The sequence below is a fragment of the Hordeum vulgare genome, chromosome 6H, assembly GCF_904849725.1.
Source record: "Hordeum vulgare subsp. vulgare chromosome 6H, MorexV3_pseudomolecules_assembly, whole genome shotgun sequence".
Classification (NCBI taxonomy): Eukaryota; Viridiplantae; Streptophyta; class Magnoliopsida; order Poales; family Poaceae; genus Hordeum; species Hordeum vulgare.
This window is the reverse complement of record NC_058523.1, coordinates 470,284,859-470,429,037: the sequence shown is the minus strand read 5'-3', so window position 1 is coordinate 470,429,037 and position 144,179 is coordinate 470,284,859.

Genomic DNA, 144,179 nt, shown 5'->3' with positions numbered 1-144,179 from the left:
ATAGTTATGAGTTATATATATAGGCCTTATATTACCAACCATACGAACCACTTCACTCCTTCATGACAACTTCTTTGATCTTGTCCAGATTTTCCTTGCACCCATGACCAGCCTTCAGGAGCTTAGAAATGACATGCTCCAGCTTATTCTCTTCTTTAAGGAGGTCTCTCTCCACTTGTGAGATACAAATGTAGAGAGACAAATGTGGATGCTCATAATAGAGTTGAGACCTATTTAGACTTTGATCGCGGAAGTCATGTGTGGCATTTGAAAATTGAAACCCCTAAATTATGTAGAGAATGTGTTGCAACAAGTGGTGATATTACCTTTTGTTACGAATGTAGAGAGACAAGTGTGGATGCTCATAACAGAGTTAAGACCTATTTAGACTTAGATCCTTGCAGTCACGTGTGGCATTTGAAAATTGAAACTCCTGAATTGCGTAAAGAATGTTTCGATGCAGTACTAAAATTCGGGTGTTCCACTAAAAAATTGTATACATATCACGGGGATTGCCCATGTCGCAAGGATTGGGCTGACCCATTTTAGCAAGGAGCGGAGGAAACCGCCGGAGACGTGACAACCGATTTTAGAAGTTTTTGGAAAGTTCCTACCCGGTGCGAACCTTCCGTAAGGTTTCCAAAACAGTTTTTCTTAAATGTTTTCTTGGTTTTGTATTTTTATTTTCCTGGTATTTCAGTTTTTGTATTTTTCTTCATAATTTAAAATAATTAAGATCTTCACAAATTGCTTGATATTTCCAAACAGTTTGCTTTTCTAAGAAATGTTCAAATTAAAAAATGTTAGGTCTTTCATAGTACGTTCACATTTTCAAGAAATGTTTGTGACTTAAAAAAATTGTCAAAATATTCACCCTTTTTTTAAAAAATGCACACATTTTCTAAATTCAGAATAATTTTAAAATTCGTAGAACAATGATTTCATGATTATTATTTATTTGCATGAATTTTTTGAATTCACGCACATTTTTTAGATCACATAAAAAATCAAATTCGTGAATTTTTTTTAATTTGTGACCTTATTCTTGAGCCGACGTACATTTTCCGAATTCATGATAATTTGTTACAATTTCCTGAATTGTTTTTGAATTCATGAACTTCTTTCAAATCCATGAATAGAAACTCTATTCATCACCCAGGGTGCAGAATAGTTTATTCTTCACCCGAGATAATCTTATGATTAATTTACAAATAAATTATATTTGAAATACGACTACTTACATTTATATTTAATTACTACGTAAAATTTGACAAAACGAAAACAAAAATATAGGTCACAAGACCACAAAAAATTGAATTTTTTGTATTTTTTGCACTAATTTTGTATGTTCGTAATTTTACGTGACATAAAATATTTTTATGTTGATTTTTTATTATTATCTAGTATTACATATAGAATAATATAAAATTTGCTGAACGTAAAATTAGGATGCATTGATGTTAAAATAGAGGGGGTGAAGCATATAGTAAATTTGAAATGCAAAAGCTTAAATTTATTCATCGTCCAGGGTGTAGAATGAGGTAATCTTACGATCATTTCATAAATAAATGTAAATTTGAAATGCAAAAGGTTAAATTTATAATTATTCATTACGTAAAGTTTAACATAAGAAAACAAATATATAGATTATAAGAGCAGGAAGCAGTGGTACTGCTCTGCCAACATCGTTTCGACCTCTCAAACATATTGAAGCGCCCAAAGCAGCGACGGAGCTAGCATACTAGCGTTGGGTTCAACTAAACCCAACGGATTTTGCCTCCTACGTGCATGTACATGCATGTCTACTATGTATGAACCCATTAAAATATTTTAACTGACCCCATCAACAAACGTTGCCACATAAAGAGAGCAAAGGCCAAAGGGCCCAACCCACGCCACGAGGAATCATTGAGGAGCCTTAACTAATCACCTTGATTAGTCTCAGTTTTGTACGCAGCCGCACGAGGGCTGACCGGCTGAGCCGCTTCGATCTTTCTCTTCTTCGTGTTCCTGTGCGAGACTGCGAGTGCGACAGTGTGGCACCGCCTCGGCCGGGTGCGGCCGCCGGCCAGTCGGCCAGATCTACAGCGGCAGGTAGTTACTAATTAAATTACATTGCCTCATCTTCTTCCTCCTATGTATGTTCCATCTAACCTAATAACCTAGTTTGATAGTGATTTTTGGCCCTAGTTTTTTTATTTTCTTCCCATGGATTTTGCTTGATCTAGGCTATGGAGCGGTATTTTTCTAAGAAAACTCGATCGCCAGATCGAGATAATGATACACGCACATCAAGGTCACCCATTAGACGAAAGCTAAGTGCATCAAATATCACTGCAGCTAGTCTTCCAAAGATAGTTATTTATACAGAATTAATTTAGATGATTTGCCTTATGATCCGGTTGATAGGAAGAGAATTTTAGAGTACACAAGAAATCCAAAGAAGCAAGATGAGATTAGGCACATATATTGAACGAGGGGGCCTTACAGGCCACTGTCTAATTTTGATTACCCGCAGAAGGGGATTGGAGATACTCAACGGAGATTTATTCCAGATTGGTTTGATGAATATGATTGCTAGCTCGAGTATAGTGATAAAGTGCATAAGGCCTTTTGTTTGTGCTGCTACCTTTTCAGGCATTACATTGAGGGACAAGCTGGGAGTGATGCATTTGCAATTAATGGTTGGAATGGTTGGAACAAGAAAAGTAGGCTAGATACTCATGAGGGTAAGGGTAATGTTAATAGCTTTCATAATGTAGCGTAAAAAGATGTGATGCTTTGATGAATCAAGATCAGTCAATTCAGGTTGCTCTTGATAAGCAAACTGATCTTATAAAAAAGAACAATCGAATCAGTCTTAATGCTTCCATTGATTCGGTGAGATACTTGTTGCATCAAGGCTTAGCTTTCCGAGGCCATGATGAATCAGAGGAGTCACAAAATAAGGAAAATTTCCGAGAGTTGGTACATACTTTGGCAAACCAAAATGAAGCTATACGGAATGTAGTTCTTGAGAATGCTCCAAAAAACTGTAAGTGGGTATTTGAAGATATTCAAAAGGAACTTGCAAATTATTTTGCGAAGGTAACATTAAACTTTATTGCCTACTATTTATGTTTTCTTAAAAGTTGCAAATCTTGTTTAATGACTTAATAATATTTTGTACTGATAACTTTAAATTCTATTATTGAAGAAAGTGGAGGTGATGTATTCAGTTTGTTGATTGATGAGGCTGCTGATGTGTCTGACAAAGAGCAAATGGCAGTTGTTTTGAGATAGCTTAGCAAGCCTGGATTTATCATTGAACGGTTAGTTGGAATTAAACATGTGAAGGAAACATCAGCAGTTTGTATCAAGGCTACTCTTCAAAAATCATTCGTTGATATTGGATTAAGCATAAAGCAGGTCAGAGGCCAATGCTATGATTGCGCTAGTTGTCGTGGATATAAGCCTGAAAGTAGATGTGTAGGGTACGAAAGTAGAGGGCAGAGTCCTAGCTATGACAAGGTTGTATGAGTTCAGGCCTCTCTGCGGTGGAGGTAACAACCCTACGTCTCAATGCTCATGGAGCTTGGTGTCGAGTGGAATATGAATGTTACAGAATGCGAACCCTTGTGCCAGAGGGGAGGGGTGGCTTATATAGAGTGCGCTGCCCCTCATAAGTGTCCAGCCTTCCAAGGGTGTAATAAGTGAGATTGAATGCATACGTGACAAGTAACGTCTGCCATAAAGGACATTAACTACAGTAGTCTAACATCTGACCGTTAGCCTCGCTGGAGTTGCTTCTGGTCTTCTATGTCGACTGGCTTGTGGTATTTACCGAGTGGAATCCATTCGTCGAGTATTCGGTAACCTTCCGAGTGGTTCTTTACCGAGTGGATCAGAGGATGTCTTAATCCAGTCGGTAAGTATCTTCTGATCCTTAAGCTAATAATGAGGTGCCCTTGGGTAGGACTTATAGGTCAGGTCTATGACCCTACCCTAGGGCTATGACCCCATCATTAGCCCCCGAATGGATCGAGGTTAGAGTGGTGAAGGTGCAACTGCAAATCTTGGTACAGCAGACTGACTTTGGATGTTCTTCAAAGTTCTGCCGAATTGGATGTCGATTGCAATCTTCGTCGTTTGCCTTGATCAATTCTGCTTGGCATAAAATATCCAAGTGGATTCGAGGATATGAGTGAACAAACGAAACGGCGCGTCTGACTTGATCTTTTGATGTGACCAATCGCCCTATCAGTTCCGGATTTCTTGGGATTCGAAAATTTCGGTTGCCGCACGTTACGCGGTGGTGACGTCATCGTTATCAAGTGGATCAGGTCGCCTCGATTATTGCGCCTCAATTTCTGCCACGTATCTTGCGGTGGCTCGTGAAGAGATAGGTCAAGGGTCCACCTGCCAGAGACTCAGTCGACGGGTTATAAAGGCTTTCGACACTAGGGTTTGGTACGACATCATCTCTTTTCTCTCCTCTGTTCTTCCTCCTCCTTAGCCACCAGCGCATACAGAAACGGGCAATCTTGCCACTGTCACCATGACGAAAGGGCAGACATGCAAACTTGAGAAAGCAAAGAAGAAGGGCGTCGCCAAGTCGAAGAAACAAGCTCTGCCGCCGGGATGGATCCAGGGGATTTCCTCCCTTCCACTGTGCGGAAGGAGGACCTCCTCGAGCTCTTTGAGCACAGCATGTTGATGGACAAATATTGGCATCTTCCTGGTGATGAGGCTGAGCCACATCCGCGAGAGGGGGAGCAGGTCCTCCTCCTGACTCATGTGGAAAGAGGTTTCTCTCTGTCACCCCATCCTTTTATTCGGGGTTTTCTGAACTTTTCCGGGGCACAGTTGTATCATTTTCTGCCGAATGCTATTGCGCACCTCTCTTGTTTTATCACCTTGTGTGAATGCTTCCTGGGGTGTCGTCCTCACTAGGGGCTCTTCAAATCCATCTTCACCGTGCGATCTAAGTCGGTGAAGAAAGTTAACCCGACTGATGACAAGACCAACGTCATCCAGTTGTGTGGCAATTTAGGGCTCCAGAAAAAAGCCAAGAGTAGTTACCCTGTCATGACCTTTCCCGAATCGGTTCGCAATTGGTAGTCTACTTGGTTCTATTGTAGTGATGTAACTTGCCCGAGCATGTCGAGTGGACTCCCTCCCTTTACTCTAGAGCGGCCGAGTGCTCCGAGGACGTTAGCGATGACAAAGTAGGAGAAGACTCTGGTTGATCCCTTGGTCAAAGCACTTATTGGCTTGGTCCGTGACAGAGTGACAAGAATTGATCTATTAGAGACCTTCCTGGGCAGACGCATCCAGCCTCTCCAGGCTCGAGATCACACCATGTGGCATTACACCGGTCCCGAAGACTCCGCTCGGTCTCATCCCGAGGAAGTGAGTGAGGACATAGTTGGCAAGTGGATCCGCGGAATAGTGGGTCCTTGTGACAATCCGATGGGGGCAAAAAGGGTCTTGCCCTTCTCAGCTAACAATCCACCGACGAACAAGGTTAGTTCCACTCTGTTGAACGTTGTTGCATTTGAACCGAGTGCTTGTCATTTCTTTGTTGACTGAATTTGTGGATTGTATCTTGCAGGAGTGGACGAACCTTCATTCCCCGGTCCTGAATGGCAACACACTCGATCTTGACGAGGGGATCATGGAGGACAGTACAGAGAGTGAGGACTACGTCGACGATAGCGAAGAGACGGAGGAGGAGGAGTAGGAGGAGAGTGAGGAGGAAGATTCGTATCCTTCTCGCCCTGAGCCCCGGACCAAGCAGCGTCACGACACACCGCAAGCACTCCAAGCAAATCTTTGGCGCCGAGTGGAAGGATTGCTAAGCGTGTCACGGGGTCGTCTGGAGAACCAGTAGATAAGACCGCCAAAGTGTCCAAGCCCAGAGGACCCAAGCCTCGGAAGGCCTTGCCTAGGATAAGGATTACCGTTCTAGTCGCCTTTGCGTAAGTGCTTGACCTTATGCTCTTACCCGAGTGAATCATTTTGGTTGTCGACGACTGACCGAGTTTGTCTTGACAGCGCTGCTATTTCTGTCACATCGCCACCGCGAGGAGACGAGGATATCATGGAAGTCGACACCGAGAATGCAACCACCTCACAACTAGGTATGAAGTTAACTCCTCGCTCCGTGTCACCCTTTCGCATGTATATTTTCTTGAATGTAACTTCTGATGTTTTTGTTTGTCAGCCGTGCCTGCTGCGAGAGAAGTCATCTAGCTGGGCGACGACGATCAAAGGCCATCAGCTATTACGGTGGAACCTGTTGTGTCCGAGGTGCCCGTGGCGACAATTGTTGTGGTGAGTGCTCCACCTGCAAGTTCAGTCGTTGTCACTACGACTCCGACTGGATTGCAGTCGAGCGTTCCAGTTGCTTCTGCTGCAGCTTCAGGATTGAGGTTTCCACGCGTCGTGTCCCTGAGGATCAGATTGGTGCTGCCAAGGATGCTATGATCCAGGCAGGACTGATGAAGCAACATGCAAGAGGAGCCTATGACGCCATCACTCTGTATACAACAACATCGTGGTGCTGGAAGAAAACGTCCGAGTAAGTTCTACCGTAAGTTTGAATTCTGACTCACACCCACTAGGGGTTGCTTTATTGTATAATTCTCTTTGTTTCATTCGTGTTCCAGTGGGGTCACTCTGAGTGAACCCACTTGGTGTAGTCCCCGAGGCCGCTATCGAGTTCTTGCACTGGCAATGGTCTTAATCAGTAGAGACTTTCCTTTTTTGTTGTTCAAAACCAACAAGAGTTGATCTAGTTGAGTTATGAATCGAGTGGGGGCACACTAAGTGGACCCACTCGGTGTAGTCCCCGAGACTATTATTAGTTGGGATTGAATGATAATAGTCTGAAGTACTTGAGTGTATACTGTATTTCACTCGGCAGGGCAGACCTTGTCGAGTATTAGGCCACTGGGGTCACTCTGAGTGAACCCACTCGGTGTAGTCCCCGAGACTACTGTTGAATGCTTGCATAATCAGGAGTCTGTATTTGTATGCTTGCATTATTTGTCGAATGACTTGTATTTATCCACTCAGAAGTAGAATAATACTTGTGTCGAGTGGAAATAATTTCCCCACTCGGATGTTTTTTGTAGAAAGCTTGTGAGATTGGGTCACAATACGCGTAGGTGGAATTTCAGAAGAACAAACTGAAGCTGGAGTGTGATGCCATGAAAAAGTTGCTGGAAAACAAGGATCTGGTCCTTGCCAATCTGAAGCGGAAATCCGAAGCTGATGAATTGAAGCTTGCGGAGCTTGAGAAGTTGAAGGAAGAAAATGAGCAGATGAAGAAGGAAAGAGATGAATGGGAAAAGAGACTCCACTCCATGTCCAAAAGAGGAAATGCTTTGGAAGGTTTTGTAAAAGACTTCCTGGCAAAGATGCTTGATTCTCTCATTGGTGTTTCTTTTACCTAGTGAGTCTTGTAATTTTTGTCGACTGACATGCAGCTGATATTTCGTTGGTCTACTGCTACAAAGTTCTGTCCTGACTTCCAAAAAAAGACATTCGAAGTGGAGCCATACTTGGATCCCATCAAGTTTCATGTTCCCGATGACTTGGCAGTGAACATGTATTGCCTCAACTTTCGTCTTGTCAAAGTCCAAGGGTACTTTCAGTCGTCTGCGAGCTGCTGTGGAAAGAATCAACAAAGAATTGTGGCCTGAAGACACGTTCCTCGTCGGTCTAGATGCGGTTATGGAGCGCTTGGGTCGTGTTCCAGAAAGAGTCCAAGCATGGAAGAAGTCTGCTGCTCGGTGTGGGGCGGACGTAGCCTTGTCGCTCATGAGAGTCCATTGCAAGGAGACTCGGGAGGAGAAGCTGAACGAGTTGCAGGGTGCGAACACGAAGAAGCTTCATTTTGAAGACTTCATTTAGACTTTCATTGATGCTACAACTCGCATCGCCGATGTCATCGATACGTCTCCAACGTATCTATAATTTTTGATGGTTCCATGCTATTATCTTGTCAAACTTTGGATGTTTTGTATGCCTTTTATATCTTTTTTGTGACTAACTTATTAAATCAGTGCCAAGTGCCACTTCCTGTTTTTTCCGTGTTTTTGACCCTTTTCAGAGGAGAATATTAAACAGAGTCCAAACGGAATAAAACTTCCGAAAAGATTTTTTTCTGGAACAGAAGATACACACGGGGCGTGAGAACCAAGGCAGAGGCCACCAGGGGAGGCCACAAGTGGAGTAGAAGATATCAAAACTTTGAGTAGTAATGAAACTACTACTTTGGATTTCAAGGAATTCAATTATGATAGTTGCTCTTTGATTGAATGTATTTCCTTGATGCAATCCATGCTAAACTCTCCACACGCTTATAGCCAAAACAAGGACTTTACCGATCATATCATCGATGCTATGATAAAATATGTTGAAGAGAAACTTGAGTCGGAAGTTTCTATTCCTACAAAGCTTCATGATGAGTGGGAACCTACTATCAAAATCAAAATCAAAAACTATGAATGAAATGCTTTGTGTGATTTGGGTGCTAGTTTTTCCGCGATTCCAAAGTCTTTATGTGATGTTCTAGGCTTTAATGAGATTGAGGAGTGCTCTCTTAATTTGCATCTTGCGGATTCTACTGTCAAGAAACCCATGGGAAGGATCAATGATGTTCTTATTATTGCAAATAGGAACAATGTACCCGTGGATTTCATTGTGCTTGATATTGATTGCAATCCTACATGCCCTATCATTCTTGGTAGACCTTTCCTAAGGACTATTGGTGCTATCATCGATATGAAGGAAGGGAATATTAGGTTTCAGTTTCTTTTAAAAAATGGCATGAAGGATTTTCCTAGAAAGAAAATAAGATTGCTTTATGAATCTATGATGAGGGCTACTTATGGTTTGAGTACCAAAGACGACGATACGTGATTCCATCACCTTATGCCTAGCTAAGGGTGTTAAACAATAGCGCTTGTTCGGAGGCAACCCAATGAATTTATATTTTTCTTTCTATTTTGTTGCATCCACACCATCATAATTCTGTTAAGATTGTGCCTTTTGTGTTTCTTTTTGTGTTTGAGCCAAGCAAAACCTTTATGACTAGTTTGGTGTTGGTTGTTTGATCCTCCTGGAAAAAGACAGATACGTTTCTCTCACGAAATTATTTTTCATTTTTATCCAGAAAGAGATTTTGAGTTGATTCTTTTTGCTTCTAGTTGATTTGACTTTTTCAAAGGCTGTCGAAAGTTTTCAGAATTTTTGAGGTAATAGAAGTATACGAAGTATACAGAATTCTACAGAGTGGTCTGTTTTTGACAGATTCTGTTTTGGTTGTGTTGGTTGCTTGTTTTGATGAAACTATGAATAGTATCGGGGGGGTACTAGCCATGGAAAATTGAGAATAAATTAATCTAACACCAATATAAATAGAAATCAAGATTGCTACAGTACCTCAAGAGGTTGTAGTTTGTTTTCTTGTGCTAATGATATCACGAGTTTCCGTTTAAGTTTTGTGTTGTGAAGTTTTCAAGTTTTGGGTGATGTTCTCGTGGACAAAGGGATAAAGAGTGGAAAGATCTCAAGCTTGGGGATTCCCAAGGCATCCCAAGCCAAATTCAAGGACACCAAAAAAGACTAATCTTGGGGATGCCCCGGGAAGGCATCCCCTCTTTCGTCTTCAATCCATCTATAACATTACTTGGAGCTATATTTTTATTCACCACATGATATGTGTTTTGCTTGGAGCGTCTTGTATCGTAGGAGTCTTTTATTTTGTTGTGTCACAACCATACTTGCTGCAAACCTTTTGATAGAGACATGCACTCATCGTGAATTTGCTAGACTACTCATTGTGCTTCACTTATATCTTTTGAGCTAGACAATTTTGCTCTGTGTGCTTCACTTAGATCTTTTAGAGCACGGCGGTGCATAACTTGGTAGTTGGCTTGTGCTATGAAAGTAGTCCCAAAGGTGATAGGCACCCAAAGAGGATACAATAAAACCTCCATCTTCATGTGCATTGAGTAGAAAGAGAAGTTTGATTCCTCTCAATTAGTTTTGAGACGTGGATTCAGTAATATTAAGAGTTATGTTAGTAGGGTGTATTGAATCTAGAAATACTTGTGTTGAAGTTAGTGATTCTCGTAATATGCACGTATGGTGAACTACTATGTTAGGAAGTCGGAGCATAATTGATCTATTGTCATCCTTTGTGTTGCGGTCGGGATCGCGCGATGGTTAACACCTACCAACCCTTCGCCTAGGAGTATGCGTTTAGCACTTTGCTTCGATTACTAATAAAAACTTTCACAACAAGTATGTGAGTTCTTCATGACTAATGTGAGTCCATGGTATAGATGCACTTTCACCTTCCACCATTGCTAGCCTCTCTAGTACCACGCAATTTTCGCCGGTGCACAAACCCACCATATGCCTTCCTCAAAACAGCCACCATACCTACCTACTATGGCATTTTCATAGCCATTCTGAGATATATTGCCATGCAACTCCCATCGTTCGGTCTCATGACTTGTGCCGTCACTCTCATATTTCCATTGGATGATCGTAAGATAGCTACCGAGATGTTTCAACGTCATACGCCAAGCTAGATCGTTGCACATCCCGGTACATTGTCGGAGGCATTCCCTATAGACGCATCATCGTTCTAAGCTTTGAGCTATGAGTAAATAAAAGTGTGATGGTCACCATTATTAGAGCATTGTCCCATGTGAGGAAAACAAATAGGCCAAAGTTTCCCACAAAAAAAAGAAGAGAGATATGGAAAGAGGCCAAACAAAAAAGAGAGAGAGAGAAAAAGAGAGAAGGGACAATCCTACTATCTCTTTCCACACTTGTGCTTCATAATAGCACCATGTTCTTCATGATTGAGAGCCTCTCGTTTTGTCACCACCATATGCGAGTGGGAATCTTTATTATATAACTTGGCTTGTATATTCCAATGATGGGCTTCCTCAAAATTGCCCTAGGTCTTCGTGAACAAGCAAGTTGGATGCACACCCACTAGTTCTCTTTTTGAGCTTTCACATACTTATAGCTCTAGTGCATCCATTGTATGGCAATCCCTACTCATTCACATTGATATCTATTAATGGGCGTCTTCATAGCCCTTTGATATGCCGAGTCGATGTGATCATCTCCTACTTTTTGCCTCACAACCTCCACCACACTCTATTCCACCTATAGTGCTATATCCATGGCTCACGCTCATGTATTGCGTGAGAGTTGAAAAAGGTTTGAGAAAGTAAGAGTGCGAAAACAATTACTTGCTCAATACCGGGGTTGTGCGTGATTTAAATTCGTTGTGTGGGGATGATGGAGCATAGCCAGACTATATTATTTTGTAGGGATAACTTTCTTTGGCCTTGTTATTTCGAAAGTTCATGATTACCTGGCTAGTTTTCTTGAAGTATTATTGTTCTCATGTCAATAGCAAACTATTGTTTTGAATCTTACGGATCTGAACATTCATGTCACTAGAAAGAAGTTACAAAGGACAACTATGTCAGGTAGCATTTCACATCAAAAATTCAGTCTTTATCATTTCCCTACTCGAGGACGAGCAGGAGTTAAGCTTGGGGATGCTTGATATGTCTCCAACGTATCTATAATTTTTTATGGTTCCATGCTATTATCTTGTCAAACTTTGGATGTTTTGTATGCCTTTTATATCTTTTTTGGGACTAACTTATTAAATCGGTGCCAAGTGCGAGTTCCTGTTTTTCTGTGTTTTTGACCCTTTTCACAGGAGAATAATAAATGGAGTCCAAACAAAATAAAACTTCCGAAAAGATTTTTTTCCGGAACACAAGATATGCAGGGGGCGTGAGAACCAAGATAGAGGCCACGAGGGGAGGCCACAAGCCCCCTAGGAGCGGCCAGGGGGGGTCCGCGCCTAGCAGGCTTGTGGGCCCCCTCTGACTCGTCTACCCTACCTCTTCCGCCTATAAATTCCCGAAAAATCCAAAACTACGGGAGAGATCACGAAAATACTTTTTCGCCACCGCAAGCTTCTGTCTCCTTAAGATCCCATCTGGGGCATGTTCTGGTGCCCTACCGGAGGGGGGATTCGGATATGGAGGGATTCTTCATCAACACCATGGCCTCTCCGATGATGCGTGAGTAGTTCACCATAGACCTTCGGGTCCGTAGCTAGTAGCTATATGGCTTCTTCTCTCTCTTGGATCTTCAATACAAAGTTCTCCATGATCTTCATGGAGATCTATCCGATGTATTCTTTTTTTGCGCTGTGTTTGTCGAGATGCGATGAATTGTGGATTTATGATCAGATTATCTATGAATCTTATTTGAGTTTCTTCTGATCTCTTATATGCATGATTTCATATCCTTGTAATTCTCTTTGAGTTGTGGGTTTTGTTTGGCCAACTTGATCTATGATTCTTGCAATGGGAGAAGTGCTTGGCTTTGGGTTCATACCGTGCGGTGACCTCACCCAGTGACAGAAGGGGTAGCGAGGCACACATCGTGTTGTTGCCATCAAGGGTAAAAAGATGGGGTTTTACATCATTGGTTTGAGTTTATCCCTCTACATCATGTCATCTTGCTTAAGGCGTTACTATGTTCGTCATGAACTCAATACACTAGATGCATGCTGGATAGCGGTCGATGTTTGGAGTAATAGTAGTAGATGCAGACAGTGTCGGCCTACTTGTCTCGGACGTGATGCCTATATGTATGATCATTGCCTTAGATATCGTCATGACTTTGCGCGGTTCTATCAATTGCTCGACAGTAATTTGTTCACCGACCGTAATATTTTCTATTTTGAGAGAAGCCTCTAGTGAACACTATGGCCCTCGGGTCTACTTCACACCATATTTTCAGCCTTACACTTTTACTTCGTTGCACTTTCCGCCTTCAGATCTCACTTTGCAATCAATCTTGAAGGGATTGACAACCCCTTTATAGCGTTGGGTGCAAGCTTGTTTGTGTTTGCGCAGGTACTCTGGACACTTGGCTTGATTCTCCTAATGGATTTATACCTTGGTTCTCAAAACTGAGGGAAATACTTACTGCTACTGTGCTGCATCACTTTTCCTCTTCAAGGGAAAAACCAACGCAAGCTCAAGAGGTAGTAGTCATCGACCTCGATACCTTTGTGGAGCCAGCCAGCCCAGGTGAGCCTTGATGAGGTTGATCACTTGTGAGAAAAACAATTATTTGCCTCGGTATGCCGAGTGGTTCTTGTAAATCTTAAAACTTCGTTCGGGTGATAACCCGAGTACTTTTGTCCTGCGCGGATAACCTTGATCTGCGCCGGGTAATATTTATTTGCTCACTTCGACTGAATGTGGTTTTATCTTTGTTGAATGAACCTTTTCTTTTAGGTGATGCTCTTGGCATACACCAAGTCATCCTACCTAAGCGAAGTTTGATTCGCGGTTGGGTAGGAATTGGGCGAGATTTCGTTAATTAGGTGAATCTGGTTCGCGGCTAAGACCCTGAGTGAGAGATTAGCTCTTTGATGTCTACTACGCAACCTTCTCCTTGTAGACGTTGTTGGGCCTCCAAGTGCAGAGGTTTGTAAGACAGTAGCACTTTTCCCTCAAGTAGGTGACCTAAGGTTTATCAATCCGTGGGAGGCGTAGGATGAAGATGATTTCTCTCAAGCAACCCTGCAACCAAATAACAAAGAGTCTCTTGTGTCCCCAACAAACCCAATACAATGGTAAATTGTATGGGTGCACTAGATCGGCGAAGAGATGGTGATACAAGTGCAATATGGATAGTAGATATAGGTTTTTGTAATCTGAAATTGTAAAAACAGCAAGGTAATTAATAATAAAAGTGAGCACGAACGGTATTGCAATGCGTGGAAACAAGGCCTAGGGTTCATACTTTCACTAGTGAAGTTCTCTCAACAATGATAACATAATTGAATCATATAACTAGCCCTCAACATGAAACAAAGAGTCACACCCAAAGTCACTAATAGCGGAGAACAAACGACGAGATTATTGTCGGGTACGAAAACACCACAAAGTTATTCTTTCTGATCAATCTATCCTACATTTCGTACTAGAATAACACCTTAAGACACACATCAACCAAGACCCTAATGTCACCTAGATACTCCATTGTCACCTCAAGTATCCGTGGACATGATTATACGATATGCATCACACAATCTTAGAATCATCTATTCAACCAACACATAGAACTTCAAAGAGTGCCCCAAAGTTTCTACCGGAGAGTCAAAACGTGTGCCAACCCATATGCATAGGTTCCCGATGTCACGAAACCCTTAAGTTTATCACTAAAACATACATCAAGTACTCACATGAATATCCCATTGTCACCACAGATAGACACGTGCAAGACATACATCAAGTGTTCTTAAAGACTCAATCCGATAAGATAACTTCAAAGGGGAAACTCAATTCATTACAAGAAGGGAGAGGGGGAAGAACATCATAGGATCCAACTATAGTAGCAAAGCCTGCGGTACATCAAGATCATGACATCTCAAGAACACGAGAGAGAGAGATCAAACACATAGCTACAGGTACATACCCTCAGCCCCGAGGGAAGACTACTCCCTCCTCGTCATGGACATCACCGGGATGATGAAGAAGGCCACCGGAGATGGATTCCCCCTTCAGCAGGGTGCCGGAACGGGCTCCCGATTGGTTTTTGGTGGCTACAGAGACTTGCAGCGGCAGAACTCCCGATCTAGGTTTATTTCTGGAGGTTTCTGTATTTATAAGACGAGATGGCATCGAGAACAAGTCAGGGGGACCCCACGAGGGAGTCACGAGCCCCCCAGGCGCGCCCAGGGGGTGGGCGCGCCTCCCTGGCTTGTGGCTTCCTCGGGACTCCTCTCCGATATCTTTTTCTTCTCCTATTTTTGATATTTTCCATAAAAAATCACGGCAAAAGTTTTATTCCGTTTGGACTCCGTTTGATATTCCTATGTGAAACATGTCAAAAATAAGGAAAAAACAGGAGCTGGCACTGGGCTCTAGGTCAATAGGTTAGTCCCAAAAATAATATAAAATATCATATTCATGCATATAAAACATCCAAAGTTGATAATATAATAGCATGGAACGATCAAAAATTATAGATACGTTGGAGACGTATCAAGCATCCCCAAGCTTAATTTCTGATCGTCCTTGAGCAGGTAAATGATAAAAACAGAATTTTTTATGTGGAATGCTACCTAATATATATTGTAACATGAATATTCAGATCCATATGATTCAATGCAAAAATTTTAATATTGACATAAGAACAATAATACTTCAAACATACTAACAAAGCAATCATGTCTTCTCGAAATAACATAGCCAAAGAGAGTTATCCCTACAATATCATATAGTCTGGCTATGCTCCATCTTCCCCACACAACGTATTTAATCATGCACAACCCCGATATTAGTCAAGCAATTTTTTTCACACTTTTACTTTCTCAAACCTTTTCAACTCTCACGCAATACATGAGCGTGAGCCATGGACATAGCACTATAGGTGGAATAGAATATGGTGGTGGTTGTGAGGCAAAAAGGAGGAGATGGTCACATCAACTAGGCGTATCAACGGGCTATGGAGATGCCCATCAATAGATATAAATGTGAGTGAGTAGGGATTGCCAAGCAAGAGATGCACATGAGCTATAAGTTTATGAAAGCTCAAAAATAAACTAAGTGGGTGTGCATCCAACTCGCTTGCCCACGAATACGTAGGGCAATTGAGGATGCCCATCATTGGAATATACAAGCCAAGTTCTATAACGAAAATTCCCACTAGTATATGAAAGTGACAATATATGAGACTCTCCATCATGAAGATCATGGTGCTACTTTGACGCACAAGTGTGGTAAAGGATAGTAGCATTGTCCCTTCTCTCCTTTCTCTCTTTTTTGTTTGGTATCTTTGGCCTCTTTTTTTTAAAAAAATCATTCATTTTTTCGGTGGGCTCTTTGGCCTCTTTTATTTTCTTTTTATTTGAAGTTCGGAGTCTCATCCCAACTTGTGAGGGAATTATAGCTTCCGTCCTTTCCTCACATGGGACAATGCTCTAATAATGATGATCATCACACTTTTATTTACTTACAACTCGATATCTAGAACAAAGATATGAGTATATATGAATGCCTCCGGCAGTGTGCCGGGATGCAATGACTCATGAGTGACATGTATGAAAGGTAACGGTGGCTTTGCCACAAATACGATGTCAACTACATGATCATGCAAAGCAATATGACAATGAAGATGCGTGTCACAATAAACGGAATGGTGGAAGTTGCATGGCAATATATCTCAGAATGGCTATGGAAATGCCGTGATGGGTAGGTATGGTGGCTGTTTTGAGGAAGGTATATGGTGGGTTTATGCACCGGCAAAAATTATGCGGCACTAGAGAGGCTAGCAATGATGGATGGGTGAGCGTGCGTATATACCATGGACTCACATTAGTCAGAGAGAACTCACATACTTGTTGCGGAAGTTTTATTAGTAATCAAAACAAAGTGCTTGACGCATGCTCCTAGGGGAAGGGTTGGTAGGAGTTAACCATCGCACGATCCCGACCGCCACACAAAGGTTGACAATCAATAAAAACATCATGCTCCGACTTCCTAGCATAACGGTTCACCATACGTGCATGCTACGGGAATCACAAACTCTAACACAAGCATTTATACCAATCCATAATTACTCGCTATCATGACTCTAATATCACCATCTTTATATCTCAAAACTATATGCAAAGAATCAAACTTCTCATAGTATTCGATGCACTCTATATGAAAGTTTTTATTATATCCCTCTCGGATGCCCATCATATTAGGACTAGATTAATAACCTAAGAAAATAACCATGCTGTTTAAGACTCTCAAAATAATATAAGTGAAGCATGAGAGTTCAACTGTTTCTATAAAATAAAATCATCGCAATGCTCTACAAAGATATAAGTGAAGTACTAGAGCAAAAGACAAACTACTCCAAAAGATATAAGTGAAGCTCAATGAGTAGTTTAATAAATATTTGGCTATGTGAAGACTCTCCCATCTAATAATATCAGATCTTAAGTACCTTATTCAAACAAAATAAAATGACAATTCAAGGATAGTACGAATCATGTGAAGAAGCAAAAACTTAGGTTCAACCGATACTAACCGATAATTGTTTGAAGAAGAAAGGTGGCATGCCATCCATGGTATCCCCAAGCTTAGGTGCTTGAGACTTCTTGAAATATGTATTGGGTATGACATGGGCATCCCCAAGCTTGATCTTTTGTGTCTCCTTAATTCCTCTCATATGATGGTCTCTAAAATCTTAAAAACTTCATCCACACAAAACTCAACAAAAACTCGTGAGATAGGTTAGTATAAATCAATGCAGAACTTTATCATCCTCTACTGTAGTAATCACTAAAATCATTATTTGACACTCATACTAAATGCCTCTGCATATTTAAAACTCCCATCCTCAAATGGAATCATTAAACAAGCAAACATATGCAAACAATGCAAACATAATAGCAATCTGCCTAAACAGAACAGTTTGTGAAGAATGCAGCAAGATCCATACTTAATTAAGTCCAAAAAAATCTGAAAATATTCCACGATGTATAGAATTTATAAGAGCATACTGTCTCCAAATTTCAAGTTATTATCACATACAGAAAATTCTAGGGAGTTTTTGCACTACAAGCAAACTTTCTGTTTTGGAACAGCAACTCCTAAACTTGCAAATTAAGCATGGTAAAGGCTATCCTTGACATTTTTATTGAACTAAATGATGAAAAACATTAATATAAATAACATGAAGCAATTAATAATAAAATAAAATGACGCTCCAAGCACAACACATATCATGTGGTCAATAAAAATATAGCCCCAAGTAAAGTTACCGATGGATTGAAGACGAAAGAGGGGATGCCTTCCCAGGGCATCCCCAAGCTTAGGCTCTTTGGTGTCCTTGAATATGTCTTTGGGGTTCCTTTGAATCCCCAATCTTAGGCTCTCTCCACTCCTTGTTCCATAGTCCATCGAAACTCTACCCAGAACTTGAAAACTTCACAATACAAAACTTAACGGAACTTCGTGAGATGGGTTAGTATGATAACGAGCAAATCAATCACTTGGGCACTGTGAAAACAAGACTCATAATTATTTTCACGCAATGCCTACTGTATGTTACTATTTACACAATTTATATTACTCAATACAATCTATGGAAACACCAAAACAAGCAAACTATGCATTGAAAATAGAATCTGTCAAAAACAGAAGAGTTTGTAATGATCTGAATGATAACCATACTTCCGCACTTCCAAAAATTCTGAATAAATTATGAAAATTAAGGAAATTTGTATATAAATCAGCAGAAAAAAGAATCAACCTAAAATCACTCTCTGGATAGAAATTAGAAATGATTTCGCGAGCGCAAAGTTTCTGCCTTTTTCAGCATGATCAAACAACTATCACCCAAACTAATCATAAAGGCTTTACGTGGCACTTTATTGAAACTAAGGCAATAAAACATGATTAATACAGTAGCTTAATCATGATAACACACAAAAACAGTAACGATACATATTGGGTTGTCTCCCAACAAGCACTTTTCTTTAATGCCTTTCAAGCTAAGCATGATGATTTCAATGATGCTCACATAAAAGATAAGGATTGAAACATAACGGAAGCATCATGGAGCATATGACTAGCACAGTTAAGTCTAACCCACTTCCTATACATAGGGATTTTGTGATCAAACAATTTATTGGGGCAAGAATCAACTAGCATAGGAAGATAAAACAAGCATGACTTCAAAAGTTTCAACACATGGAGAGGAAGCTTGATATTATTGCAATATGTAGAAGCATATGATCCTCTCTCATAATAATTTTCAGTAGCATCATGAATGAATTCAACAATATAACCAGCACCTAAAGCATTCCTTTCATGATCTACAAGCATAAAATTTTACTACTCTCCACATAAGGAAATGTATTCTCATCAATAGTACTCGGAGTATCGTAAAAGACTTGAACACTACGAACTGTTTCCACATTAAAAGAGTAATGTTCAGTAAAAGGGTACTCATAATTGTGAGAAGTTTTATCATCTTTCTTCTTTATAGCATAAGTATCATCAAAATAATCATGATAAATATGGGGCATGCTTTCATCATAATAAATTTTATCATTCAAAGTGGGGGAACTAAAAAGATCATCTTCATCAAACATAGCATCCCCAAACTTGTGGCTTTGCATATCATTAGCATCATGGGTATTCAAAGAATTCATACTAACAACATTGCAATCATGCTCATCATTCACATATTTTATGCCAAGCATTCTATGTAATTCTTCTTCTAGCACTTGAGCACAATTTTCCTTCCCATCATTTTCACGAAAAGATAAACCATATGAGGCAACCTTAATTCCTTTTTTTTGTAGTTTTCTATTAATAAACTAAACTAGTGACAAAACAAGAAACAAAAAGATTCAATTGCAAGATCTAAAGATATACCTTCAAGCACTAACCTCCCCGGCAACGACGCCAGAAAAGAGCTTGATGTCTACTACGCAACATTCTCCTTGTAGACGTTGTTGGGCCTCCAAGTGCAGAGGTTTGTAGGACAGTAACAATTTTCCCTCAAGTGGGTGACCTAAGGTTTATCAATCAGTGGGAGGCGTAGGATGAAGATGGTCTCTCTCAAGCAACCCTACAACCAAATAACAAAGAGTCTCTTGTGTCCCCAACACACCCAATACAATGGTAAATTGTATGGGTGCACTAGTTCGGCGAAGAGATGGTGATACAAGTGCAATATGGATAGTAGATAGAGGTTTTTGTAATCTGAAATTAAAAAAATAGCAAGGTAATTAATAATAAAAGTGAGCATGAACGGTATTGCAATGCGTGGAAACAAGGCCTAGGGTTCATACTTTCACTAGTGAAGTTCTCTCAACAATGATAACATAATTGGATCATATAACTAGCCCTCAACATGCAACAAAGAGTCACTCCCAAAGTCACTAATAGCGAAGAACAAACGAAGAGATTATTGTCGGGTACGAAACCACCACAAAGTTATTCTTTCTGATCAATCTATCCTAGAGTTCATACTAGAATAACACCTTAAGACACCCATCAACCAAGACCCTAATGTCACCTGGATACTCCATTGTCACCTTAAGTATCCGTGGGCATGATTATACGATATGCATCACACAATCTCAGAATCATCTATTCAACCAACACATAGAACTTCGAAGAGTGCCCCAAAGTTTCTACCGGAGATTCAAAACGTGTGACAACCCATATGCATAGGTTCCCGATGTCACGAAACACGCAAGTTGATCACCAAAACATACATCAAGTACTCACATGAATATCCCATTGTCACCACAGATAGACACGTGCAAGACATACATCAATTGTTCTTAAAGACTCAATCCGATAAGATAACTTCAAAGGGGAAACTCAATTCATTACAAGAAGGGAGAGGGGGAAGAACATCATAGGATCCAACTATAGTAGCAAAGCCCGCGCTACATCAAGATCATGACATCTCAAGAACACGAGAGAGAGAGAGATCAAACACATAGCTACCGGTACATACCCTCAGCCCCGAGGGAAAACTACTCCCTCCTCGTCATGGAGATCACCGGGATGATGATGAAGGCCACCGGAGATGGATTCCCCCTCCAGCAGGGTGCCGAAACGGGCTCCTGATTGGTTTTTGGTGACTACAGAGGCTTGCGGCGGCGGAACTCCCGATCTAGGTTTATTTCTGGAGGTTTCTGTATTTATAAGACCAGATGGCATCGAGAACAAGTCAGGGGGACCCACGAGGGAGTCACGAGCCCCCTAGGCGTGCCCAGGGGGGTGGGCGCGCCTCCCTGGCTCGTGGCTTCCTCGGGACTCCTCTCGGGTATCTTTTTCTTCTGGTATTTTTATATTTTCCATAAAAAAGCACGGCGAAAGTTTTATTCTGTTTGGACTCCGTTTGATATTCCTATCTGAAGAAGGTCAAAAAAAATAAAAAACAGGAACTCGCACTAGCTCTAGGTCAATAGGTTAGTCCCTAAAATAATATAAAATCGCATATTCATGCATACAAAACATCCAAAGTTGATAATATAATAGAATGGAACGATAAAAAATTATAGATACGTTGGAGACGTATCACTCTTCACTCGGAGAAGTTTTTTAACTTAGGCGAATCTGGTTCGCGGTTAAGCCCCCGAGTGAGAGGTTAGCTCTTCACTCGGAGAAGTTTTTTAACTTAGGCGAATCTCGTTCGCGGCTAAGCCCCCGAGTGAGAGGGTTGATCTTCACTCAAAGAAGTTTTTTATAACTTAGGCGAATCTGGTTCGCGGCTAAGCCCCCGAGTGAGAGGGTAGCTCTCACTCGGAGAAAATTTTAACTTAGGCGAATCTGGTTCGCGGCTAAGCCCCCGAGTTAGAGGGTATAACTCTTCACTCGGAGAAGTTTTTTACCTTAGGCGAACCTGGTTCGCGGCTAAGCCTCCGAGTGAGAGGTTAGCTCTTCACTCGGAGAAATTTTTTAACTTAGTTGAATCTGGTTCGCGGCTAAGCCCCCGAGTGAGAGTGTAGCTCTTCACCCGGAGAAGTTTTTAAACTTAGGCAAATCTGGTTCGCGGCTAAGCCCCCGAGTGAGATGTTAGCTCTTCACTTGGATTTTTTTTTCACTTAGACGAATCTGGTTCGCAGCTAAGCCCCCGAGTGAAGGGGTAGCTCTTCCCTCGGAGAAGTTTTTTAACTTAGGCGAATCTGGTTCGCGGCTAAGACCCCGAGTGAGAGAGTAGCTCTTCACTCGGAGAATTTTTTTAACTTAGGCGAATCTGGTTCGCGGCTAAGCCCCCCGAGTGAGAGGGTAGCTCTTCACTCGAAGAAATTTTTTAACTTAGATGAATCTGGTTCGCGGCTAAGCCCCCAAGTGAGAGTGTAGCTCTTCACTTGAAGAAGTTTTTTTAACTTAGGGGAATCTGGTTCGCGGCTAAGCCCCTTGAGTGAGATGTTAGCTCTTCACTCGGAAAAGTTTTTTAACTTAGGCGAATCTAGTTCGCGGCTAAGCCCCGAGTGAAGGGGTATCTCTTCACTCGGAGAAGTTTTTTAACTTAGGCGAATCTGATTCGCGGCTAAGCCCCCGAGTGAGAGGGTAGGACTTCACTCGAAGAAGTTTTTTAACTTAGGCGAATCTGGTTCGCGGCTAAGCCCCCGAGTGAGAGGGTAGCTCTTCACTCGGAGAAGTTTTTTAACTTAAGCGAATCTGGTTCGCGGCTAAGCCCCCGAGTGAAGGGGTAGCACTTCACTCGGAGAAGTTTTTTTAACTTTGGCGAATCTGGTTCGCGGCTAAGCCCCCGAGTGAGTGGGTAGCTCTTCACTCGGAGAATTTTTTAACTTAGGCGAATCTGGTTCGTGGCTAAGCCCCCGAGTGAGAGGGTAGCTCTTCACTCGCAGAAGTTTTTTAACTTAGGCGAATCTGGTTTGCGGCTATGCCCCCGAGTGAGAGGTTCGCTCTTCACTCGGAGAAGTTTTTTCACTTAGGCGAATCTGGTTCGTGGCTAAGCCCCCGAGTGAGGGGGTAGTTCTTCACTCAGAGAAGTTCTCTAGACCAGAGTCGACAAATATATTGTGGTAAACACAACTTCTAGCAGGTAAATCTCTTTAAGGAATCTTGTTCGTTACATCAAAACAGCCGTAAATCACGCATAAAAACGCTTGAGTAAGTCTCCGTTCCATGCTCGTGGTTCGTCGATCCTCTTCGTCAAATTGTAGAGTCTATATGCTCCGTTGTTCAGCACCTTGGAGATGATGAAGGGTCCTTCCTAGTCGGGCTCCAGCTTGTGTGGTCTTGTTGATGCACTCGGAGCACCAAATCACCTGCTTGAAACGTCTGACTCGTGACGTGTCTAGCATGGAACCGTCGTAAGTCTTGCTGGTAGATCGTTGACCGAGTCAAAGCCATCTCGCGCTCCTCCTCCAAGAGATCAACTCCATCCTGTCGGGCTTGTTCAGCTTCGGCTTCTGAGAAGAGCTCAACTCTGGGGGAATTGTGAAGCAAATCACTCGGAAGGACGACTTCTGCACCGTATACGAGAAAGAATGGAGACCGCCCAGTCGACCTGTTCGGGGTCGTTCTGAGCCCCCAGAGCACAGAGGCTAACTCAGTGACCCAAGCGCATGCAGCATGTCCAAACACCCTCATGAGACGAGGTTTTAACCCCTACAATAAGTCCATTCGCTCGTTCAGCCTGGCGATTAGTTTGGGGATGAGCAACGGATGCGTAATCCACTCAGGTTCCTTGGCTGGAGCAGAAACTTTTGAATTCGTCCAAGTCGAAGTTTGATCCATTATCAGTGATGATGTTGTGTGGGACTCCAAATCTGACAATGACTTATCTCATAAACTTGATTGCAGTGTGAGCATCTAGCTTCTTGATTGGTTTGGCTTCTATCCACTTAGTGAACTTGTCGACTGCAACTAGCAAATGAGTAAATCCGCCTTGCCCTGTACGAAAGGGTCCAACCATGTCCAAGCCCCATAAGGCAAAAGGCCATATGAGGGGGATTGTCTTCAAAGCAGATATGGTTATGCAATTTCTTGGAGTAGAATTGGCATCCTTCACAACGGTCCACCAGCTCTTTAGCCATTTCACTTGCACACGGCCAGAAGAATCTAGCTCGGAACGCCTTGGCGACGATGGCCTTGGAGGATGCATGATGACCACAGGTTCCCAAACGAATTTCTTCCAAAATCAGTCGTCCTTCCTCAGGGGAATGCACCGTTGAGCTACGTCAGACACACTTTCCTTATAGAGCTGATCCCCCATGACTGTGAAAGCTTTGGATTTGCGAACAATCTGTCTAGCCTCATCTTCGTCTTCGGGCGGTTCTTGCCTCAGGATATATGCAATATACGGCATTGTCCAATCGGGCGTGACTACTCGAATCTCCATGATTAGGTCGACAAATGCCGGGATTTCAACTTCAGTCGGATCACAACACTTGTAGGCTGAGGAGGTTCTTCAGTGAATGGATCTTCCTGGACTGAAGGGATGTGTATGTGCTCCAAACAATCATCACTGGGCACAATTTTCCGAGTGGATCCGATTTTAGCCAACTCATCAGCAGCTTGATTCTTCAGTCGAGGAATGTGATGAAGTTCCAAACCTTCAAACCTTTTCTCAAGTTTTCTGACCGCGTTGCAGTATCCAGTCATGGGAGGGTTTCTCACATCCCACTCTTTCATTACTTGATTAACCACTAGATCCGAGTCACCGTATACCATTAAGCGACGAACGCCGAGTGAAATGGCCATACGCAACCCATAAAGGTGAGCTTCATACTCTGCTTCATTGTTAGAGGAATCAAAGTGGATCTGCAATACATAATTGAGCTTGTCGCCTTTTGGGGATATGAGGACTACGCCTGCACCAGAACCACTCAGCATCTTCGAGTCGTTCAAGAACATAGTCCAATGTGCCGGGTGAGTAGGGGCTGGTTGCTGTTGTTCCACCCATTCAGCCATGAAATCTGCCAGAGCTTGAGATTTGATGGCTTTCTTGACTTTGAACTTTAAGTCACAATATAATACTCCCTCTGTATCTAAATACTTGTAGTTGGGTAGAACTAGTCTAGTTCTCCCCAACTACAAGTATTTAGGTACAGAGGGAGTAGCTCCACTGCCCATTTCGCCACTCGGCCCGATGCATTGATTGTGAAGGATTTTAGACAATGGGGCGTCATTGACCAGAGACACCGAGTGATCTTGAAAATAATGAGCTACCTTCTTTGCAGTCATATAAAATCCCATAAAGGAGCTTCTGATAGTGGGGATATCTTTGCTTGGAATGAGTCAATACCTCAGAAACATAATATACTGGGCGTTGGATCTTGTAAGCCTTGCCTTCCTCCTCTCGTTCCACTGTCAGGACTGTGCTGACAACTTGATTTGTAGCCGCTATGTATAAGAGGAATGGCTCTTTGCTTTACGGAGCAGCAAGAACCGATTGGGTGGATAGCAGATTCTTTAACTCGACGAATGCAGCTTCTGCTTCGGGAGTCCACTCGAAGGTATCTGACTTCTTCATAAGTCGGTATAATGGTAAGGCTTTCTCTCCGAGTCGAGACATGAATCTTCTTAATGCTGCCAAACATCCTGTCAGCTTTTGGACATCGTGCACTCGCACAGGGCTTTTCGTTTGGACGATTGCCCCGATCTTTTCGGGGTTAACATCGATTCCCCATTCGGAAACGAGAAAACCGAGTAACTTGCCGCTGGGGACTCCGAATGTGCACTTGGCTGGGTTGAGCTTAATATCGTACCTTCGAAGGATGCCGAACGTTTCAGCCAAGTCAGTTAGCAGGTCGGAACCCTTGCGTGACTTGACTAGGATATCGTCCATGTATATCTCCACATTTCGACTGATCTGGTCGAGGAGGCATTTCTGAATCATGCGCATAAAAGTGGCTCGTGCATTTTTTAGACTGAATGGCATAATGATGTAGCAGAAGCACCTGAAAGGGGTGATGAAGGCTGTTTTTATTTCATCTGGGCCATACTGACGGATCTGGTGGTAACCAGAGTAAGTATCTAAAAAGACAATCGCTCACATCCCGCACTCGAGTCGACGATCTGATCTATGCGAGGGAGTGGGAAGTGGTCTTTCGGGCATACCAGATTGATATGCTTGAAGTTGATGCACATTCGAAGTGACTTGTCCTTCTTGGGCACCATGACAACATTCGCGAGCCACTCGGAGTGGTAAACCTCACGAATAAACTAGGCCTCTAGGAGCTTAGCCACATCCTCGCCGATTGCTTTCCTTTTCTGCGTGGCGGACCGACGCAGATGTTCCTTGAGAGGACGAGCTTCGGGGTCGACCCTGAGTCGGTGCTTAGCCAGTTCCCTGGGTACACCAGGCAGGTCAGCGGGCTTCCATGTGAAGATGTCCCAGTTCTCACAGAGGAACTGGATGAGCTCGGCTTCCTATTTAGGGTCAAGGGTTGTTGAGCTGTTGGTCGGGGCAGCTGTGGGATCCGTCGGGTGGATGGTTACCTTCTTGATTTCGCGTGCCAACTGGAATGCCGACTCGGAAGCTGGCTTCTTTGCGCGCATCAGTTCGGCAGGATCTGCTGTCTGTCGGTACTCATCGAGCTCTGCCATTGCCATCGGTTGGTCGGCGATCTTGGAGCCCTGTTGCAAACATTCTTCTGCTCTCTGACGATCGCCAGTGATGGTGATGACTGCTACTGTGACAACAGACATTCCCTGGTACGACGTCGGGAATCCAGCTGCTACGGCTACGCCTTTAGGGACTTCCTTGGCAAATATGCAAAGGATCTCCCCGTGGCCTTGGAGCCTTGCGTTGGTGTTCCCTTGAAGAGGAAAGGGTGATGTAGCACAGCGGCGGTAAGTATTTCCCTCAGTTTTGAGAACCAAGGTATCGAACCAATGGAAGATCTCGTCAAGACACAAGTACCTTCACAAACACAAAGAGCTTGCACCCAACTCTATGAAGGGGTTGTCAATCCCTTATAGATTGTTTGCAAAGTGAGAACTGAAAGCAACAAGCAAAGTAAAAGTGAAAGTGGAAACGATAGTTGTGAGTAGACCCAGGGGCCGTAGTGTTCGCTAGTGGCTTCTCTCATGAAAGCAAGTAGACGGTGGGTGAACAAATTACTGTCGAGCAATTGATAGAACCGCGCATATTCGTGACGTTATCTAAGGCAATGATTATATCTATAGGCATCACGTCCAAAATAAGTAGACTGATACTTTCTGCATCTACTACTATTACTCCACACGTCGACTGCTATCCAACATGCATCTAGTGTATTAAGTTCAAGAGAACAGAGTAACGCCTTAAGCAAGATGACATGATGTAGATGGACAATCTCATATCTATGATAAAAGCTCATCTTGTTACCCTTGATGGCAACAACACGATGTGTACCTTGCTGCCCCTTCTGTCACTGGGAAAGGTCACCACACGGTATGAACCCAAAACCAAGCACTTCTCCCACTACAAGAATCATATATCTAGTTGGCCAAACAAAACCCAAGACTCGGAGAGACTTACAAGGATATCAAATCATCCATATAAGAAATCAGCAAAGACTCAAATATAATTCATAGATAATCTGATCACAAACCAGAATTCATCGGATCTCGACAAACACACCGCCAAAGAGGATTACATCGGATAGATCTCCATGAAGATCATGGAGAACTTTGTATTGAAGATCCAAGAGAGAGAACAAGCCATCTAGCTACTAACTACGGACCCGTAGGTCTGAAGTGGACTACTCACGAGTCATTGGAGAGGTTGATGTTGATGTAGAAGCCCTCCAACTCCAAAGTCCCCTCCGGCAGGGCACCGGGAAGGGTCTCCAGATGAGATCTCATAGAAACGGAAGCTTGCGGCGGTGGAAAAGTGTTTTCGTGGATGCCTTGATTTTTTTCTGGATTTTTAGGGAATTTATAGGCCAAAGACCTAGGGCAGGGGAGTGCCAGGGGGGCCACAAGCTTGGTTGTCGCGGCCTCCCCCATGGCCGCGGCAACAGGGCTTGTGGGCCCCCCTGTGGGCCCACTGCTTTGGCCCTCAAGCCTCCCGATCTTCTTCCGTTTTGGAAAAAATTATTTCGGGGATTTTATTCCATTTGGACTCCGTTTCAAATTAGATCTGAAAAGAGTCAAAAACACAGAGAAAACACGAACTGGCACTTGGCACTGGATTAATAAGTTAGTCCCAAAAAAGATATAAAAGGTAAAGAAAATATCCAAAGTTGACAAGATAACAGCGTGAAACCATCAAAAATTATAGATACGTTTGAGACGTATCAAGCATCCCCAAGCTTAACTCCTGCTCGTCCTCGAGTAGGGAAGTGATAAAGAATGAATTTTTGATGCTTTCATGCTTCCTAACATAGATGGCCTTTGTAACTCCTCTTATGTGACGTGAATGTTTAGATCCGTTAGATTCAAAACTATAGTTTTCTATTGACGTGGAGACCATAATAATTCAAGCAAACTAGCAAGGTAATCATGAACTTTCAAAATAACAAGGCCAAAAGAAAGTTATACCTACAAAATCATATAGTCTGGCTATGCTCTATCATCATTGCACAACGAATTTAAATCATGCACAACCCCGGTATTGGCCAAGTAATTGTTTTCACACCTTTACTTTCTCAAACTTTTTCAACTCTCACGCAATACATGAGCGTGAGCCATGGTTTTAGCACTATAAGTGGTGTGGAGTGTGGTGGAGGTTGCAAGACAAACAAGGAGAAGATGGTCACATTGACTTGGCATATCAATGAGCTATGGAGATGCTCATCAATAGATATCAACGTGAATGAGTAGGGATTGCCATACAAATGATGCACTAGAGCTAAGAGTATGTGAAAGCTCTTAAAGAAAACTAGTGGGTGTGCATCCAACTTGCTTGCTCACGAAGACCTAAGGCAAATTTGAGGAAGCCTATCATTGGAATATACAAGCCAAGTTATATAATGAGAATTTCCCACTAGCTATATGGTGGTGACAAAACGAGAGACTCTCAATCATGAAGATCATGGTGCTTAATATGCACAAGTGTGGAAAGGTGGTAGCATTGTCCCTTCTCTCTTTTTTGTGTGGGCTCTTTGGACTTTTTTTTGGTGGGCATCTTTGGCCTCTTTTATTTCCTCACATGGGACAATGCTCCATCAATGATGTTCATCACACTTACAACTCAAAAATTAGAGCAATGATGACTCTATATGGAATGCCTTCGGTAGTGTACCGTGACAATGATCTAGCATGGCATAGACATAAATGGAAACATCATGCTAGCTATCTTATGATCATGCAATGGAAATGTAGAAGTGGTGGCACATGTCATGGTGGTAGTTGCATGGAAATATATCTCGGAATGGCTTTGGAAAAGCGATAGTAGGTAGGTATGGTGGCTGTTTTGAGAGAGGCTAACGGTGGGTTTTGTGCACCGACGAAAGTTGCACGACACTAAAGAAGATAGTGATGGTGGAAGGTGAAAGTGCATCTAAACCATGGACTCAACATTAGTCATGAAGAACTCATATACTTGTTGCAAAAGTTTTAGTAGTAATCGAAACAAAGCATTCAACGCATATTCCTAGGGGAAGGGTTGGTAGGAATAAACCATCGCGCGATCCCGACCGCCACACAAAGGGTGACAATCAATAGACTAAACATGCTAAGACTTCATCACATAGCGGTTCACCATACGTGCACGCTACAGGAAACACTAACTTCAACACAAGTATTTCTAGATCCACAACACCTTACTAATATAACTTCAATATTACCATAACCACAACTCAAAACTAGGTGAGATGAACCAAAACTTCTCTAACTATTCAATGCACATAAGGTGGAAGTTTTCATATCCCTTTGGATAACTACCCCTTTTGAGAATACTTCCATAGCATAGATCAACTACCAAGCCACGCACCGCCGTGCTCTAAAAGATATAAGTGAAGCACATAGAGAAAAAGCAACTAGCTCAAAACATATATGTGAGGCACATATGAGCTGAATTGTCTAACCAAAGGATATAAGTGAAGCTCGACAAAATCACGGTGAGTGCATGTCTCTCTCGAGGTGTGCAGCAAGGATGATTGTGACACAACAAAAATAGAGGACTCCTACGATACAAGACTCTCCAAGCAAAACACATAACATGTGGTGAATAAAAATATAGCCCCAAGTAATGTTACCGATGGATTGAAGACGAAAGAGGGGATGCCTTCCCGGGGCATCCCCAAGCTTAGGCTTTTACGACATCCATGAATCAACTTGGGGTGCCTTGGGCATCCCCAAGCTTGAGCTCTTGCCACTCTTTATCCTCTTGTCCATAAGAACTTCACCCAAAACTTGAAAACTTCACAACACGAAACTTAAACAGAAACACGTGATAACATTAGTATAAGAAAGCAAACCACCACTTCCTTAGGTACTGTAGCAAACTTAAATTATACTTATGTTGATGTTGGGTTACTGTGTTTCAATCTTCCATGGCTAATACCCCCCGATACTATCCATAGTTTCATCCAAATAAGCAACCAACACAACAAAAACAGAATCTGTTAACAACAGACCAGTCTGTATAAATCTGTATACTTTGTATACTTCTGGTACCTCACAAATTCTTAGAACTTACGACAGTCTGAAGAATTTTCGTAGCAATCAGAAGAAAAAAGAATCAACTCAAAAGCTCTTACAGACAAAAAAATGAAAATTCTTTTCGTGAGCAGAAAGTTTCTGTCTTTTCCAGCATGACCAAACGATCATCCCCAAGACTAATCATAACGGTTTTGCTTGGCACAAACGCAAAAAGAAACACAAAAAACACAATTATAACAGAATTATGAAAGTTTGGAAAACACAAAACAGAAAGAAAAAGAATAGATTCGTTGGGTTGCCTCCCAACAAGCGCTATTGTTTAACGCCCTTAGCTAGGCTTGGTGATGGAATCACGTATAGTCATCCTTGGTGCTTAAACCAAAAGTAGCCCTCATCATAGATTCATAAGGCAATCTTATTTTATTTCTATGAAAATGCTCCATGCCCTTCTTGAGGGAAAATTGAAATCTAATATTCCCTTCCTTCATATCGATGATAGCAGCAATAGTCCTTAGGAAAGGTCTACCAAGAATAATGGGGCATGAAGGATTGCAATCTATGTCAAGTACAATGAAATCCACGGGTACATAGTTCTTATTTGCAACAATAAGAACATCATCGATCCTTCCCATGGGTTTCTTGATAGTAGAATCCGCAAGATGCAAATTAAGAGAACACTCTTCAATCTCATGAAAACCAAGAATATCACATAAAGACTTTGGAATCGCGGAAACACTAGCACCCAAATCACACAAAGCATTGCATTCATAGTTTTTGATTTTGATTTTGATAGTAGGTTCCCACTCATCATGAAGTTTTCTAGGTATAGAGACTTCTAATTCGAGGTTCTCTTCAAGAGATTTCATCATAGCATCTACGATATGTGCGGTAAAGGCTTTGCTTTGGCTATAAGCATGTTGAGAGTTTGCAATGGATTGAATCAAAGAAATGCATTCAAACAAGGAGCAACTATCATAATTGAATTCCTTGAAATCCAAAGTGGGATTTTCATTACTACCCAAAATTTTAATTTCTTCTACTCCACTCTCCACACCTTTATCATCACGATAGGTGGGCTCCGAATCATTGGGGCGTTTTTCAACCAAAGTGGGTTCATATCCAGCCCCTTCATCAATAGGTTTGACACGCGAAAACAAAGATTCAAGAGGAGTCACACCAAGCACTTTAAGATCTTCGTGATTTGCATCACTATAACGCGCCCTTTTAAACCATTCATGCCTAGCACAAATTTGGGCAGTTCTTTCTTTGCTCTCATTCATGGAGACACACATAGCTTTTAAAGTTTCATCCAAGTTGACCTTGGGAGGAGCACATCTAACTTTCAAAGCATCAATATCACAAGACATCCTATCAACGCTCTTAGCCAAATCGTCAATTTTGAGTAGTTTTTCCTCTATGGACGCATTGAAAATCTTTTCAGAGTTGATTAACTCTTTGATATTACTCTCTAAATCAGAGGGTAATTTGTTATGATTTCCATAAGTGTTGTTGTAGGAATTTCCATAATTGTTAGAGGAGTAACTAAGAAAAGGCCTAGGAACATAGTTTCCTCTAAAAGCATTGTTGTTGCCAAAATTGTTCCTACCAACAAAATTAACGTCCAAACTAGCGTTGCTACTCTCAATCAAGGAAGATAGTGGCATGTCATTAGGATCTAAAGGAGCATTTCTACTAGCAACCAAATTCATCAACTCGTCCATCTTAGCACTAAGCGAGTTAATTTATTCTATAGCGTGTACCTTTTTGCTAGCAGGTCACCTTTCATTGTGCCACTGAGAGTAGTTGGTCACGATATTGTCTAGGAGTTTTGTAGCATCTCCTAACGTGATTTCCATGAATGTTCCACCTGAGGCGGAGTCCAAGATATTGCGAGAAGCGAAATTTAAACCAGCGTAAAAGATTTGTATAATCATCCACAAACCCAAGCCATGAGCGGGACAATTTCTAATCATTAACTTCATCCTCTCCCAAGATTGTGGAATGTGTTCATGATCAAGTTGCTTGAAATTCATGATATCGTTACGTAAGGAGATAATCTTAGCCGGCAGAAAATACTTGGATATGTAAGCATCTTTGCACTTATCCCAAGAATCGATACTATTTTTAGGTAAAGAAGAAAACCAAGTTTTTGCGCGATCTCACAACGAGAAAGGAAAAATCTTCAACTTAATCACGTCATTATCCACATCTCTTTTTTTTGCATATTGCAAAGCCCAATGAAGGTATTGAGATGGGATGCGACATCTTCACTAGGAAGGCCAGAGAATTGCTCTTTCATAACAAGATTCAGCAAAGCTGCGTTGATTTCATACGATTCCGCACTAGTGGCGGGAGCAATCGGAGTACTAAAAAAATCATTATTATTGGTACTCGATAAGTCGCGAAATTTGGTGTTTTCAGCCATGATGACTTCAACAAACAAACAAGCACACAAGCAAGCAAGAAAACCGGCGAAGGAAAACGACAAAGGGCAAAAGAAAACGGCAAAAAGGCAAAAGGAAACGGCAAAGGAGAAAGGCAAATGAAAACGGCAAATGTGAAGTGGGGGAGAGGAAAACAAGAGGCAACTGGCAAAAAAGGCAAGAGATGAGTTTGTGACACCTACTTGGATAGATGACTTGATCTCTCCTCCTTGCGCCAGAAATCAGCATGTTGAAGAGAGACTATTCTTGACTTGATCTCCCCGGCAACGGCGCCAGAAATCCTTCTGCTACTGTGACAACAGACCTTCCCTGGTACGGCGCCACGAATCCTGCTGCTACGACTACGCCTTTAGGGACTTCCTTGGCGAATATGCAAAGGATCTCCCCGCAGCCTTGGAGCCTTGCGTTGGTATTCCCTTGAAGAGGAAAGGGTGATGTAGCACAACGGCGGTAAGTATTTCCCTCAGTTTTGAGAACCAAGGTATCGAACCAATGGAAGATCTCGTCAAGACACAAGTACCTGCACAAACACAAAGAGCTTGCACCCAACGCTATGAAGGGGTTGTCAATCCCTTATAGATTGTTTGCAAAGTGAGAACTGAAAGCAACAAGCAAAGTAAAAGTGAAAGTGGAAACGATTGTTGTGAATAGACCCAGGGGCCGTAGTGTTCAGTAGTGGCTTCTCTCATGAAAGCAAGTAGACGGTGGGTGAAAAATTACTGTCGAGCAATTGATAGAACCGCGCAAAGTCGTGACGTTATCTAAGGCAATGATTATGTCTATAGGCATCACGTCGAAAACAAGTAGACCGATACTTTCTGCATCTACTACTATTACTCCACACGTCGACCACTATCCAGCATGCATCTAGTGTATTAAGTCCAAAAGAACAGAGTAACGCCTTAAGAAAGATGACATGATGTAGATGGACAATCTCATATCTACGATAAAAGCCCATCTTGTTACCCTTGATGGCAACAACATGATGTGTGCCTTGCTGCCCCTTCTGTCACTAGGAAAGGTCACCACACGGTATGAACCCAAAACCAAGCACTTCTCCCATTGCAAGAATCATAGATGTAGTTGGCCAAACAAAACCCAAGACTCGGAGAGACTTACAAGGATATCAAATCATGCATATAGGAAATCAGCAAAGAATCAAATATAATTCATAGATAATCTGATCACAAATCCACAATTCATCGGATCTCGAGAAACACACCACCAAAGAGGATTACATCGGATAGATCTCCATGATGTTGATGTAGAAGCCCTCCAACTCCAATGTCCCCTCCGGCAGGGCACCGGGAAGGGTCTCCAGATGAGATCTCGCGGAAACGGAAGCTTGCGGCGGCAAAAAAGTGTTTTCGTGGATGCCCTGTTTTTTTCTGGATTTTTAGGGAATTTATAGGCCAAAGACCTAGGGCAGGGGAGCGCCAGGGGGGCCACAAGTTTGGTTGCTGTGGCCTCCCGCTGGTCGCGGCAACAGGGCTTGTGGGCCCCCTGTGGGCCCACTGCCTTGGCCCTCAAGCCTCCCGATCTTCTTCCGTTCTGGAAAAATTTATTTCGGGGATTTTATTCCATTTGGACTCTGTTCCAAAATGAGATCTGAAAAAAGTCAAAAACACAGAAAAAACAGGAACTGGCACTTGGCACTGGATTAATAAGTTAGTCTCAAAAAGATATAAAAGGTAAACAAAACATCGAAAGTTGACAAGATAACAGCGTGAAACCATCAAAAATTATAGATACGTTTGAGACGTATCAATGACCCCCTTCAGTCCTGGCATCTTCATCTTCAAATAAACATAACATGTTCGGGCCATGAAACGTATATACGTTGGTCGCCCAAGTATGGTGTGGTAGTCACTCTCGAAGTCCACCACCTCGAACATGAATTTGTCCTTGCGGAAGTTCTTGTCTGAGCAGAAGACGACATCCAACGCGATCTGACCGAGTGAAACAACCTTCTTCCCCGGGATCACTCCGTGAAACTGCATATTTCTGTCGCTGAGCTTGGACATCGGAATTCCCATCCCTTTGAGAGTGTCGGCTTAGATGATGTTGAAGCCGCTCCCTCCATCCATCAGCACCTTGCGGAGTCAAACTCCTTCTACCACCGGGTCAACAACAAGAGCCTCACGTCCCGGAGTGAGGACATGTGGCGGGTGATCCAACTGGTCAAAGGTGATGGCAGTCTACGACCACTTGAGATACTTCGGGGTGGAAGGAGCCGCCATGTTGACCTCTCGGTTGACAACCTTCAGTCGACTCTTGCTTTCGACATCATTGAAGATCATCAGAGTGGCATGGACCTTCGGGAAGTGGTCTTCTTGTTCTTCATCCTCTTTCTCTTGGTCTTTCTCACTCGACTGATCCTCTCCAAATCTCTGGATCAACAGTTTGCTGTCGAGTGGTATGTTTAGGCACGATGGTGTTGCCTTCTTCATCTATCTTCGTGTGAATCACACACTGTCGTGGGTATAAGCCTAACAGTAGAAGTATGGGGTACAAAAGTATATGGGCAGAGCCTTAGCTACGGCGAGGATGTATGAGTTCAGGCCCCTCTACGGTGGAGGTAAAATCCCTACGTCTCAGTGCTCTTGGGAGCTTTGTGTCGAGTGAATTGTGGGATTACAGCAAGTGCCAACCCCCGTACCAGTGGTGAAGGGCGGCTTATATAGAGTGCGCTGCCCTTCATAATGGCCCGGTGGATAGGGGTGGAATAGTGGCGAGTAAACGCTTACGTTACAAGTAACATAAGCTTTAAATGCTAATAATGGTGTATGAAAACGTATGACCGTTGCCCTCCTGGGAGGTTACGATGTATAGAGTGAATTCCAGTCGGTACGTTAGATATGCTCCGAGTGGATCATCGTTGACTGGATGATGGGGGCGCCCTTAGTTTGGTCGGAACTATCTAAGGGCTTTGTCTTCCTTGAAGGGTAGTCCTTGGGTAGGACCTATAGGGCGGACCTATGACCCTACCCTGGGACTATAACCCCGTCATTAGTCCCCGAATGGATCGGGGTTGGAACGACGAAGTGATGTCCGGAGTTTGGAGCCGACTGGTATTGAGGTGACTGTAGCGTTGTTTGCCTCGATCCATTTTATCTTTTCAGCTAGTGATCCGAGTGAATATGCAAGCTAAACGAACCGTGAGCGACCGACTGCTTCTGCAAAATCTTTCGACGTGACCGGTCATACTGACAACGCCCGATTTTCCGGGATCCTCAAATTTCGGTTGCCGTGCTCTCAGCGGGGATGACGACATCGCCATCGAGTAGGTTCTGCCTCCTCGATTACCGCGCCATTATCTTCTCCACTAATCTTGCAGCGGCCGGTTGGGGGGATAAGATCCCGGGCGCACCTGTAGGTGACTCAGTCGGAGGCCTATTAAGGCTTCCCCGGCGGGCTTTCCTGTTGCGCTGCTCATCCTCCTCCCGTTAATCTCGCCCTCTCCCGCAACTCCTTGCGCACCTCTAGCCACCTCCTTCCTCTCCTCCTCTGCGGATCCGTCGCCCTCGCCATGACGAAGGGACAGACCAGCAAGCTCGAGGCGGACAAGAAGAAGAAGGGGGCGGCCTCCACTCAGCGGCGGCAGCGGGCGTTCTGCTGCTTAGCCACGTAGCCAGAGGTTTCTCCTTGCCTCCCCATCCTTTCTTCCGAGGTATCATGAATTACTCCGGGGAGCAGCTCCATCATTTTCCTCCGAATGCGATAGCTCATCTTTCCACATTCATCACCCTCTGTGAGTGCTTCATAGGATGTCCCCCCCACTGGGGGCTCTTCAAATACGTTTTCTCCGCTAGATCTCACACTGTTAAGAAGCTTAGCCAGTCTGATGATAAGACACACATCCTCCAGCTCTGTGGGGGTTTAGGGTTTCAAAACAAAACGAAGAGTAGCTATCCCTCCGTTCAGCTATCCGAGTCAGTTAGGAACTGGCAATCGTCCTGGTTCTATTGCCAGGACATTGCTTGCCCGAATACTTCGAGTGGGTTGCCGCCTTTCAGTTTAGACCGTCCGAGCCCTCCCAGGAAGCTAGCGCTCTCTAAGGGAGAAAGAACCCAGATCCAGCCTTTGGTCAACCCGCTGATAGCCGTCGTCCGGAGGGGAGTCACCGGCATGGACCTGTTGGAGACTTTTCTGGGTCGGCGCATCCAGCCGCTGCAGGCCTGAGACCACGCTATGTGGCATTACACGGGGCCTTCGGATACCACTCGGTCTCATCCTGAGGACGTGAGCGAGGAGACTGTGAGTGCGTGGGTCTGCAGCATCACAAGCACATGTGATAACCCCGTGGGAGCTCGGCGGGTGAAGGCCTTCCGCAACGAAAATCCTCCTCCGAATGAGGTGAGTACATGTTGTCGAGTGCTTTTACCCTTCTCAGTGTTAGTGCTTTTTCTTGTCTCGCTGACTGACGTTGCCGACTGTGTTTTGTGCAGGAGTGGAGGAACTGGCATTCTGCAGTCTCGAATGGGAATCCAGTCGATGAAGAGGAAGGCACCATGGAGGGCAGCGTGGATAGCGCCGAGTACGTCTCTAACAGTGGGGAGACAGAGGAGGAGACAGAAGAGGAGGAGGAGGAGAGTGGAGAGCAGAGCTCGTCACCCTCACCACCAGAACACCGAACCAAGCGCCGTCATGACCCCGCTGCTCCGCCGGCTCCTCCCGTGGCCCCGAGTGCTCGTAGTGTGAAGAGAACCAGGGGTGCTTCTGCCGAGCCCGTGAACCAGCCGTTCAAGGTGGCTAAACCTAGTGGGTCTAAACCTCGGAAAGCCTTGCCCCAGATGAGGATCGCTGTTCCGGTCGCCTCAGCGTAAGTATCTTTGCTCTTCCATCTTCCTTCAGTATCCGATTGGACTCTTCTTTTTGGGAATTCATGTTTACCCGTCGAGTGGAATTCACTCAACAGAGCTGCTACCTCCGCCACCTCTCTGCCACGTCAGGATGATGATCCCATGGACACTGATAACGCCGCTGTATTACCGTTTCGCGAGTGCTGTCTTTGATCTTGACCTTTTTCTGTATTTTTATTTTGTTCAGTCGGGCTTCCTTCGGTGGTGATCCATCTGGACGACGACGACCAAAGGAGGTCGGAACCAGCTTTGGCGCATGTCCCTGGGGTTACCCAACCTGCTGCCAATCCCGTCAGGAACATGCCGCCGACTGAGACGGTGGCCCTCACGGCGGAACCAACTGGAGCAGAGCTCGGGATGCCCAGGGAGCCTTCTGCCACGCCGGGTCCGTCGGCTGTTCAATATGATGCCCGACGCCTCCCAGAAGATCAGGTGGGAGCCGCCAAGGACGCCATGGTGCAAGTGGCGCTGATGGTGGGCGACGCCAAGGGTGCATATGACTCCATCGCGTCCCTCTACAAGAAGAGCTTGGAGCTTCGGGATGATATCCGAGTAAGTGCAGTAGTAAGTGTTTGCATTCCTCTTGGTACCCACTGGGGGTTTCAACGAGATACTTGGATGTAGTAGGTTGATTTTCTAGTGGGTTCACTTCGAGTGAACCCAGTGGGTGTAGTCCCCGAGACTTCTGTCGAGTGCTTGCACCGGCAGTTGTCTTTATATGTATTTTCCATAATCTCTACAGATCAGAGTTGATCTGCCCGAATGGTACCAGTGTGGGCACGTCGATTGCACCCACTGTGTGTAGTCTCCGAGAGTAGTGTTACTCATAGTGTTGTTGGTTTGCTATGGAGCTCAATGGGACCGACATGTTCGAGCTTCATACCAGTGGGGTGACTCTCAGTGAACCCACTGGGTGTAGTCCCCGAGATCGTTGTCGATTGCTTGCATCGGCAGGGGTCTGAAGAATTTTGAGTTTTAATTGTTTTGCCATATTTGTCGAGACTTTTTCCTTGTTGAATCTAGCTGATCCTTCCTTTGTGTCTCTTTGACACAAGACTTGTGAAATGGGATCAGCCTATAATGCTCTGAAGGCTGAGACGACTCAACTTGCTGCCGACTTGGGGGTAGCTGCGAATGACCTGGCTAGCATGAAGGAGGCTATCGCTGAACGAGAAAAATCTTTGGAGGAATCTCGGGAGGCTAACAAGGCACTGCTAGCCGAAGTAGAAAAAATGAAGAGGGAGAGATCCGAATGGATGGGCCAGCTGAAGTTGAGGAACACTCCGTGCAGAGCGCAGGAGAACTACGTCGGCGACTAGGCGAAGAAGATGGTCGCACTGCTTGGTGGTAAGTTGCTTGCCGAGTGCTTTTTGACTTTGGAGTTCACCCGACGCTTATTTTCTCCCTGTCTTTTCTTTACAGACTTCTGTCGGGACGTTGAGGCCGAAACAGCCGAAATTGAACGGTTGCTTGGGCAACCGAATGTTCCACTTGGCGATGAAGCTAACCGGGACATGTTCCAAGTGAATTCTCGCCTTAACAGGGTGGGTCCTTTCATTGGTTGCTTGAGAGGAGTTGTCGGCCAAATCGACAAGGAGCTGTGGCCTGAAGATAACTCCCGGAACGAGATAGAGGGGTTGATGACTCGACTGGAGGACGTTCCAAGCAGAGTGCAGGCATGGAAGAAGTCTGCCGCTTGGTGTGGTGCGGACGTGGCGCTGTCTCTGGTACGAGTGCACTGCAAGGAAGCTCGTGAGGACAAGCTGAAGACGTTGCATGTCGCCAACACCAAGAAACTTCGATTTGAAGATTTCATGGAGACCTTCCTCGACACGGCCACTCGGATTGCAGATGGAATCGACCTCGACACCTTTATGGAGCCTACCAGCCCTGTCGACGCTTGATAAACTTTATGCTGAACGCACATTTACCTCGGTATGCCGAGTGGAGTCTGTATTAAACTTGGCCACAGCTGTTGGCCGGTACATTCGTGGCTCGGTGTGGATAAACTTGATTCACACCAAGCTGACTGATCGTAGAACCAATTTGAATTTGAATCGGATCTTTTCCTCTTCTTTCGCTGAGTTTTTTTTGACACAATTTTGGCTCGTGGTTTTTGTTTGGGCGTCTCTTGGTGAGGCCAATGGCAAACATGCGGAGCATGTAGTTTTCAGTTGTCTTCACATCCACATGAGCCTCAATGAGGGTCTACTAAGCCTCCGAGTGTATCTAGAGTGCCCACTCGGAGGAAGCTTCTTACTTAGGCGACTCTGGTTCGCATCTAAGTCTCCGAGTGTGAATTTTCGTGCACACTCGGAGCGAATTGTTACTCATGTAGTTGTCAGTTGTCTTCACATCCACATGAGCCTCAATGAGGGTCTGCTAAGCCTCCGAGTGTATCTCGAGTGTACACTCGGAGGAAGCTTTTTACTTAGGTGACTCTGAGTCGCAGCAAAGTCCCCGAGTGTGACTTTTCGTGCACACTCGGAGTGAGTTGTTTACTTAGGCGACTCTGGGTCGCAGCTAAGTTCCCGAGTGTGACTTTTGGCGCACAATCGGAGTGAGTTTTTGCTTAGGCGACTCTGGGTCGCAGCTAAGTCCCCAAGTGTGACTTTTGGTGCACACTCGGAGCGAGTTTTTACTTAGGCGACTCTGGGTCGCAGCTAAGTCCCCGAGTGTGACTTTTCTTGCACACTCGGAGCGAGTTTTTACTTAGGCGACTCTGGGTCGCAGCTAAGTCTCCGAGTGTGACTTTTCCTGCACACTCGGAGCCAGCTGTTTACTTAGGCGACTCTGGGTCGCAGCTAAGTCCCCGAGTGTGACTTTCCGTGCACACTCGGAGCGAGTTTTTACTTAGGCGACTCTGGGTCGCAGCTAAGTCCCCGAGTGTGACTTTTCGTGCACACTCGGAGCGAGTTGTTACTTAGGAGACTCTGGGTCGTAGCTAAATCCCCGCACTCGGAGTTAGTTTTTTAGATCGGAGCCTACAAATGCGGAAGAATTTTGAATCGGCAAGAAATTAATCTGCTTTGTATTACTTCGATGACACTTGTTCTTTACATTGCCTTTGTCGGCGGTTATGTGTAGAAGCGCTTCAGTATCCATTCCATGCTCACGGCTCGTCCGTTTCCCTGTCGTGGTTGTAGAGTCGATATGCTCCATTGTTCAGCACCTTAGAAATGATGAACGGTCCTTCCCAGGAGGGAGCCAACTTGTGTGATCTGTGTTGATCCACTCGGAGCACCAGGTCGCCTCCTTGGAACGTGCGGCTCCTGACGTGCCGCGCATGAAATCGCCGCAGATCTTGTTGATAAATTGTTGAACGGATCAGTGCCATCTCGCGCTCCTCTTCTAAAAGGTCCATTCCGTCTTGTCTGGCTTGCTCTGCTTCAGCTTCGGAGAAGAGTTCGACTCGTGGAGAGTTGTGAAGCAAGTCACTCGAAAGGACTGCCTCTGCTCCATAAACGAGGAAAAACGGGGATCGCCCTGTTGATCTATTTGGAGTTGTTCGGAGGCCCCACAGCACCGAAGGCAGCTCGGTGACCCATGCGCCGGCGGCATGTCCAACTTCTCGCAGGAGTCGAGGCTTCAACCCTTGAAGAATAAGTCCATTCGCCCGCTCTGCTTGCCTGTTTGTTTGGGGGTGCGCAACGGATGCAAAATCAACTCGGATACCTTGGCCTGCGCAGAAACCTTTGAACTTGTCCGAGTCAAAGTTTGTGCCATTGTCGGTGATTATGCTGTGTGGAACCCCGTATCTGGCGATGATGTCTCTGATAAATTTGATGGCCGTAAGGGCGTCAAGCTTCTTGATAGGCTTGGCTTCAATCCACTTGGTAAATTTGTCGACTGCTACCAGCAGATGGGTGAATCCTCCTTGGCCAGTTCTGAATGGTCCGACTGTATCTAATCCCCAAACGGCGAATGGCCAAGCAAGAGGAATTGTCTTCAGCGCAGACGTTGGCTTGTGGGACTTGTTTGAATGGAACGGACAACCTTCGGAACGGTCGACTATATCTTTTGCCATTTCGTTCGCCTGCAACCAGAAGAAACCAGCTCTGAATGCTTTGGCGACGATTGCCCTGGAGGAGGCATGATGGCCGCAGGTTCCCGAGTGAATTTCTTCCAAAATTAACTGCCCCTCCTCAGGAGAGATACACCGCTGAAGGACGCGTGAAACACTTTCCCTGTATAACTGGTCATCAATGACAGTGAAGGACTTCGACCTGCGAACGATCTTCCTAGCTTGGACTTCGTCTTCCGGTAAATCTTGCCTCATGATGTACGCAATGAATGGCATAGTCCATTCAGGAATGACTGCTAGAATCTCCATGATCAAGTCAACCACAGCGGGAACCTCGACTTCAGTCTGATCTGTTGAGCTCTTCGGTTGTACAGGTTCCTCTGTAAAAGGATCTTCTTTTACCGAGGGGAGGTGTAGGTGCTCGAAGCAGACATCACTCGGGACTGGTCTCCGCGTGGATCCAAGTTTTTCCAATTCATGTGCTGCTTGGTTTTTCAGTCGGGGAACATGGTGAAGTTCCACACCTTCAAACTTCTTCTCGAGCTTCCTTATTGCGTTGCAGTATGCAGTCATGGTGGGGTTCCTTACCTCCCACTCCTTCATTACTTGATTAACCACTAGATCTGAGTCGCCATAGACCATCAGGCGACAGACGCCGAGTGTGTTGGCCATGCGCAACCCATAAAGGAGAGCTTCGTACTCTACTTCATTGTTGGAAGAATCAAAATATATCTGCAACACATACTTGAGTTTATCACCTTTCAAGGATATGAGCACTACGCCGGCGCCGGAGCCATTCAACATCTTGGACCCATCGAAGAACATGGTCCAATGAGCCGAGTAGATGTGAGTCGGTTGATGTTGTTCTACCCATTCTGCTATGAAGTCAGCAAGAGCTTGAGACTTTATAGCTTTCTTGGCTTCGAACTTGATGTCGCAGTATAGCATCTCCATTGCCCACTTTGCCACTCGGCCTGATGTGTCCCGATTGTGGAGAATTTCCAACAACGGAGCATGAGATATGACAGATACCGAGTGGTCTTGGAAATAATGAGCCATCTTCTTTGCAGTCATGTAGATCCCATAAATAAGCTTCTGATAATGGGGATACCTCTGCTTGGAAGGAGTCAGGACTTCGGAAACATAATATACTGGTCGCTGAACCTTGTATGCTTTGCCTTCTTCTTCGCGTTCGATTGTCAGAACAGTGCCGACGACTTGATTTGTAGCCGCGATGTACAGAAGAAGGGGTTCTTTGCTGAGCGGGGCAGTAAGAACCGGTTGGGTGGAAAGCAGGTCTTTCAGGTCGTCGAATGCGATTTGGGCTTCGTCTGTCCACTCGAAGGTATCTGACTTCTTCATGAGTCGGTACAGAGGTAACGCCTTCTTGCCGAGTCGACCGATAAACCTATTCAAAGCCGCTAGGCAACCTGTGAGCTTTTGAACATCATGTACTCTTACCGGCCGCTCAATTCGAACAATGGTCCCGATCTTTTCGGGGTTGACATCGATCCCTCGTTCGGAAACAAAGAAACTGAGTAACTTCCCGCTGGGAATGCCGAATGAACACTTGGCTGGGTTGAACTTGATATCGTACCTACGTAGGTTGGCGAATGTTTCTGCCAAGTCAGTTAGCAGGTCGGAACCTTTGCGTGACTTGACGACGATATCATCCATATATGCCTCCACATTTCAATCGATCTGGTCTAGGAGGCATTTTTGGATCATGTGCATAAAAGTTGCCCCTGCATTCTTCAAACCGAATGGCATAGTGATGTAACAGAAGCACTCGAATGGGGTGATGAAGGCTGTTTTTAATTCATCTGGACCATACAGACGGATCTGATGAGAGCCCGAATAGGCATCAAGGAAGGATAAGCGCTCGCAACCCGTAGTTGAATCAACGATTTGATCGATGCGGGGGAGCGGGAAGTGGTCTTTCGGACAGACCTTACTAAGATGCTTGAAATCGATGCACATGCGAAGAGACTTCTCCTTCTTGGGCACCATGACAACATTAGCGAGCCACTCGGAGTGGTGTACCTCGCGAATGAAGTTGGCTGCCAAAAGTTTAGTCACCTCCTTTCCGATTGCTTTCCTCTTGTGCGCGGCTGACCGACGCAGGCGTTCTCGGACGGGCCGAGCGGCAGGATCCACGTGCAGTCGGTGCTCAGCCAACTCACTGGGTACACCTGGCATGTCAGCAGGCTTCCATGCAAAAATGTCCCAGTTCTCACAGAGGAATTGGATGAGCTCGGCTTCCTATTTTGGATCAAGGGTGGTGGAGATGTTTGTTGGGGCGGCGGTGTCATCCGTCGGGTGGATGCTTACTTTCTTCGTGTCTCCCGCCGACTGAAATGCGGACTCGGAAGCTGGCTTCTTTGAACGCATCAGGTCAACGGGGTCGGCGGTCTTCTTGTACTCATCCAACTCGAGTACAACCATCTGATGATCTGCAATTCTCGACCCCAGCTGCAGACACTCCTCGGCCCGCTGCCGATTGCCTGTGACAGTAATGACTCCTTTGGGACCGGGCATCTTTAGCTTCAAATAGATGTAACATGGGCGGGCCATGAAACGCGCATATGTCGGACGGCCCAGAATCGCACGGTATGCACTCTCGAAGTCTACCACCTCGAATGTCAACTTCTCTTTGCGGAAGTTCTTGTCAGAGCCGAAGATGACATCCAACGCAATCTGGCCGAGTGATTTGGCCTTTCTTCCTGGGACGACTCCATGGAACTGCATACTGCTCTCGCTAAGTCTGGACATCGGAATGCCCATTCCCTCGAGAGTATCGGCGTACATTATATTCAAGCCACTGTCGCCGTCCATGAGGACTTTGCGCAGCCTAACTCCTTCCAGCACCGGGTCGACAACCAGAGCTTGCCTCCCTCGGGTGGGTACGTGTGCTGGGTGGTCTGACTGATCAAAGGTGATTGCAGTCTGTGACCACTTGAGGAACGTGGGAGTGGATGGGGTTGCCATGTTTACCTCCCTTTTGACCAGCTTCAGTCGACTTTTGCTTCCCACATCAGCAAAAATCATTAACCTTGCATGGACTTGAGGGAACGGATCCTCCTTGTCCTCGTCATCTTGCTCAGTGTCCTTCTCACTCGGCTGTCCTTCACCGAATCCTTGGATCAGGAGGCGACACTGCCAAGTGGTATGCTTCGGCAATATGACATTGCCTTCTTCATCCGTCTTCGTGTGGATTGGACACGGTTGATCCAGGATGGAATTCCCTGACTGTCTCTTCTTGGGGGTGTACTGTGCTTTCCCCTTGCCTTTGAACTTGGCATTTGTAACGACTGTCGCCTCTGCTTGCAGAGTGGATTGAGCATCCTGCTTCTGCTTCCGACTGTTGTTCCCATCTCCATCGGCGACTGACTTATGCTTGCCGCTACGTATGCGGTCCTCCTCTTCGCCATTTGCATAGCGCGCGGCTATCTCCATCATCTTGCTCATGGAGATGTCGGCTGTCCGACCAAACTTCAGGTACAGATCTCTGTACCGAACGCCTGCCTTGAAGGCGCAGACTGCTTGGTGCTCTGTAACATTCTCCACCGTGTGGTAGAGGGTCGTCCAACGCTGGATGAAATCGCGCAAGGGCTCGTTTTGCTTCTGGACACAGTGCTGAAGCTCTACGAGACCAGCAGGGCGTTTGCACGTTCCCTCAAAGTTCCTGATGAAGACTCGGGCCAGATCTGCCCAACTGTAGATGCTTGACGGAGCTAACTGGTTTAGCCAAACTCGCGCCGAACCGTCGAGCATCAGTGGGAGATGTTTCATGGCGACATGGTCATCTCCGCCACTGATCTGGACCGCCACTCTGTAGTCGTCCAACCAAGTTTCTGGTTTGGACTCTCCTGTGAATTTGCTGATTCCCGTCGCCAATCGGAAGTTGGGAGGGATGTCAGCTGAGCGGATGGCCCGACTGAAGCACTCGGGGCCAGAAACAAGGGTCCTGCTTCCACTCAGACGGTCTCTATCGTGACCATCACAGTGGGCTCGACTTCTATCGACCTTCTTCTGAGTGATGTACCCTCTTGCATCAGGTCCTGGATCATGCGCGCCACCGCCCGAGCGACGATCATCGTAATGCCGGGGTCTATCAGTCCCACTCCGCGGAGGAGTACGCGAACGGCGACGATCTTCGGGATGAGACCGAATGGGAAGCGGATTCCGACTCGGGTCCCTGGAACGGCTGCCCCCTCTGCGTCGCTGGTGAGAGTCGGGACTGAAAACCGACCAATGCGTGTTCGCTTGAACGGAACTGTTGTGGATCCTGTTGTGCGACTGGGAGACCGCTGAGTTTTGCTGCTGCGCCGTATGTAACAAGGCACGGATCTGCTCGATTCCTCTACCTGCCTCCGAATCAGTCGGCTGGAGAGAATCAGCTATCCTGGCGGCTGCAGCCAAGTTGAGGACGGGTGTGCGGAACACGTCGACGTTGCTCTGGCGAGTGCGTCGACTGGAAGAACGATGGGGCTGACGACGAGCGTCGGATGATTCTTCGAACTCACGGTCGTTCCGACCAGTCCCGAGGGGACTTTCGTGGGAATCGGCCATGAGTACTTCGGCTGCAGGCCCGTGACCCTGATACTCGGAAGGTAGTTCAGTCAGAACTGACTCCAAGCACTGGGATGACGGCGGGACCACAACCGATTCGAGCACCACCACTTCAGAGGACATGTTTTGTCGCGCTATGGCGTGTCACACCCAACGCTAGAGCCACGGACGATGGGATCGCTTGTTGCGGCGCATGACGGGGGCGAAGATCGACATCGGGGTCGATGGCTAAAGAAGAAGAACGCTGCAGGAACTGGCACGGAAGTGCGTGGCCCCGCGACTCGGAAGCGTCTCGACATCGAGGGGCGCATCCCGAAGCCATGCCGAATCGTCGGCGATGAAGGAGAGTGCCGCGAAGAGGATCTCAGGACCCATGCACAGATCTCCGCCAGATGACATGATGAAAAGATGAAATCGCAAACTCGTCGGAAGTCGCTTAGCCGCCTGCCCCACGGTGGGCGCCAACTGTCGTGGGTATAAATCTAACAGTAGAAGTATGGGGTACGAAAGTATATGGGCAGAGCCATAGCTACGGCGAGGATGTATGAGTTCAGGCCCCTCTACGGTGGAGGTAAAAGCCCTACGTCTCAGTGCTCTTGGGAGCTTTGTGTCGAGTGAATTGTGGGATTACAACAAGTGCCAACCCCCGTACCAGTGGTGAAGGGCGGCTTATATAGAGTGCGCTGCCCTTCATAATGGCCCGATGGACAGGCGTGGAATAGTGGTGAGTAAATGCTTACGTTACAAGTAACGTAAGCTTTAAATGCTAATAATGGTGTATGAAAACGTATGACCGTTGCCCTCCTGGGAGGTTACGATGTACAGAGTGAATTCCAGTCGGTACGTTAGATATGCTCCGAGTGGATCGTCGTTGACTGGATGATGGGGGCGCCCTTAGTTTGGTCGGAACTATCTAAGGGCTTTGTCTTCCTTGAAGGGTAGTCCTTGGGTAGGACCTATAGGGCAGACCTATGACCCTACCCTGGGACTATAACCCCGTCACACACGGCTTATCAAGGACATCAGGTCCCGACTGCTTCTTGGATTTCTTTGGGGGGAATTGGCCCTTGCCTTTTCCCTTGAGCTTTCCCGCTCACAGAGCGGCTGCTTCTGCAAGAGGAGTGCGCTCCACCTTCTGCTTCTGCTTTCGGTTGGCATCTCCGTCGACTACTTTGCCTTTTCCGCTATGGAGGCGGTCTTCTTCTTCTACATTGGCATAGCAGGTTGCTATCTCCATCATAGACATATCTCCTGTCCGACCGAACTTCAAGTATAACGCGCGGTATCTGACACCTGCCTTGAAAGCGCAGACTGCTTGATGATCAGTGACGTTCTCCAAAGTGTGGTGAAGAGTGGTCCAGTGCTGGATGTAATCGCGCAAAGACTCACTCGGCTTCTGGATACAATGATGTAGCTCTGAGAGATGAGCAGGGCGCTTGCAGGTGCCATCGAAGGTCTTGATGAACACTCGGGCCAAATCTGCCCAGTAGTATATGCTTGATGGAGGTAGTTGATTCAGCCAGGCACGGGCCGAACCATCCAGCATCAGGGGTAAGTGCTTCATTCCAACGTTGTTGTTGCTGCCGCCGATCTGAACTGCCACTCGGTAATCATCTTGCCACGCCTCTGGCTTGGACTCTCCAGTGAACTTGCTTATTCCAGCCGCCAACCTGAAGTTTGGGGAATATCAGCGGAGCGGATTGCTCGACTGAAACACTCGAGCCCAGAGATGGCAGAGCCACTTCCACTCGGACGATCATCGTTGTATCTGTCACGATGGGCTCGGCCTCTATCAACTCTCTTCTGAGTGAGATAGTACCTTACATCACGCCTCTGGTCGCGGTCGTTGATACGTCTCTAACGTATCTATAATTTTTTATGGTTCCATGCTATTATCTTGTCAAACCTTGGATGTTTGGTATGCATTTTATATCTTTTTTGGGACTAACTTATTAACTCTGTGCCAAGTGCCAGTTCCTGTTTTTTCCGTGTTTTTGACCTTATTCAGAGGAAAATATTAAACGGAGTCCAAACAGAATAAAACCTCCGAAAAGATTATTTTCGGAGCAGAAGATACGCAGGGAGCTTGAGAACCAAGGCACAGGGCACCAGGGGAGGACACAAGCCCCCTAGCCGCGGCCTGGAGGGGCCGCGCCTAGCAGGCTTGTGGGCCCCCTGTGGCTCCTTTGCCCTACTTCTTCCGCCTATAAATCCGCAAAAAATCTGAAACCACGGGAGAGAGCCACGAAAATAATTTTTCCGCCGCCGCAAGCTTCTGTCTCCGCAAGATCCCATCTGGGGCACGTTCTGGTGCCCTGCCGGAGGGGGATTCGGACACGGAGGGCTTCTTCAGCAACACCATTGCCTCTCGGATGATGCGTGAGTACTTCACCATAGACCTTCGGGTCCATAGCTAGTAGCTAGATGGCTTCTTCTCTCTCTTGGATCTTCAATACAAAGTTCTCCATGATCTTCATGGCGATCTATCCGATGTAATCTTCTTTTGAGATGTGTTTGTCGAGATCCGATGAATTGTGGATTTATGATCAGATTATATATGAATCTTATTTGAGTTTCTTCTGATCTCTTATATGCATGATTTCATATCCTTGTAATTCTCTTCGAGTTGTGGGTTTCGTTTGGCCAACTTGATCTACAGTTCTTGCAATTGGAGAAATGCTTGGTTTTGGGTTCATATCGTGTAGTGACCTCACCAAGTGACAGAAGGGGCAGCGAGGCACGCATCATGTTGTTTCCATCAAGGGTAAAAAGATTGGGTTTATATCTATTGCATGAATTTATCCCTCTACATCATGTCATCTTGCTTAAGGCCTTACTCTGTTTGTCATGAACTCAATACACTAGATGCATGCTGGATAGCGGTCGATGTGTGGAGTAATAGTAGTAGATGCAGAAAGTATCGGTCTACTTGTCTTGAACGTGATGCATATATGTATGATCTTTGCCTTAGATATCATCATGACTTTGCATGGTTCTATCAATTGCTCAACAGTAATTCGTTCACCCACCGTAATATTTGCTATCATGAGAGAAGCCTCTAGTGAACACTATGGCCCCCGAGTCTACTTCACAACATATTTTTAGCCCTACACTTTTACTTTGTTGCACTTTCCGCCTTCAGATCTCACCTTGCAATCAATCGTGAAGGGATTGACAGCCCCTTTGTAGCGTTGGCTGCAAGTTTGCTATTTTTGCGCACGTACTTTGGAGACTTGGCTTGATACTCCTACTGGATTAATACCTTGGTTCTCAAACTGAGGGAAATACTTACTGCTACTTTGCTGCATCACCCTTTCCTCTTCAAGGAAAAAACCAACGCAAGCTCAAGAGGTAGTAATACATCTCCATCGTATCTACTTTTCCAAACTCTTTTGCCCTTGTTTTGGACTCTAATTTGCATGATTTGAGTGGAACTAACCCGGACTGAAGTTGTTTTCAGCAGAATTGCCATGGTGTTGTTTTTGTGCAGAAATAAAAGTTCTCGGAACGTCCTGAAAATTTACGGAGAATATTTCTGGAAAATATGAAAAATACCTACGCAAAGATCCACCGGAGGGGATGGGCTAGTGGGCCACAAGCCCTGTTGCCGCGGCCCCCCTGTTCGCGGCAACCAAGCTTGTGAGGCCCACGTGGCTCTGCCGCCCCCAAACTCAGCTCTATAAATTCCCTTTCGTCCTGAAAAAAATCAGAAGAGAAGATTTCATCGTGTTTGCAATACGAAGGCGCGGCCACATCCTGTTCTTCATCTGGAGGGCAGATCTGGAGTCCGTTTTGGGCTCCGGATCAAGGAGATCGTCGCCATCGTCATCATCAACCTTCTTCTCTCTCCAATTCCATGAAGCTCTTCATCATTCGTGAGTAATCTATTCCTAGGCTCGCTGGGTGGTGATGAGTAGGATGAGATCTATCATGTAATCGAGTTAGTTTTGACGGGGATTGATCCCTAGTATCCACTATGTTCTGACATTGATGTTGCTACTACTTTGCCATGCTTAATGCTTGTCACTAGGGCTCGAGTGCCATGATTTCAGATCTGAAATTATTATGTTGTCACCAATATATGTGTGTTTTAGATCCGATCTTGCAAGTTGTAGTGACCTACTATGTGTTATGACCCGGCAACCCCGTAGTGACAATAACCGGAACCACTCCCGGTGATGACCATAGTTTGAGGAGTTCATGTGTTCACCAATTGCTAATGCGTTGGTCCGGTTCTTTATTAAAAGGAGAACCTTAATATCTCGTAGTATCCATTTGGACCCCGCTGCCACGGGACGGTTGGACAATAGATGTCATGCAAGTTCTTTTCCCTAAGCACGTATGACTACACACTGAATGCATGCCTACATCACATTGACGAACGGGAGCTAGCCACACATCTCTCCGTGTTATAACTGTTGCATGATGAATTTCATCCAAACGAATCACCGATCCATTGCCTACGAGTTTGTCCCTCTTCTGCTGTTACTACTGTTGCTACTACTGTTACTTGCTGCCACTGATACTTGCTTTGTCCTGCTGTTGCTGCCACTACTGCTACCTGCTACTGCTGTCACTACTGTTGTTCCTTGCCACTATTGTTACTCGTTACACTGTTGCTACCTGCTACAATACTATTTCGCGCACCGTTGCTGGGAAAATACTATTTCCCATCCACGGGCAACTTACTCGCGCCATTGATACAACAATTAGGAATAGTCTGCCGTCAACAGATCGTTTCTGACACCGTTGCTATCATACTACTTTGCTGCTGATACCTTGCTTGCAGACACTAATCTTTCAGGTGTGGTTGAATCTGACACATTCAGCTGCTAATACTCGAGAATATTCTTTCACTTCCCGTCGTGCGAACCAACAAATTTGGGTTGAATACTCTACCTTCGAAAACCGTCGTGATCCCACGCGCTGGTGGGCCATTGCAAGACAATTCCTAATTGTTGAGCAACTGGGAGCAGCTCTTTTCTGTCTCCGTTGCCATGGAGGCATCAAGTTAGGAATAGTTGCACGTCAACAGCATTCTTCTAGCGTCGTTGTCGGGGACTGCTAGCTGCATTTTTCTGGCGCCGTTGCCGGGGAAGGATAGCTATATTCTCTGAGTCACTTGGGATTTATATCTGCTGATCACTATGAAGAATCTGAAAGATCCAAAAACCAAAGTCTTGCCCTAACTACGAGGGGAGGTAAGGAGGTGCCATCTAGCTCTGTACTTGATTCACCTTCAGTTATGAGTAAGTTTGCGACACCACCTCCTGCTAGAAATCTTGATATGTCGCCTGTGCTTGATGATGCTTATGATGCTACTACTGCTAGAGATGCTATGCCTGATACTTCTAGAGATGCTATGCTTGATACTGCTAGAGATGCTATGCCTGATGATGCTAGAGATGCTATTTTGCCTGATTATGCTATGCTTGATACTGCTAGAGATGTTATGCCTGATACTGCTAGAGATGCTATGCCTGATACTGCTAGAGATGTTATGCCTGATACTGCTAAAGATGATATGCTTGATACTTCTTTGCCTGATGATGCTAGAGATGCTATTTTTCCTGATGATGCTATGCTTGATACTGCTAGAGATACTACTTTGCCTGATATGCCACTAGGGGTATTCCTTGATGCTCATATTGCTAAAGTTACTGCCAATGCTCGTGATGCTTCTGAAACTGCCGATACTATTGAGATAAAACCTGCTTTTGCTCCTGCTAGATCTAGCTCTCCTAGATATGAATTGCCCGATATACCTGAGGGTTACGTTATGGAGGGAGAGATAGCTGAGGATTTTCTTGCGTGTAAGGATGCCTATGACGCTGAGAAATTACTTCTAAAGTGGAAGGAAAATCTCTGAAAGCTAGGATGAAATATGACCCGAAGTTTGCCACTTCACCTATCTTTATCACCGATAAGGATTATGAATTCTCTGTCGACCCTCATATAATCTCTCTAGTCAAATCTGATCCTTTCCACGGTTATGAGTCTGAGACGGACGTAGCCCATCTTACCAAACTACACGATATAGCCACCCTTTTCACTAGTGAGGAGAAGACCCGCTACTACTATATCCTTAAGATGTTTCCTTTCTCTCTAAAGGATGACGCTAAAGCCTGGTTCACTTCTCTTGCTCCTGGATGTGTGAGTAGTCCCCAGGATATGGTCTATTACTTTTGTGAGAAATATTTCCTTGCCCATAAGAACCAAGCTGCCTTGCAGCAAATATACAACTTTTCTCAACTCAAAGAAGACAGTCTCCCACAAGCTTGGGGGAGGCTCATCTAGCTATAGAATGCTTTGCCTGATCACCCTCTTAAGAAGAACGAGATCCTTGATATCTTCTATAACGGACTTACCGATTCTTCTAGAGACCACCTAGATAGTTGTGCCGGTTGTGTTTTTAAGGAACGAACTGTAGAACCAGTTCAGATCCTACTTAATAACATCTTGATCAAGGATAATGCTTGGACTATTCCCGAACCACCTCCTAAGCCAACTTCGAAGAAAAGAGGTATTCTATTCCTCAGTCCCGAAGATATGCAAGAAGCCAAGAAATCTATGCAAGAGAAAGGCATTAAATCTGAAGATGTCAAGAATCTACCACCTATCGAAGAGATCCTTGGAAGACCCTTTTTAAACACTGCAGAGGCTGTTATAGATTGCAACAAAGGCAATGTCACTTTCCATGTCAACGGTAATGAGCATACAGTGCACTTTCCGAAGAAACAATATCAAGTACACTACATCAATGCTATCGAAAAAACTTCATCGATTCTTATTGGGAGCTTTGAATGCCCTATTCCTCGTCTTAAGATGAAGTCTGATTTGCTTGTTGGGGAGATTCATATCCCCATTGAGGTGACTAAGTGGCTATTCGATAATTCTCCGTTTCCTTTTGCGATTCGGAAAAGTTTTGTCATGAGGATTTGATCAACCCCATTGACGGATTTCTTTCGATGACCATGAAATGGATAAATCAAAGAGTCACATACCTCTGTTTTAAGCTTTCACTTTCTGTTGCTTAGAAGAAAAATGATAGGTTTAGTTTAGTATTTCCTGTTTCCTGTTTTAGCGTCCCGGAGAAAAGTACCCCGAAAATAAAAGTTCTCCGATGGTCGTGAAAATCTAGTATGATTTTTTCTGGAATATTTGAAAAATACTAGGACTCAGAGCTGGCCTGGGGGCCACACCAGTGGGCCACAAGCCCTGTCACCGCGGCCTACCCCCTGGCCGCGGGGAGCAAGCTTGTGGGGCCCACAGGGACCCCGTCCACTCATTCCAGCTCCCATTCTCTCCTTCTACCACCAGAAAAAATCGTTTCACAGCTCAAACCCGTGTTCTTGCTCATTTGGCTGTGATTTTCGATCTCCTTGCTCAAAGCACCATTCTCCGAACCGTTTTGGGGAAATTACTCCTTGGTAAGTGACTCCTCCATTGGTCCAATTAGTTTTTTCTCTAGTGCTTTATCGTTTGCATATTCTTGCTACCTTGGTGACCCTGTTCTTGAGCTTGAAATGTTGATTTTAGCTGGTCCCAAGTAGTTTTAGCACGTGATACGGTCACTAGGCACTAGTAGGAGTAGTTGCTACGAGTTGGGTTAATCCTTACTCACTTTTCTTTCGAAGTCTCTAAAAATTTCAGAATTTTTCAGGGTTACAAAAAGGAAAAAAGATGAGGAGGTTCTTGAGAGGCTCTTCAAGCCGTAACCCCAAGGAGGATGAGAAGAACCACCCCAAGTACGTGGTTCCTCGAGTCACAGAAGTTCGAGTGTGCGAGTGGCCAAGTGATGAATTTTTGCGCGCCGCCAGGCTTTATGAAGACTTTTATTACCTGGTGGAGAATGCAGGTCTTACCGCGTTCGCTGAAGATAAGTGCCCACAATACCTCCTCCTCACCAATATTTTCGTTCAAAGCTTCAACTTTTATCCGAGGAAGAATCCTCCTATGGTTGAGTTCATGTTATACTATATCCCCCAGTGCATGACACTACAGGATTTTTGCAATGCCTGCAAATTACCTTATGTTGGGGATATTCATGATCCTCGTCCACGGGACTTGGGGGCTTTCATAGATACTATTGTTGTTGGAGAGGAGAGAGAAGTGTCTCGCGCTAGAATTGCTAGCATACATTTTCCTTGTGCTTCGGTACTTTTCATTATTTGTGGGAAAATGTTTGATTGGCCGTGGGGAGGCTGGATCGCTTAGCTCTCTAGACCTTGCGGTTTTGCACGAAGGCCTTTATAACGATAAGACTTATAGCCTAGGTGCTATAGTAGCTCAGCGGTTGAACACAAACCGTTCCAAAGGTGTCGTCTATGGAGGTATCTATGCTACTCGTCTTACTAGACACTTTGAGATACCTACTAGACTTCGCGAGGAAGAAGAAATGCTTCTTCCTGAGAAATATCTGGATTATGACAGCATGGTTCGCCATGATTTTCTAGATAGAGATGCTAGTAGACGGATGATTTATAACCTGGTATTTAGTCAGGGTACTCGAGAGACTATTACTTTGCATGCTCCTTCTTTGTTCAACCTTTATGCAGGCAGGTACATTATTATGCCCTCAGACATCTACGCTTATTGGGGCTTGGCCCAACCACAGGTGCCCGTGCCCGAGCCGCCAGTCGAGTACCAGACGCCAGTTTATCAGTGGGAGCCAGAGGATCTCGCACAGCAGTGGCATCCACAGTCCGCTCCGGAGAATCCCAGAGCTGGTTATTTCCCTCCTTGGGAGTAGACCAAGCTAGGCCAAAAGCCTAAGCTTGGGGGAGTACGTGTTTGCACCAACTTTAGATTCATGCTTATGCGTTCACTTTGTTAGCCAGTGTTTACACTTTGCCACTGTATTATCCATGCTAGTTTATTTTTGTTTTCTTGTTTTCTTGTTTTGTGTCCTTTTGAGAAAACCCAAAAAGATTTTCCTTTCTTCTTTTGCTTGTTGGGAGCTTTCCCGTGTAAATAGTTTTCTTTTTCTTTGGGTCAAGGTAGATGATATTGGTTACAATGTTTAGTGGATCTTGTATGCATACCTGTTTAGCTTTCAAAGAGCCATATTACTTTGTCTTCTCCTTTGTGTTTGCCTATAGATTCAACTTAGTCCAATGCACGAGCACTCCTATTATTGTTCACATCGTTCGATCGTGCAAGTGAAACGCAATAATGATGATATATGGTGAAGTGACTGAGACTGGAAAAGCTGGTATGAACTCTATCTATTTTTTTGTAAATATGACTAGCTTGTCATCCCAGATTCAACTCTGTTGAGAGAGAACCATGTTTGCAATGACAACTTAGAGATCATAGTTTCTGATGCCATGCTTATTTAGCTAGGAGCTTATAATGGTTTGTCTTGAATGCCAACATAGATTTTGAGATGACGATGATGTAGTATGATAGGATGGTATTCTCCTTTGAATGATTCAAGTGGCTTGACTTGGTGCATGTTCATGCATGTAGTTGAAACAAAATCAACATAGCCTCTATGATGTTGGTATTCATGGTGATTTATATCCTGTTCATGCTTGCACTCAATGTTAGTCAAACTCATTGCATCTTGATGACTCTTGTCGCTCTCTAGTTGGTCGCTTCCCAGTCTTTTGCTAGCCTTCACTTGTACTAAGCGGGAATACTGCTTGTGCATCCACCTCCATAAACCCAAAAGTTTTTCCATGAGAGTCCACCATACCTACCTATTTGCGGTATCTACCTGCCGTTCCAAGTAAATTTGCATGTGCCATTCTCTAAACCTTCAAGAAATAATATGTTTTGCATGCCCGAACCGCTCATGTAGTGACAGGGGGCTATTGTTATCTTCCATGTTAGGCGTGTTATCCTTGACATGTGTTTATTCACTGTCATTCACGAGAAAGGGGCCAGTAATTGGAATGCCCAGTTCCATGCTTAAATCGAAAACATAACTGTAAAACAAGACTCCCCCGGAGTGATGTTAGTATGGACGGTACCCGAGGATTCGGCTAGCCGTGGAGTGTGATTGATTGGTGGTGGTGAATTAAAACTTTACTTTTCTGTTTGGGAACCGCCTATAGCATGAATAGCATGGAAGATATTGAGAACTCTTGGTCATTGCATTGACAATGAAAGCATGCCACCCAAAATTATTATCTTTGTTTTCAAAGCTTGAGCTCTGGCACCTCTGCAAATCAATGCTTCCCTCTGCGAAGGGCCTGTCTATTTATGTTCCTGTTGAGTCATCCTATTCTTATATAAGCACCAATTAGAGAGCACCTCTGTCATTTTTATGCTTTTCTTTTGATTGGTATTGAGTATGACTATGACTGGATCTTCGTTGCTATGAATTACAATGTTTAGTCAGCCCTTGATCTTTGAAAGTGTTGTGCATTTATGTTTTACGGTCTCAGAAAGAGCTAGCGAGATACCACCTATTCATATTGCTTCATGCTTGTTTTGATTGAATTGTTGGTATCTGAAACTCATTATTATTTGCTAACTAGCTGATTATGCCATTGATATTAGTTCATCGTGAGACCTTTGTGTCACTTGCTTATGTGGTTAACTTGTGATCTTGCTGAAATTCTGGTTATGAGTTAGACATAGTTGCAACAACAAGATCAAACAGTGTTTGTCAAAGTTTTTCTTTCTCTTTCAGTTTGTCAACTCAGTTGCTTGAGGACAAGCAAGGTTTTAAGCTTGGGGGAGTTGATACGTCTCCATCGTATCTACTTTCCCAAACTGTTTTGCCCTTGTTTTGGACTCTAATTTGCATGATTTGAATGGAACTAACCCGGACTGACGCTGTTTTCAGCAGAATTGCCATGGTGTTGTTTTTGTGCAAAAATGGAAGTTCTCGGAACGTCCTGAAAATTTACGGACAATATTTCTGGAAAATATGAAAAATACCTGCGCAAAGATCCACCGGAGGGGATGGGCCAGTGGGCCACAAGCCCTGTTGCCGCAGCCCCCCTGGTCGCGGCAACCAAGCTTGTGGGGCCCACGTGGCTCTGCCGCCCCCAAACTCAGCACTACAAATTCCCTTTCGGCCCGAAAAAAAATCAGAAGAGCAGATTTCATCGCGTTTGCGATACGGAGGCGCCGCCACCTCATGTTCTTCATCTGGAGGGCAGATCTAGAGTCCGTTTTGGGCTCTAGATCAAGGAGATCGTCGCCATCGTCATCATCAACCTTCTTCCTTCTCCAATTCCATGAAGCTCTTCATCGTTCGTGAGTAATCTATTCGTAGGCTCGCTGGGCGGTGATGAGTAGGATGAGATCTATCATGTAATCGAGTTAGTTTTGACGGGGATTGATCCCTAGTATCCACTATGTTCTGAGATTGATGTTGCTACTACTTTGCCATGCTTAATGCTTGTCACTAGGGCCCGAGTGCCATGATTTCAGATCTGAGATTATTATGTTGTCACCAATATATATGTGTTTTAGATCCGATCTTGCAAGTTGTAGTTACCTACTATGTGTTATGATCCGGCAACCCCGGAGTCACAATAATCGGAACCACTCCCGGTGATGACCATAGTTTGAGGAGTTCATGTGTTCACTAAGTGGTAATGCGTTGGTACGGTTCTTTATTAACAGGAGAACCTTAATATCCCGTAGTATCCATTTGGACCCCGCTGCCACGGGAGGGATGGACAATAGATGTCAAGCAAGTTCTTTTCCCTAAGCACGTATGACTACACGCGGAATGCATGCCTACATCACATTGACGAACGGGAGCTAGCCACATATCTCTCCGTGTTATAACTGTTGCATGATGAATGTCATCCAAACGAATCACCGATCCATTGGCTACGAGTTTGTCCCACTGCTGTTGTTACTTGCTTTGCTCTCCTGCTGTTACTTGCTTTGCTCTGCTACTGTTACTTGTTTTGCTCTGCTACTGTTACTTGCTGCTGCTGTTACTTGCTTTGTCCTGCTGCTGCTGCCACTACTGTTGCTACTACTATTACTTGCTACTGCTGTTACGCGCTACTGCTGCTAGTTGCTACTGCTGTCGCTACTGATGTTCCTTGCCACTTCTGTTACTCGTTACACTGCTGCTACCTGCTACAATAATTTTTCGTGCACCGTTGCCGGGAAAAGACCATTTCCCGTCCGCGGGCAACTTACTAGCGCCATTGATAAACAGTTAGGAATAGTCTACCGTCAACAGATCGTTTCTGACACCGTTGCTATCATACTACTTTGCTGCTGATACCTTGCTTGCAGACACTAATCTTTCAGGTGTGGTTGAATCTGATGCATTCATCTGCTAATACTTGAGAATATTATTTCACTTCCCATCGTGCGAACCAACAAATTTGGGTTGAATACTCTACCCTTGAAAATTGCCGTGATCCCACGCGCTGGTGGGCCATTGCAAGACAATTGCTAATTGTTGAGCAACTGGGAGCAGCTCTTTTCTCGCTCCGTTGCCATGGAGGCATCAAGTCAGGAATAGTTGCACGTCAACAACATTCTTTTGGCGTCGTTGCCGGGGACTGCTAGTAATGCCCAGTACTGCTAGGTTGATAGAGCAGGTCCAACAATATGGCAAGTTACTAGCAAAAAAATACAATATTTGGTTGACTTGGAAAAATATACGTGTGATTGCAAGAGATGGAACATGTCAGGAGTACCATGCAGTCATGGCATATCTACAATTACAAAGCAAAAACTGCATCATGAGGACTATGTTAGTGAATTTTCCAAGAAGCCATTATATTTGGAGACATACAAAGAAATTATATACCCAGTCCCCGGTCCAGATTGCTCGCCTAAAACAAGCATACCACACACTGAGGCTCATGTTTGTAAAGAAAAGGCAGGAAAATACAAACTGCAAGAAGTAAAGGGGAGTTTGAAGTTCCAAGTCCAAGACATAGTAATAGTATGGGTAGTATAGCATGGGGAAACTGTGGGCTCGAAGGACACAAGTATACAAGTTGCCACAAAACTCTCATACCTAAGCTTCAGATGAGGAAAAACAAGCATCGTGTAATTACCTTACTCACAACAAGTTATGCTTTTTCCATGGTAATTACCTCACTCAATAAATGTCCTGGTTCTTACATGAAGAAAAACAGCGTAGTTTATGCAAATACACCTGCTCTAGGCCCTTCTGTATCTACTCAAGTCCCTGCTACAACTGGAAGAAGAGGCAAGCATACCATATCAGTCCCAGCTGCAACAGCAAATACAGCATCATATTCCGCATCACACATTGCTACGTCTGCTCCAGGCCCTTCTGCATCAGCACCGGCTCCAAGGGCCAAGCCTGCAAGTAGAGGGAGATATACTAGGTTCAGTGCTCCAACATCTTCCACAACTTCTTCAGATGGTTGGGCAGGTACCAAAAGGAAGAGGAAACCAAGCTCCAGATTGGCGGCTACTTCTATGCAACTGGTATCTAATGGTTAGTCACCTAGGTAGAAACTGTATGAGCACTTGTGTGAATTTGTATGCATTCTCTAAACTTACTTCTGTTACTTGGTGGATGTCACTGAATGGACACCACTGAATGTATATGCACCTGTTTGAGATTTTATTTAGCTACCGTGCTATTTGAGAGATTGTATCTGCATTTGAGAGAATGTATCTGCACCTGTTTGAGATGTAACTTAACTACCGTTTGAGATGTATCTGCACCTGGCTGGCATAGGGCTCTAGAAGATCATTGTTTTTCATAGTTAACAACAACTAACTTCACAGGACCATATTGCAGGTAGGGGATGCAAGCACTTAGGATAATAGGACACATATAAACCTCATCAGACTTAGATAATAAGGTTCTTAACTTAGCATAAGGGCCATTATCGTAGAAAATTACAGATCAGGTCCATTACAGCACCCCACACCACAACCAAAATGATGTGAAACCATAGGCAGTTCTTAGCTAATACTCCCTCCGTCCCAAAATAAGTGTCTCAACTTTATACTAACTCTAGTATAAAATTGTACTAAGCTTAAGACACTTATTTTGGGACGGAGGGAGTAATAGTTATGAGTTATATATATAGGCCTTATATTACCAACCATACGAACCACTTCACTCCTTCATGACAACTTCTTTGATCTTGTCCAGCTTTTCCTTGCACCCATGACCAGCCTTCAGGAGCTTAGAAATGACATGCTCCAGCTTATTCTCTTCTTTAAGGAGGTCTCTCTCCACTTGTATCTCCTTCATGGACTTCCTGGTGTTTGGAATGATATCAGCTTGACTCTGCATGATGCACCTCTATTCTTCCTTGAGCTTAAGCTTCTCCATTTCAACCTCAATCTTTGCCTGCTCCTCAAGCCGTTGCTTCTTCTCCTTAAGTTCATTGATTGCCTGGCTTGTGTTTTCCATGCCATGGGATTCCTGCCCATCCTCGTAATCAAATAGCTTGGATACATCATCCACAAGCTGGTTGTACTGATTGCCAAGAGAATCCTGCTTCTTCTTTAGTTTTGTAACCTCTATCTCGTAAGCCTCTTTGTCCTCTACTCTACCAAGGTTCTCCTCATGATACATATCCCACAGCTTGGTTAAACACCTTTGAAGTATTACTGGCCAAGGGGCATCTACCCACTCCATAACACCACAGCTCGCACCATCCTAAAAATTCAATCAAATTCAGTTAAAGAATTCATACATACATATCAATGTTTGTCTGAATGTAGTAACAAACAAATTCAGTTAGACCAATTTTAGGTGCTGCCTAAAGTCAGTTCCAATCAAAGATTTAGCTAACACATGAACACTACCTAAATCCATACACATGAACACCGGTATTGTTTGGTCTTACCGTACTAGCACATCCAATGAATCTACTTCTAGTGTCAGTGCCTTCAAATGCCACAAACCTTCCTGGTCTCTGCCTGTGCAGGATGCACTTACGCTCATATTCAACCGCAAGCCCACAGAAACTTGGGTCTATCACCGTGTCAGGATTTTGCGGCAGTACCAACCCCATATATATCAGCCACAACAGCTCACACATAAGAACTAAAATGGAAGAAATCAACACCATCTTCAAACCCTAACCTAACCCTAGCATAGGAGAGAATAAAGTGAGCTGACTTACAAAATACTCCATATGCATGATGATGTACTCATTCATGTACTCGCCACCGTCGGATGACTCGTTGTTGTTGGCCAGTAAGGCATGCTCGCGCCGCTGCGCCGCAATCGCTGGATGTGAGAAAGAAGGGGAAGCAGAGAGCGCTCAGGGGAGAGTGAGAGTGAGCTCGGGGGAGAGTGAGAGAGAGAGATAGGGTTCGGGTGAGCCGGTCGCCCATTCTGATGTGGCCGGGCTGGTTCCGACCGGGCCGTGGCACTAACGGCCGCTAGAAGGGCACCGTTAGCCGTTAGGGCACGCGTCCGCCTGCCATGTGGGACAACCATGCCAGAAAACAGTTAAAGTGGCTAAAACAGTCATCAACACGACTTGGTAGTTTTTTGTCATAAAATTAGAATTTTTCGGTAGTTATCAGTCACTTTTTTGAAAGTGGTAGTTGAGTGGGACGGCAACCCGTAATGTGGTAGTTTTTTTGTCAAATACTCCCTTGCGACAAATGGTGATATTACTTTTTGATACAAATGTAGAGAGACAAATGTGGATGCTCATAATAGAGTTGAGACCTATTTAGACTTTGATCGCGGAAGTCATGTGTGGCATTTGAAAATTGAAACCCCTAAATTATGTAGAGAATGTGTTGCAACAAATGGTGATATTACCTTTTGTTACGAATGTAGAGAGACAAGTGTGGATGCTCATAACAGAGTTAAGACCTATTTAGACTTAGATCCTTGCAGTCATGTGTGGCATTTGAAAATTGAAACTCCTGAATTGCGTAAAGAATGTTTCAATGCAGTAATAAAATTCGGGTGTTCCACTAAAAAATTGTATACATATCACGGAGATTGCCCATGTCACAAGGATTGGGCTGACCCATTTTAGCAAGGAGCGGAGCAAACCGCCGGAGACGTGACAACCGATTTTAGAATTTTTTGGAAAGTTCCTACCGGGTGCGAACCTTCCGTAAGGTTTCTAAAACAGTTTTTCTTAAATGTTTTCTTGGTTTTGTATTTTTATTTTCCTGGTATTTCAGTTTTTGTATTTTTCTTCATAATTTAAAATAATTAAGATCTTCACAAATTGCTAGATATTTCAAAACAGTTTGCTTTTCTAAGAAATGTTCAAATTAAAAAATGTTAGGTCTTTCATAGTACGTTCACATTTTCAAGAAATGTTTGTGATTTAAAAAAATTGTCAAAATATTCACCCTTTTTTAAAAAAATGCACACATTTTCTAAATTCAGAATAATTTTCATATTCATAGAACAATGATTTCATGATTATTATTTATTTGCATGAATTTTTGAATTCACGCACATTTTTTAGATCACATAAAAAATCAAATTCGTGAACTTTTTTTTAATTTGTGAACTTATTCTTGAGCCGACGTACATTTTCCGAATTCATGATAATTTTTTACAATTTCCTGAATTGTTTTTGAATTCATGAACTTCTTTTAAATCCATGAATAGAAACTCTATTCATCACCCAGGGTGCAGAATAGTTTATTCTTCACCCGAGATAATCTTACGATTAATTTACAAATAAATTACATTTGAAATATGACTACTTACATTTCTATTTAATCACTACGTAAAATTTGACAAAACGAAAACAAAAATATATGTCACAAGACCACAAAAAATTGAATTTTTTGTATTTTTTGCACTAATTTTGTATGTTCGTAATTTTACGTGATATAATATATTTTTATGTTGGTTATTTTTTTTTATTATCTAGCATTACATATAAAATAATATAAAATTTGCTAAACGTAAAATTACGATGCATTGATGTTAAAATAGAGGGGGTGCAGAATAACTATTCCTCACCGAAGGTGATAAATAGCGCGACTCTACATATACTCTATTCATCGTCCAGGGTGTAGAATGAGGTAATCTTACGATCATTTCATAAATAAATGTAAATTTGAAATGCAAAAGGTTAAATTTGTAATTATTCATTACGTAAAGTTTAACATAAGAAAACAAATATATAGATTATAAGAGCAGGAAGCAGTGGTACTGCTCTGCCAACATCGCTTCGACCTCTCAAACATGTTGAAGCGCCCAAAGCAGCGGTGGAGCTAGCATACTAGCGTTGGGTTCAACTAAACCCAACGGATTTTGCGTCCTACGTGCATGTACATGCATGTCTACTATGTATGAACCCATTAAAATATTTTAACTGACCCCATCAACAAACGTTGGCACGTAAAGAGAGCAAAGGCCAAAGGGCCCAACCCATGCCCCGAGGAATCATTGAGGAGCCTTAACTAATCACCTTGATTAGTCTCAGTTTTGTACGCAGTCGCACGAGGGCTGACCGGCTAAGCCGCTTCGATCTCTCTCTTCTTCGTGTTCCTGTGCGAGACTGCGAGTGCGACAGTGTGGCACCGCCTCGGCCGGGTGCGGCCACCGGCCAGTCGGCCAGTCGGCCAGATCGACAGCGGCACGTAGTTACTAGTTAAATTACATTGCCTCATCTTCTTCCTCCTATGTATGTTCCATCTAGCCTAATAACCTAGTTCGATAGTGATTTTTGGCCCTAGTTTTTTGATTTTCTTCCCATGGATTTTGCTTGATCTAGGCTATGGAGCGGTATTTTTCTAAGAAAACTCGATCGCCAGATCGAGATAATGATACACGCACATCAAGGTCACCCATTAGACGAAAGCTAAGTGCATCAAATATCACTGCAGCTAGTCTTCCAAAGACAGTTATTTATACAGAATTAATTTAGATGAGTTGCCTTATGATCTGGTTGATAGGAAGAGAATTTCAAAGTACACAAGAAATCCAAAGAAGCAAGATGAGATTAGGCACATATATTGAACAAGGGGGCCTTACAGGCCACTGTCTAATTTTGATTACCCGTAGAAGGGGATTGGAGATACTCAACGAAGATTTATTCCAGATTGGTTTGATGAATATGATCGCTGGCTCGAGTATAGTGATAAAGTGCATAAGGCCTTTTGTTTGTGATGCTACCTTTTCAGGCATTACATTGAGGGACAAGCTGGGAGTGATGCATTTGCAATTAATGGTTGGAATGGTTGGAACAAGAAAAGCAGGCTAGATACTCATGAGGGTAAGGGTAATGTTAATAGCTTTCATAATGTAGCGTAAAAAGATGTGATGCTTTGATGAATCAAGATCAGTCAATTCAGGTTGCTCTTGATAAGCAAACTGATCTTATAAAAAAGAACAATCGAATCAGTCTTAATGCTTCCATTGATTCGGTGAGATAGTTGTTGCATCAAGGCTTAGCTTTCCGAGGCCATGATGAATCAGAGGAGTCACAAAATAAGGAAAATTTCCGAGAGTTGGTACATACTTTGGCAAACCAAAATGAAGCTATACGGAATGTAGTTCTTGAGAATGCTCCAAAAAACTGTAAGTGGGTATGTGGAGATATTCAAAAGGAACTTGCAAATTATTTTGCGAAGGTAACATTAAACTTTATTGCCTACTATTTATGTTTTCTTAAAAGTTGCAAATCTTGTTTAATGACTCAATAATATTTTGTACAGATAACTTTAAATTCTATTATTGAAGAAATTGGAGGTGATGTATTCAGTTTGTTGATTGATGAGGCTGCTGTTGTGTCTGACAAAGAGCAAATGGCAGTTGTTTTGAGATATCTTAGCAAGCCTGGATGTATCATTGAACGGTTAGTTGGAATTAAACATGTGAAGGAAACATCAACAGTTTGTCTCAAGGCTACTCTTCAAAAATTATTCATTGATATTGGATTAAGCATAAAGCAGGACAGAGGCCAATGCTATGATTGCGCTAGTTGTCGTGGATATAAGCCTGGTAGTAGATGTGTAGGGTACGAAAGTAGAGGGCAGAGTCCTAGCTACGACAAGGTTGTATGAGTTCAGGCCTCTCTGCGGTGGAGGTAACAACCCTACGTCTCAATGCTCATGGAGCTTGGTGTCGAGTGGAATATGAATGTTACAGAATGCGAACCCTTGTGCCAGAGGGGAGGGGTGGCTTATATAGAGTGCGCTGCCCCTCATAAGTGTCCAGCCTTCCAAGGGTGTAATAAGTGAGATTGAATGCATACGTTACATGTAACGTCTGCCATAAAGGACATTAACTACAGTAGTCTAACGTCTGATCGTTAGCCTCGCTGGAGTGGCTTCTGGTCTTCTATGTCGACTGGCTTCTGGTATTTACCGAGTGGAATCCACTCGTCGAGTATTAGGTAACCTTCCGAGTGGTTCTTTACCGAGTGGATCAGATGATGTCTTAATCCAGTCGGTAAGTATCTTCTGATCCTTAAGCTAATAATGAGGTGCCCTTGGGTAGGACTTATAGGTCAGGTCTATGACACTACCCTAGGGCTATGACCCCATCATTAGCCCCCGAATGGATCGAGGTTAGAGTGGTGAAGGTGCAACTGCAAATCTTGGTACAGCAGACTGACTTTGGATGTTCTTCAAAGTTCTGCCGAATTGGATGTCGATTGCAATATTCGTCGTTTGCCTTGATCAATTCTGCTTGGCATAAAATATCCGAGTGGATTCGAGGATACGAGTGAACAAACGAAACGACGCATCTGACATGATCTTTTGATGTGACCAATCGCCCTGTCAGTTCCGGATTTCTCGGGATTCGAAAATTTCGGTTGTCGCGCGTTACGCGGTGGTGACGTCATCGTTATCAAGTGGATCATGTCGCCTGATTATTGCGCCTCAATGTCCGCCACGTATCTTGCGGTGGCTCGTGAAGAGATAGGTCAAGGGTCCACCTGCCAGAGACTCAGTCGACTGGTTATAAAGGCTTTCGACACTAGGGTTTGGTACGACATCATCTCTTTTCTCTCCTCTGTTCTTCCTCCTCCTTAGCCACCAGCGCATACAGAAACGAGCAATCCGGCCGCTGTCACCATGACGAAAGGGTAGACAGGCAAACTTGAGAAAGCAAAGAAGAAGGGCGTCGCCAAGTTGAAGAAACAAGCTCTGCCGCCGGGATGGATCCAGGGGGATTTCCTCCCTTCCACTGTGCGGAAGGAGGACCTCCTCGAGCTCTTTCAGCACGGCATGTTGATGGACAAATATTGGCATCTTCCTAGTGATGAGGCTGAGCCACATCCGCGAGAGGGGGAGCGGGTCCTCCTCCTGACTCATGTGGAAAGAGGTTTCTCTGTGTCACCCCATCCTTTTATTCGGGGTTTTCTGAACTTTTCTGGGGCACAGTTGTATCATTTTCTGCCGAATGCTATTGCGCACCTCTCTTGTTTTATCACCTTGTGTGAATGCTTCCTGGGGTGTCGTCCTCACTAGGGGCTCTTCAAATCCATCTTCACCGTGCGATCTCAGTCGGTGAAGAAAGTTAACCCGACTGATGACAAGACCAACGCATCCAGTTGTGTGGCAATTTTGGGCTCCAGAAAAAAGCCAAGACTAGTTACCCTGTCATGACCTTTCCTGAATCGGTTCGCAATTGGTAGTCTACTTGGTTCTATTGTAGTGATGTAACTTGCCCGAGCATGTCGAGTGGACTCCCTCCCTTTACTCTAGAGCGACCGAGTGCTCCGAGGACGTTAGCGATGACAAAGTAGGAGAAGACTCTGGTTGATCCCTTGGTCAAAGCACTGATTGGCTTGGTTCGTGACGGAGTGACAAGAATAGATCTATTAGAGACCTTCCTGGGCACACACATCCAGCCTCTCCAAGCTCGAGATCACACCATGTGGCATTACACCGGTCCCGAAGACTCCGCTCGGTCTCATCCCGAGGAAGTGAGTGAGGACAGAGTTGGCAAGTGGATCCGCGGAATAGTGGGTCCTTGTGACAATCCGATGGGGGCAAAAAGGGTCTTGCCCATCTCAGCTGACAATCCACCGACGAACAAGGTTAGTTCCACTCTGTTGAACGTTGTTTCATTTGAACCGAGTGCTTGTCATTTCTTTGTTGACTGAATTTGTGGATTGTATCTTGCAGGAGTGGACGAACCTTCATTCCCCGGTCCTGAATGGTAACACACTCGATCTTGACGAGGGGATCATGGAGGACAGTACAGAGAGTGAGGACTACGTCGACGATAGCGAAGAGACGGAGGAGGAGGAGTAGGAGGAGAGTGAGGAGGAAGATTCGTATCCTTCTCGCCCTGAGCCCCGGACCAAGGAGCGTCACGACACCGCAAGCACGCCAAGCAAATCTTTGGTGCCGAGTGGAAGGATTGCTAAGCGTGTCACAGGGTCATCTGGAGAACTAGTAGAACAGACTGCCAAACTGTCCAAGCCCAGAGGACCCAAGCCTCGGAAGGCCTTGCCTAGGATAAGGATTACCGTTCTAGTCGTCTTTGCGTAAGTGCTTGACCTTATGCTCTTATCCGAGTGAATCATTTTGGTTGTCGACGACTGACCGAGTTTGTCTTGACAGCGCTGCTATTTCTGTCACATCACCACCACGAGGAGACGAGGATATCATGGAAGTCGACACCGAGAATGCAACCACCTCACAACTAGGTATGAAGTTAACTCCTCGCTCCGTGTCACCCTTTCACATGTATATTTTCTTGAATGTAACTTCTGATGTTTTTGTTTCTCAGCCGTGCCTGCTGCGAGAGAAGTCATCTAGCTGGGTGACGACGATCAAAGGCCATCAGCTATTACGGTGGAACCTGTTGTGTCCGAGGTGCCCGTGGAGACAATTGTTGTGGTGAGTGCTCCACCTGCTAGTTCAGTCGTTGTCACTACGACTCCGACTGGATTGCAGTCGAGCGTTCCAGTTGCTTCTGCTGCGGCTTCAGGATTGAGGTTTCCACGTGTCGTGTCCGTGAGGATCAGATTGGTGCTGCCAAGGATGCTATGATCCAGGCAGGACTGATGAAGCAACACGCAAGAGGAGCCTATGACGCCATCGTCTCTGTGTACAACAACATCGTGGTGCTGGAAGAAAACGTCCGAGTAAGTTCTACCGTAAGTTTGAATTCTGACTCACACCCACTAGGGGTTGCTTTATTGTAGAATTATCTTTGTTCCATTCGTGTTCCAGTGGTGTCACTCTGAGTGAACCCACTGGGTGTAGTCCCCGAGGCCGCTGTCGAGTTCTTGCACTGGCAATGGTCTTAGTCGGTAGAGACTTTCCTTTTTTGTTGTTCAAAACCAACCAGAGTTGATCTAGTTGAGTTATGAATCTAGTGGGGGCACGCTAAGTGCACCCACTCGGTGTAGTCCCCGAGACTATTATTAGTTGGGATTGAATGATAATAGTCTGAAGTACTTGAGTGTATACTGTATTTCACTCGGCAGGGCAGACCTTGCCGAGTATTAGACCAGTGGGGTCACCCTGAGTGAACCCACTCGGTGTAGTCCCCGAGACTACTCTTGAATCCTTGCATAATCAGGAGTCTGTATTTGTATGCTTGCATTATTTGTCGAATGACTTGTATTTATCCACTCAGAAGTAGAATAATACTTGCGTCGAGTGGAAATAATTTCCCCACTCGGATGTTTTTTTGTAGAAAGCTTGTGAGATTGGGTCGTAATACGCCTAGGTGGAATTTCAGAAGAACAAACTGAAGCTGGAGTGTGATGCCATGAAAAAGTTGTTGGAAAACAAGGATCTGGTCCTTGCCAATCTGAAGCAGAAATCCGAAGCTGATGAATTGAAGCTTGCGGAGCTTGAGAAGTTGAAGGCAGAAAATGAGCAGATGAAGAAGGAAAGAGATGAATGGGAAAAGAGACTCCACTCCATGTCCAAAAGAGGAAATGCTTTGGAAGGTTTTGTAAAAGACTGCCTGGCAAAGATGCTTGATTCTCTCATTGGTATGTTTCTTTTACCTAGCGAGTCTTGTAATTTTCGTCGACTGACATGCAGCTGATATTTCGTTGGTCTACTGCTACAAAGTTATGTCCTGACTTCCAAAAAAATACATTCGAAGTGGAGCCATACTTGGATCCCATCAAGTTTCCTATTCCCGATGACTTGGCCGTGAACATGTATTGCCTCAACTTTCGTCTTGTCAAAGTCCAAGGGTACTTCAGTCGTCTGCGAGCTGCTGTGGAAAGAATCAACAAAGAACTGTGCCCTGAAGACACGTTCCTCGTCGGTCTAGATGCGGTTATGGAGCGCTTGGGTCGTGTTCCAGAAAGAGTCCAAGCATGGAAGAAGTCTGCTGCTCGGTGTGGGGCGGACGTAGCCTTGTCGCTCATCAGAGTCCATTGCAAGGAGACTCGGGAGGAGAAGTTGAAGGAGTTGCAGGTTGCGAACACGAAGAAGCTTCATTTTGAAGAATTCATGGAGACTTTCATTGATGTTGCAACTCGCATCGCCGATGTCATTGATACGTCTCCAACGTATCTATAATTTTTGATGGTTCCATGCTATTATCTTGTCAAACTTTGGATGTTTTGTATGCCTTTTATATCTTTTTTGTGACTAACTTATTAACTCAGTGCCAAGTGCCAGTTCCTGTTTTTTCCATGTTTTTGACCCTTTTTAGAGGAGAATATTAAACAGAGTCCAAACGGAATAAAACTTCCGAAAAGATTTTTTTTCTGGAACAGAAGATACGCACGGGGCGTGAGAACCAAGGCAGAGGCCACCAGGGGAGGCCACAAGTGGAGTAGAAGATATCAAAACTTTGAGTAGTAATGAAACTACTACTTTGGATTTCAAGGAATTTAATTATGATAGTTGCTCTTTGATTGAATGTATTTCCTTGATGCAATCCATGCTAAACTCTCCACACGCTTATAGCCAAAACAAGGACTTTACCGATCATATCATCGATGCTATGATAAAATCTGTTGAAGAGAAACTTGAGTTGTAAGTTTCTATTCCTACAAAGCTTCATGATGAGTGGGAACCTACTATCAAAATCAAAATCAAAAACTATGAATGCAATGCTTTGTGTGATTTGGGTGCTAGTGTTTCCGCGATTCCAAAGTCTTTATGTGATGTTCTAGGCTTTAATGAGATTGAGGAGTGCTCTCTTAATTTGCATCTTGCGGATTCTACTGTCAAGAAACCCATGGGAAGGATCAATGATGTTCTTATTATTGCAAATAGGAACAATGTACCCGTGGATTTCATTGTGCTTGATATTGATTGCAATCCTACATGGCCTATCATTCTTGGTAGACCTTTCCTAAGGACTATTGGTGCTATCATCGATATGAAGGAAGGGAATATTAGGTTTCAATTTCTTTTAAAGAAGGGCATGAAGGATTTTCCTAGAAAGAAAATAAGATAGCCTTATGAATCTATGATGAGGGCTACTTATGGTTTGAGTACCAAAGACGACGATACGTGATTCCATCACCCTATGCCTAGCTAAGGGCGTTAAACAATAGCGCTTGTTCGGAGGCAACCCAACGAATTTATATTTTTCCTTTTATTTTGTTGCGTCCACACCATCATAATTCTGTTAAGATTGTGTATTTTGTGTTTCTTTTTGTGTTTGAGCCAAGGAAAACCTTTATGACTAGTTTGGTGTTTGTTGTTTGATCCTGCTGGAAAAAGACACAAACGTTTCGCTCACGAAATTATTTTTCATTTTTATCCAGAAAGAGATTTTGATTTGATTCTTTTTGCTTCTAGTTGATATGAATTTTTCAAAGGCTGTCGAAAGTTTTCAGAATTTTTGAGGTAATAGAAGTATACGAAGTATACATAATTCTACAAACTGGTCTGTTTTTGACAGATTCTGTTTTTGTTGTGTTCGTTGCTTGTTTTGATGAAACTATGGATAGTATAGGGGGGTACTAGCCATGGAAAATTGAGAATAAATTAATCTAACACCAATATAAATAGAAATCAAGATTGCTACAGTACCTCAAGAGGTGGTAGTTTGTTTTCTTGTGCTAATGATATCACGAGTTTCCGTTTAAGTTTTGTGTTGTGAAGTTTTCAAGTTTTGGGTGATGTTCTTGTTGGAATTATGCCCTAGAGGCAATAATAAATATAGTTATTATTATAATTCCTGTATCAAGATAATCGTTGGGGGTGCCCATAGGTGTTGGGGGTGCCGCACCAGCCCTTAGTGGGCTGGTGGGATAGCCCAAAGGAGGCCTATGCGCATTGGGAAGAAAATCAAAGAGGAAAGGGAAAAAAGGAGGAGGTGGGAAAGGGAAGAAGGACTCCACCTTCCAAACCAAGTAGGACTCGGTTTGGGAGGGGAATCCTTCCCCCCTTGGCTCGGCCGACCCCTTTGGGGTTCTTGGACCCCAAGGCAAGGCTCCCCCTCCCTCTCCTATATATAGTGGGGTTTTAGGGCTGATTTGAGATAACTTTGCCACGGCAGCCCGACCACATATCTCCACGGTTTTACCTATAGATCGTGTTTCTGCGGAGCTCAGGCGGAGCCCTGCTGAGACGAGATCATCACCAACCTCCGGAGCGCCGTCACGCTGCCGGAGAACTCTTCTACCTCTCTGTCTCTCTTGCTGGATCAAGAAGGCCCAGATCATCGTCGAGCTGTACGTGTGCTGAATGCGGAGGTGCCGTCCGTTCGGCACTAGATCGTGGGACTGATCGCGGGACGGTTCGCGGGGCGGATCGAGGGACGTGGGGACGTTCCACTACATCAACCGCGTTCACTAACGCTTCTGCTGTACGGTCTACAAGGGTACGTAGATCACTCATCCCCTCTCGTAGATGGACATCACCATGATAGGTCTTCGTGCGCGTAGGAAAATTTTTGTTTCCCATGCGACGTTCCCCAACAGTGGCATCATGAGCTAGGTTCATGCGTAGATGTCTTCTCGAGTAGAACACAAAAGTTTTTGTGGGCAGTGATGTGCGTTTTGCTGCCCTCCTTAGTCTTTTCTTGATTCCGCGGTATTGTTGGATCGAAGCAGCTCGGACCGACATTACTCGTACGCTTACGAGAGACTGGTTTCATCGCTATGAGTAACTCCGTTGCTCAAAGATGACTGGCGGGTGTCAGTTTCTCCAACTTTAGTTGAATCGGATTTGACCGAGGAGGTCCTTGGATGAGGTTAAATAGCAACTCATATATCTCCGTTGTGGTGTTTGCGTAAGTAAGATACGATCCTACTAGATACCCATGGTCACCACGTAAAACATGCAACAACAAAATTAGAGGACGTCTAACTTGTTTTTGCAGGGTATGCTTGTGGTGTGATATGGCCAACGATGTGATGTGATATATTGGATGTATGAGATGATCATGTTGTAATAGAAAATATCGACTTGCACGTCGATGGTACGGCAACCAGCAGGAGCCATAGGGTTGTCTTTATAACTAACGTTTGTGCATGCAGATGCGTTTACTATTTCGCTAGGATGTAGCTTTAGTAGTAATAGCATGAGTAGCACGACAACCCGGATGGCGACACGTTGATGAAGATCATGGTGTGGCGTCGGTGACAAGAAGATCGTACCGGTGCTTTGGTGATGGAGATCAAGAAGCACGTGATGATGGCCATATCATGTCACTTATGAATTGCATGTGATGTTAATCCTTTTATGCACCTTATTTTGCTTAGAACGACGGTAGCATTATGAGGGGATTTCTCACCAAAATTTCAAGACGAAATTGTGTTCTCCCCGACTGTGCACCGTTGCTACAGTTCGTCGTTTCGAGACACCACGTGATGATCGGGTGTGATAGACTCAACGTTCACATACAACGGGTGCAAAACAGTTGCGCACGCGGAACACTCAGGTTAAGCTTAACGAGCCTAGCATGTGCAGACATGGCCTCGGAACACATGAGACCGAAAGGTCGATCATGAATCATATAGATGATATGATTAGCATAGGGATGCTTACCACTTAAACTATACTCAACTCACGTGATGATCGGACTCGAGCTAATATAAGTGGATCATGAACCACTCAAATGACTAGAGAGATGTACTTTTTGAGTGGGAGTTTAGCGAATAATTTGATTAAGTTAAACTCTAATTATCTTGAACACAGTCTAAAGTCCACTTTGAATATATTTGTGTTGTAGATCATGGCTCACGCGACAGTCATCCTGAATTTTAATACATTCCTAGAGAAAGCTAAGTTGAAAGATGATGGAAGCAACTTTGTAGACTGGGCTCGTAATCTTAAGCTAATCTTACAAGCTGGGAAAAAGGATTATGTCCTTAATTCTGCGCTAGGAGATGAACCACCCGCTACGGCTGATCAGGATGTTAAGAACGCTTGGTTAGCACGTAAGGAGGACTACTCAGTAGTTCAATGTGCAGTCTTGTATGGCTTAGAACCGGGACTTCAACGTTGCTTTGAGCGTCATGGAGCATTTGAGATGTTCCAGGAGTTGAAGTTTATCTTTCAGAAGAACGCCCGGATCGAGAGGTATGAGACCTCCGATAAATTCTATGCTTGCAAGATGGAGGAAAACTCATCTGTCAGTGAACATGTGCTCAAAATGTCTGGGTACTCAAACCGTCTAGCTGAGCTGGGGATTGAACTCCCGCAAGAAGCTATCACTGACATAATCCTTCAATCACTGCCGCCAAGCTATAAAGGCTTTGTGTTGAACTACAACATGCAAGGGATGAACAAGTCTCCCGGCGAGTTGTTTGCGATGCTGAAAGTCGCAGAGTCTGAACTCCGTAAAGAGCATCAAGTGTTGATGATGAATAAGACCACTAGTTTCAAGAGAAACAGCAAAGGCAAGAAGGGTAATTCGAAGAAGAGCGGCAAGCCTGTTGCCAATCCGACGAAGAAACCCAAATCTGGACCTAAGCCTGAAACAAAGTGTTACTATAGCAAGGGTATGGGTCACTGGAAGCGCAATTGCCCCAAGTATCTGGCTGATAAGAAGGCGGCCAAAGAAAAAATAGGTATATTTGATATACATGTTATTGATGTGTACTTAACCGGCTCTCGTAGTAGTGCCTCAGTATTCGATACCGGTTCTGTTGCTCATATTTGCAACTCGAAACAGGAACTGCGGAATAGACGAAGGTTGGCGAAAGATGAAGTGACGATGCGCGTGGGAAATGGTTCCAAAGTTGATGCAATCGCCGTCGGCACAATCTCACTTCAATTACCGTCAGGATTAGTTATGAACTTAAATCATTGTTATTTAGTGCCTGTGTTGAGCATGAACATTATATCTGGATCTTGTTTATTGCGAGACGGTTACTCTTTGAAGTCAGAGAATAATGGTTGTTATATTTCTATGAGTAACATCTTTTATGGTCATGCACCCAATGTGAGAGGATTATTCATATTGAATCTTGATAGTTATACACACATACCTAACATTGAGACCAAAAGAGTTAGAGTTAACAATGATAGCGCCATATTTTTGTGGCACTGCCGTTTAGGTCATATTGGTGTAAAGCGCATGAAGAAACTCCATGCCGATGGACTTTTGGAGTCACTTGACTTTGATTCACTTGACACGTGCGAACCATGCCTCATGGGCAAGATGACTAAAACTCCGTTCTCCAGAACAATGGAGCGTGCAAGTGACTTGTTGGAAATCATACATACCGATGTGTGTGGTCCAATGAGCGTAGAGGCACGCGGCGGATATCGTTATTTTCTCACCTTCACTGACGATTTGAGTAGATATGGTTATGTCTACTTAATGAAGCACAAGTCTGAAACATTTGAAAAGTTCAAGCAATTTCAGAGTGAAGTTGAAAACCATCGTAACAAGAAGATCAAGTTCCTACGGTCTGATCGTGGGGGTGAATATCTGAGTTTCGAGTTTGGTGCTCACTTAAGACAATGTGGAATTGTTTCGCAGTTGACACCGCCTGGAACACCACAGCGTAATGGTGTGACCGAACGTCGTAATCGTACTTTATTAGAGATGGTGCGATCTATGATGTCTCTTACCGATTTGCCATTATCATTTTGGGGTTATGCATTAGAAACAGCTGCATTCACTTTAAATAGGGCACCATCAAAATCCGTTGAGACGACACCATACGAACTGTGGTTTGGCAAAAGGCCAAAGTTGTCGTTTCTTAAAGTTTGGGGATGTGATGCTTATGTCAAAAAGCTTTACCCTGAAAAGCTGGAACCCAAAGCGGAAAAGTCCATCTTCATAGGTTACCCAAAAGAGACAGTTGGGTACACCTTCTATCTCAAATCCGAGGGCAAAGTGTTTGTTGCTAAAAAAGGAGCTTTTCTCGAGAAGGAGTTTCTCTCAAGAGAATTGAGTGGGAGGAAGATAGAACTTGACGAGGTTGTCGAACCTCTCATCCCTCTGGATGGTGGCGCAGGGCAAGGGGAAAGCTGTGTCGTTGCGACGCCGGTTGAGGAGGAAGTTAATGATGATGATCATGAAACTCCGGTTCAAGTTTCTGTCGAACCACGCAGGTCGACGAGACCACGTGCTGCTCTAGAGTGGTACGGCAATCCCGTCTTATCGATCATGTTGTTAGACAACAATGAACCTGCAAATTATGAAGAAGCAATGGTGGGCCCAGATTCCAACAAATGTCTAGAAGCCATGAAGTCCGAGATAGGATCCATGTATGAGAACAAAGTGTGGACTTTGGAAGTACTGCCTGAGGGACGCAAGGCTATTCAGAACAAATGGATCTTTAAGAGGAAGACAGACGCTGACGGCAATGTCACCGTTTGTAAAGCTCGACTTGTGGCAAAGGGTTTTTCACAAGTTCAAGGAGTTGACTACGATGAGACATTCTCACCCGTAGTGATGCTTAAGTCCGTCAGAATCATGTTAGCAATAGCTGCATTTTTCGATTATGAAATCTGGCAGATGGATGTCAAAACGGCGTTCCTTAACGGTTTCCTTAAGGAAGAGTTGTATACGATGCAACCCGAAGGTTTTGTCGATCCTAAGAATGCTGACAAGGTGTGCAAGCTCCAGCGATCCATTTATGGACTGGTGCAAGCATCTCGGAGTTGGAACAAATGCTTTGATGAGGTGATCAAAGCATTTGGGTTTATACAAGTGGTTGGAGAATCTTGTATTTACAAGAAAGTGAGTGGGAGCTCTGTGGCATTTCTAATATTATATGTGGATGACATATTGCTGATTGGAAACTACATAGTGTTTTTGGAGAGCATAAAGGATTACTTGAATAAAAGTTTCTCTATGAAGGACCTAGGAGAAGCTGCTTACATTCTAGGCATTAAGATCTACAGGGATAGATCAAAACGCCTGATAGGACTTTCACAAAGCACATACCTTGATAAAGTTTTGAAGAGGTTCAAAATGGAACAGTCCAAGAAAGGGTTCTTGCCAGTTTTACAAGGTACGAGATTGAGTAAGACTGAGTGCCGAGCAACTGATGAAAATATAGAGCATATGCGCTCCGTCCCCTATGCTTCAGCCATAGGTTCTATCATGTATGCAATGCTGTGCACTAGACCGGATGTTAGCCTGGCCATAAGTATGGCAGGTAGGTTCCAGAGTAATCCAGGAGTGGATCACTGGACGGCGGTCAAGAATATCCTGAAGTACCTGAAAAGGACTAAGGAGATGTTTCTCATGTATGGAGGTGACGAAGAGCTCGTCGTAAAAGGTTACGTCGATGCAAGCTTTGACACAGATCCGGACGACTCTAAGTCGCAAACTGGATACGTATTTATTCTTAATGGGGGTGTGGTAAGCTGGTGCAGTTCCAAGCAGAGCGTCGTAGCAGATTCTACATGTGAAGCGGAGTACATGGCTGCCTCGGAGGCAGCTAAGGAGGGTGTCTGGATGACGCAATTCATGACGGATCTTGGAGTGGTGCCAAGCGCACTGAATCCAATAACCTTATTCTGTGACAACACGGGTGCCATTGCGCTAGCAAAGGAACCACGGCTTCACAAGAAGTCCAAACACATCAAACGACGCTTCAACCTCATCCGCGACTACGTCGAAGGGGAGGACGTAAATATATGCAAAGTGCACACGGATCTGAATGTAGTAGACCCGCTGACTAAGCCTCTTGCATGTCCGAAGCATGATCAACACCAGAACTGTATGGGTGTTAGATTTATTACAATGTAATTCGCATGATGATGTGAGGGCTAGATTATTGACTCTAGTGCAAGTGGGAGACTATTGGAATTATGCCCTAGAGGCAATAAGAAATATAGTTATTATTATAATTCCTGTATCAAGATAATCGTTTATTATCCATGCTATAATTGTATTGAATGAAGACTCGTTTACATGTGTGGATACATAGACAAAACACTGTCCCTAGCAAGCCTCTAGTTGGCTAGCCAGTTGATCAAAGATAGTCAGTGTCTTCTGATTATGAAGAAGGTATTGTTGCTTGATAACTGGATCACGTCATTAGGAGAATCACGTGATGGACTAGACCCAAACTAATAGACGTAGCATGTTGATCGTGTCATTTTGTTGCTACTGTTTTCTGCGTGTCAAGTATTTGTTCCTATGACCATGAGATCATATAACTCACTGACACCGGAGGAATACTTTGTGTATATCAAACATCACAACGTAACTGGGTGACTATAAACATGCTCTACAGGTATCTCCGAAGGTGTTTGTTGAGTTAGTATGGATCAAGACTGGGATTTGTCACTCCGTGTGACGGAGAGGTATCTCGGGGCCCACTCGGTAATACAACATCACACACAAGCCTTGCAAGCAATGTGACTTAGTGTAAGTTGCGGGATCTTGTATTACGGAACGAGTAAAGAGACTTGCCGGTAAACGAGATTGAAATAGGTATACGGATACTGACGATCAAATCTCGGGCAAGTAACATACCGAAGGACAAAGGGAATGACATACGGGATTATATGAATCCTTGGCACTGAGGTTCAAACGATAAGATCTTCGTAGAATATGTAGGATCCAATATGGGCATCCAGGTCCCGCTATTGGATATTGACCGAGGAGTCTCTCGGGTCATGTCTACATAGTTCTCGAACCCGCAGGGTCTGCACACTTAAGGTTCGACGTTGTTTTATGCGTATTTGAGTTATATGGTTGGTTACCGAATGTTGTTCGGAGTCCCGGATGAGATCACGGACGTCACGAGGGTTTCCGGAATGGTCCGGAAACGAAGATTGATATATAGGATGACCTCATTTTATTACCGGAAGGTTTTCGGAGTTACCGGGAATGTACCGGGAATAACGAATGGTTCCGGGAGTTCACCGGGGGGGCCACCCACCCCGGGGAAGCCCATAGGTGTTGGGGGTGCCGCACCAGCCCTTAGTGGGCTGGTGGGACAGCCCAAAGGAGGCCTATGCGCATTGGGAAGAAAATCAAAGAGGAAAGGAAAAAAAAGGAGGTGGGAAAGGGAAGAAGGACTCCACCTTCCAAACCAAGTAGGACTCGGTTTGGGAGGGGAATCCTTCCCCCCTTGGCTCGGTCGACCCCTTTGGGGTTCTTGGACCCCAAGGCAAGGCTCCCCCCTCCCTCTCCTATATATAGTGGGGTTTTAGGGCTGATTTGAGATAACTTTGCCACGGCAGCCCGACCACATATCTCCAAGGTTTTACCTCTAGATCGCGTTTCTGCGGAGCTCAGGCGGAGCCCTGCTGAGACGAGATCATCACCAACCTCCGGAGCGCCGTCACGCTGCCGGAGAACTCTTCTACCTCTCCGTCTCTCTTGATGGATCAACAAGGCCGAGATCATCGTCGAGCTGTACGTGTGCTGAACGCGGAGGTGCCGTCCGTTCGGCACTAGATCGTGGGACTGATCGCGGGACGGTTCGCGGGGCGGATCGAGGGACGTGAGGACGTTCCACTACATCAACCGCATTCACTAACGCTTCTGTTGTACGGTCTACAAGGGTATGTAGATCACTCATCCCTCTCGTAGATGGACATCACCATGATAGGTCTTCGTGCGTGTAGGAAAATTTTTGTTTCCCATGCGACGTTCCCCATCAGTTCTCGTGGACAAAGGGATAAAGAGTTGAAAGAGCTCAAGCTTGGGGATGCCTAAGGCATCCCAAGCGAAATTCAAGGACACCAAAAAATACTAAGCTTGGGGATGCCCCGGGAAGGCATCCCCTCTTTCGTCTTCAATCCATCTATAACATTACTTGGAGCTATATTTTTATTCACCACATGATATGTGTTTTGCTTGGAGCGTCTTGTATCGTAGGAGTCTTTTATTTTGTTGTGTCACAATCATCCTTGCTGCACACATTTTGAGAGAGACATGCACTCATCGTGAATTTGCTAGACTACTCATTGTGCTTCACTTATATCTTTTGAGCTAGACAATTTTGCTCTGTGTGCTTCACTTAGATCTTTTAGAGCACGGCGGTGCGTAACTTGGTAGTTGGCTTGTGCTATGAAAGTAGTCCCAAAGGTGATAGGCACCCAAAGAGGATACAATAAAACCTCCATGTTCATGTGCATTGAGTAGAAAGAGAAGTTTGATTCCTCTCAATTAGTTTTGAGACGTGGATTCAGTAATATTAAGAGTTATGTTAGTAGGGTGTTGTGAATCTAGAAATACTTGTGTTGAAGTTAGTGATTCTCGTAACATGCACGTATGGTGAACTGCTATGTTAGGAAGTCGGAGCATAATTGATCTATTGTCATCCTTTGTGTTGCTGCCGGGATCGCACGATGGTTAACACCTACCAACCCTTCCCCTAGGAGTATGCGTTTAGCACTTTGCTTTGATTACTAATAAAAACTTTCGCAACGAGTATGTGAGTTCTTCAGGACTAATGTGAGTCCATGGTATAGATGCACTTTCACCTTCCACCATTGCTAGCCTCTCTAGTACCGCGCAATTTTCGCCGGTGCACAAACCCACCATATGCCTTCCTCAAAACAGCCACCATACCTACCTACTATGGCATTTTCATAGCCATTCCGAGATATATTGCCATGCAACTCCCACCGTTCGGTCTCATGACTTGTGTCGTCACTCTCATATTTCCATTGCATGATCGTAAGATAGCTAGCGAGATGTTTCAACGGCATACGCCAAGCTAGATCGTTGCACATCCCGGTACACTGTCGGAGGCATTCCCTATAGAGGCATCATCGTTCTAAGCTTTGAGCTGTGAGTAAATAAAAGTGTGATGATCACCATTATTAGAGCATTGTCCCATGTGAGGAAAACAAATAGGCCAAAGTTTCCCACAAAAAAAAGAAGAGAGATATGGAAAGAGGCCAAACAAAAAAAAGAGAGAGAGAAAAAGAGAGAAGGGACAATGCTACTATCTCTTTCCACACTTGTGCTTCATAATAGCACCATGTTCTTCATGATTGAGAGCCTCTCGTTTTGTCACCACCATATGCGAGTGGGAATCTTTATTATATAACTTGGCTTGTATATTCCAATGATGGGCTTCCTCAAAATTGCCCTAGGTCTTCGTGAACAAGCAAGTTGGATGCACACCCACTAGTTCTCTTTTTGAGCTTTCACATACTTATAGCTCTAGTGCATCCATTGTATGGCAATCCCTACTCATTCACATTGATATCTATTAATGGGCGTCTTCATAGCCCTTTGATATGCCGAGTCGATGTGATCATCTCCTACTTTTTGCCTCACAACCTCCACCACACTCTATTCCACCTATAGTGCTATATCCATGGCTCACGCTCATGTATTGCGTGAGAGTTGAAAAAGGTTTGAGAAAGTAAGAGTGCGAAAACAATTACTTGCTCAATACCGGGGTTGTGCGTGATTTAAATTCGTTGTGTGGGGATGATGGAGCATAGCCAGACTATATTATTTTGTAGGGATAACTTTCTTTGGCCTTGTTATTTCGAAAGTTCATGATTACCTGGCTAGTTTTCTTGAAGTATTATTGTTCTCATGTCAATAGCAAACTATTGTTTTGAATCTTACGGATCTGAACATTCATGTCACTAGAAAGAAGTTACAAAGGACAACTATGTCAGGTAGCATTTCACATCAAAAATTCAGTCTTTATCATTTCCCTACTCGAGGACGAGCAGGAGTTAAGCTTGGGGATGCTTGATATGTCTCCAACGTATCTATAATTTTTTATGGTTCCATGCTATTATCTTGTCAAACTTTGGATGTTTTGTATGCCTTTTATATCTTTTTTGGGACTAACTTATTAAATCGGTGCCAAGTGCCAGTTCCTGTTTTTCTGTGTTTTTGACCCTTTTCACAGGAGAATATTAAATGGAGTCCAAACAAAATAAAACTTCCGAAAAGATTTTTTCCGGAACACAAGATACGCACGGGGCGTGAGAACCAAGATAGAGGCCACCAGGGGAGGCCACAAGCCCCCTAGGTGCGGCGAGGGGGGTCCGTGCCTAGGAGGCTTGTGGGCCCCCTCTGGCTCGTCTGCCCTACCTCTTCCGCCTATAAATTCCCGAAAAATCCAAAACTACGGGAGAGATCCACGAAAATACTTTTCCTCCACCGCAAGCTTCTGTCTCCGTAAGATCCCATCTGGGCACGTTCTGGTGCCCTACCGGAGGGGGGATTCGGATATGGAGGGATTCTTCATCAACACCATGGCCTCTCCGATGATGCGTGAGTAGTTTACCATAGACCTTCGGGTCCGTAGCTAGCAGCTATATGGCTTCTTCTCTCTCTTGGATCTTCTATACAAAGTTCTCCATGATCTTCATGGAGATCTATTCGATGTAATCTTCTTTTGCGGTGTGTTTGTCGAGATCCGATGAATTGTGGATTTATGATCAGATTATCTATGAATCTTATTTAAGTTTCTTATGATCTCTTATATGCATGATTTCATATCCTTGTAATTCTCTTTGAGTTGTGGGTTTTGTTTGGCCAACTTGATCTATGATTCTTGCAATGGGAGAAGTGCTTGGCTTTGGGTTCATACCGTGCGGTGACCTCACCCAGTGACAGAAGGGGTAGCGAGGCACACATCGTGTTCTTGCCATCAAGGGTAAAAAGATGGGGTTTACATCATTGGTTTTAGTTTATCCCTCTACATCATGTCATCTTGCTTAAGGTGTTAATCTTTCGTCATGAACTCAATACACTAGATGCATGCTGGATAGCGGTCGATGTGTGGAGTAATAGTAGTAGATACAGACAGTGTCGGCTTACTTGTCTCGGACGTGATGCCTATATGTATGATCATTGCCTTAGATATCGTCATGACTTTGCGCGGTTCTATCAATTGCTCGACAGTAATTTGTTCACCGACCGTAATATTTTCTATTTTGAGAGAAGCCTCTAGTGAACACTATGGCCCCCGGGTCTACTTCACACCATATTTTCAGCCTTACACTTTTACTTCGTTGCACTTTCCGCCTTCAGATCTCACTTTGCAATCAATCTTGAAGGGATTGACAACCCCTTTATAGCGTTGGGTGCAAGCTTGTTTGTGTTTGCGCAGGTACTCTGGACACTTGGCTTGATTCTCCTAATGGATTTATACCTTGGTTCTCAAAACTGAGGGAAATACTTACTGCTACTGTGCTGCATCACTTTTCCTCTTCAAGGGAAAAACCAACGCAAGCTCAAGAGGTAGTAGTCATCGACCTCGATACCTTTGTGGAGCCAGCCAGCCCAGGTGAGCCTTGATGAGGTTGATCACTTGTGAGAAAAACAATTATTTGCCTCGGTATGCCGAGTGGTTCTTGTAAATCTTAAAACTTCGTTCGGGTGATAACCCGAGTACTTTTCTCCTGCGCGGATAACCTTGATCTGCGCCGGGTAATATTTATTTGCTCACTTCGACTGAATGTGGTTTTATCTTTGTTGAATGAACCTTTTCTTTTAGGTGATGCTCTTGGCATACACCAAGTCATCCAACCTAAGCGAAGTTTGATTCGCGGTTGGGTAGGAATTGGGCGAGATTTCGTTAATTAGGTGAATCTGGTTCGCGGCTAAGCCCCTGAGTGAGGGATTAGCTCTTTGATGTCTACTATGCAACCTTCTCCTTGTAGACGTTGTTGGGCCTCCAAGTGCAGAGGTTTGTAGGATAGTAGCACTTTTCCCTCAAGTAGGTGACCTAAGGTTTATCAATCCGTGGGAGGCGTAGGATGAAGATGGTCTCTCTCAAGCAAACCTGCAACCAAATAACAAAGAGTCTCTTGTGTCCCCAACAAACCCAATACAATGGTAAATTGTATGGGTGCACTAGTTCGGCGAAGAGATGGTGATACAAGTGCAATATGGATAGTAGATATAGGTTTTTGTAATCTGAAATTGTAAAAACAGCAAGGTAATTAATAATAAAAGTGAGCACGAATGGTATTGCAATGCGTGGAAACAAGGCCTAGGGTTCATACTTTCACTAGTGAAGTTCTCTCAACAATGATAACATAATTGGATCATATAACTAGCCCTCAAGATGAAACAAAGAGTCACTCCCAAAGTCACTAATAGCGGAGAACAAACGACGAGATTATTGTCGGGTACGAAACCACCACAAAGTTATTCTTTCTGATCAATCTATCCTACATTTCGTACTAGAATAACACCTTAAGACACACATCAACCAAGACCCTAATGTCACCTGGATACTCCATTGGCACCTCAAGTATCCGTGGGCATGATTATACGATGTGCATCACACAATCTCAGAATCATCTATTCAACCAACACATAGAACTTCGAAGAGTGCCCCAAAGTTTCTACCGGAGAGTCAAAACGTGTGCCAACCCATATGCATAGGTTCCCGATGTCACGAAACCCTTAAGTTTATCACCAAAACATACATCAAGTACTCACATGAATATCCCATTGTCACCACAGATAGACACGTGCAAGACATACATCAAGTGTTCTTAAATACTCAATCCGATAAGATAACTTCAAAGGGGAAACTCAATTCATTACAAGAAGGGAGAGGGGGAAGAACATCATAGGATCCAACTATAGTAGCAAAGCCTGCGGTACATCGAGATCATGACATCTCAAGAACACGAGAGAGAGAGAGATCAAACACATAGCTACAGGTACATACCCTCAGCCCCGAGGGAAAACTACTCCCTCCTCGTCATGGACATCACCGGGATGATGAAGAAGGCCACCGGAGATGGATTCCCCCTTCAGCAGGGTGCCGGAACGGGCTAATGATTGGTTTTTGGTGGCTACAGAGGCTTGCAGCGGCGGAACTCCCGATCTAGGTTTATTTCTGGAGGTTTCTGTATTTATAAGACGAGATGGCATCGAGAACAAGTCAGGGGGACCCCACGAGGGAGTCATGAGCCCCCCAGGCGCGCCCAGGGGGTGGGCGCGCCTCCCTGTCTCGTGGCTTCCTCGGGACTCCTCTCCGGTATCTTTTTCTTCTCCTATTTTTGATATTTTCCATAAAAAATCACGGCAAACGTTTTATTCCGTTTGGACTCCGTTTGATATTCCTATCTGAAACATGTCAAAAACAAGGAAAAACAGGAGGTGGCACTGGGCTCTAGGTCAATAGGTTAGTCCCAAAAATAATATAAAATATCATATTCATGCATATAAAGCATCGAAAGTTGATAATATAATAGCATGCAACGATCAAAAATTATAGATACGTTGGAGACGTATCAAGCATCCCCAAGCTTAATTTCTGATCGTCCTTGAGCAGGTAAATGATAAAAACAGAATTTTTTATGTGGAATGCTACCTAACATATATTGTAACATGAATATTCAGATCCATATGATTCAAATCAAAAAATTTAATATTGACATAAGAACAATAATACTTCAAACATACTAACAAAGCAATCATGTCTTCTCGAAATAACATAGCCAAAGAGAGTTATCCCTACAATATCATATAGTCTGGCTATGCTCCATCTTCCCCACACAACGTATTTAATCATGCACAACCCCGGTATTAGTCAAGCAATTGTTTTCACACTTTTACTTTCTCAAACCTTTTCAACTCTCACGCAATACATGAGCGTGAGCCATGGACATAGCACTATAGGTGGAATAGAATATGGTGGTGGTTGTGAGGCAAAAAGGAGGAGATGGTCACATCAACTAGGCGTATCAACGGGCTATGGAGATGCCCATCAATATATATGAATGTGAGTGAGTTGGGATTGCCAAGCAAGAGATGCACATGAGCTATAAGTTTATGAAAGCTCAAAAATAAACTAAGTGGGTGTGCATCCAACTCGCTTGCTCACGAATACATAGGGCAATTGAGGATGCCCATCATTGGAATATACAAGCCTTCTATAACGAAAATTCCCACTAGTATATGAAAGTGACAATATATGAGACTCTCCATCATGAAGATCATGGTGCTACTTTGAAGCACAAGTGTGGTAAAGGATAGTAGCATTGTCCCTTCTCTCCTTTTCTCTCTTTTTTTCTTTGGTCTCTTTGGCCTCTTTTTTTCAAAAAAAATTCATTCATTTTTTTGGTGGGCTCTTTGGCCTCTTTTATTTTCTTTTTATTTTAAGTCCGGAGTCTCATCCCAACTTGTGAGGGAATCATAGCTTCCGTCCTTTCCTCACATGGGACAATGCTCTAATAATGATGATCACCACACTTTTATTTACTTACAACCCGATACCTAGAACAAAGATATGACTCTATATGAATGCCTCCGGCAGTGTGCCGGGATGCAATGACTCATGAGTGACATGTATGAAAGGTAACGGTGGCTTTGCCACAAATACGATGTCAACCAAATGATCATGCAAAGCAATATGACAATGAAGATGCGTGACATAATAAACGGAATGGTTGAAGTTGCATGGCAATATATCTCAAAATGGCTATGGAAATGCCATGATGGGTAGGTATGGTGGCTGTTTTGAGGAAGGTATATGGTGGGTTTATGCACCGGCAAAAATTGTGCGGCACTAGAGAGGCTAGCAATGATGGAAGGATGAGAGTGCGTATATACCATGGACTCACATTAGTCAGAGAGAACTCACATACTTGTTGCAAAAGTTTTATTAGTAATCAAAACAAAGTGCTAGATGCATGCTCCTAGGGGAAGGGTTGGTAGGAGTTAACCATCGCACGATCCCGACCGCCACACAAAGGATGACAATCAATAAAAACATCATGCTCCGACTTCCTAGCATAACGGTTCACCATACGTGCATGCTACGGGAATCACAAACTCTAACACAAGCATTTATACCAATCCATAATTACTCACTATCATGACTCTAATATCACCATCTTTATATCTCAAAACTATATGCAAAGAATCAAACTTCTCATAGTATTCGATGCACTCTATATGAAAGTTTTTATTATATCCCTCTCGGATGCCCATCATATTAGGACTAGATTAATAACCTAAGAAAATAACCATGCTGTTTAAGACTCTCAAAATAATATAAGTGAAGCATGAGAGTTCAACTGTTTCTATAAAATAAAATCATCGCAATGCTCTACAAAGATATAAGTGAAGTACTAGAGCAAAAGACAAACTACTCCAAAAGATATAAGTGAAGCTCAATGAGTAGTTTAATAAATATTTGGCTATGTGAAGACTCTCCCATCTAATAATATCAGATCTTAAGTACCTTATTCAAACAAAATAAAATGACAATTCAAGGATAGTACGAATCATGTGAAGAAGCAAAAACTTAGGTTCAACCGATACTAACCGATAATTGTTTGAAGAAGAAAGGTGGCATGCCATCCATGGTATCCCCAAGCTTAGGTGCTTGAGACTTCTTGAAATATGTATTGGGTATGACATGGGCATCCCCAAGCTTGATCTTTTGTGTCTCCTTAATTCCTCTCATATGATGGTCTCCAAAATCTTAAAAACTTCATCCACACAAAACTCAACAAAAACTCGTGAGATAGGTTAGTATAAATCAATGCAAAACTTTATCATCCTCTACTGTAGTAAATCACTAAAATCATTATTTGACACTCATACTAAATGCCTCTGCATATTTAAAACTCCCATCCTCAAATGGAATCATTAAACAAGCAAACATATGCAAACAATGCAAACATAACAGCAATCTGCCTAAACAGAACAGTTTGTGAAGAATGCAGCAAGATCCATACTTAATTAACTCCAAAAAATCTGAAAATATTCCACGCTGTATAGAATTTATAAGAGCATACCGTGTCCAAATTTCAAGTTATTATCACATACATAAAATTCTAGGGATTTTTTGCACTACAAGCAAACTTTCTGTTTTGGAACAGCAACTCCTAAACTTGCAAATTAACCATGGTAAAGGCTATCCTTGACATTTTTTTTGAACTAAATGATGAAAAACATTAATATAAATAACATGAAGCAAGTAATAATAAAATAAAATGACGCTCCAAGAAAAACACATATCATGTGGTCAATGAAAATATAGCCCCGAGTAAAGTTACCGATGGATTGAAGACGAAAGAGGGGATGCCTTCCCAGGGCATCCCCAAGCTTAGGCTCTTTGGTGTCCTTGAATATGGCTTTGGGGTGCCTTTGGAATCCCCAAGCTTAGGCTCTCTCCACTCCTTGTTCCATAGTCCATCGAAACTCTACCCAAAACTTGAAAACTTCACAATACAAAACTTAACGGAACTTCGTGAGATGGGTTAGTATGATAACGAGCAAATCAATCACTTGGGTACTGTAAAAACAAGACTCATAATTATTTTCACACAATGCCTACTGTATGTTACTATTTACACAATTTATATTACTCAATATAATCTATGGAAACACCAAAACAAGCAAACTATGCATTGAAAATAGAATCTGTCAAAAACAGAAGAGTTTGTAATGATCTGAATAATAACCATACTTCTGCACTTCCAAAAATTCTGAAACAATTATGACAATTAAGGAAATTTGTATATCAATCAGCAGCATAAAGAATCAACCTAAAATCACTCTCTGGGTAGAAATGATTTCGCTAGCGCAAAGTTTTTGTCTTTTTCAGCATGATCAAACAACTATCACCCAAACTAATCATAAAGGCTTTACGTGGCACTTTATTGAAACTAAGGCAATAAAACATGATTAATACAGTAGCTTAATCATGTGAACACACAAAAACAGTAAGGATACATATTGGGTTGTCTCCCAACAAGCACTTTTATTTAATGCCTTTCAAGCTAAGCATGATGATTTCAATGATGCTCACATAAAAGATAAGGATTGAAACATAACGGAAGCATCATGGAGCATATGACTAGCACAGTTAAGTCTAACCCACTTCCTATGCATAGGGATTTTGTGATCAAACAATTTATTGGGGCAAGAATCAACTAGCATAGGAAGATAAAACAAGCATGACTTCAAAAGTTTCAACACATGGAGAGGAAGCTTGATATTATTGCAATATGTAGAAGCATATGATCCTCTCTCATAATAATTTTCAGTAGCATCATGAATGAATTCAACAATATAACCAGCACCTAAAGCATTCTTTTCATGATCTACAAGCATAAAATTTTACTACTCTCCACATAAGGAAATGTATTCTCATCAATAGTACTCGGAGTATCGTAAAAGACTTGAACACTACGAATTGTTTCCACATTAAAAGAGTAATGTTCAGTAAAAGGGTACTCATAATTGTGAGAAGTTTTATCATCTTTCTTCTTTATAGCATAAGTATCATCAAAATAATCATCATAAATATGGGGCATGCTTTCATCATAATAAATTTGATCATTCAAAGTGGGGGAACTAAAAAGATCATCTTCATCAAACATAGCATCCCCAAGCTTGTGGCTTTGCATATCATTAGCATCATGGGTATTCAAAGAATTCATACTAACAACATTGCAATCATGCTCATCATTCACATATTTTATGCCAAGCATTCTATGTAATTCTTCTTCTAGCACTTGAGCACAATTTTCCTTCCCATCATTTTCACGAAAAGATGAACCATATGAGGCAACCTCAATTCCATTTTTTTGTAGTTTTCTATTAATAAACTAAACTAGTGATAAAACAAGAAACTAAAAGATTCAATTGCAAGATCTAAAGATATACCTTCAAGCCCTAACCTCCCCGGCAACGACGCCAGAAAAGAGCTTGATGTATACTACGCAACCTTCTCCTTGTAGACGTTGTTAGGCCTCCAAGTGCAGAGGTTTGTAGGACAGTAACAATTTTCCCTCAAGTGGGTGACCTAAAGTTTATCAATCAGTGGGAGGCGTAGGATGAAGATGGTCTCTCTCAAGCAACCCTGCAACCAAATAACAAAGAGTCTCTTGTGTCCCCAACACACCCAATACAATGGTAAATTGTATGGGTGCACTAGTTCGGCGAAGAGATGGTGATACAAGTGCAATGTGGATAGTAGATATAGGTTTTTGTAATCTGAAATTTAAAAAATAGCAAGGTAATTAATAATAAAAGTGAGCACGAACGGTATTGCAATGCGTGGAAACAAGGCCTAGGGTTCATACTTTCACTAGTGAAGTTCTCTCAACAATGATAACATAATTGGATCATATAACTAGCCCTCAACATGCAACAAAGAGTCACTCCCAAAGTCACTAATAGCGGAGAACAAATGAAGAGATTATTGTCGGGTACGAAACCACCACAAAGTTATTCTTTCTCATCAACTATCCTAGAGTTCGTACTAGAATAACACCTTAAGACACACATCAACCAAGACCCTAATGTCACCTGGATACTCCATTGCCACCTCAAGTATCCGTGGGCATGATTATACGATGTGCATCACACAATCTCAGAATCATCTATTCAACCAACACATAGAACTTCGAAGAGTGCCCCAAAGTTTCTACCGGAGAGTCAAAACGTGTGCCAACCCATATGCATAGGTTCCCGATGTCACGAAGCACGCAAGTTGATCACCAAAACATACATCAAGTACTCACATGAATATCCCATTGTCACCACAGATAGACACGTGCAAGACATACATCAAGTGTTCTTAAAGACTCAATCCGATAAGATAACTTCAAAGGGGAAACTCAATTCATTACAAGAAGGGAGAGGGGGAAGAACATCATAGGATCCAACTATAGTAGCAAAGCCCGCGGTACATCAAGATCATGACATCTCAAGAACACGAGAGAGAGAGAGAGATCAAACACATAGCTACTGGTACATACCCTCAGCCCCGAGGGAAAACTACTCCCTCCTCGTCATGGAGATCACCGGGATGATGATGAAGGCCACCGGAGATGGATTCCCCCTCCCGCAGGGTGCCGGAACGAGCTCCTAATTGGTTTTTGGTGGCTACAGAGGCTTGCGGCGGCGGAACTCCCGATCTAGGTTTATTTCTGGAGGTTTCTGTATTTATAAGACCAGATGGCATCGAGAACAAGTCAGGGGGACCCACGAGGGAGTCACGAGCCCCCTAGGCGTGCCCAGGGGGGTGGGTGCGCCTCCCTGGCTCGTGGCTTCCTCGGGACTCCTCTCGGGTATCTTTTTCTTCTGGTATTTTTATATTTTCCATAAAAAATCACGGCGAAAGTTTTATTCTGTTTGGACTCCGTTTGATATTCCTATCTCAAAAAGGTCAAAAAAATAAAAAACAGGAACTGGCACTGGCTCTAGGTCAATAGGTTAGTCCCGAAAATAATATAAAATAGCATATTCATGCATACAAAACATGCAAAGTTGATAATATAATAGCATGGAACGATAAAAAATTATAGATATGTTGGAGACGTATCACTCTTCGCTCGGAGAAGTTTTTTAACTTAGGCGAATCTGGTTCGCGGTTAAGCCCCCGAGTGAGAGGTTAGCTCGTCACTCGGAGAAGTTTTTTAACTTAGGCAAATCTCGTTCGCGCCTAAGCCCCCCAGTGAGAGGGTTGATCTTCACTCAAAGAAGTTTTTTTTAACTTAGGCGAATCTGGTTCGCGGCTAAGCCCCCGAGTGAGAGGGTAGCTCTTCACTGGGAGAAGTTTTTTAACTTAGGCGAATCTGGATCGCGGCTAAGCCCCCGAGTTAGAGGGTATAACTCTTCACTCGGAGAATTTTTTGAACTTAGGCGAATCTGGTTCGCGGCTAAGCCTCCGAGTGAGAGGTTAGCTCTTCACTCGGAGATTTTTTTTAACTTAGGTGAATCTGGTTCGTGGCTAAGCCCCCGAGTGAGAGTGTAGCTCTTCACCCGGAGAAGTTTTTAAACTTAGGCAAATCTGGTTCGCGGCTAAGCCCCCGAGTGAGATGTTAGCTCTTCACTCGGATTTTTTTTAACTTAGGCGAATCTGGTTCGCAGCTAAGCCCCCGAGTGAAGGGGTAGCTCTTCACTCGAAGAAGTTTTTAACTTAGGCGAATCTGGTTTGCGGCTAAGACCCCGACTGAGAGAGTAGCTCTTCACTCGGAGAAGTTTTTTAACTTAGGCGAATCTGGTTTGCGGCTAAGCCCCCGAGTGAGAGGGTAGCTCTTCACTCGAAGAAGTTTTTTAACTTAGACGAATTTGGTTCGTGGCTAAGCCCCCAAGTGAGAGTGTAGCTCTTCACTTGGAGAAGTTTTTTGACTTAGGGGAATCTGGTTCGCGGCTAAGCCCCATGAGTGAGATGTTAGCTCTTCACTCGGAAAAGTTTTTTAACTTAGGCGAATCTAGTTCGCGGCTAAGCCCCGAGTGAAGGGGTATCTCTTCAGTCGGAGAAGTTTTTTAACTTAGGCGAATCTAATTCGCGGCTAAGCCCCCGAGTGAGAGGGTAGCACTTCACTCAAAGAAGTTTTTTAACTTAGGCGAATCTGGTTCGCGGCTAAGCCCCCGAGTGAGAGGGTAGCTCTTCACTCGGAGAAGTTTTTTAACTTAAGCGAATCTGGTTCGCGGCTAAGCCCCCGAGTGAAGGGGTAGCACTTCACTCAGAGAAGTTTTTTTTAACTTTGGCGAATCTGGTTCGCGGCTAAGCCCCCGAGTGAGTGGGTAGCTCATCACTCGGAGAATTTTTTTAACTTAGGCGAATCTGGTTTGCAGCTAAGCCCCGGAGTGAGAGGGTAGCTCTTCACTCGGAGAAGTTTTTTAACTTAGGCGAATCTGGTTTGCGACTATGCCCCCAAGTGAGAGGTTCGCTCTTCACTCGGAGAAGTTTTTTCACTTAGGCGAATCTGGTTCATGGCTAAGCCCCCGAGTGAGAGGGTAGTTCTTCACTCGGAGAAGTTCTCTAGACCACAGTCGACAAATATGTTGTGGTAAACACAACTTCTAGTAGGTAAATCGCTTTAAGGAATCTTGTTCGTTACATCAAAACAGCCGTAAATCACGCATAAAAACGCTTGAGTAAGTCTCTGTTCCATGCTCGCGGTTCTTCGATCCTCTTCGTCAAATTGTAGAGTCTATATGCTCCGTTGTTCAGCACCTTGGAGATGATGAAGGGTCCTTCCCAGTCGGGCGCCAGCTTGTGTGGTCTTGCTGATGCACTCGGAGCACCAAATCGTGTGCTTGAAACGTCTGACTCGTGACGTGTCTAGCATGGAACCGTCGTAAGTCTTGCTGGTAGATCGTTGACCGAGTCAAAGCCATCTCGCGCTCCTCCTCCAAGAGATCAACTCCATCCTGTCGGGCTTGTTTAGCTTTGGCTTCTGAGAAGAGCTCAACTCTGGGGGAATTGTGAAGCAAATCACTCGGAAGGACGGCTTCTACACCGTATACGAGAAAGAATGGAGACCGCCCAGTCGACCTGTTCGGGGTTGTTCTGAGCCCCCAGAGCACAGAGGCTAACTCAGTGACCCAAGCGCGTGCAGCATGTCCAATCACCCTCATGAGACGAGGTTTTAACCCCTACAATATGAGTCCATTCGCTCGTTCAGCCTGGCGATTAGTTTGGGGATGAGCAATGGATGCGTAATCCACTCAGGTTCCTTGGCTGGAGCAGAAACTTTTGAATTCGTCCGAGTCGTAGTTTGATCCATTATGAGTGATGACGTTGTGTGGGACTCCAAATCTGACAATGATTTATCTCATAAACTTGATTGCAGTGCGAGCATCTAGCTTCTTGATTGGTTTGGCTTCTATCCACTTAGTGAACTTGTCGACTGCAACTAGCAAATGAGTAAATCTGCCTTGCCCTGTACGAAAGGGTCCAACCATGTCCAAGCCCCATATGGCAAAAGGCCATATGAGGGGGATTGTCTTCAAAGCAAATATGGCTTATGCAATTTCTTGGAGTAGAATTGGCATCCTTCACAGCGGTCCACCAGCTCTTTAGCCATTTCACTTGCACACGGCCAGAAGAATCTAGCTCGGAACGCCTTGGCGACGATGGCCTTAGAGGATGCATGATGACCACACGTACCCAAACGAATTTCTTCCAAAATTAGTCAGCCTTCCTCAGGGGAATGCACCGTTGAGCTACGTCAGACACACTTTCCTTATAGAGTTGATCCCCCATGACTGTGAAAGCTTTGGATTTGCGAACAATCTGTCTAGCCTCATCTTCGTCTTCGGGTGGTTCTTGCCTCAGGATATATGCAATATACGACATTGTCCAATCGGGCGTGACTACTCGAATCTCCATGATTAGGTCGACAACTGCCGGGATTTCAACTTCAGTCGGATCACAACACTTGTAGGCTGAGGAGGTTCTTCAGTGAATGGATCTTCCTGGACTGAATGGATGTGTATGTGCTCCAAACAAACATCACTGGGCACAATTTTCCGAGTGGATCCGATTTTTGCCAACTCATCAGCAGCTTGATTCTTCAGTCGAGGAATGTGATGAAGTTCCAAACCTTCAAACCTTTTCTCAAGTTTTCTGACTGCGTTGCAGTATCCAGTCATGGGAGGGTTTCTCACATCCCACTCTTTCATTACTTGATTAACCACTAGATCCGAGTCACCGTACACCATTAAGCGACGAACGCCGAGTGAAATGGCCATACGCAACCCATAAAGGTGAGCTTCATACTCTGCTTCATTGTTAGAGGAATCAAAGTGGATCTGCAATACATAGTTGAGATTGTCGCCTTTTGGGGATATGAGGACTACGCCTGCACCGGAACCACTCAGCATCTTCGAGCCGTCCAAGAACATAGTCCAATGTGCCGAGTGAGTAGGGGCTGATTGCTGTTGTTCCACCCATTCAACCATGAAATCTGCCAGAGCTTGAGATTTGATGGCTTTCTTGGCTTCGAACTTTAAGTCACAATATAATACTCCCTCTGTATCTAAATACTTGTAGTTGGGTAGAACTAGTCTAGTTTCCCCAACTACAAGTATTTAGGTACAGAGGGAGTAGCTCCATTGCCCATTTCGCCACTCGGCCCGATGCATCCCGATTGTGAAGGATTTTAGACAATGGGGCGTCACTGACCACAGACACCGAGTGATCTGGAAAATAATGAGCTACCTTCTTTGTAGTCATATAAAATCCCATAAAGGAGCTTCTGATAGTGGGGATATCTTTGCTTGGAATGAGTCAATACCTCAGAAACATAATATACTGGGCGTTGGATCTTGTAAGCCTTACCTTCCTCCTCTCGTTCCACTGTCAGGACTGTGCTGACAACTTGATTTTTAGCCGCTATGTATAAGAGGAGTGGCTCTTTGCTGTACGGAGCAGCAAGAACCGACTGGGTGGATAGCAGATTCTTTAACTCGATGAATGCAGCTTCTGCTTCAGGAGTCCACTCGAAGGTATCTGACTTCTTCATGAGTCGGTATAATGGTAAGGCTTTCTCTCCGAGTCGAGACATGAATCTTCTTAATGCTGCCAAACATCGTGTAAGCTTTTGGACATCGTGCACCCACACAGGGCTTTTCATTTGGACGATTGCCCCGAACTTTTCGGGGTTAACAGCGATTCCTCATTCGGAAACGAGAAAACCGAGTAACTTCCGCTGGGGACTCCGAATGTGCACTTCGCTGGGTTGAGCTTGATATCGTACCTTCAAAGGTTGGCGAACGTTTCAGCCAAGTCAGTCAGCAGGTCGGAACCCTTGCTTGACTTGACTACGATATCGTCCATGTATATCTCCACATTTCGACTGATCTGGTCGAGGAGGCATTTCTGAATCATGCGCATAAAAGTGGCTCGTGCATTTTTTAGACCGAATGGCATAATGATGTAGCAGAAGCACCTGAAAGGGGTCATGAAGGCTATTTTTATTTCATCTGGGCCATACTGACGGATCTGGTGGTACCTAGAGTAAGCATCTAAAAAGACAATCGCTCACATCCCGCACTCGAGTCGACGATCTGATCTTTGCGAGGGAGTGGGAAGTGGTCTTTCGGGCATACCAGATTGATATGCTTGAAGACGATGCACATTCGGAGTGACTTGTCCTTTTTGGGCACCATGACAACATTCGCGAGCCACTCAGAGTGGTAAACATCACGAATAAACTTGGCCTCTAGGAGCTTAGCCACCTCCTCGCCGATTGCTTTCCTTTTCTGCGTGGCGGACCGACGCAGATGTTCCTTCACAGGACGAGCTTCGGGGTCGACCCTGAGTCGGTGCTTAGCCAGTTCCCTGGGTACACCAGGCAGGTCAGCGGGCTTCCATGCAAAGATGTCCCAGTTCTCACGGAGGAACTGGATGAGCTCGGCTTCCTATTTAGGGTCAAGGGTTGTTGAGCTGTTGGTCGGGGCAGCTATGGGATCCGTCGGGTGGATGGTGACCTTCTTGATTTCGCGTGCCAACTAGAATGCCGACTCGGAAGCTGGCTTCTTTGCGCGCATCAGTTCGGCAGGATCTGCCGTCTACCGGTACTCATCGAGCTCTTCCATTGCCATCGGTTGGTCGGCGATCTTGGAGCCCTGTTGCAAACATTCTTCTGCTCTCTGATGATCGCCAGTGATGGTGATGACTGCTACTGTGACAACAGACATTCCCTGGTACGGCGTCGGGAATCCTGCTGCTACGGCTACGCCTTTAGGGACTTCCTTGGCAAATATGCAAAGGATCTCCCCGTGGCCTTGGAGCCTTGCGTTGGTGTTCCCTTGAAGAGGAAAGGGTGATGTAGCACAGCGGCGGTAAGTATTTCCCTCAGTTTTGAGAACCAAGGTATCGAACCAATGGAAGATCTCGTCAAGACACAAGTACCTGCACAAACACAAAGAGCTTGCACCCAACTCTATGAAGGGGTTGTCAATCCCTTATAGATTGTTTGCAAAGTGAGAACTGAAAGCAACAAGCAAAGTAAAAGTGAAAGTGGAAACGATAGTTCTGAGTAAACCTGGGGGCCGTAGTGTTCGCTAGTGGCTTCTCTCATGAAATCAAGTAGACGATGGGTGAACAAATTACTGTCGAGCAATTGATAGAACCGCGCAAATTGGTGACGTTATCTAAGGCAATGATTATATCTATAGGCATCACGTCCAAAACAAGTAGACTGATACTTTCTGCATCTACTACTATTACTCCACACGTCGACCGCTATCCAACATGCATCTAGTGTATTAAGTCCAAAAGAACAGAGTAACGCTTTAAGCAAGATGACATGATGTAGATGGACAATCTCATATCTATGATAAAAGCTCATCTTGTTACCCTCGATGGCAACAACACGATGTGTACCTTGCTGCCCCTTCTGTCACTGGGGAAGGTCACCACACGGTATGAACCCAAAACCAAGCACTTCTCCCACTGCAAGAATCATACATCTAGTTGGCCAAACAAAACCCAAGACTCGGAGAGACTTACAAGGATATCAAATCATCCATATAAGAAATCAGCAAAGACTCCAATATAATTCATAGATAATCTGATCACAAATCCACAATTCATCGGATCTCGACAAACACACCACCAAAGAGGATTACATCGGATAGATCTCCATGAAGATCATGGAGAACTTTGTATTGAAGATCCAAGAGAGAGAAGAAGCCATCTAGCTACTAACTATGGACCCGTAGGTCTGAAGTGGACTACTCACGAGTCATTGGAGAGGTTGATGTTGATGTAGAAGCCCTCCAACTCCAAAGTCCCCTTCGGCAGGGCACCGGGAAGGGTCTCCAGATGAGATCTCATAGAAACGGAAGCTTGCGGCGGCGGAAAAGTGTTTTCGTGGATGCCCTGATTTTTTTCTAGATTTTAAGGGAATTTATAGGCCAAAGACCTAGGGCAGGGGAGTGCCAGGGGGGGCACAAGCTTGGTTGTCGCGGCCTCCCCCTGGCCGCGGCAACAGGGCTTGTGGGCCCCCTGTGGGCCCACTGCCTTGGCCCTCAAGCCTCCCGATCTTCTTCCGTTCTGGAAAAATTTATTTTGGGGATTTTTTTCCATTTGGACTCCGTTTCAAAATCAGATCTCAAAAGAGTCAAAAACACAGAGAAAACACGAACTGGCACTTGGCACTGGATTAATAAGTTAGTCCCAAAAAAGATATAAAAGGTAAAGAAAATATCCAAAGTTGACAAGATAACAGCGTGAAACCATCAAAAATTATAGATACGTTTGAGACGTATCAAGCATCCCCAAGCTTAACTCCTGCTCGTCCTCGAGTAGGGAAGTGATAAAGAATGAATTTTTGATGCTTTCATGCTTCCTAACATAGATGGCCTTTGTAACTCCTCTTATGTGACGTGAATGTTCAGATACATTAGATTCAAAACTATAGTTTTCTATTGACGTGGAGACCATAATAATTCAAGCAAACTAGCAAGGTAATCATGAACTTTCAAAATAACAAGGCCAAAAGAAAGTTATCCCTACAAAATCATATAGTCTGGCTATGCTCTATCATCATTGCACAACGAATTTAAATCATGCACAACCCTGGTATTGGCCAAGTAATTGTTTTCACACCTTTACTTTCTCAAACTTTTTCAACTCTCACGCAATACATGAGCGTGAGCCATGGTTTTAGCACTATAAGTGGTGTGGAGTGTGGTGGAGGTTCCAAGACAAACAAGGAGAAGATGGTCACATTGACTTGTCATATCAATGAGCTATGGAGATGCTCATCAATAGATATCAATGTGAATGAGTAGGGATTGCCATACAAATGATGCACTAGAGCTAAGAGTATGTGAAAGCTCTTAAAGAAAACTAGTGGGTGTGCATCCAACTTGCTTGCTCACGAAGACCTAAGGCAAATTTGAGGAAGCCTGTCATTGGAATATACAAGCCAAGTTATATAATGAGAATTTCCCACTAGCTATATGGTGGTGACAAAATGAGAGACTCTCAATCATGAAGATCATGGTGCTTAATATGCACAAGTGTGGAAAGGTGGTAGCATTGTCCCTTCTCTCTTTTTCTCTCTTTTTTGTGTGGGCTCTTTGGCCTTTTTTTGGTGGGCATCTTTGGCCTCTTTTATTTCCTCACATGGGACAATGCTCCATCAATGATGATTATCACACTTACAACTCCAAAATTAGAGCAATGATGACTCTATATGGAATGCCTTCGGTAGTGTACCGTGACAATGATCTAGCATGGCATAGACATAAATGGAAACATCATGCTAGCTATCTTACGATCATGTAATGGAAATGTAGAAGTGGTGGCACATGTCATGGTGGTAGTTGCATGGCAATATATCTCGAAATGGCTTTGAAAAAGCCATAGTAGGTAGGTATCGTGGCTGTTTTGAGAGAGCCTAACGGTGGGTTTTGTTCACCGACGAAAGTTGCACGACACTAAAGAAGATAGTGATGGTGGAAGGTGAAAGTGCATCTAAACCATGGACTCAACATTAGTCATGAAGAACTCATATACTTGTTGCAAAAGTTTTAGTAGTAATCGAAACAAAGCATTCAACGCATATTCCTAGGGGAAGGGTTGGTAGGAATAAACCATCGCGTGATCCCGACCGCCACACAAAGGATGACAATCAATAGACTAATCATGCTAAGACTTCATCACATAGCGGTTCACCATACGTGCATGCTACGAGAAACACTAACTTCAACACAAGTATTCCTAGATCCACAACACCTTACTAATATAACTTCAATATTACCATAACCACAACTCAAAACTAGGTGAGATGAAACAAAACTTCTCTAACTATTCAATGCACATGAAGGTGGAAGTTTTCATATCCCTTTGGATAACTACCCCTTTTGAGACTACTTTCATAGCATAGATCAACTACCAAGCCACGCACCACCGTGCTCTAAAAGATATAAGTGAAGCACATAGAGCAAAAGCAACTAGCTCAAAAGATATAAGTGAGGCACATATGAGCTGAATTGTCTAACCAAAGGATATAAGTGAAGCTCGACAAAATCACGGTGAGTACATGTCTCTCTCTAGGTGTGCAGCAAGGATGATTGTGACACAACAAAAATAAAAGACTCCTACGATACAAGATGCTCCGAGCAAAACACATAACATGTGGTGAATAAAAATATAGCCCCAAGTAACGTTACCGATGGATTGAAGACGAAAGAGAGGATGCCTTCCCGGGGCATCCCCAACCTTAGGCTTTTACGACATACTTGAATCAACTTGGGGTGCCTTGGGCATCCCCAAGCTTGAGCTCTTGCCACTCTTTATCTTCTTGTCCATAAGAACTTCACCCAAAACTTGAAAACTTCACAACACGAAACTTAAACAGAAACTCGTGATAACATTAGTATAAGAAAGCAAACCACCACTTCCTTAGGTACTGTAGCAAACTTAAATTATACTTGTGTTGATGTTGGGTTACTGTATTTCCAATATTCCATGGATAATACCCCCCGATACTATCCATAGTTCCATCAAAATAAGCAACCAACACAACAAAAACAGAATATGTTAACAACAGACCAGTCTGTAGAAATCTGTATACTTCGTATACTTCTGGTACTTCACAAATTCTTAAAACTTACGACAGTATTTTCGTAGCAATCAACATAAAAAAGAATCAACTCAAAAGCTCTTACAGACAAAAAATGAAAATTATTTTAGTCAGCAGAAAGTTTCTGTCTTTTCCAGCATGACCAAACGATCATCCCCAAGACTAATCATAATGGTTTTGCTTGGCACAAACGCAAAAAGAAACAAAAAAAACACAATCATAACAGAATTATGAAAGTGTGGAAAACACAAAACAGAAAGAAAAAGGATAGATTCGTTGGGTTGCCTCCCAACAAGCGCTATTGTTTAACGCCCTTAGCTAGGCTTGGTGATGGAATCACGTATAGTCATCCTTGGTGCTCAAACCATAAGTAGCCCTCATCATAGATTCATAAGGCAATCTTATTTTATTTCTAGGAAAATGCTCCATGCCCTTCTTTAGGGAAAATTGAAATCTAATATTCCCTTCCTTCATATCGATGGTAGCAGCAATAGTCCTTAGGAAAGGTCTACCAAGAATAATGGGGCATGAAGGATTGCAATCTATGTCAAGTACAATGAAATCCACGGGTACATAGTTCTTATTTGCAACAATAAGAACATCATCGATCCTTCCCATGGGTTTCTTGACAGTAGAATCCGCAAGATGCAAATTAAGAGAACACTCTTCAATCTCATGAAAACCAAGAATATCACATAAAGACTTTGGAATCGCAGAAACACTAGCACCCAAATCACACAAAGCATTGCATTCATAGTTTTTGATTTTGATTTCGATAGTAGGTTCCCACTCATCATGAAGTTTTCTAGGTATAGAGACTTCTAATTCGAGCTTCTCTTCAAGAGATTTCATCATAGCATCTACGATATGTGCGGTAAAGGCTTTGCTTTGGCTATAAGCATGTTGAGAGTTTGCAATGGATTGCATCAAAGAAATGCATTCAAACAAGGAGCAACTATCATAATTGAATTCCTTGAAATCCAAAGTGGGATTTTCATTACTACCCAAAATTTTGATTTCTTCTACTCCACTCTCCACACCTTTATCATCACGATAGGTGGGCTCCGAATCATTGGGGCATTTTTCAACCAAAGTGGGTTCATATCCAGCCCCTTCATCAATAGGTTTGACACGAGAAAACAAAGATTCAAGAGGAGTCACACCAAGCACTTTAAGATCTTCGTGATTTGCATCACTATAACGCGCCCTTTTAAACCATTCATGACTAGCACAAATTTGGGCGGTTCTTTCTTTGCTCTCATTCATGGAGACACGCATAGCTTTTAAAGTTTCATCCAAGTTGACCTTGGGAGGAGCACATCTAACTTTCAAAGCACCAATATCACAAGACATCTTATCAACGCTCTTAGCCAAATCGTCAATTTTGAGTAGTTTTTCCTCTATGGACGCATTGAAAATCTTTTGAGAGTTGATTAACTCTTTGATATTACTCTCTAAATCAGAGGGTAATTTGTTATGATTTCCATAAGTGTTGTTGTAGGAATTTCCATAATTGTTAGAGGAGTAACTAGGAAAAGGCCTAGGAACATAGTTTCCTCTAAAAGCATTGTTGTTGCCAAAATTGTTCCTACCAACAAAATTAACGTCCAAACTAGCGTTGCTACTCTCAATCAAGGAAGATAGTGGCATGTCATTAGGATCTAAAGGAGCATTTCTACTAGCAACCAAATTCATCAACTCGTCCATCTTAGCACTAAGCGAGTTAATTTATTCTATAGCGTGTACCTTTTTGCTAGCAGGTGACCTTTCAGTGTGCCATTGAGAGTAGTTGGTCATGATATTGTCTAGGAGTTTTGTAGCATCTCCTAACGTGATTTCCATGAACGTTCCACCTGAGGCGGAGTCCATGATATTGCGAGAAGCGAAATTCAAACCAGCGTAAAAGATTTGTATAATCATCCACAAACTCAAGCCATGAGCGGGACAATTTCTAATCATTAACTTCATCCTCTCCCAAGATTGTGGAATGTGTTCATGATCAAGTTGCTTGAAATTCATGATATCGTTACGTAAGGAGATAATCTTAGCCGGCGGAAAATACTTGGATATGTAAACATCTTTGCACTTATCCCAAGAATCGATACTATTTTTAGGTAAAGAAGAAAACCAAGTTTTTGCGCGATCTCACAACGAGAAAGGAAAAAGCTTCAACTTAATCACGTCATTATCCACATCTCTTTTCTTTTGCATATTGCAAAGCCCAATGAAGGTATTGAGATGGGATGCGGCATCTTCACTAGGAAGGCCAGAGAATTGCTCTTTCATAACAAGATTCAGCAAAGCTGCGTTGATTTCATACGATTCCGCACTAGTGGCGGGAGCAATCGGAGTACTAATAAAATCATTATTATTGGTACTCGATAAGTCGCGAAGTTTGGTGTTTTCAGCCATGATGACTTCAACAAACAAACAAGCACACAAGGAAGCAAGAAAACCGGCAAAGGAAAACGAAAAGGGCAAAAGAAAGCGGCAAAAGAAAACGACAAAAAGGCAAAAGGAAACGGCAAATGAGAAAGGCAAATGAAAACGGCAAATGTGAAGTGGGGACAGGAAAACGAGAGGCAACTGGCAAAAAAGGAAAAAGCAAGAGATGAGTTTGTGACACCTACTTGGATAGATGACTTGATCTCTCATCCTTGCGCCAGAAATCAGCACGTTGAAGAGAGACTATTCTTGACTTGATCTCCCCGGCAACGGCGCCAGAAATCCTTCTCCTACTGTGACAACAGACCTTCCCTGGTACAGCGCCACGAATCCTGCTCCTACGACTACGCCTTTAGGGACTTCCTTGGCAAATATGCAAAGAATCTCCCCGCAGCCTTGAAGCCTTGCGTTGGTATTCCCTTGAAGAGGAAAGGGTGATGTAGCACAACGGCGGTAAGTATTTCCCTCGGTTTTGAGAACCAAGGTATCGAACCAATGGAAGATCTCGTCAAGACACAAGTACCTGCACAAACACAAAGAGCTTGCACCCAACGCTATGAAGAGGTTGTCAATCCCTTATAGATTGTTTGCAAAGTGAGAACTGAAAGCAACAAGCAAAGTAAAAGTGAAAGTGGAAACGATAGTTGTGAATAGACCCACGGGCCGTAGTGTTCACTAGTGGCTTCTCTCATGAAAGCAAGTAGACGATGGGTGAAAAATTACTGTCGAGCAATTGATAGAACCGCGCAAAGTCGTGACATTATCTAAGGCAATGATTATATCTATAGGCATCACGTCAAAAGCAAGTAGACCGATACTTTCTGCATCTACTACTATTACTCCACACGTCGACCGCTATCCAGCATGCATCTAGTGTATTAAGTCCAAAAGAACAGAGTAACGCCTTAAGAAAGATGACATGATGTAGATGGACAATCTCATATCTATGATAAAAGCCCATCTTGTTACCCTTGATGGCAACAACATGATGTGTGCCTTGCTGCCCCTTCGGTCACTGGGAAAGGTCACCACACGGTATGAACCCAAAACCAAGCACTTCTCCCATTGCAAGAATCATAGATGTAGTTGGACAAACAAAACCCAAGACTCGGAGAGACTTACAAGGATATCAAATCATGCATATAAGAAATCAGCAAAGACTCAAATATAATTCATAGATAATCTGATCAGAAATCCACAATTCATCGGATCTCGAGAAACACACCGCCAAAGAGGATTACATCGGATAGATCTCCATGAAGATCATGGAGAACTTTGTATTGAAGATCCAAGAGAGAGAAGAAGCCATCTAGCTACTAACTACGGACCCGTAGGTATGAAGTGGACTACTCATGAGTCATTGGAGAGGCGATGATGTTGATGTAGAAGCCCTCCAACTCCAAAGTCCCCTCCGGCAGGGCACCGGGAAGGGTTTCCAGATGAGATCTCGCGGAAACGGAAGCTTGCGGCGGCGAAAAAGTGTTTTCGTGGATGCCCTCGTTTTTTCTGGATTTTTAGGGAATTTATAGGCCAAAGACCTAGGGCAGGGGAGCGCCAGGGGGGCCACAAGTTTGGTTGCCGTGGCCTCCCCCCTGGTCACGGCAACAGGGCTTGTGGGCCCCCTGTGGGCCCACTGCCTTGGCCCTCAAGCCTCCTGATCTTCTTCCGTTCTGGAAAAATTTATTTCGGGGATTTTATTCCGTTTGGACTCTGTTCCGAAATCAGATCTGAAAAAAGTCAAAAACACAGAAAAAACAGGAACTGGCACTTGGCACTGGATTAATAAGTTAGTCCCAAAAAGATATAAAAGGTAAACAAAACATCCAAAGTTGACAAGATAACAGCGTGAAACCATCAAAAATTATAGATACGTTTGAGACGTATCAATGACCCCCTTCAGTCCTGGCATCTTCATCTTCAAATAAACATAACATGGTCGGCCATGAAACGTATATATGTTGGTCGCCCAAGTATGGCGTGGTAGGCACTCTGGAAGTCCACCACCTCGAACGTGAATTTCTCCTTGCGGAAGTTCTTGTCGGAGCTGAAGATGAGATCCAACGCGATCTGACCGAGTGAAACAACCTTCTTCCCCGGGATCACTCCGTGAAACTACATATTGCTGTCGCTGAGCTTGGACATCGGAATTCCCATCCCTTTGAGAGTGTCGACTTAGATGATGTTGAAGCCGCTCCCTCCATCCATCAGCACCTTGCGGAGTCGAACTCCTTCTACCACCGGGTCAACAACAAGAGCCTCACGTCCTGGAGTGGGGACATGTGGCGGGTGATCCAACTGGTCAAAGGTGATGGCAGTCTACGACCACTTGAGATACTTCGGGGTGGAAGGAGCCGCCATGTTGACCTCTCGGTTGACAACCTTCAGTCGACTCTTGCTTTCGACATCATTGAAGATCATCAGAGTGGCATGGACCTTCGGGATGTGGTCTTCTTGTTCTTCATCCTCTTTCTCTTGGTCTTTCTCACTCGACTGATCCTCTCCAAATCTCTGGATCAACAGTTTGCTGTCGAGTGGTATGCTTAGGCACGATGGTCTTGCCTTCTTCATCTATCTTCGTGTGAATCACACACTGTCGTGGGTATAAGTCTGACAGTAGAAGTATGGGGTACGAAAGTATATGGGCAGAGCCTTAGCTACGGCGAGGATGTATGAGTTCAGGCCCCTCTACGGTGGAGGTAAAAGCCCTACGTCTCAGTGCTCTTGGGAGCTTTGTGTCGAGTGAATTGTGGGATTACAGCAAGTGCCAACCCCCGTACCAGTGGTGAAGGGCGGCTTATATAGAGTGCGCTGCCCTTCATAATGGCCCGGTGGACAGGCGTGGAATAGTGGCGAGTAAACGCTTACGTTACAAGTAACGTAAGCTTTAAATGCTAATAATGGTGTATGAAAACGTATGACCGTTGCCCTCCTGGGAGGTTACGATGTACAGAGTGAATTCCAGTCGGTACGTTAGATATGCTCCGAGTGGATCGTCGCCGACTGGATGATGGGGGCGCCCTTAGTTTGGTCGGAACTATCTAAGGGCTTTGTCTTCCTGAAGGGTAGTCCTTGGGTAGGACCTATAGGGCAGACCTATGACCCTACCCTGGGACTATAACCCCGTCACACACGGCTTATCAAGGACATCAGGTCCTGACTACTTCTTGGATTTCTTTGGGGGGAACTAGCCCTTGCCTTTTCCCTTGAGCTTTCCCGCTCACAGAGCGGCTGCTTCTGCCAGAGGAGTGCGCTCCACCTTCTGCTTCTGCTTTCGGTTGGCATCTCCGTCGACTGCTTTGCCTTTTCCGCTATGGAGGCGGTCTTCTTCTTCTACATTGGCATAGCGGGTTGCTATCTCCATCATAGACATATCTCCTGTCCGACCGAACTTCAAGTATAACGCGCGGTACCTGACACCTGCCTTGAAAGCGCAGACTGCTTGATGCTCGGTGGCATTCTCCAAAGTGTGGTGAAGAGTGGTCCAGTGCTGGATGTAATCGCGCAAAGACTCACTCGGCTTCTGGATACAATGATGTAGCTCTGAGAGATGAGCAGGGCGCTTGCAGGTGTCATCGAAGGTCTTGATGAACACTCGGGCCAAATCTGCCCAGTAGTATATGCTTGATGGAGGTAGTTGATTCAGCCAGGCACGGGCCGAACCATCCAGCATCAGGGGTAAGTGCTTCATTGCAACGTTGTCGTTGCCGCCGCCGATCTGAACTGCCACTCGGTAATCATCTTGCCACGCCTCTGGCTTGGACTCTCCAGTGAACTTGCTTATTCCAGCCGCCAACCTGAAGTTGGGGGAATAAGAGCGGAGCGGATTGCTCGATTGAAACACTCGAGCCCAGAGATGGCAGAGCCACTTCCACTCGGACGATCATCATTGTATCTGTCACGATGGGCTCGGCCTCTATCAACTCTCTTCTGAGTGAGATAGTACCTTACATCACGCCTCTCGTCGCGGTCGTTGATATGTCTCTAACGTATCTATAATTTTTTATGGTTCCATGCTATTATCTTGTCAAACTTTGGATGTTTGGTATGCATTTTATATCTTTTTTGGGACTAACTTATTAACTCCGTGCCAAGTGCCAGTTCCTGTTTTCCGTGTTTTTGACCTTTTTCAGAGGAGAATATTAAACGGAGTACAAACGGAATAAAACCTCCGAAAAGATTATTTCGGGAGCAGAAGATACGCAGGGAGCTTGAGAACCAAGGCAGAGGGCACCAGGGGAAGACACAAGCCCCCTAGCCGCGGCCTGGAGGGGCCGCGCCTAGCAGGCTTGTGGGCCCCCTGTGGCTCCTTTGCCCTACTTCTTCGCCTATAAATCCCCAAAAAATCTGAAACCACGGGAGAGAGCCACGAAAATACGTTTTCCGCCGCCGCAAGCTTCTGTCTCCGCAAGATCCCATCTGGGGCACGTTCTGGTGCCCTGCCGGAGGGGGGATTCAGACACGGAGGGCTTCTTCATCAACACCATTGCCTCTCCGATGATGCGTGAGTAGTTCACCATAGACCTTCGGATCCATAGCTAGTAGCTAGATGGCTTCTTCTCTCTCTTGGATCTTCAATACAAAGTTCTCCATGATCTTCATGGCGATCTATCCGATGTAATCTTCTTTTGAGGTGTGTTTGTCGAGATCCATGAATTGTGGATTTATGATCAGATTATCTATGAATCTTATTTGAGTTTCTTCTGAGCTCTTATATGCATGATTTCATATCCTTGTATTTCTCTTCAAGTTGTGGGTTTCGTTTGGCCAACTTGATCTACGGTTCTTGCAATTGGAGAAATGTTTGGTTTTGGGTTCATACCGTGCGGTGACCTCACCAAGTGACAGAAGGGGCAGCGAGGCACACGTCATGTTGTTTCCATCAAGGGTAAAAAGATTGGGTTTATATCTATTGCATGAATTTATCCCTCTACATCATGTCATCTTGCTTAAGACCTTACTCTGTTTGTCATGAACTCAATACACTAGATGCATGCTGGATAGCGGTCGATGTGTGGAGTAATAGTAGTAGATGCAGAAAGTATCGGTCTACTTGTCTCGAACGTGATGCATATATGTATGATCTTTGCCTTAGATATCATCATGACTTTGCACGGTTCTATCAATTGCTCAACAGTAATTCGTTCACCCACCGTAATATTTGCTGTCATGAGAGAAGCCTCTAGTGAACACTATGGCCCCCGAGTCTACTTCACAACATATTTTTAGCCCTACACTTTTACTTTGTTGCACTTTCCGCCTACAAATCTCACCTTGCAATCAATCGTGAAGGGATTGACAGCCCCTTTGTAGCGTTGGCTCCAAGTTTGCTGTTTTTGCACACGTACTTTGGAGACTTGGCTTGATACTCCAACTGGATTGATACCTTGGTTCTCAAACTAAGGGAAATACGTACTGCTACTTTGCTGCATCACCCTTTCCTCTTCAAGGAAAAAACCAACGCAAGCTCAAGAGGTAGTAATACATCTCCATCGTATCTACTTTTCCCAACTCTTTTGCCCTTGTTTTGGAGTCTAATTTGCATGATTTGAGTGGAACTAACCCGGACTGACGTTGTTTTCAGCAGAATTGCCATGGTGTTGTTTTTGTGCAGAAATGAAAGTTCTCGGAACGCCCTGAAAATTTACGGAGAATATTTCTGGAAAATATGAAAAATACTTACGCAAAGATCCACTCAAGGGGATGGGCCAGTGGGCCACAAGCCCTGTTGCCGCGGCCCCCCTGGCCGCGGCAACCAAGCTTGTGGGGCCCACGTGGCTCTGCCGCCCCCAAACTCAGCTCTATAAATTCCCTTTCGTCCTGAAAAAAATCAAAAGAGAAGATTTCATCGTGTTTGCAATACGGAGGCGCCGCCACATCCTGTTCTTCATCTGGAGGGCAGATCTGGAGTCCGTTTTGGGCTCCGGATCAAGGAGATCGTCGCCATCGTCATCATCGACCTTCTGCTCTCTCCAACTCCATGAAGCTCTTCATCGTTTGTGAGTAATCTATTCGTAGGCTCGCTGGGTGGTGATGAGTAGGATGAGATCTATCATGTAATCGAGTTAGTTTTGACGGGGATTGATCCCTAGTATCCACTATGTTCTGAGATTGATGTTGCTACTACTTTGCCATGCTTAATGCTTGTCACTAGGGCCCGAGTGCCATGATTTCAGATCTGAAATTATTATGTTGTCACCAATATATGTGTGTTTTAGATCCGATGTTGCAAGTTGTAGTTACCTACTATGTGTTATGACCCGGCAACCCCGTAGTGACAATAACCGGAACCACTCCCGGTGATGACCATAGTTTGAGGAGTTCATGTGTTCACCAATTGCTAATGCGTTGGTCCGGTTCTTTATTAAAAGGAGAACCTTAATATCTCGTAGTATCCATTTGGACCCCACTGCCACGGGAGGGTTGGACAATAGATGTCATGCAAGTTCTTTTCCCTAAGCACGTATGACTACACACGGAATGCATGCCTACATCACATTGACGAACAGGAGCTTGCCACATATCTCTCCGTGTTATAACTGTTGCATGATGAATGTCATCCAAACGAATCACCGATCCATTGCCTACGAGTTTGTCCCTCTTCTGCTGTTACTGATGTTGCTACTACTGTTACTTGTTGCCACTGTTACTTGCTTTGTCCTGTTGTTGCTGCCACTACTACTACTTGCTACTGCTGTCACTATTGTTGTTCCTTAGCACTATTGTTACTCGTTACACTGCTGCTACCTGCTACAATACTTTTTCGCGCACCGTTGCTGGGAAAATACTATTTCCCGTCCACGGGCAACTTACTCGCGCCATTGATACAACAATTAGGAATAGTCTGTCGTCAACAGGTCGTTTCTCACACCGTTGCTATCATACTACTTTGCTGCTGATACCTTGCTTGCAGACACTAATCTTTCAGGTGTGGTTGAATCTGACGCATTCAGCTGCTAATACTTGAGAATATTCTTTCACTTCTCGTTGTGCGAACCAACAAATTTGGGTTGAATACTCTACCTTCGAAAACCGCCGCGATCCCACGCGCTGGTGGGCCATTGCAAGACAATTGCTAATTGTTGAGCAACTGGGAGCAGCTCTTTTCTGTCTCCGTTGCCGTGGAGGCATCAAGTCAGGAATAGTTGCACGTCAACAGCATTCTTCTAGCGTCGTTGTCGGGGACTGCTAGCTGCATTTTTCTGGCGCCGTTGCCGGGGAAGGATAGCTATATTCTCTGAGTCACTTGGGATTTATATCTGCTGATCACTATGAAGAATCTGAAAGATCCAAAAACCAAAGTCTTGCCCTAACTACGAGGGGAGGTAAGGAACTGCCATCTAGCTCTGCACTTGATTCACCTTCATTTATGAGTAAGTTTGCGACACCACCTCCTGCTTGAAATCTTGATATGTCGCCTGTGCTTGATGATGCTTATGATGCTACTAGTGCTAGAGATGCTATGCCTGATACTGCTAGAGATGCTATGCTTGATACTGCTAGAGATGCTATGCCTGATGATGCTAGAGATGCTATTTTGCCTGATTATGCTATGCTTGATACTGCTAGAGATGTTATGCCTGATACTACTAGAGATGCTATGCCTGATACTGCTAGAGATGTTATGCCTGATACTGCTAAAGATGTTATGCTTGATACTTCTTTGCCTGATGATGCTAGAGATGCGATTTTGCCTGATGATGCTATGCTTGATACTGCTAGAGATACTACTTTGCCTGATATGACACTAGGGGTATTCCTTGATGCTCATATTGCTAAAGTTACTGCCAATGCTCGTGATGCTTCTGAAACTGCCGATACTATTGAGATAGAACCTGCTTTTGCTCCTGCTAGATCTAGCTCTCCTAGATATGAATTGCCTGATATACCTGAGGGTTACGTTATGGAGGGAGAGATAGCTGAGGATTTTCTTATCAAGTGGAAGGAAAATTCTCTGAAAGCTAGGATGAAATATGACCCGAAGTTTGCCACTTCACCTATCTTTATCACCGATAAGGATTATGAATTCTCTGTCGACCCTGATATAATCTCTCTAGTCAAATCTGATCCTTTCCACGGTTATGAGTCTGAGACGGTCGTAGCCCATCTTACCAAACTACACGATATAGCCACCCTTTTCACTAGTGAGGAGAGGACCCGCTACTACTATATCCTTAAGATGTTTCCTTTCTCTCTAAAGGATGACGCTAAAGCCTGGTTCACTTCTCTTGCTCCTGGATGTGTGAGTAGTCCCCAGAATATGGTCTATTACTTCTGTGAGCTATATTTCCATGCCCATAAGAAGCAAGCTGCCTTGCAGGAAATATACAACTTTTCTCAACTCAAAGAAGAGAGTCTCCCACAAGCTTGGGGGAGGCTCATCCAGCTATAGAATGGTTTGCCTGATCACCCTCTTAAGAAGAACGAGATCCTTGATATCTTTTATAACGGACTTACCGATGCTTCTAGAGACCACCTAGATAGCTGTGCCGGTTGTGTTTTTAGGGAACGAACTTTAGAACAAGTTGAGATCCTACTTAATAACATCTTGATCAACGATAATGCTTGGACTATTCCCGAACCACCTCCTAAGCCAACTCCGAAGAAAAGAGGTATTCTATTCCTCAGTCCCGAAGATATGCAAGAAGCCAAGAAATCTATGCAAGAGAAAGGCATTAAATCTGAAGATGTCAAATCTACCACCTATCGAAGAGATCCATGGTCTCGATAACCCGATACAGGTAGTAGAAGTAAATTCTCTGCGTAGATTCGATGAGAGTGACATTCCTTTTGACAAACCTGCTAGCCTATGCTTTGATGAATTTGATAACTTTGTTGCCAAACAACAGAGTTTCAATGATTATGTTAGCAGACATTTGGAACAAAGTACTCGTATGCTTAGTCATTTAAGTGCTTGTGTAGACAGAAATGTCAATGATCTGAAGCTTCTGAGTAAACATGCCTCTATGATTACTACTCAGGTAGAACAAGTACTTCAAGCTCAGAATGACTTGCTCAATGAATTAAATGACAACTCTGTCAGAGTCATTACTAGAGGAGGCAAAATGACTCAGGAACCTTTGTATCATGAAGGCCATCCTAAGAGAATTGATCAAGATTCTCAAGGAATTAATGCTGATACACCCAGTCATCCTAAGGAGAAGAAGAAGGATGATAGAAACCTACATGTCAGTTCACCAAATACTGTCACACCTGAAGAACCAAATGATATTTCTGCGTCTGATGCAGAAACACAATCTCGTGATGAACATGAACCTGGTGACAATATGGACAGCGATGTTCATAATAATGCTCAAGCTAGCAATGATAAGGATGTGGAGATTGAACCTACGGTTAATCCTGATAACCCACAACCTAAGAGATACGATAAGAATGCCTTCGCTGCTAGGAAGCATGGTAAAGAAAGGGAGCCATGGGTTTAGAGACCTGTGCCCTTTCCTCCTAAGCCATCCAAGAAAAAGGATGATGAGGATTTTGAGCGCTTTATTGAAATGATAAGACCCGTCTTTCTGCAGATGCGGTTAACTGATATGCTCAAAATGTCTCCATATGCCAAGTACATGAAAGATATCGTGACTAATAAACGGAAGATACCAGATCTTGAGATCTCCACCATGCTTGCCAATTACACTTTCAAAGGTGGAACTCCTAAGAAACTTGGTGATCCCGGAGTGCCCACTATACCTTGCTCCATTAAAGGAAACTACGTAAGAACTGCCTTATGTGACCTTGGAGCCGGTGTTAGTGTTATGCCTCTCTCTCTTTATCGTAGACTTGAACTGGATAAGTTGACACCCATTAAAATTTCTCTGCAAATGCTCGACAAATCAACTGCTTTCCCTGTCGTCATTTGCGAGGATGTGCCTGTTGTGGTTGCTAACACCACTATCTTAACAGACTTTGTTATCTTGGATATTCCCGAGGACGATGCCATGGCTGTCATCCTTGGAAGGCCCTTTTTAAACACTACAGGGGATGTTATAGATTACAACAAAGGCAATGTCAGTTTCCATGTCAACGGTAATGAGCATACAGTGCACTTTCCGAACAAACGATATCAAGTACATTGCATCAATGCTATCGAAAAAACTTCATCAATTCTTATTGGGAGCTTTGAATGCCCTATTCCTCGTGTTAAGATGAAGTATGATTTGCTTGTTGGGGAGATTCATATCCCCATTGAGGTGACTTAGTGGCTACTCGACAATTCTCTGTTTCCTTTTGCGATTCGGAAAAGTTTTGTCATGAGGATTTGATCAACCCCATTGACAGATTTATTTCGATGACCATGAAATGGATGAATCAAAGAGTCACATACCTCTGTTTTAAGCTTTCACTTTCTGTTGCTTAGAAGAAAAATGGTAGGTTTAGTTTAGTTTTTCCTGTTTCCTGTTTTAGCGTCCCGGAGAAAAGTACCCCGAAAATAAAAGTTCTCCGATGGTCCTGAAAATCTAGTATGATTTTTTCTGGAATATTTCAAAAATACTAGGACTGAGAGCTGGCCTGGGGGCCACACCAGTGGGCCACAAGCCCTGTCACCGTGGCCTACCCCCTGGCCGCGGGGAGCAAGCTTGTGGGGCCCACAGGGACCCCCTCCACTCATTCCAGCTCCCATTCTCTCCTTCTACCTCCAGAAAAAATCGTTTCACAGCTCAAACCCGTGTTCTTGCTCATTTGGCTGTGATTTTCGATCTCCTTGCTCAAAGCACCATTCTCCGAACCGTTTGGGGGAAATTACTCCTTGGTAAGTGACTCCTCCATTGGTCCAATTAGTTTTTTCTCTAGTGCTTTATCCTTTGCGTATTCTTACTACCTTGGTGACCCTGTTCTTGAGCTTGAAATGTTGATTTTAGCTGGTCCCAAGTAGTTTTAGCACGTGATACAGTCACTAGGCACTAGTAGGAGTAGTTGCTACGAGTTGGTTTAATCCTTACTCACTTTTCTTTCGAAGTCTCTAAAAATTTCAGAATTTTTCAGGGTTACAAAAAGGAAAAAGATGAGGAGGTTCTTGAGAGGCTCTTCAAGCCGTAACCGCAAGGAGGATGAGAAGAACCACCCCAAGTATGTGGTTCCTCGAGTCACAGAAGTTCGAGCGTGCGAGTGGCCAAGTGATGAATTTTTGCGCGCCGCCGGGCTTTATGAAGACTTTTATTACCTGGTGGAGAACGCGGGTCTTACCGCGTTCTTTGAAGATAAGTGCCCACAATACCTCCTCCTCACCAATATTTTCGTTCAAAGCTTCAACTTGTATCCGAGGAAGAATCCTCCTATGGTTGAGTTCATGTTATACGATATCCCCCAGTGCATGACACTACAGGTTTTTTGCAATGCATGTAAAATACCTTATGTTGGGGATATTCATGATCCTCGTCCACGAGACTTGGGGGCTTTCATAGATACTATTGCTGTTGGAGAGGAGAGAGGAGTGCCTTGTGCTAGAATTGCTAGCATGCATTTTCCTGTGCTTCGGTACTTTTCATTATTTATGGGAAAATGTTTGATTGGCCGTGGGGAGGCTGGATCGCTTAGTTCTCCAGACCTTGCGGTTTTGTGCGAAGGCCTTTATAACGATAAGACTTATATCCTAGGTGCTATAGTAGCTCTGCGGTTGAACACAAACCGTTCCAAAGGTGTCGTCTATGGAGGTATCTATGCTACTCGTCTTGCTAGACACTTTGAGATACCTATTAGACTTCGCGAGGAAGAAGAAATGCTTCTTCCTGAGAAATATCTGGATTATGACAGCATGGTTCGCCATGATTTTATGGATAGAGATGCTAGTAAACGGATGATTTATAACCTAGTATTTAGTCAGGGTACTCGAGAGACTATTACTTTGCCTGCTCCTTCTTTGTTCAACTTTTATGCAGGCAGGTACATTATTATGCCCTCGGACATCTACGCGTATTGGGGCTTGGCCCAACCACAGGTGCCCGTGCCCGAGCCACCAGTCGAGTACCAGACGCTAGTTTATCGGTGGGAGCCAGAGCAGCTCGCACAGCAGTGGCATCCACAGTCCGCTCCGGAGTATCCCAGAGCTGGTTATTTCCCTCCTTGGGAGTAGACCAAGCTAGGCCAAAAGCCTAAGCTTGGGGAAGTACGTGTTTGCACCAACTTTACATTCATGCTTATGCTTTCACTTTGTTAGCCGGTGTTTACACTTTGCCACTCTATTATCCATGCTAGTTTATTTTCGTTTTCTTGTTTTCTTGTTTTGTGTCCTTTTGCGAAAACCCAAAAAGATTTTCCTTTCTTCTTTTGCTTGTTGGGAGCTTTCCCGTGTAAATAGTTTTCTTTTTATTTGGTTCAAGGTAGAAGATATTGGTTACAATGTTTAGTGGCTTGTCGGGGGGATAACCCCAGGGTAGGCTCATCAAGCCTGTTCCTTCATTTCCGGCCCAATGGACATGAACGTATACAGATTCCCAAGGCCCAAGTCTTCTGGCCGGCTAGGCAGCACCTACCGTCTAGAGGACGAGGAGGCCATCCCTCTGGCCAGCTAGGCAACCCCCGCCGGCTAGAATCGAGGCGGCCTCCTCTTCCGAGCCGGCCTGGTCCCGCCAGCCCGGCTAGGGATGAGGCGGCCGCACATAAGCCGGCTAGCCAAGCAGGCTAGCCGACCGAAGATCACAAGTCACATCAGATCGTAGGTCAGGATAAGACCTTACGATTAAAGGTAGCTACGCGTCAGCAAAGGTACTGGATCGGGGCGCCCGGCAGGTACGAGCGTCGACGGCCACGCCGTTGATCTACCCCGGCTCTGATCCATCACCTAGCATAGTGTCGGACCGTCACACTCCCACTCCATTACTGCACTCGGCGTGGGAACAATGGAGGCGGCCGTACTATCGGCCCATGACGAATCTCGCGGGGCGACGCTTGACGTACAACGTGTGCTAGGCGTCAACCTTACGCGAGAGCCTCATTGGCCAGCCGGCGGGTCCCATAGCCAATCGAGACCATGCAGCCGGCGGGCCCCTCAAGCGACAAGACAAGACTCTTGTGGACCCCTGGCCAACCGGCGAGGCTGCCAGCCCGGTCCCACACTTGTACCCTTTATCCATATTGTAGGCCGGCGGGTTCGTCTATAAAACCCCCCCGGTCCCCATCCATGCAAGGGGGCCGATCATTCAACAATCATACGACACAACACATTCACCAACCACAGAGAGAGAGAGGCAGAGACGAGCCGACTGCTTCCCTCTTCCTCCTCCCGATACAACTCCAGGAGCAACATTGTACCCTGTTCATACACATCAAACACTCCGGTAGTATTAGGGGTATTATCTCTACGGAGAGCCCTGAACCGGGGTACATCGTGCGTCCCAAGCGTGTACTAACCTTGTTCCTAGCGTCCACCTTTGTCCCTTCGATTCTCACCGATTTTACCCTACCTATGGCATGTGTTGTGAGTATTCACCGACATTTGGCGACCACCGTGGGGCCGATCGCGGCATCGGCTGGCTTTACGCGCTGGCTGGGGCCCCGCACCTACACCACCGAATGCATCGCGTCTGGATCAGTTTGCATGCCCGTGGAGCCCGCTTTCGATTAGGCAACACCCATGATGATCGACGTCCCCGTCCGCCATGCGGATTCGCATGAAGATTCTGATGACGAGGTGCTCCCTAGTGTCGTCGTCGCTGCTATGGAGAACCTCAATGTTCTCTTCAGCGACCTTTGTCTCAACGACGGCCCGCGCTACGTCGGCGAGGACTTCGACGTTGAGGCGCTCTGCGCCAGCTTCAGCAGGCTCTCTATCGCTGAGATACCTACGCACGACGTATATCCCAGCAACATCCTCATCTTCGACGGCCCTCCGCCGTCGGTGGGGTTCTTCACCGCATACCACGTTGCTGCCATCTCCAACACCGTGGAAGTGATGGTTATTAGCGCCGGCACCAGCACGGCTCCCGGCAAGGCCTCAGCAGGCGCTGGCGAGCCCGCCGTTGCCGCCGCCGATACTCTTCGGGACGCCATGGCCGACCTGAAGACACCCGTCTCCGCTTCCGCAAACCCTGCTGACGCTCGGGGCTCGCTGGAGGAGGCTCGCAAGCGTATCCTGGATAAGGGCATCGTCGTAGCTTCGGCGAAACGTCGGTCTGAGGCTACACAGCGCGAGTATAACTCCGCATACGGCCTTACTCCGATTTCCGAGGCCCCAAGCTGGCTTGGATCGGTCCGCAGCCGCGGCCGTTTCATCGCCGAAGTCCTAGGCGGCGATCTGCCCACCTACGAGACTCATGCGGCCAAGATGCGAGCGGCGCAGGCAGCCATGGAGGAGATAGCAAGCCTGGAAGGCGAGGAGCGCGCTTTCCAGGAGAAGCGGGTCAAGGACCTCCTTGATGCCGCCAACCAGCAACACGCTCGGCTTGACCCCAGTCAGGCTCAATCGGAGTCCCCGGGACCCAACTCAGGGGCACGCCGCAACCCTAGCGGTCAGCATCATGCAGAAGGATCTTCCTCGCATCGCCCTTCCAGTCGGAGGGGCGAGGGAAGCCAAGACCGGCGCTCTCACCGCTAGAGCGAGCACACTTCGGGCTTGCGTCGCGGAGGCGACGAGGGCAATTCGGAGTGTTAGATTCTTCCCCCATGAAGAACTCACATCTCTCGCTCACGAGGCACCTCCCCTCTCGCCACCAGGGCTGGTGCTCACGCCACCCAGGATGAGCGGGACGCCCGCCGACGTCTCATCGTCCTGGCCCAGTCAGCCCTCCTAGAGGAAGACGGTCCCGTCGGTCCTGCATGCTTCGGCCCCCGGATCCGAGGGGATCCGTTCCCCTGAGGTTTCACCCTACCTCGGGAGACGCCAAAATACAATGGCAGGGCCAAGCCAGAGGACTGGCTGATTGACTACACCATGGCCGTCAGCATTGCCAGGGGCAACAAGCGCGTAGCAGTCCGCTACGTGCCACTCATGTTGACCGGCTCGGCCCGGACTTGGCTTAACAGCCTCCCGGCAGGCAGTGTCAACTCCTGGGTGGACTTCGAGGAGGCGTTCGTCCACAACTTCATTGGCACCTACAAGCGCCCTGGCCGGCCCCGCGAGCTGGCCATGTGCGTCCAGAAGGCCGACGAACCCCTTCGCGACTACGTCACCCGGTGGACTGAGCTCCGTAATTCCTGCGAGGGGGTGCATGAGGTGCAAGCCATCCAGTACTTCATCGACGGTTGCCGAAACGGCACCCTCCTCAAGCACAAGCTCATATGCACCGAGCCCACCTCTCTGGCGGTGCTCATGGCCAAGGCGGACAAATACGCCACGGCCGACTCAGCGATGCGCGTCAAGGTGACCGCCTCAGACAAGGTTGTGCCTATGCCGGCTACTCCCAAGCCGGCTGGGGACAACCGAGGCAGCCAGAACAACTACAAGCGCAAGGCGGATGAGATGGATCCCCGTTCCAACAGCAAGTTGGTGGCCATCGTGGAGGGCGAAGCCTCGCTCCTCAAGCCGGCCCTCCACGAAAGCGTCCCAACAGAAGGAACACCAACTGGCTGCCCAAGCAGTCCTTCGAGCAGCTGCTCAACACCCCATGCAAGATACATTCTGGGGCGCAGCCGTCTTCCCATACCCTTCGACAGTGCAGCTTTGCGCGCCGGCTGTCGCAAGGAGATGGCCTGCCGGCTCCTCCAGGTGCGCAGGCGGCCCCTCGTGCACCGGCTCCCAACCACGCTCCGGCTCCGCCGCCTCGCGACGACGGTCACCACCAAGACGACTACCCTCATCAAGACAGAGCGTTTGTCGTCTTCACTAGCGAAGCGACGACAAGCACAGCCTGCGCCAAGGCGGCGCGAGGTTAAACGCCACTGTCCCCCCAGTTCCCCGGTAAATGCATTGGTCTGACAAACCAATCACATGGAGCCGGGTGGACCATCCTGCGGTGATGCCCAACCCGGGATCATACGCACTCGTCCTCGACCCCACCTTCGCCTCCAAGAGGCTCACCTGCCGATTCTCCCGGGTGCTGGTCGACGGCGGCAGCAGCATCAACATCCTCTACCTCGACACTCTCCTCAAGCTCGGACTCAAGGAGACGGACGTCCTACCGACCAGTACTGTCTTCCATGGCATCTGCCTAGGCAGTCCTGCTCGCCCATCGGCAAGATCCAGCTGGACGTCCTCTTCGGCGACAAAGCCCACTTCTGCCAAGAGTCCATATGGTTCGAGGTAGTGGATCTCAGTAGCACGTATCATGCGCTGCTGGGAAGACCGACTCTGGCCAAGTTTATGGCTATTCCGCATTACGCCTACTTGAAGATGAAGATGTTAGGTCCCAAGGGCATCATCACTTTCGTTGGCAACTACAAGAAGTCACTCGAGTGTGCCCAAGATAGCAGCCGTCTCGCCGACGCCTTGGTGATTGCTGAGGAGAAGCGGCAGATCGACCGGCTCGTGGCCCAGGCTACCGAGCAGCCGGCGATTCCTTCTCCTCCGTCCCAATCGGCCGGCGAGGGCTCTTTCAAGACGGCTAAAGAGACCAAGCAGGTCCCACTCGACCCTGCCAACCCGAAGCAATGCGTCACCATCGGGGCTGGCCTCAGCCCCAAATAGGAAGGCGAGCTCGTCGACTTCCTCCGTGAGAATTGGGACATCTTTGCATGGTCCCCCAAGGACATGTCGGGTGTTCCGAGGAAGTACGCCGAGCACAAAATTCTCGCGCGACCGGATGTGAAGCTGGTGAAACAACCCCGAGGGGAAGCGTCGCACGATCGGAGAAGAAATCACCCGGCTCCTTGCAGCCGACTTCATCATGGAGGTTTTCCACCCGGACTGGCTGGCTAACCCAGTCCTTGTGCTAAAGAAGAACAACACATGGCGAATGTGTATTGACTACACTAGCATGAATAAGGCCTGTCCGAAAGATCCTTTCGCGTTGCCTAGGATAGATCAAGTGATCGACTCCACTGCAGGCTGCGAACTACTGTCGTTTCTGGATGCTTATTCAGGCTACCATCAAATCAAGCTGGATCCAGCTGATCGCCTGAAGACCTCCTTCATCACACCCTTCGGGGCCTACTGCTACACCACCATGACGTTTGGTCTGAAGAATGCAGGTGCGACATTCCAACGCTGCATGCAGCAGTGCCTACTGCCACAGATTGGCAGAAACATCCACGTCTATGTGGATGACATCATCGTCAAGACGAAGCAGCACTTCAGCCTCCTCGACGACCTGCGGGAGATGTTCGCCAATCTGCGTGAGTACAAGATCCGGCTCAACCCTGAGAAGTGCGTCTTCGGGGTTCCAGGCGGCAAACTCTTGGGGTTCTTCGTGTCCGCCCACGGCATCGAGGCGAACCCTGAGAAGATTGGCACCATCGAGCGGATGGTGCGGCCGGCTCGAATCCTCGACGTTCAGAAGTTCGCCGGCTGCTTGGCATCCCTTAGCCGGTTCGTCAGCCGGCTTGGCGAGAAGGCGCTTCCACTCTACCAGCTCATGAAGAAGACAACAAAGTTCGAGTGGAACAACCAGGCGGACGAAGCCTTCCGCGACCTCAAGCGGGTAATCTCGAGCCTGCCGATCTTGGCAGCACCGTCTCAAAGGGAACCCATACTCATATACATTGCGGCGACCACTCGCGTGGTTAGCTTAGTGTTGGTAGTTCAGCGTAAAGAGGAAGGCAAGGCCCTGCCAGTGCAGTGCCCTGTCTATTACCGTAGCGAGGTCTTGTCCGCCTCTAAACAGAACTATCCACATTATCAAAAAATGTGTTATGGGGTTTACCTTGCTGCAAAGAAGTTGAAGCTATACTTCCAAGAGCATGCCGTCACTGTGGTGAGCACTGCTCCGCTTTCAGAGATCATGGGAAACCGTGATGCCACGAGCAGGATTGCCAAATGGTCCATCGCCATGGCGGACCATGATATTCGATACGAACCTCGCACCGCCATCAAATCTCAGGTGGTGGCCGACTTCTTAGTCGACTGGGTCGAGACCCAGTTTGAGCCACCGCCTCCAGACTCCACGCATTGGCGAATGCACTTCAATGGCTCGAAGATGCGGACAGGGCTAGGAGCCGGCATTGTACTGACGTCTCCGAAAGGGGACCAGCTCAAGTACGCTCTCCAGATCGGGTTCGCCGCCTCCAACAACGTCGCCGAGTACGAAGCACTGGCTCATGGCCTCTGGCTTGCCAAGGAGAACGGCATCCGGCGGCTCATATGCTTCGGCGATTAAGACTTAGTGGTGCAGCAGGTCTCTGGCGAATGGGACGCCAGGGACGCCAACATGGCGAGTTACCGCTTCCTCATCCAGCAGCTCAGCGGTCCTTTTGAGGGCTATGAGTTTTACCACGTTCCCAGGGCAGAAAATGAGGTGGCCGATACACTGGCGAAGATTGGCTCCACGAGACAGGCCATTCCAGCCGGCGTCTCCCTCGAGCAACTCCATAAGCCGTCTATCAAGCCGTCTCCCGAGTCGGCATCGATCTTTGTGCCGGCCGACTCTACGGTGCAAGCGCCGTCGGCCCCGTCAGTTACGCCGGCTGCGGACCCCGCGCCGGTTGCGCTGACTGCGCTGACTCCAAAAGCGACACCGACTGAATCCATGGTGCAAGCATCATTGTCTCCACCAACTACGCCGGCTGCGGTTCCTAGGCCGGCTCTATTGGTCCCACCGACTCCAATGGCGGCGTCGGCTACGACAACAACCCCGGCTCTGCCTGGACTCGAATCCTCCTAGTGGGTGGACGTCATGGAGGTAGACGGTGAGCCGGCTGCCATGGCAGCATAAGAGACACCATCAAGCTCGGGGGCTACATAAGCCCCTAACAGTCTAGACGAAGCGGAGGCGACCCTTGTGTCGGCTCCATCATGGGCTCAAACTATTCTTGTCTTCCTTCTTCGCGGCAAACTTCCTCGGAACGAGGCGGAGGCGAGACAGATCCAGCGCAGGTCCACCGCCTACACCATCATCAATTGCGAACTGGTACGACGCAGCGTGACCGGCGTGTTCCAACGCTGCGTCGAATCAGAAAAGGGGCATGAGATCCTCAGAGATATCCACCAGGGGGAGTGTGGGCATCACGCCGCCTCCAGAACCCTGGTGGCCAAAGCATTCCGCCATGGATTCTACTGGCCCACGGCCCTCGAGGAGGCCGTGGATCTGGTTGACAAGTGCGAAGGTTGCCAGCGCTTTAGCACACAGAGCCACATGTTGCCTTCGGCCCTCAAAACCATTCCCCTGTCATGGCCATTCGCCGTCTGGGGACTAGACATGGTAGGGCCCTTCAAGACGGCTCGCGGAGGGATGACACATCTTTTGGTGGCCGTCGACAAGTTCACCAAGTGGATCGAAGCCAGACCTATCAAAAAGCTTGACGGCCCCACCGCTGTGAGGTTCATCACAGACATCTCTATACGACATGGCGTTCCCCACAGCATCATCACCGACAATGGCACCAACTTCGCCAAGGGAGCTCTAGCGCTCTACTATTCAAAGGTAGGCACCCGGCTCGACTTGGCTTGAGTGGCACACCCTCAGACGAACGGCCAAGCGGAGAGGGCCAACGACCTGATTCTGGCCGGCATCAAGTCAAGGCTGGTGGCACCGCTGGTCAGATCAGCTGGCTACTGGATCGAAGAACTGCTGGCTGTGATATGGAGCCTCCGCACCACGCCCAATCGGTCGACCGGCTTCACTCCATTCCTTCTGGTATATGGGTCCGAGGCTATTATTCCCACGGATATCGAGTTCGACTCGCCTCGGGTCACCCTATACACAGAAACAGAGGCGAAGGAGGCAACGGAAGACGGTGTGGATCTCCTCGAAGAAGCAAGGGACTTGGCCTTGAGCCGGACGGCCATCTATCAACAGAAGCTGAGATACTACCACAGCAAAAACATCAAGCCTCTCTCTTTCAGCAAGGGAGACTTGGTCCTCAGAAGAATCCAGCGCACTGCCGGCCAGCACAAGCTCTCATCCCCATGGGAGGGACCCTTCATCATCAGTAGGGCGTTGCATAACAACGCTTACTACTTGATCGACGCCCAAAAGCCAAGGAAGCACAAGAGGGACGACTCCGGCCAAGAAATAGAACGTCCATGGAACACGGCGTTGCTTCGCCCGTTCTATTGCTAAAAGGCAAGAATCAAGCAAGGGAAAGAGCATGCACATGTATCTTTCTCCCTCTTCAGGGAACAACAACAAATGCAATAAAAAGAGCATGCTTCATATTTCTTTTATTGAGAGTTTTCACTCAGTGTACGCCCTCTGACTGGCTTCAATTAGCTCGGGGGCTACACCGCGTACACCTCTTGTTGGCTTTATCAAGCTCGGAGGCTACGCAGCGCACGCCCCTTGCTGGCTTTAACAAGCTCTGGGGCTCGCTAGCCGCTTGGACGCCTTCCCTATTGTAAAAGAACACATAGTGTAACCGGCTAATCCCTGGTCACCTCGTACGAGCCTCTGGGCTGGCTCCGGCCGCCTAGTTTGCGAGGTGACGCCAGGTCAGGTCGGATACATGCAATGTTCGGATACAAAGGGTCGCCGGCTCGGGCTAGCTGGATCATATATACGATCTCATTCAAGTCGGCCTCTGATTGGCTTATGTCTTGTTCTTTAAGTCTTGATGGCTTCGAAAAAAGGAGTCAACTAGGAATCAAAAGACAAGGTCATAAGACAACACGCTTGGCAATACGAATATAATGCTGAATATATACATTCACAAAAGCATTGGCCCACGGCTCACGTTCATTACATCCCTCCAGGGGTAGAACAAAACACAAAAGGACACCGACTACGCGGCTGCGGCCTGATCGATCGCCCCGGCCGCTGCTCCTGATGTGGTAGCATCACCATCTCCGGCTGCTCCCGAGGCGGTTGCGCCGTCTCCCTCGCGAGGGCTCTCGGCTTCGTCCGCACTGGAGTCGGCGTACGCCGCACCGCTGGAGGCGGCAGCAGATTCCATAGCCCGGGCCGCCTCGTCGGAGCTGCCGTCAGAGTCATAGGGCTGAAGGTCGTGCAGATCTTCAGTAATCACACCGCCATCTTCACCCCGCTCCAAAATGAAGTCGTCCCAGGCTGCGTACTCGGCGACGGTGCTGGCCCTCACACGAAGCGCCTCCTCCATGCCTTGCAGCTCTGCCTCCGAGCCATCACGCTGGGCGGCAAGCTTGCCCAAGTTCAGGTTCCGATACCAGGACTTGGCCAAGCGTAGGGCCATGTAAGCCCCAGCCCGCGCAGCAGAGGTGCGCCACGCATCTAGGCGTTCTCCGCCTGCTGCAAGCCAGCGGGCGAGCCGGCTCATGGACGCCGGCTCCACGCCGTCCGGCCACAAGGCCGCCACCATCGACGAGCCTGCGACCTGGAGCTGAGCCACAGACTCGCCCAGGGCGCGCAGGCAGGCCCGAAGACCCACCCCGATCTTCTCCACGCTCCAGCCGGAGGTAGTGTCTACCTCCTGCCCGGCCGCGCGGTGCTCCTCGCGGTTCACCTCGATGGCGGTGTCGGCCGCGATCTGGGTCTGAGGAAAGAGACCTGGAATGACGGCAGCCAGGATGTAAGAACACAGCAAAAAGAGGAGACGGCCAAAAAGACCAAAAACAAGACAAGGAAGAGAGACCCATGATGGAAGGCGTCATCGGTCTCATGGGAGACCTCGAGGACCTCGCGCTCCCGCACCTTACTCGCATGAGTAAGGCGGGCAACCTCCTCCTGGAGAGTCGCCACAAACTCCAAGGCCTTGGCTAGCTGCGTCTGCTTCTGGACAAGGGGCTCCTCCTTCTCCCTCAAGGTGGCGTCCTTGAGGTCCATCTCCTTGAGATGAAGCGACGCGAGGCGATCCACGTCGGCGGAGTAGGAGGCCTCCTTCTCGTGCAACGTGGCACGCAGTCGCTCCAGCTCGACCCGGTCGGCCGCCTCGAGCTCCTTCTTCTCCGTCTGAAGAAGGTCCAGCTGTTCCTGGAGCTGGTTGCCGACGTTACATTGGGCGTCCTGCTCCGTGGCAGCCTCGCCCAGCCGGACTTCGAGCTCGGCGATCCAGCTATCGGCCCCCAGGTGCTAGGTCCGCAGCTCGTTATAGGCCTGCGCCTGAGCATCATAAAGCTCCTGCCAAAAGAGCAAAAAAAGGAACAGGATTAAGATTCGGCCTAGTTAAGACCTAACCAACCCGATTATCGGGGGATACATCCAGTGGGTGCGCTAGCGCGCTCCCACTGAAGAAACCATACAGGGAAAAGGGCCTCCAAGAGATTCGGACCGGTCGACAATCGACCGGCCCAATTCTCGGGGGCTACACCCAGTGGGTGTGCTGTCGCGCCCCCACTAACGCCAAAGGAAGAGAAAAAAGTACAAAAAGCGAAAAAGGAAACACCTACCTGGGCGCGGGCCTCCAGGCGCTCCATGTCGCTGCACACCACGCGGGCCGACTGCTCCACCTTGGACCGGCTGCTGGAAAACATCGTCACCAGCTCCGGTACGCCGGAAAGTACAGTGCCAGTGGGCAGTTGCAGGCGAGCTAGGTTTTCCACCCGCCATGTCCTCATGGGCTGGCTCCCAGCCCGGCCCTCAGCTCCCGGTGCAACAGGGCCGTGCTGGGGAATGACGATGGCACCGGCTCCTGGTGTCGGCTCAGCAGACGGCTTTGGCGCCATCCCGGTTGGCGCTACCTCCTCCGCGGGAGGCGGACGGGCCGCGTCCGGCGCATCCATGGTCGCCCCTGGGGCGTCAGGGACCATGTCCGACGCAGCTAGATCCAGCTCCAGCGCGTCGGGTGCCGCCTCGGCCCTGGGAGAGTCAGGGACCGTTTCCACGCCCGCCCGCGCTCAGGCTTCCGACCCTGATGGCTGGGCCCCCTCAGCCCTTGGGGCCGGCCTTGAGGCGGCCTCGCTAGCTGGCTCCTCCGCACGAGCATGTGCAGAGGGATCATGTCTAGCCTTCGCACGCTTCTCCACCGGCCTCTCGGCCCGGCTGGGGCGAGGCTCGCCCACGGCGGCTTTCCCCGCAGCCGTGTCCCACCGGCGCTTGGACTCTGTCTCAAGCTCCCTCTGGGCAGCATCAGCTGCTACCCAGCCAGCCCACTCGGCTGTGAAGGTAGTGTCTTCATCCACATCCTCCGCCTCCCTGTCAAGCAAAACTCCTAAGGAACAAAGCTCGTCACAAGATGGACGAAGAAAAAGAGGAGGAAATCTTACCCCGCTACCACATGGACCTGCCTCCGACCAGCACCGCGGCGTCTCTTGACGCTGCCTGCTCGCTGTCCGGCTGGAGGATCCGGCGTCGGCCGCTTAGAAGCCGGCCGGGAAGCTGTGGCACCCTTGCCCTTCTTCCCGGCGGCCTCATCAGCAGCGGTCGCTCCGCCCCTTTGGCGTCTGCCGCGCGTCAGTGGTGGGCTGGTGACTTCCTCCACCCCATCAGAGTCCTCCTCGAAGGCTGCATCAGAACAGAATGAGGCTATCTCGTCGTCGTCCGTCCAGTCTGCAACGGCGGGCCGTGCGTACTCACCAGACGGCTCTGTCCCTTCCGACTCCATGGGATTCTCCGAGCCGGCAGAGGAGTCCGAGCGGGATTCAATCACGCCCTTGTCCTCAATCTCCAAGGCGTCGGACACCTCCGCATCGGGAACGGGCGGATGGAGGGACCCCTGCAGGTTCTCGAACAGCTACGGAAAAGGATTCAACCAACGGCTCAGCAACACAACCGGCTTCAAGGCAAACAACAAAGAAGAAAGAAGCCACCTACCATCGGAGGCGGATGGGCCCTGTTGAAAGGGGACATCCCCCACGTCCATTCCCCGCTCTCATCCATGCGGGCGATGGAGATCAGGTTCACCCTTCGCGCTACAGCGCCGGGGGTGAACCTCTTGGTGGATAGCCAGCATGGATCATGTCGGCCGCTCATCTGGCAGACCAGATGCGGCCGCCTCTGCAGGGGCAGGATCCAGCGGACCACCATGGTGCTGAGAAGGTCGCGGCCAAGAAGGCCGCTCTTCTCCAAAATGTCGAGGTGGGCGCAGATCGGCGCCACCTCAGGAATCGACTTGGGGGTCTTCGCATCCCAGTTCCGCCGCGTTGGCGGGGCGATGTCGAACGGGGGCATGTTGAGGGCGTCCTGGGCCGTGTCGGCGCTCTTCACATAGAAGAAACCCTTCTGCCAATGCTTGATGGATTATTGCAAAGGCATCTGGGGGAAGCCAGACTTCGAGCGATGATGCACCAACGTGGCCCCGCACGGCGTCATTGGGCGTGGCCCCGTGAGCTTCTCCACCTTGGATTTCTCCATGGCGATAGATTGCTCTTTGAAAAAGAACAGGTTGCGCCACAGATCGACGCGGGGCTCGATCCCCACGAAGTCTTCGCACAGGACCACGAAGGCCGCCATCTGCAGAATGGCGTTCGGCGCCAGGTGATGCGGCTGCAGGCCAAAGAAGTGGAGCCATTCGGCAAAGAAAGAGCTAGCCGGGAGCCTGAAGCCCCGGTAGAAATGCTCGACGAAGACCACGACCTCTCCCGCGGCGGGTGCGGGAGCGGTCTCGGCGCCAGGGAGGCGCACCAACACTTGGGAGGCCAGGGGCAGCAGTCAGTGGTGACGAAGCGCCTCGATGTGCCCCTCGTCGAAGTCGCTGCCCAACCAGGCTCCCTGTGAGGACGCCTTTTGCGCTGAGGACTTCTTCGAGGAAGAACCGCCGGCCATGGCTGCGGGTGACGAGAACCCAAAGGGGTCGGCGATTTCGCGGCGACGAAGACGAAGAAGACGAAGGGTGCGAGCTCTTTCTCTCTGAGCGCAGGGAGGAAGAGAGCGCGGATGCGGGGCAAGAAGGGGGGCGAATGGCCTCCTCGGAACCCCCGCATCCCATTTAAACGCCCACGAAGTGTCTTGGGGAGGGGATCCGGTGCGCACCGGGCCCCATTAACCCCATGTATTACGGGCGGTAGCGCTTCCCTAAGCCCAACCGTCGCGGAGTAAATCCGCAGAGGATCTCCCACGCGGAGGCCGAGGGGGCGTCGTGGCGGGACCCAGGGCCCAGGCCCGGTCCCGTCATGAGTAATCACCACCATTACGCCAGGCGGGGCCTGGCACGTGGCGTTCTCCGAGCGAGTTACGACGAGACCGAGGCGTCGCTTCGAAGCCACCCGGTTTCGAAGCCGGCGTCCTTCATCACGAATAGCGGCCAAAATATCAAGACAAATCGACAAGCCGGTGAGGCCGCCCGCCCGCAGGCGGCAGGCCTCGCCAGCTTCGGGGACTACTGTCGGGGGATAACCCCGGGGTAGGCTCATCAAGCCTGTTCCTTCATTTCCGGCCCAATGGACATGAACGTATACAGATTCCCAAGTCCCAAGTCTTCTGGCCGGCTAGGCAGCACCTACCGGCTAGAGGACGAGGCGGCCATCCCTCTGGCCGGCTAGGCAACCCCCGCCGACTAGAGTCGAGGCGGCCTCCTCTTCCGAGCCGGCCTGGTCCCGCCAGCCCGGCTAGGGATGAGGCGGCCGCACATAAGCCGGCTAGCCAAGCAGGCTAGTCGGCCTAAGATCACAAGTCACATCAGATCGTAGGTCAGGATAAGACCTTACGATTAAAGGTACCTACGCGTCAGCAAAGGTACTAGATCGGGGCGCCCGGTAGGTACGAGCGTCGGTGGCCACGCCGCTGACCTACCCCGGCTCTGATCCATCACCTAGCATAGTGTCGGACCGTCACACTCCCACTCAATTACTACACTCGGCGTGGGGAACAGTGGAGGCGGCCGTACTACCTGCCCATGACGAATCTCGCGGGGCGATGCTTGACGTACAACGCGTGCTCGGCGTCAACCTTACGCGAGAGCCTCATTGGCCAGTCGGCGGGTCCCACAGCCAATCGAGACCATGCAGCCGGTGGGCCCCTCAAGCGACAAGACAAGACTCTTGTGGGCCCCTGGCCAGCCGGCGAGGCTGCCAGCCGGGTCCCACACTTGTACCCTTTATCCATATTGTAGGTCGGCGGGTTCGTCTATAAAACCCCCCGGTCGCTCTCCATGCAAGGGGGTCGATCATTCAACAGTCATACGACACAGCACATTCACCAACCACAGAGAGAGAGGCAGAGACGAGCCGGCTGCTCCCCTCTTCCTCCTCCCAATACAGCTCCAGGAGCAACATTGTACTCTGTTCATACACATCAAACACTCCGGCAGGATTAGGGGTATTATCTCTACGGAGAGCCCTGAACCTGGGTACATCGTGTGTCCCATGCGTGTACCAACGTCGTTCCCAGCGTCCACCTTTGTCCCTTCGGTTCTCATCGACTTTAGCCTACCTATGGCATATGTTGTGAGTATTCACCGACATGGCTCTTGTATGCATACATGTTTAGCTTTCAAAGAGCCATATTACTTTGTCTTCTCCTTTGTGTTTGCCTCCAGATTCAGCTTAGTCCAATGCACGAGCACTCTTATTATTGTTCACATCGTTCGATCGTGCAAGTGAAAGGAAATAATGATGATATATGGTGAAGTGACTGAGACTGGAAAAGCTGGTATGAACTCTATCTATTTTGTTTTTGTAAATATGACTAGCTTGTCGTCCCAAATTCAGCTCTATTGAGAGAGAACCATGTTTGCAATGACAACTTACAGATCATAGTTTCTGATGCCATGCTTATTTAGCTAGGAGCTTATAATGGTTTGTCTTGAATACCAACATAGATTTTGAGATGACTATGATGTAGTATGATAGGATGGTATTCTCCTTTGAATGATTCAAGTGGCTTGACTTGGCGCATGTTCATGCATGTAGTTGAAACAAAATCAACATAGCCTCTATGATGTTCGTATTCATGGTGATTTATATCATGTTCATGCTTACACTCAATGTTAGTCAAACTCATTGCATCTTGATGACTGTTGTCGCTCTCTAGTTGGTCGCTTCCCAGTCTTTTGCTAGCCTTCACTTGTACTAAGCGGGAATACTGCTTGTGCATCCACCTCCATAAACCCAAAAGTTTTTCCATGAGAGTCCACCATACCTACCTATTTGCGGTATCTACCTACCATTCCAAGTAAATTTGCATGTGCCATTCTCTAAACCTTCAAGAAATAATCTGTTTTGCATGCCCGAACCGCTCATGTGGTGACAGGGGGCTATTGGTATCTTCCATGTTAGGTGTGTTATCCTCGACATGTGTTTATTCACTGTCATTCACGAGAAAGGAGCCGGTAATTGGAATGCCCAGTTCCACGCTTAAATTGAAAACATAACTGTAAAACAAGACTCCCCCCGGATTGATGTTAGTATGGACGGTACCCGAGGATTCGGCTACCCGTGGAGTGTGATTGATTGGTGCTGGGGAGTTAAAACTTTACTTTTATGTTTGGGAACTGCCTATAACATGAATAGCATGGAAGATATTGAGAACTCTTGGTCATTGCGTTGACAATGAAAGCATGCCACCCAAAATTATTATCTCTGTTTTCAAAGATTGAGCTCTGGCACCTCTGCAAATCAATGCATCCCTTTGCGAAGGGCCTGCCTATTTATGTTCCTGTTGAGTCATCCTCTTCTTATATAAGCACCAATTAGAGAGCACCTCTGTCATATTTATGCTTTGCTTTTGATTGATATTGAGTATGACTATGACTGGATCTTCGTTGCTATGAATTACAATGTTTAGTCAGCCCTTGATCTTTGAAAGTGCTCTGCATTTATGTTTTGCAGTCTCAGAAAGAGCTAGCGCGATACCACCTATTCATATTGCTTCATGCTTGTTTTGATTGAATTGTTGGTATTTGAAACTCATTATTATTTGCTCGCTACTGGATTATGCCATTGATATTAGTTTACCGTGAGACCTTTGTGTCACTTGCTTATGTGGTTAACTTGTGATCTTGCTGAAATTCTGGTTATGAGTTAGACATAGTTGCAACAACAAGATCAAACAGAGTTTGTCAAAGTTTTTCTTTCTCTTTCAGTTTGTCAACTGAGTTGCTTGAGGACAAGCAAGGTTTTAAGCTTGGGGGAGTTGATACGTCTCCATCGTATCTACTTTTCCAAACTCTTTTGTCCTTGTTTTGGAATCTAATTTGCATGATTTGAATGAAAGTAACCCGGAATGACGTTGTTTTCAGTAGAATTGCCATGGTGTTGTTTTTGTGCAGAAATGAAAGTTCTCGGAACGTCCTGAAAATTTACGGAGAATATTTCTGGAAAATAAGAAAAATACCTGCGCAAAGATCCACCGGAGGGGATGGGCCAGTGGGCCACAAGCCCTGTTGCCGCGGCCCCCCTGGCCACGGCAACCAAGCTTGTGGGGCCCACGTGGCTCTGCCGCCCCCAAACTCAGCTCTATAAATTCCCTTTCGTCTCGAAAAAAATCAAAAGAGAAGATTTCATCGCGTTTGCGATACGAAGGCGCCGCCACATCCTGTTCTTCATCTGGAGGGCAGATCTGGAGTCCGTTTTGGGCTCCAGATCAAGGAGATCATCGCCATTGTCATCATCAACCTTCTTCTCTCTCCAATTCCATGAAGCTCTTCATCGTCCGTGAGTAATCTATTCGTAGGCTCGCCAGACGGTGATGAGTAGGATGAGATCTATCATGTAATCGAGTTAGTTTTGACGGGGATTGATCCCTAGTATCCACTATGTTCTGAGATTGATGGTGCTACTGCTTTGTCATGCTTAATGCTTGTCACTAGGGCCCGAGTGCCATGATTTCAGATCTGAAATTATTATGTTGTCACCAATATATGTGTGTTTTAGATCCGATCTTGCAAGTTGTAGTTACCTACTATGTGTTATGACCCGGCAACCCCGGAGTGACAATAACCGGAACCACTCCCGGTGATGACCATAGTTTGAGGAGTTCATGTGTTCACCAAGTGCTAATGCGTTGGTCCGGTTCTTTATTAAAAGGAGAACCTTAATATCCCGTAGTATCCATTTGGACCCCGCTACCACGGGAGGATGGTCAATAGATGTCATGCAAGTTCTTTTCCCTAAGCACGTAGGACTACACATGAAATGCATGCCTACATCACATTGACGAACGGGAGCTAGCCACATATCTCTCCGTGTTATAACTGTTGCATGATGAATGTCATCAAAACAAATCACCGATCCATTGCCTACGAGTTTGTCCCTCTGCTGATGTTACTACTGTTGCTACTATTGTTACTTGCTGCCACTATTACTTGCTTTGTCCTGCTGTTGCTGCCACTACTGCTACTTGCTACTGCTGTCACTACTGCTGTTCCTTGCCACTGTTGTTACTCGTTACACTGCTGCTACCTGCTACAATACTTTTTCACGCATCGTTGCCGAGAAAAGACTATTTCCCGTCCACGGGCAACTTACTGGCGCCATTGATACAACAGTTAGGAATAGTCTGCCATCAACAGATCGTTTCTGACATCGTTGCTATCATACTACTTTGCTGCGGATACCTTGCTTGCAGGCACTAATCTTTCAGGTGTGGTTGAATCTGACGCATTCAGCTGCTAATACTTGAGAATATTCTCTCACTTCCCATCGTGCGAACCAACAAATTTGGGTTGAATACTCTACCCTCGAAAACTGTCGCGATCCCACGCGCTGGTGGGCCATTGCAAGACAATTGCTCATTGTTGAGCAACTGGGAGCAGCTCTTTTCTGGCTCCGTTGCCGTGGTGGCATCAAGTCAGGAATAGTTGCACGTCAGCAACATTCTTCTGGCGTCGTTGCCGGGGACTGCTAGCAGGTAGCAAGAAGAATTTATGGCGCCGCTGCCAGGGAGGACCAAGTCAAGAATAGTCTCCCGTAAACGTGCCAATTTCTGGTGTCGTTGCCGGGGAGCATCAAGTCAAGAATAGTCTTCCTCCAACGTGTCAACCTCTGGCACCGGGGATTATTCTAAGTGAAGCTTATCCAAGTAACCGTCGCAAACTCATCTCTTGCATTTACTTTTTTGCCAGCGTTTTCCTCTCCCCCACTTCTGAAAAACAAAAAATTACAAAAATATTTGCCTTTTTCGTTTGCCCTTTTCTTTCGCTTGCTTTGTGTTCGCTTGTGTGCTTGTCTGCTTGCTGAAGTCACCATGACTGAAAACACCAAACTTTGTGAGTTCTCGAATACTAATAATAATGATTTTATTAGAACTCCGATTGCTCCCGCCACTAGTGCGGAATCATATGAAATCAATGCTGCTTTGCTGAATCTTGTTATGAAAGAGCAATTCTCGAGCCTTCCTAGTGAAGATGTCGCATCCCATCTTAATACCTTCATTGAGTTATGCAATATGCAAAAGAAGAAAGATGTGGATAATGATGTGATTAAATTGAAGCTATTTTCGTTCTCATTGTGAGATCGAGCAAAAACTAGGTTTCATCTTTGCCCAAAAATAGTATTGATTCTTGGAACAAGTGCAAAGATGCTTATATATCCAAGTATTTTCCACCGGCTAAGATTATCTCTCTCTGTAATGATATCATGAATTTTAAGCAACTAGATCATGAACATGTTGCACAATCTTGGGAGAGAATGAAATTGATGATTAGAAATTGTCCCGCTCATGGCTTGAGTCTTTGGATGATTATACAAATCTTCTATGCTGGTTTGAATTTTGCTTCTAGAAATATCTTGGACTCCGCCTTCGGTGGAACTTTCATGGAAATCACATTAGTAGAAGCCACAAAACTCCTAGACAATATCATGACAAACTATTCTCAGTGGCACACTGAAAGGTCACCTACTAGTAAAAAAGTACACGCTATAGAAGAAATTAACTCGTTGAGTGCTAAGATGGATGAGTTAATGAAATTCTTTTATAGTAAAGGTGCTCCTTTAGATCCAAATGATATGCCCTTGTCTTCCTTGATTGAGAGTAGCAATGAAAGCTTGGATGTTAATTTTGTTGCTAGGAATAATTTTGGCAACAACAATGCTTTTAGAGGAAACTATATTCCTAGGCCTTTTCCTAGTAATCCCTCTAATAACTTTGGCAATTCCTACAACAATGCTCAGGAAATTACAATAAATTACCCTCTAATCTACAGAGTAATATTAACGAGTTTATCAAATCGCAAAAGATTTTCAATGCATCCACAGAAGAAAAACTACTCAAAATTGATGATTTGGCTAGGATCGTTGATAGAATGTATCTTGATATTGATGCTTTAAAACTGAGATGTGCTCCTCCCAAGATCAATATGGATGAAACTTTGAAAGCTATGCGTGTTTCCATGAATGAGAGTAAAGAAAGAACCGCCCAAATTCGTGCTAGACATGAATGGCTTAAAAAGGCGTGTTCTCGTGATGAGAATCACGAAGATCTTAAAGTGCTTGGTGTGACTCCCATTGAATCCTTGTTTTCTTGTGTCAAACCTAATGATGATGGGGCTGTATATGAATCCACTTTGGTTGAAAAACACCCCAATGATTCGGAGTCCATCTATCTTGATGTTAAAAGCATTAAAAGTGGAGTAGAGGATATCAAAACTTTGAGTAGTAATGAAATTACTACTTTGGATTTCAAGGAATTCAATTATTATAGTTGCTCTTTGATTGAATGTATTTCCTTGATGCAATCCATGCTAAACTCTCCACATGCTTATAGCCAAAACAAGTCCTTTACCGATCATATCGTCGATGCTATGATGAAATCTCTTGAAGAGAAACTTGAATTGGAAGTTTGTATTCCTAGAAAAATTCATGATGAGTGGGAACCTACTATCAAAATCAAGATCAAAAACTATGAATGCAATGCTTTGTGTGATTTGGGTGCTAGTGTTTCCGCGATTCCAAAGTCTTTATGTGATGTTCAAGGCTTCAATGAGATTGATGAGTGCTCTCTTAATTTGCATCTTGCGGATTCTACTGTTAAGAAACCTATGGGAAGGATCAATGATGTTCTTATTATTGCAAACAGGAACTATGTAACCGTAGATTTCATTGTGCTTGATATTGATTGCAATCCTACATGCCCCATCATTCTTGGTAGACCTTTCCTAAGGACTATTGTTGTTGTCATCGATATGAAGGAAGGGAATATTAGATTTCAATTTCCATTAAAGAAGGGCATGGAACATTTTCCTAGAAAGAAAATAAGATTGCCTTATGGATCCATGATGAGGGCTACTTATGGTTTCAGTACCAAAGACGACGATACGTGATTCTTTCGCCTTATGCCTAGCTAAGGGCGTTAAACAATAGCGCTTGTTGGGAGGCAACCCAATGAATTTATCTTTGCTTTTTGCTTTCTGTTTTGTTGTGTACACACCATCATATTTCTGTAATGATTATGTTTTTTGTGTTTCTTTTTGTGTTTGAGCCAAGTAAAACCTTTATGACTAGTTTTGGTGATGGTTGTTTGATCATGCTCGAAAAAGACAAAAACTTTTCGCTCAGGAAATTATTTTTCATTTTTATCCAGAAAGAGCTTTTGAGTTGGTTCTTTTTTCTTCTGGTTGATATGCCAATTCACCAAATTGTCGTAATGTTTCAGAATTTTTGAGATACCAGAAGTATACGAAGTATACAGATTGCTACACACTGGTCTGTTTTTGATAGATTTTGTTTTTTGTTGTGTTGATTGCTTATTTTGATGAAACTATGGATAGTATCGGGGGGTACTAGCCATGGAAAAGTGAGAATACAGTAATCTAACATCAATATAAATAGAAATCAAGTTTGCTACAGTACCTAAAGAGGTGGTAGTTTGTTTTCTTGTGCTAATGATATCACGAGTTTCTGTTTAAGTTTTGTGTTGTGAAGTTTTCAAGTTTTGGGTGATGTTCTCATGGACAATGGGATAAAGAGTGGAAAGAGCTCAATCTTTGGGATGACCAAGGCATCCCAAGCCGAATTCAAGGACACCAAAAAGCCTAAGCTTGGGGATGCCCCGGGAAGGCACCCCCTCTTTCGTCTTCAATCCATCGGTAACATTACTTGGAGCTATACTTTTATTCACCACATGATATGTGTTTTGCTTGGAGCGTAATGTATTATAGGAGTCTTTTCTTTTGTTGTGTCACAATCATCCTTGTTGCACACCTTTTGAGAGAGACATGCACTCATCATGAATTTGCGAGAATACTCATTGAGCTTCGCTTATATCTTTTGAGTTAGGCAATTAGCTCACATGTACTTCACTTATATCTATTGATCTAGATAACTTTGCTCTAAGTGCTTCACTTAGATCTTTTAGATCACGGCGGTGTCGTATTTTGGAGAAATAAGAACTCTCGATCTTCACTTATATCTTTTTGAGACTGCTCTCTCTGAGTAACTTGGTAGTTGGCTTGTGCTATGAAAGTAGTCCTAAAGATGATAGGCATCCAAAGAGGATACAATAAAACTTCCATATTCATGTGCATTGATTAGAAAGAGAAGTTTGATTCCTCTCAATTAGTTTTGAGACATGGATTTGGTAAAATTAAGAGTCATGTTAGTAGGGTGTTGTGAATCTAGAAATACTTGTGTTGAAGTTAGTGATTCCCGTAACATGCACGTATGGTGAACCGCTATGTTAGGAAGTCGGAGCACAATTGATTTATTGATTGTCATCCTTTGTGTTGCGGTCGGGATCGCGCGATGGTTAACACCTACCAACCCTTCCCCTAGGAGTATGCATTTAGCACTTTGTTTCGATTACTAATAAAAACTTTCGCAATAAGTATATGAGTTCTTCATGACTAATGTGAGTCCATGGTATAGATGCACTTTCACCTTCCACCATTGCTAGCCTCTCTAGTGCCGCGCAACTTTCTCCGGTACACAAAACCACCATAGACTTTCCTCAAAACAGCCACCATACCTACATATCATGGCCTTTTCATAGTTATTCCAAGATATATTGCCATGCAACTCGCACCGTTCCGTCTCATGACTTATGTCGTTACTTACATAATGCCATTGCATGATCGTAAGATAGCTAGCGAGATGTTTCAACGTCATACGCCAAGCTAGATCGTTGCACATCCCGGTACACTGTCGGAGGCATTTCCTATAGAGTCATCATCGTTCTAAGCATTGAGCTGTGAATAAATGAAAGTGTGATGATCATCATTATTAGAGCATTGTCCCATGTGAGGAAATAAAAAAAGGGCAAAGTTGCCACACAAAAAAAGAGATATGGAAAGAGGCCAAAGAGCCCAAACAAAACAAAAAAGGAGAAAAAGAGAGAAGGACAATGCTACTATCTTTTTCCACACTTGTGCTTCATAATAGCACCATGTTCTTCATGATTGAGAGTCTCTTGTTTTGTCACCATGATATACTAGTGGGAATCTTCGTTATGTAACTTGGCTTGTATATTCCAATGATGGGTTTCCTCAAAATTGCCCTAAGGTCTTCGTGAGCAAGCAAGTTGGATGCACACCCACTAGTTCTCCTTTTGAGCTTTCACATACTTATAGCTCTAAGTGCATCCATTTCATGGTAATCCCTACTCTTTCACATTGATATCTATTGATGGGCATCTCCATATCCCTTTGATACGCTGAGTCAATGTGACCATCTCCTCATTTTTGCCTTACAACCTCCACCACACTCTATTCCACCTATAGTGCTATAGCCATGGCTCACGCTCATGTATTGCGTGAGAGTTGAAAAAGGTTTGAGAAAGTAAGAATGCGAAAACAATTACTTGGCCAATACCGGGGTTGTGCAGGATTTAAGTTCGTTGTGTGGGGATGATGGAGCATAGCGAGACTATATGATTTTGTAGGGATAACTTTCTTTGGCCTTGTTGTTTTGAAAGTTCATGATTACCTTTCTAGTTTGCTTGAAGTATTATTGTTTTCATGTCAATAGCAAACTATTGTTTTGAATCTTACGGATCTGAACATTCATGTCACATGAAAGAAGTTACAAAGGACAAATATGCTAGGTAGCATTCCACATCAAAAATTCAGTCTTTATCACTTCCCTACTCGAGGACGAGGAGGAGTTAAGCTTGGGGATGCTTGATTCTAACGTATCTATAATTTTTTATGGTTCCATGCTATTATCTTGTCAAACTTTGGATGTTTTGCATGCATTTTATATCTTTTTTGGGACTAACTTATTCACTCAGTGCCAAGTGCCAGTTCCGGCTTTTTCCGTGTTTTTGACCTTTTTCATAGGAGAATATTAAACGGAGTCCAAACGGAATAAAACCTCCGAAAAGATTTTTTTTCCGGAGCAGAAGATACGCAGGGAGCTTGAGAACCAAGGCAGAGGGCACCAGGGGAGGCCACAAGCCCCCTAGCCACGGCCTAGGGGCGCGCCTAGCAGGCTTGTGGGCCCCCTGTGGCTACTTTGCCCTACTTCTTCCGCCTATAAATCCCCGAAAAATCTGAAACCACGGGAGAGAGCCACGAAAATAATTTTTCCGCCGCCGCAAGCTTCTGTCTCCGTAAGATAACATCTGGGCACGTTCTGGTGCCCTGTCGGATGGGGGATTCGGACACGGAGGGCTTCTTCATCAACACCATTGCCTCTCCAATGATGCGTGAGTAGTTCACCATAGACCTTCGGGTCCATAGCTAGTAGCTAGATGGCTTCTTCTCTCTCTTGGATCTTCAATACAAAGTTCTCCATGATCTTCATGGAGATCTATCCGATGTAATCTTCTTTTGTTGTGTGTTTGTCGAGATCCGTTGAATTGTGGATTTATGATCAGATTATCTATGAATCTTATTTGAGTTTCTTCTGATCTCTTATATGCATGATTTCATATCCTTGTAATTCTCTTCTAGTTGTGGGTTTCGTTTGGCCAACTTGATCCACATTTCTTGCAATGGGAGAAGTGCTTGGTTTTCGGTTCATACCGTGCGGTGAGCTCACCCAGTGACAGAAGGGGTAGCGAGGCACGCATCATGTTGTTGCCATCAAGGGTAAAAGGACGGGGTTTATATCTATTGCATGAATTTATCCCTCTACATCATGTCATCTTGCTTAAGGCGTTACTCTGTTTGTCATGAACTCAATACACTAGATGCATGCTGGATAGCGGTCGACGTGTGGAGTAATAGTAGTAGATGTAGAAAGTATCGGTCTACTTGTCTCGGACGTGATGCCTATATGGATGATCATTGCCTTAGATATCGTCATGACTTTGCGCGGTTCTATCAATTGCTCGACAGTAATTCGTTCACCCACGGTAATATTTGCTATCATGAGAGAAGCCTCTAGTGAACACTATGGCCCCGGGTCTACTTCACATCCTATTTTCAGCCCTACACTTTTACTTTGTTGCACTTTCCGCCTTCAAATCTCACCTTGCAATCAATCGTGAAGGGATTGACAACCCCTTTGTAGCGTTGGGTGCAAGTTTGCTATTTTGGCGCAGCTACTTTCGAGACTTGGCTTGATACTCCTACTGGATTGATACCTTGGTTCTCAAACTGAGGGAAATACTTACTGCTATTGTGCTGCATCACCCTTTCCTCTTCAAGGGAAAAACCAACGCAAGCTCAAGAGGTAGCAGTCGTCGCCCACCGATCGCCTTTCGTTGTTGCGCCGGGGCGCATACGAACCACTCTGCGGAGGAGAGCGCGAGCGATGGCGATCTTCACGACTGAACCGGGGGGAAGCACATTTCTCCCCTAGTCTCTATACCAATCGTCTCGGTGATCTTTTCCTGTGCGACGCTGAGGAGAATCTGGGCTGTAAACTGTCTGAACTGTGTCCGCTCGAACGGAATTGATGTGCAGTCTGTTGTGAGACTGAGAGACAACGGAATTCTGCTGCAGCGCCGCCTGCAACAGGGCGCGGATCTGCTGCACTCCTCTGCCAACAGATGAATTTTACGGGTGGATGGAGTCTGCAATCCTTGCGGCCGCAGCCAAGTTGAGGATAGGCGTGCGGAATACCTCGATGTTGTCGACCAGATGAGAACGCCGACCGGATGCTGGGGGGCGCGGGTGATGACGCGCACCCGAAGTCTCTCCAGTTTCCTGCTTGTCCCGATTGTTCCTTGACGGGCTCTCGTGTGAACCGGCCATGAAAACCTCCGCCGCACGGCTGCGGTTCTCACACTCGGAAGGAGGGCCAGACAGATCTAACACCGAGTCAGATGCAGCACATGGAGGTATACCAGGTTCAATTGCTGCCACCTGTAGCGAAGATGCTTGACGCGCGAGTGCATGACGCACCCAACGCTAGAGCCGTGAGCGACCGTTCGCTTGTTGCGACGTGCGATGGGTAGCACAGTCGACATCGGAGTCGACGGTTGGCGAAGAAGGACTCTGCAGGAACTGGCGCGGAAGAACGTCGCCCCGCGGACTGGAAGCATCTCGACGTCGAGAGGCGCCTCCTTGAGCCATGCTGAATCGTCAGTGATGAAGACGAGTGTGCCAAAAACGATCTCGTGGCCAAGGCACAAATCACTGCCGGAAGACATGGTGAAGAAAAAAATGCAAACTTGCCGGAAGTCGCCTAGACGCCTGCAACCGGTGGGCGCCAACTGTTGTGGATATAAGCGTGACAGTAGATGTGTAGGGTATGAAAGTAGAGGGAAAAGTCCTAGCTACGTCAAGGTTGTATGAGTTCAGGCCCCTCTGCGGTGGAGGTAACAACCCTACGTCTCAATGCTCTTGGAACTTGGTGTCGAGTGGAATATGAATGTTATAGAATGCGAACCCTTGTGCGAGAGGGAGGGGTGGCTTATATAGAGTGCGCTTCCCCTCATAAGTATCCAGCCTTGAAGGGTGTAATAAGTGAGATTGAATGCATACGTTACATGTAACGTCTGCCATAAAGGACACTAACTACAGTAGTCTAACGTCTGACCGTTAGCCTCGCTGGAGTGGCTTCTGGTCTTCTATGTCGACTGGCTTCTGTTATTTACCGAGTGGAATCCAGTCCTCGAGTATTAGGTAACCTTCCGAGTGGTTCTTTACCGAGTGGATCAGAGGTTGTCTTAATCCAGTCGGTAAGTATCTTGTGATCCTTAAGCTAATAATGAGGTGCCCTTGGGTAGGACTTATAGGTCAGGCCTATGACCCTATCCTAGGGCTATGACCCCATCACTAGTAACATGCGCGGTGAGTTTAATGGCTTGAAAGCAAAGATTGTGCAAGAGAATAAGTGGAGAAATGTTTTCAGCTATGAATGTTGTCAAAAAGAAGTTGCGCAACAAAATGGGTGATCAGTTCATGAGTGATTGTCTAATTTGCTATGTTAAGAAAGATATATTTTCTACCATTACCAATGATGCAGTGTTTAATCTTTTTAAGGTGATGAAAGATCGAAAGGGGACACTCTAAAATGTGAGTGCCTTTACAAGATTATTTCATTGATAATACTTATTCTAAACTTGCCAAAGTAATTTGTCATGTGTTCAATGTTCCAGGAAGATGAGAAGCTACACCTGGAGCTATAAAGTTATTTGATACTACATTTCTATTTATAATATGTGAACAAGTAATTTTATTATTTTATTGAACGGGTATGTCTTGCATTCTTTAGTTTTTAATGCAACATAATGTGTGATATGTGATACCATATTTTTTTCATTATACTGTTTTTGGGTGCTATAGTTTTGTTGTAAGTTCTCACAATGAGTTATTAAGTGAACCCAATGCCTAAAATTTCTGGCTCCGCCCATGATCCAAAGAAGATATTCTTCAACTTAGTTTCCGCGGCACTGGTTGCCAAACATCCACAGCCTGCTGCCTTTGGGGACTTCCTCAATTCACTGACCTCAGCAAAACTTGTTCGCTTGCGCTCCCTTAGAGCATCTCTAGTAGTACCCTTAAACTCTTAAATATTTAAAAATAACTGCTTTATTTACAGTTTATGAGAAAAAACGCGCACACTAGAACCCTTTAACCCTTAAAAAAAATTGAGGATCCAACACTCAAACCCTCTCCTAGCCTATAGAAGTGAGGGTTGGGGAGCGAAATCTACCCCAACCCTTACTTCGATCCATCCTAGCGCGGGAGGGAAATTTCCCATCCCACCCGAGCCATCGCCGGCCGCCTCTCCGACCGCCGCCGCCGCCGTCCCGCCCCCCGGCCGCCTCCCCTCCACCTCCCGAGTCGCCGCCGCTGTCTCGCCCCGTCGCCGCCGCCCGTCTCAGCCTCCCCGGCCGTCGCCCGCCTCGACCTCCCCCGCCGCCGCTGCCTCCTCGACCGCCGCTGCCGCCGCCCGCCTCGACCTCCCCATCCGCCGTCTCCGTCTTCCGCCCGCCTGGACCTCCTCAGTCGCCGCCCACCTCGGCCTCCCCATCCGTCGCCCGCCTCCACCTCGACCTCTCCGGCCGCCTTCGCCGCTCCCCACGCCCTCCGCCTCCCGCCCGCCTGGACCTCCCCAGCCGCCGCCCGCCTCCGCCTCGACCTCCCCGGCCGCCTTCGCCGCCTCCCGCATCAAGAGGCCGCCCCGAGCTCTCCTCGCCGACCCGCAGGAATATTCTGTTGTAAGGGTTGGGTTTGAGGGTTCTAGTCTTTGTCCCTATTTTTCAACCCTTAAAAGTGTCAAAAAATGCCAATTTTTAACCCTTAAACTGGTTTGAGGATTTAAGAATTTAAGGGTACTACTAAAGATGCTCTTATATCTGACAGAGGTATGGGCGATGTTCTCTCTTGTGATACTTTGGTGCGGCTAAAGAAGATGGTGACCAATAGAACAACATGCGTTGCAGCAGCAGCAGTGCAAAGTATGGCTCCTGATCTAGGTCAGTCTGCCTTGGAGACACTGTCCGCTAGGAGGGAGACCTTCAAGTCTCAGCAGGATTATGTTCGCACAAAGTTGGAAAAGTTACTACTCGACTATGGCCATGATATTAAATGTTGTGCTACTATTAAATGTTAGGGAGGTATATGTCATGTATGATAATAAATGAACCATTATACTCCCTTCGTTTCTAAATATAAGACCTTTTAGGGATTGAACTATGAATTACATACGGATGTACGTAGACATATTTTAGAGAGTATATTCACTCATTTTGCTCCGTATGTAGTCTTGTAGTGTAATCTCTAAAAGGTCTTATATTTAGGAACAGAGGAAGTATGATACTAGTACATGATACTATGCATTACGGATGTGATATCATATACTAGTATCATATTCATGATACTAGTATATGATACTACCCATTACAACCAGCCTAAGGTATTAAACTAGCACGGTGTCCCGCGCAATCACGCATTTACTTGACTTGATTTATTATCACTTTTTTTATATGATATATTTGAAATGTTACTAGATAAACATTAGAATTATTGGAAAGCTCGTAGTCGAAATTGATGATCGTCGTCGTCGTTTTACCCGCTGAGGTTAACGAGCGTAGGTGCCGGACCAGTCCACTGATACGTCTTTAAAGTATCGATAATTTATGAAAAAATCATGTCATATTCATCTATGTTTGTAATACTTTTATATGGCTTTGATCCATTTTTATAAATTAATTAGAACTAATCTGGAGTGACCCTATTTTCAGCAAAATTATAATGATGCCATTTTTTATGCAGAGAATGAAAGTTCTCGAATTACTTACACCTTTCCAGTTCCCACTAATCAAGAAAAAATGACACCGTTGACTCATAGAGCAAAAGCATATCTTGAAGGCGGCCATTCTGATCGCAACTCCAGCCACAAGTCAGAGAGGAGACGAAGTAGACTTTGTCATCATTCCACAGCCCGAGCGACACATCCTCGTGCAATCACTGATCTTCTCCAATCCTCCACTACGGTTAAGCAGGCTTCGCGTCAAACGACAGCCGCTCATCGCTCATCACATCAAAGAACCTACGCAAGACATCCATCCATCCCCATCTCCTACCTTTCCATCACCACTGTCCATACACACACAGTATCACGCACCAGTGGGGGCGCACGGCGAAGTCATGGTAAGCGAGCCCGGCAGGCAGCGCACTGGTGGCCGAAAGCGAGCGGGGAGCAGTTTCCTGTCGCGTCGCCGCTGCTAACCCCTTCGAGATGCCGGCACACCGATCTGGATCTAGACATACTAGTGCCGCCGGTCCAGTCGCCTCCGGGATGGCAACTGGACGTCCAACAGAACTGCACGGCCGTTGATTAATGGCCATTCACGGGGTAACCGGGCCAACCGAACGTTACACTGTTGATGAGTGATGACAGTGGCGTCGTGTTGCGTTTCAGTGATTGAGCGGCGTCGATGAGAAGCACACCAGACACCGGTGGTGCTGTCGTCCTGTTGAACCTTTCAACATGACGATGAGAAAGGAGTTGAACCTTTTTATAAAAAATTCTCTTTCGCATGTTATTGAAGCTTGATAAGAGAAGTGAACTTTGCTCGCTCTGCACGCCGCGCCGCGCGATCGAGCTGAACTTGTACCTACGCGTTTATGTTTGCTGGTCGGGAATAAAAAAAATCCGTAACAGATACGTCACGATTTAAGATGTACACGGTTGACGGAAGAGCGAGTCTTCAAAACCCCGTCTCTTTAGATCCTGTACGAGAGAAGGGCTATTAGATTTTTAAAAAACGACTACTCACCTCCGTTCGACTTTCTCTACATCTGCTTGCCTTCGTCAACATCATGTCTTCCCAATCGACGCCGATCATGTCGCCACTGAGAAGCTCGAAGCCGGCAAAAAGCTGGATGAGAAGGCTGTCGTGGTTACGACCAACTGGACTGTTGAAGGGTGTAATACGTTTATCCTGCTCATATTTATCTTTATTAATATTATAGCTCTAGTAGCATTACATAGTATGTGCTTGCATGATTAAATATCAGTATGTCTATGTTTACGTTAATATCATGTTAGTGATTTATTAATGGATTAATTTAATATAAAAAATGCTATTTACCCGAGAGATGGGACAGAATTCGTGACACGAGGTTACGGACATACCCGTATTTAGGATGTTGCGGTAGTTCTTAATACTCTTATACTCCGTTTTTAAATATAATTTTAATTTTTTTAATATAAAGTATATACAAAATAAAATAAGTAAATTTATGTTTTAAAATATACTTCCTTCGTCCGGAAATACTTGTCCTAAAAATGAATTGTGCAGCCGGACTCCAATAGTGATCCGTCGCCCACGCAGATACCAGATGCTAGCGTCCAACTCAACTTAGTCCACACTCACTCACGTTTCGAACGTTTATGTTCACATGAGCTAGCATTCAGCAAAGAGCCCACTTCATCTTAAAAGACCGGACGGAAGGAAGAAAGGAATCTCTCCCTTATAAGCTAGTCATGGCCTTCTTCCGTAGGCGAGGTAGGACTAAACCAAGCCAGCCTCCACCGGTGGAGAGCAACCCTAACATGCACCATCGCATTTAATTTACACCAGCCATTAGGAGGTTTCCCCGTCTC